General features: G+C 35.6%; 1 protein-coding gene across 4 annotated transcripts; it reads right to left on the bottom strand.

The window, feature by feature from the left end:
• Positions 1-32,095: 32,095 nt before the first annotated feature.
• On the bottom strand, positions 32,096-124,141 carry PLOD2 (procollagen-lysine,2-oxoglutarate 5-dioxygenase 2). 4 transcript variants are annotated; one of them, XM_008008825.3, is made up of 21 exons: positions 86,194-86,285; positions 85,327-85,387; positions 84,036-84,098; positions 83,160-83,296; positions 71,029-71,192; positions 67,299-67,411; positions 65,040-65,103; positions 63,567-63,664; positions 54,627-54,728; positions 51,358-51,483; positions 49,563-49,684; positions 47,978-48,082; positions 44,721-44,846; positions 42,078-42,219; positions 40,845-40,907; positions 39,762-39,875; positions 36,255-36,320; positions 35,524-35,628; positions 34,235-34,381; positions 34,000-34,125; positions 32,096-33,830 (listed from the first exon to the last, which is right to left on the bottom strand). In XM_008008825.3, the coding sequence occupies exons 3-21, from the start codon at positions 84,075-84,077 to the stop codon at positions 33,675-33,677; spliced, it is 2,118 nt and encodes a 705-aa protein (XP_008007016.2). In that variant the 5' UTR covers positions 84,078-84,098; positions 85,327-85,387; positions 86,194-86,285; the 3' UTR covers positions 32,096-33,674. The 4 variants fall into 4 exon arrangements, with proteins under 4 accessions (XP_008007016.2, XP_008007021.2, XP_008007017.2 ...); XM_008008830.3 differs by lacking the exons at positions 84,036-84,098; positions 85,327-85,387 and adding an exon at positions 123,834-124,141; XM_008008826.3 differs by lacking the exons at positions 84,036-84,098; positions 85,327-85,387 and adding an exon at positions 123,742-123,821.
• Positions 124,142-144,179: the final 20,038 nt, after the last annotated feature.

Genomic DNA, 144,179 nt, shown 5'->3' with positions numbered 1-144,179 from the left:
TGATTATAAAAGGTAAAAGGGACAGAAAGTTTATTAAACATGAGAGGAAAAACTCATATGCCAGGAATAAAGGAGGATATTCACACTATTAAGGAGTCACATTATTTTATTACGCAATCATGCACCCCTTAAAGACATTTCAGTCAACCAAGGATTGCTTATACATGGTGGTCCCATAAGATTACAATGGAGCAGCCGGGTGCGGTGGCTGCACCTGTAATCCCAGCACTCTGGGAGGCCAAGGCGGGCAGATCACGAAGTCAGGAGTTCGAGACCAGCCTGGCCAATATGGTGACACCTCTCTCTACTAAAAATACAAAAATTAGCCCGGTGTGGTGGAGCATGCCTGAGTCCCTGCTACTTGGGAGGCTGAGGCAGAACAATCGCTTGATCCCGGGAGGTGGAGGTTGCAGTGAACCGAGATCATGCTGCTGCACTCCAGCCTGGGCGACACAGTGAGACTCCATCTAAAAAAAAAAAAAAGATTACAATGGAGCTGAAAAACTTCTATTGCCTAGTGTCTTAGTAGCCATGGTAACATCATATTGCAACACATTACTCAGGTATTTGTGATGATGCTGGTCTAAACAAACCTACTATACTGCCAGTTATTTAAAGTATAACACATACAAATGGGTACAGTACATGATACTTGTTGATAATAAATGACTGTTACTGGCTTGTGCATTTACTATACTATATTTTATCATTATTTTGGAGTGTACTCCTTTTACTTAGTAAAAGAAACTAATTGTAAAACAGCTTCAGGTAGGTCGTTCAGAAGGTATTGCAGAAGAAGTCATTGTTATCATATGAGAGGGCAGACTCATGCATATTATTGACCCTGAAGACCTTCCAGTGGGACAAGATGTGGAGGTGGAAGACAGTGATATTCATGAATATGACCCTGCATAGGCCTAAACTAATGTGTGTGTTTGTGTCTTAGTTTAGTTTTTAATAAAAATTCAAAAAGTAAAATTTAAATTAATTAATTAATTAAAAATTTAAAAACAGCTTGTAGATTAAGGATACAAAGAAAATATTTTTGTACAGCTGTACAATGTGTTTGAGTTTTAAGCTACGTGTGATTACAAAAGCATCAAAAGATTTTAAAAAATTAAAAGTTTATAAAGTAAAAACGTTAGAGTAACCTATGTTTAATTTATTAGTGAAGAAAAAACTTTTAAATTTAGTGTAGCCTAAGTGCACAGTGTTTACTAAGTCTACAGCAGTGTACAATAATGTTTCGGCCTTCACAGTCACTCACCACTCACTCACGGGCTCACCCAAATCAACTTCTAGTACTATAAACTTCATTCATGGGAGGTACCTTATGCAGGTGTATCTTTTTTTTTTTATCTTTTATATCATATTTTTACTGTATCTTCTCTATGTGTAGATATGCAAATACCACTGTAATACCATAGTATTCAGTACAATAATATGTTGAACAGGTTTGCAGTCTAGACGTAATAGGCCACACCACATATTCTGAGTGAGTAGTAGGATATACTATCTAGGTTTATGTATGATGTCCACACACAAATGAGTCACCCAACAACACATTTCTAAGAAGGTATCACTGTCATTGAGACACCTGACCATACTGTAAATATGGCTTAAAAGGTATTTTTGTAATAAAGACATCCCTCAAAACGCCTTCAATCATACAGAGGAAAAGGAAGTTTTAACACAGTATCTGAAAAGTAGTTATGTAATCATAGAAAAAAAGAAGTTTTAAGACAATATTTGAAAATAGTTATGTAAAATCAGTTTGCAGCTTCTTCAGTGTCAAAGCTCACTTATAATCACCCAACACCATGTAAGTCTATTTTATACCCTAAAATTGGCTTCATGAATTTCTAGAGAAATCTCACACAATCATGATTATTGTGTGAATCATTACTAATCTAAACTATAAATATTGAAATTATGTCTGCTTTCATACCAAGGATATTTACTATTTACATATAAGAGGGAGTTAGTAGGAAAATATTTGTTAATACTCCAAAAGAATTGGTGATCCCTGGAAACCAGAGGCCTAGTTTCCTCTTGGGAGCTGATGTGATTATTGTCATCAGCAGTCTCCTCCGAAGGCTAAGAGGTTTTGGTAAAGGCAATAATCAGCTATGCATACACGGGAAATTCTTCATGAGCTTTCAACCAACAGAATTTAATTAAATATGGCTCATATGTTTTGTATTTTTAAGCCAAATCTTCAGAGTTGTCTAAGGTTATTGACAGCATCAGCAGACAAGACACAAAAGTTTTGGGAACAGGAAGTGTAGTAATTATAATTAAAATTGAGACATAAAAAGAAAAGTCAAAGTAACAAGAAAATGGGGTTGAATTATTTTTCTCTACTAGTGTTACTTATTGAAGGTTCTGCTTTTCAATAATCAAATTCATTTCTAGAAGTGTTATTACCATAGAAGAAATAATACATTATTGTATTTCAAAATGCAGAATATCTTATACCTCCCTAGAGAAATCCTTTTTCTTCTTCTTCTTCTTCTTCTTCTTATTATTATTATTATTATTATTTTTGAGACAACAGTCTTGCTCTATTTCCCAGGCTGTAGTGCAGTGGCACAATCTCGGCTCACCACAACTTGTAGGCAGAAGGCCTTCTAGGTTCAAGCCCTTCCTCTGCCTCAGCCTCCCAAGTAACTGGGATTACAGGTGTGCACCACCATGCCTGACTAATTTTTGTATTTTTAATAGAGATGGGGTTTCACCATGTTTGCCAGGCTGGTATCAAACTCCTGACCTCAAGTGATCTGCCTGCCTCAGCCTCCCAAAGTGCTGGGATTACAGGCATAAGCCATCGCACCCAGCTAGTCCTTTCCTTTTGCCTTGCATTCCTGTAAGACAGTCTAAGCCTCAGCCTGTGTAGGAGCACAGAACTTCCTAAGATGACTCATACGCATGAGGCCCTCCCCTCAGCTGTTCCATCATTGAGAAACTTGTTTCTCCATCCTACATTTTCTCAGCTTCTGTTTTTAACCCTGATCCCATGGAGATGGAGACAGCTTCAATTCATTTCAGGCTCTAAAAGTCTTCCTGAGCTAGGGGTCTCATCTAAGCCCATGGTAGTAAATACTACCTTTACACTAACAATTCCTACATCTATCTCTTTTTAGGTATAACCTCTCTCTTGACCTTAAGCCTCACACATCTAACTGCCTCTAAGGCCATCAAATTCACCATACCCAGATAAGCTTATCATCTTCCAGTGAACACAAACATGCTTTTTACCACAGTAGTAGAACTACTATTCATCCAGTTTCCCAAGACAGAAACCTAGTAAGTGTTGGCTCATCTCTCTCCCTCTCCATCTTCTCCCTATATTCAATCAATTGTGCATTTCAGTTTTATTCAGCAATCCCATTTGCCTAAAATTTTCCAGATTTTCTTCATACTCAAATTGGAGGACACCATATGTTTCCTGGATTATTGTCATATTTTCTTAACTGAGATAGCTTCTCCATTTTCAACCCTATACAACTAATTTGTTTCTTAGGGAGACTGATCCTTAAAAAATGTAATGCTGACCACACTCATCTGGTAAAGCACTTCAATAACTCCCCATTGCTCTTAAGGTGAAGTCTAAGCTCTACATGGTTTCCCCAGTCTAAGTGTTTCTACTGAGCTTTCAGCTTCGACTTCCCATGGACTACTTCCTCATTTCACTCCATTTATTCCCTTCTCCCAACCTTAATTGTCTAATTTATTCATCAGAACTCAGCTTAGATATCACTTCCCTCGAAAGCTTTCTTTGACATTTCCTAAGTGCTTCACTGGCATAATGTATTTTCCCTATCTTGGCACTTATAGCACTATAATGCAATTACATGTTTCTTTATTCAGCAAAGATTTACTGAGTGTCTATTATATACGTCAAGTGTTGTTTTAGATGCTGGAAGTATGGTGGTGAACAAAACAGACAAGTTATCACTCTCATGGGCTTATACTTCAACAAACACTATTGAATTAAGAAAGAAATACATGTTGGAGAGTAAGTGTCAGAAGTATGGAGAGGGTAATGTGATAGAGTGTGACTGGGACAAGAAGAAATCTTTAGTTCAAAGTAATCAGGGAAGGCTTCTTTGATAAACCAACAGGGGAGCTGAGACATGAAAGTGAGAAAACAAGTCATGTGAGTTTCTGAGGAAGAGGATTCCAGGCAGTATAATACACACAAACACACTAAAATAGAAATGATCTTGGCATAATCCCAGACATGGAAAGGACAAGCAAGACAAAGAATGATAGAATGAGGGCAAAGTGGTGAAGTGAGTGGCATAGTGGCACAATCATGGGGGACATGGACGCTCTGATGTAGACTTGGGTTTAATTTTGCCTGGAATAGAAGCCATGGAGAGATGTGAATAGAGCTGTGATATGAGCCAGCTTAGAAGGATCACTATGTCTGTGGTGTGGATAAAAGACTGTAAGAAATAAGGTGGGGAAAAAGACCATTTAGAAGACTGTAGCCGTCAGTAGTTCTGGCAAGAGATGATAGTGCCTGGGACTACTGTGCAGTATTAGATACTGTAGGAAGTAGATGTTTTGGAACATATTTTAAAAGTAAAGTGCAGATGAATTGAATATAGGATGTGAGAGAAAGAATGTAGTCAAGGATCATACCACATTTTTTGTCTGAGCAAGTAGCAAGGTACAGTGATCATTATAACAATCCTCCCTTATCCACAGGTGATATATTCCAAGAAATCCCAGTGACTATCTGAAAACGAATAGTACCAAAATCTCTACTATGTTTTCTCCTGTACATACATATGTATGATAAAGTTTAATTTATAAATTAGGTAAAGTAAGATATTAATAATAACTAATAATAAAAGAGAACAATTATAATAATATGGTGTAATGAAAGTTATATCAATGTGCTTTCTCCCTCTCTTTCAACATATCTTATTTTGCTGTACTAACCCTTCTTACGGTGATGATGATGATGATGGAGATGATACAATGCCTATGTATATGATGAGCTGAAGTGATGTGAATGACAGGCATTATGATGGAGCATTAGGCTGCCACCAAGCTTCTAATAAGTGAGAAAGAAGATCATCTGCTTCTGGTGATCTTGGATCATTGAGCCATGATTGGATGCCTAGAACAGACAATGTGATGGTAGAGGATTCTATAATTGAAGTTTTTTGCCAAAATCTTTTGGAAGAATATTATAACCAAAATAAAAATGTGCTGTCTCTTTCTTTTTAACTCATCAAATTGTTGCTGCTGAGGTTGTAATCCTTTGGTAATCATAATCATATGGGTGACTTTAATGCTGCATTTGATCCAAGGATTGTATTCCATAATTTTGTCCTTTAATGTCTTTGCAGCTGAAAACACGTCAGCAAATTTTGGTAATGTCCACATTGCTGATTCTGCTTCTGTCCTTTATTCTTCTTCATCTCCCTCTTCCTCTGTAGATGATTCAACAAGTTCTTCCAATTCCTTATTTGTTAATACTTCTTGATGGCCTTCAAAATGTTCTTCCACTTGAGCAAGTATGTTGGCAAATCGTTCTCTTTTGCTGCAGGAATTGTTTTCCTAACTTCACCATCAATCTTCAGGAAGCTTTTAAAATCATTCACAATTTCATTCCATATGTTCTTTCAGCAGACATTTGCAGTTTTTGATTTTAATTCACCAATTACAACTTAACTAATATTATGGTGACAGCAATAGTGAGTGATTTCCAGCACTGCCTAATCTCCAGATTAGGGTCTGCGTCAATTGCTAACTGAATTCAATCAAATACTAAGCAGGTTTATGTGGCCTTGACAGACTAGATAATACCCTGGTCAAGGGGCTGAAGCATTTAGGTTGTATTTGGAGGTAAAAATGCAACCTCAACATTTTCATTTTTGTAGCAAATATTCAGGATGTTTCAGTGCATTCCCTATTATTAAAAAGACTTTAAATTCCAATCCCTTATCTTCCGAGTATTTTTCACTTCCAGGATGAAGCATTGGTGGAACCATTCCATAAACAATGTGGCTATCACTCACGCTTTCTGGCCAAAACAAAGGGGTTACGGGCCCCATGGGAAACCAAAAATCCAGTGGGACAGTCAAATATTAAAGCTCCAAAATGATCTCCTTCGACTTCATGTCTCATGTCCAGGTCATGCTGATGCAAGAGGTGAGTTCCCATGGTCTTGGGCAGCTCTGTCCCTGTAGCTTTCCAGGGTAAAGTCTCCCTCCTAGCTGCCTTCATGGGTTGGAGTTGAGAGTGTGTGACTTCTCCAGGCACATAGTGCAAGCTATCAGTGGATCTACAATTCTGGGGTCTGTAGGATAATGGCCCTTCTCTCACAGCTCCACTAAACAGTGCCCCAGTAGGGACTCTATGTGGAGGCTCCAACCACACATTTTCCTTCCACACTGCCCTAGCAGAGGTTCTCCAGTAGAGCCCTGCCCCTGCAGCAACCTTCTGTCTTCAAATTCAGGCATTTCTATATAGTCTCTGAAATTTAGACAGAGGTTCCCAAACCTCAATTCTTGACCTCTGTCCACCCAGAGGCTCAACACCATGTGAGAGCTGCCAAGGCTTGAGACTTGCAGCCTCTGAGCCATGGCAAAAGCTCTACATTGGCCCCTTTCAGCCATGGCCGGAGCGACTGGGACACAGGACACAAAGTCTCTAGGCTGCACACAGCCTGGGGACTCTGGGCCTGGCCCACAAAACCACTTTTTCCTCCTAGGCCTCTGGGCCTGTGATGTGAGGGGCTGCTGTGAAGACCTTTGACATACCCTGGAGACATTTCCTCTTTTGTTTCTTTGGGATTATCATTTGGCTCCTCATTGCTTCTTCAAATTTCTGCAGCTGGCTTGAATTTCTCCTCAGAAAATGGAATTTTCTCTTCTATTGCATTATGAGGCTACAAATTTTCCAAATTTTTATGCTCTGTTTCCCTTTTAAAACCGAATGCCTTTAACAGAACCCGAGTAATATTTTGAATATGTTGCTGCTTAGAAACTTCTTCCACTTGACACCCTAAATCATCTTTCTCAAGCTCAAAGTTCCACAAATCTCTAGGGTAGGGGCAAAATGCTGCCAATCTCTTTGCTAAAACATAATGAGAATCATCTTTGCTCCAGTTCCCAACAAGTTCCTCATTTCTATCTGAGATCACCTTCGCCTGGACTTTATTGTACATATTGCTATCAGCATTTTGGGCAAAGCCATTCAACAAGTCTCTAGGAAGTTCCAAACATTCCCACTTTTTTGTGTCTTTTTCTGAGCCCTCAAAACTCTTCCAACCTCTATCTGTTACCCAGTTCCAAAGTCACTTCCACATTTTCAGGTATCTTTACAGCAATGTCCCACTCTACTGGTACCAATTTACTGTATTAGTCTGTTCTCATGCTGCTGATAAAGGCATTCCCAAGACTGGGAAGGAAAAGAGTTTTAATGGACTTAGAGTTCCACATGGCTGAGGAGGTTGCACAATCATGGGGGAAAGCAAGGAGGAGCAAGTCACATCTTACATGGATGGCAGCAGACAAAGAGAGAGCTTGTGTGGGGAAACTCCAGTATTTAAAACCATCAAATCTCATGAGACTTATTCACTTTCATGAGAACAGCACAGGAAAGACCCACTCCCATAATTCAGTCACCTCCCACTGGGTTCCTCCCATAACATGTGAGAATTGTGGGAGTTACAATTCAAGATGAGATTTGGGTGGAGACACAGCCAAACCATGTCAATTTCCTTAGATCTTACCAACTTCAGCATACAATTTTTTTCTTTTTTTTTTTTTTCTTTTTTGCTTTCCTTAATTCAGGAGACTTCACCTTTTTACTTAAAGGAAGCACATTACAGTTTCTCTTTAGTGTAACCAAGTTGTCAGCATCATTACTCTTGTGCTTTGAGGCCATTACTAATTAAAATAAGGGCTACTTGAACAGAGCACAGTGATACAGTGATACTCAACAAGCTGGCTAGTAAGTGACTAATACGCAGGTGGTATGCACAGCAAGGATATGCTGAACAAAGCAATGATTCATATTCCAGTTACGAGAGAGCGGGATGGTGTGAGATTTTATCACACTATTCTGAACAGTGTGCAATTTAAAACTTATGAATTGGTATAATTAGCATTTTTCATTTAATATTTTCAGACCACAGTTTGCTGAAGGTATCTGAAACCACTGAAAGTGAGACTATGGATAAGGGATACTACTGTATTATGAGACAAGGATGATTATCAAAAGACCAGATTTAGAAGCAGAATATCAATAATTCAATTCAGGATATGGCAGGTTTGAGATGCCCATTGCAGATCTAAGTGGAGATGTGGAGTAATAGTTGAGTATATAAATTGAAATTTGAGCTAGGTGTAATCTCTTGCATTACTCCATTCTCAAATTGTTATAAAGAAATATCTGAGACTGGGTAGTTTATAAAGAAAAGAGTTTTAATTGACTCACAGTTCTGCAGATTGTAAAGGAGACATGGCTGGGAGACCTCAGGAAACTTAACAGTTACAGCAGGACACAGGACGAAGGAGAGGCAAGCATGTCTTACAATGGCAAAGCAGGAGAGAGAACAAAGGGGGAAAGGCTACACACTTTTAAACCATAAGACCTTGTGAAAACTCACTCAATATCTTGAGAACAACAAGAAGAAAATCTGCCCCCATGATTCAATCACCTCCCATGAGATCCCCTCCTCCAAAACTTGGGAATGACAATTTAACATGAGATTTGTGTGGGGACACACAACAAAACCATATCATTCCACCCATGGCTCCTCCTAAATCTCATGTCCTTTTCACATTTCAAAACAGAATCATGCCTTCCCAATAGTCCCCCATGTCTTAACTCATTTCAGCATTAACTCAAAATCCAAGTCCAAAGTCTCATCTGAGACAAAGAAAGTCTCTTCTGCCTATGAGCCTGTAAAATCAAAAACGAGTTAGTTACTTCAAAGATGCAATGGGGGTACAGGCATTGGGTAAATACTCCCATTCCAAAAGGGAGAAAGTGGCCAAAACAAAGGGGCTAAAGTCCCCATACAAGTCCAAAACCAAGCAGGAAATTCATTAAATATTAAAGCTCCAAAATAATCTCCTTTCATTTCATGTCTTACATTCAGGGCTTGCTTAGGTAAGGGTTGGGCTCCTACGGCCTTGGGCAGCTCTTCCCCTATGGCTCTGCAGGATACAGCCTCCACAGCTGCTGTCACAAGATGGTGTTCAGTGCCTATGGCTTTTCCACACACATAGTGCAAGCCATTGGTTGAACTATCATTCAGGAATCTGAAGGACGGTGGCCCCCTTCTCACAGCTCTACTAGACAGTGCCCCAGTAGGGAGTCTGCATGGAGGTTCCAACCTCACATTTCCCCTCTGCACTGCCCTAGTAGAGGTTCTTCATGAGTTCTCCACCCTTGAGGCAGGCTTCTTCCTGGATATGCAGGTATATCTGTACATCCTATGAAATCTAGGCAAAGACTCCCAAATTCCAACTCTTGCCTTCTGCACACCCACAGGCCCAACACCATGTGGAACTGCCAGGGTTTGGGACTTGCACTTCTGAAGTCATGACCCAGACTGTACCTTGGTCCCTATTAGCTGTGGCTGGAGTTGGAGTGGCTGGGACACAGGGTTACATGTCCCAAGGCTGCACAGATCAACGGGGCCTTGGGCTTGGCCCCAGAAAATGGGATTTTCTCTTCTACCACATGGTCAGGCTGCAAATTTTCCATAGTTTTATACTCTACTTCCCCTTTAAACATAAGTTCCAATTTCAAACTATCTGTTTGTGAGCACATATAACTGAATGCTTTCAGCATCAACCAGGTCAACTCTTCAATGCTTTGTTGATTAGAAATGTCTTCTATCAGATACCTTAATCATCTCTTTCAAGTTCAAAATTCCATAGATCCCTAAAGCAGGGACACAATGCTGCCAGTCTCTTTGCTAAAACATAGCAAGAGTGACATTTACTCCAGTTCCCAATAAGTTCCCCATCTCCACCTAAGACCACCTCAGCCTAGACTTTACTGTCCATATCACTATTAGCATTTTGGTAACAGCCATTCAACAAGACTCCAGGAAGTTCCAAACTTTTCCTCATCTTCCTGTCTTTTTCTGATCCCACTGAAGAGTTCCAACATTTCCCCGTTACCCAGTTCCAACGTCACTTCTACATTTTCAGGTATCTTTATAGCAATACCCCACTCTCAGTACCAACTTTCTGTATTAGTTCATTCTTGTCTTGCTAAAAGAACTGCTTGAGACTGCATAGTTTATAAAGAAAAGAGGTTTACTTGAGTCACAGTTCTGCAGGCTGTGCAAGAAGCATGGCTGGGAGGCCTCAGAAAACTTACAAGAAAGGAGAAGAGGAAGCAAGTATGTCTTCTCATGGCAGAGCAGGAGAGAGAGCAAAGGGGAAAGTGCAACACATTATTTATTTATTTATTTATTTATTTATTTATTTATTTATTTGAGATGGAGTTTCACTCTTGTTGCCCAGGCTGGAGTGCAATGGCATGATCTCAGCTCACCACAACCTCTGCCTCCCAGGTTCAAGCAATTCTCCTGCCTCAGTCTCCTGAGTAGCTGGGATTACAGGCATGTACCACCACACCCTGCTAACTTTGTCTTTTTAGTAGAGACAGGATGTCTCCATGTTGTTCAGGCTGGTCTCGATCTCTCAACCTCAGGTGATCCACCAGCCTCAGCCTCCCAAAGTGCTGGAATTACAGGCATAAGCCATCATGCCCGGCGTGCAACACACTTTTAAACAAGCAGATCTCATGAGAACTTACTCACTATCTCAAGAATAGCAAGGGGGAAATCAGCCACCATGATTCAATCACCTCTCATCAGACCCCTCCTCCAACATATGGGAATTACAATTTTACATGAGATTTGGGTGGGGACATAGAGTCAAACCATATCATCTATTAATCACAACTTAAAATCAATCTGTGTGATCACAGATCCTGTTTTATGTTTGGTTTTGCTTAACTGTTAAATGTCTATGCCTAGCATGTATCTGATACAGAGAAGGTATTCAATAATTGATATCTGGTGAATGAATGTACAAATGAATTTCTAGTTTAATGGTTTGAACAGGGCCTTGGGTATCTCTGGTGATTTCTGAATCACCACCAATGACTCTATAATTTAAATTTTCAAACACAAAACAATGTGAATAGGGAATATGAGGAAATGCTGACTCTGGCCCAGTTACCTCTACAACAACAAACCAAAAGCAGTTATTTTCCACTGGGAAAACCATTTGGATAACTGTTTAATTCAACAAATTTTGTGTCCAGCTAAGACGTGGGTGTCTATAACCTTATATCCAAGATGTACTTAATAGGCTTTGTTTCTACAGTCCACCTTATGGAGGCCTAATCATTTCTTCTTTGTAACCATTAAGAAATAGTGACATTTATCTTGAGTCAATAGTCTAAGCAGAAATGTGAAAATTGCCCTCATAATATAAATCTGAGTTTCTTCAGTGTTGACCTGAAGAAAGAAAAGTAACTGTCAGCAAATAATGAAATAATTTTACTTGTATTTGAATTTCTGCTTCTTTAAAAATAATAAAAATACATAATATTAAGCAACACTGCACCAGCCTTCAGGTAAGGCCCCAACTGGCTGACACTGAGGGACTGTTGTGACCTTAGGGTAACTGTGCACTCCCTACCATCACTGTTAAGTAATCTAGGCCGGGCGCGGTGGCTCAAGCCTGTAATCCCAGCACTTTGGGAGGCCGAGAGGGGCGGATCACGAGGTCAGGAGATCGAGACCATCCTGGCGAACACGGTGAAACCCCGTCTCTACTAAAAAATACAAAAAACTAGCCGGGCGAGGTGGCGGGTGCCTGTAGTCCCAGCTACTCGGGAGGCTGAGGCAGGAGAATGGCAGGAACCCGGGAGGCGGAGCTTGCAGTGAGCTGAGATCCGGCCACTACACTCCAGCCCCGGCGACAGAGCGAGACTCCGTCTCAAAAAAAAAAAAAAAAAAAAAAAAAGTAATCTAATTAGTATTATGTTAGGCAAAGATTATAGATAACCAAGAAATTCCTTCAGTAGTTAAAAAAAATCAGTATTATATGAGGAAAAATATTTGCCTCTACCCATCCCTCACACCATACAGAAAAATTAATTTGGGATAGATTATAGACTTAAATGTAAAAAAAAAAACAAACAACAACAACAACAAAAAACTATAGAGTTGCTAGTAGAAAGAATAACAGAATATCTTCATAAACTATGTGTAGGCAAATATTTCTAAGACAAGATCTAGAATTAATTATCCTAAACTATTAAAAATTAACATTTTTAACTATTGACTATTAAGCATTTAAAAAATTGATATAATCGATGTCATCAAGGTTCACATTTCTGCTCATTAAAAGGTGCTACTGAGAAATTGAATGGGAAAGCCATAGACTATAAGAAAACATTTACAATACAGTCAGACCTCTTTATCTTTATTCATAGGTTCTACATTCATGGAACCAACCAACCACAAGCCAAAAGCATTTTTTAATTGTATGTTTACTGAACATGTACAGATTTTTTTCTTATCATTATTTCCTGTAAAATATGGTATAACAACTATTTCACAGCATTTACTCTCTGTTATATATTGTAGGTAATCCTGAGATGATTTAAAGTATACATGAAGATGTACATAGGTTATATGCAAATACTATGCTATTTTATTTGAAGGACTTGGGCATTTGTGGATTTTGGTCTTTGTGGGAAGTCCCGGATCTATTCGTCCGTGGATACTTAGAGAAGACTATATATATAAGCAATTTCAACAACTCAATAATAAGAAAAAACACCTAAGATAAAAATTGGCAAAAGATTTACATAGGCACTTCACTGAGGAAGAAATACAAATGACTAATGAACACATTGAAGATGTTTAATACCATTTGTTTCCTGGTAAATGCCAATTAAAGTCACAATGAAATGCCATTACATACCCACTAGCATGTCTAAAATTAAAAAAATAAAAAAGACTGACAACACCAAATGTTGGCAAGAATGTGGAACAACTGGAAAACTCACACATTACTGAAATATAAATTGGTAAAGTTAGTTTGAAAATTGGTTTTGAAATGTTTTATAAAATTCAAGATGTTCTGAATTTATAACCCACAAAATTCATCCCTAGTTATTTACTAAAGAGAAATGAAAAATATATGTTAACAAAAAAGTATGCAAGAATGCTCATAGTCACTTTATTCCTAGTAGCCAAAAACTAAAATTAATCAAATGTTCATCAACTGTGAATGGATAAATTGTGTTTTATACAGTGAAATAGTATTAGTAGTAAACAAACAGACAAATAAAAATCCTGCTTATACACAGTAACAGCATGGAAGAATCTTAAAAATATTATTCTGCGAAAGAAAGAAAACAGGCACAAAGGAGTATATCTTGTATGATTTTACTTATATAAAGTTCTAGAGCAAGATAATTAAGCAATGGAGAAATAAATCATGAGTGGTTGCTTGAGGTAAGGGCAGTGACAAGGATTAGTCTAAGAATTTCTAGGATGCTGAGAATGTTTTATATCTTGATAGATTATGGATTATTTGGATGTATGCAAATATTCAAACTCTACAAATTTTGCATTTAAAATGTATGCATTTCACTGCATATTAGTTATTCCTTTATTAAAATATTTCTTTTTTATTGCCAAAAATATACTATTAAAATTGCTAAATGCAATTACCTTTACCATGCACTAAATAAAACATGAAAATAATGCAGGTTTTTTTTCACTTTTTATCACTGCCTTGGTTAGCAATTTATTTTGGTAAACTTCAGCAAATTTTCATTAAGCCATTATGTTGTTTTAATGAGCTTATACTTCGTACATTTTAGCTGTGTGAGAAAATCAAACTCTGACAGCTGAGGTATATAAGCCAGCAATGCCAGACTTCAAAGAAGCCCCAAGACACAAGAGATATCACATACTTCTGCTAAACCTCAGAAATTCTTCTTCATTAGTGTTTCCAGTTTTCAACTCCCATACCCTTTCTTCCCAATTGGCAGAAAATGACAGAACAGATTAGAATCACTCAGTGGCCCTCTGTATAAAAAGCCAACAAAGTAAACTTCCCCCAGGTGGAGATTTCCCTGAGGTTTTGCTGTGTATTTTTTTGTTTGATTTCTTGTTTTTTGTTTGTTTGTTTTTGTTGTGTTGTTGCTGCTGCTGTTGTTTTTAGTGCCTAGGCTACCATAGCCTCAGATCTGATTTCTTAGGAAGCTTCTGAAATAAACTAAAACTGAAGTGCAACAAGACTTTTTATCTACTGCCATGCAAAGTGAATTTAACAACCTGCAACTCTTAACAGCTTGCTTTCTGATGCAGCCACTTTCTGAAACAGCTTGTGTCTCTTATCACAGATGATTACCTTTGAACAACAGTTTCAAACTAAAACTGAATTAGATTTTAAAACAGAAAAAAGTGGCTTTATGGCAAAAATTTTTGTTATATTTTTTATCTAAAAAATACAACTTTTTCTTGATTGCTTCAATCATGAGAATTAAAAACATTATATTCTCTTTTTTTCATAGCACATAATCTAGGACATCTCTACAATCTTTTAAAATTCCATTTTTCAAAAATATAGACTTTAAATTCAGGACTGATATGATGTCTTGCCCAGGGAAGATTGGAAATTGAATATTTTCACTTTTCAGCCTCAATGGTGGAAGTAGGTGAGAAATTTAAATGGCTTATAGGCAGCCAGAGGCCTACATCTGCCCATAAACTTTGACATTTAGATGACTTGATGAGGAGACAAATAATACACCACAACTTATTATCTAGAAATAAAAATATTCTTTACAAATAGGGAGAGTATTAGCCTTTTCTAATGCAGCCTTTCATAAATGTTTTGACCCTGCTTACAATAAAAGGAAAAAAACCAAAATATGTAAACTGTTTAAATTAGGGAAAAAATCCTGGAGTGTTTGCACGGTGCCTTAACATACTGTCCATAAAATGTTATTCTTCAGAAAGTACAGTTGATCTCTCAATAATACGGGACAGATGTTGGTCAGATGCTAGATATATCCAGACTTGACCCCAAATCCAGACTTTACTGTGGTTAAGCTTGAATTACCACCCTTTATGCTTTATTTAACCAAAATCTGTAAATTTGCAAGAAATGGTAGTCTGTACTCTCAAATATGCATGAAAGGAAAACCCCAGGACTGTCTGCGTGGCATAAGACCACAAGCATTTAGGGGCTGATAAGTTTCTCTAGGAAGAAGTAGTTGCAAATAAGGGTCACAATTAGAATTGGATTATAATGTGACTAAATTCATAATAATTATGTTTAAGTTGATTCTTGGTCAAAGTCCAGGACTTTTGTGAATGTAAATTCCTCTCCTTGTTTACCACCTTTTAGAGCATACATATAGATCAACATGTTGACAATTCAGTGACTCTTCCAGAATTATTTGTCTTACATGGTGAATTTGAAATTTTAAACTGATTTATGAGATGACGTCAATACTTAATCTTCAAGATGTTAAATTCATTGTCTAAAGTTATATTGTTTTCATTTCTTTGTCTAAGAAGTATAAATTCTACTTGCAGTTTGTCTTAGTACAAACTTATTTACACAAATGTCTAGAAGAGATAAATTATTTTAATTGTTTCCAATTTTAACTCTTAAAGATAGGAAATAATTAGAAGTCCAATGAAGAATGTGAGGTTACATTCATGAAACCTATTACGTTATGTTTTTAAATTCTAAAAAATATTTTTGACTGAAAGAAGCAGGAAGTACAAATATATTAGATTTAGATAAAACTTTTCTAAAGACATAAGTTTTATCTCTAGTATAAGAAATATACTGCAGTACAAGTGTGTGGCCTGGATTTTTATTGCAGTACCAAATTTTAAGAATATCCCTTAACTACTATCACATTAATACGCCCTGGTTTGAAAAATGAAGCCACAGAACATATTTATTTGGATGAAACATCAGGAAGATATACAGATATATAATATTTTGCTTTGCATCTGTGTGTTTCATTAAAACCCTGTTACCCCTGAAATACCTTTTCTTTCTTTAGCCATATTTCTATCTATGAGCAAGGCTTGAAAGGTGACTTAAAGGGGGAGTAAAGGTTCTGCCAAAGCTTACAACACTCTTATTGATGTTAAATATGAAGAATTTTCTAGAATGTTTACAAAATAATCATTCTGCATGTATTTCGGTTTAAGAGACCAATAGGAGATAAAACAGCTGAGAGATAAATTCTGAAATATGTTGAATTATAACTTGGGAATTCAAAATATACATTAACCTATTAGAGACTTCAGGAAGTCTTGCAGTAAGTAAATCTGTTTAGCTTTGTTTATCGTAGGGTTTCCCAACTTTTCGGACAACATAATGGCAGTTACATAATATGGCAGTTTCTACTTGGGAAATTGCCAAGAATGATAAAGATGAAATGGAAAAAATATATTCAAACTATGTGTATATATATTAAAAGATCAATATATTGCCACTATCACAATCAATTTATGAGATACTTCCAAATATGCCATTTTATTTTACTTCTATAAATATGTTGTGAGACAGAAAGGGCAAGTATTAATCACATTCATTTTGAAGATGAAGTAACTTCGACTAAGCGATGGTTTCAGATCCAACAGATATAAAGTAAGTGAACTCTGTCTCAACTGAATGGAATCAAGAGCCCTTCACAGAATGCATGAAGCAGCTACTTGAGAACTCTGAAAAGTAAATGATAGCAAGTGGATTGAGGAAAAAATCCAGAACCCAAAGTACACGCAATCCAGTGGGGAGTTTTCTTGTTTTCCTCTTTTTCCACCCATATCTCCTTGCCTTAAAGGATAATATCCCAAAATAGATAATGTAGCAGGCATAAAAGAGCTCCACGATACACTTTTTCAAAATTATGATTTTATTTATTTTGGTTTTGTGCATGGGAAGTAGAGTCTCTATGAAGTAGAAAAAGTTCGGGGAATTCTCTGACCTTTTCTTGTTTCCTCCACTTTGCCTACAGCAACCCTCCTGAATCTCCAACTTTGTGGTGGGAGTTAGTCATGGCAACCAGGCAGGTACGGAAAACTCTAAAGAGGAGAGAGTTTGTCTCTCTAACCAAAAAAAAAAAAAAAGATATCGAAAAGAAAACCCTTCCTTTTTTCACCTCTTCTTCCTGCCACTTGGATCTGGAGGCAGAATGAGTCAAATAATGTACAAAGCAGGATGAGGAGACTTAGCCAGGCAACCAAGAAGGAAGGACTCTGGGAGTGAGGCATTCTGGGGTTTGGGGGAGACTGTGGAGAAAACGGGATTCAAGAAAGGCATCCCAAAAGTTTTATATGAACCCTTGTTCTCACCTCTGAGTTGAATGGTGGATCTGATCTTAAATGGTATGCCTAAACTGCTTTGAGAACAAAAAATATGAGGGAGACTACCACACACATCTGAGGCCTGCCCCATGGGTGGCACACACTCAGAAGAGCTGAACAACATTGAAAAGGTTTTGAAAATATACTGATATTTGAACTACAGTACACATAAAGCGTGTAAGAAATTGCAACCAGCACCCAACTGGATCAACTATCTACTAAAACAAACCTAACAACAATGAAACATTATCCATATGATTTAATGTAGATCCAGACCCTCATAATTTAATATTCAAAATGTCCAGCATCCAATCCAAAATTACTCAACATATAAAAGAACTAGAAAAGTCTGACAAATTACCAAGAGAAATGAAAACCAACAGACACCAACCCAAATAGGAAACACATGGAGAATTATCAGACAAAGTTTTTTAAAAAGCTTTTGTAGCATGCTCAAGTAAGTTATAACAAACATTCTTTAAAAAATGGAAAGAAAAAAAGTGTCATCAGAGAGATGAACTTATAAAGGAGAATCAAATGGAAATGAAACCACTAACGTTCTTTTAAATTCGTTAATTAAAAAAAAATCAGTAGATGGGTTCAATAGCAGAAAGAAGGCAATAGAGGAAAGAGTTTGTAAATTTGTAGATAAATCAATAGAAACTATTTAATTTGAATAAGTGAATAAAAAAATTGAAAAAAAAAGGACAGTCTTAGGAACTTGAGGACAATATCAGAAGGTCTAACATTTATATCATCAGAATTCCAGGAAGATAAGAGGAAGATGGTGGTACAGAAAAAAATTTTGAAGAACTAATGTTGGAAAACTTCCCAAATTTGTGTAAAGACATAAACTTACAAATTAAAGTTCATCAAACCCAAAAGAGAATGAACTCAAAGAAATGCATGCCCATACACATTGTAATCAAACTGATGGAAACCAAAAATAAGGAAAAAAATGTTAAAAGGAGCCAAAGCAAAATAATACGTTCCATATAGGAGGATAACTATTCAAATTTTTGTACATTTCTCATCAGAAAGAACACAGTGGAGTGAAAATTTTACTGTATTGAAAGAAAAGAGTTGTCAGCCTAGAATCATTATTCTGTAAAAACAACCTTCATTTACAAATGAAGATAAAAAATAAAGAGTACTCAAATTAGAAAGGAAGAAGTCAAATTATCCTTGTTTGCTGATGATATGATCTTACATTTGGAAAAACCTAAAAACTCTACCAAAAATTATTAGAACTGATAAACAAATTCAGTAAAGTTGCAGGATACAAAATCAACATACAAAAATCAGTAGCATTTCTATATCCTAACATTAAACAATCTGAAAAAGAAAGAAAAAAGTAATCCAATTTACAATAACTAAAAATAAGATAAAGGAATTAATTAAAGAAGTAAATGATCTTTACAATGAAAACTATAAAATACTGAATGAAATTAAAGAGGACACCAAAAATGGAAAATGTTTTCATGTTCATGGATTGTAACAATCAATATTGTTAAAATTTTTGTATTAAAAGCAATCTACAGATTCAGTGTAATCCCTGACAAAATACCAATAACATTCTTCACAGAAAAAAAAAAAAGAATCTTAAAATTTATATGGAACCATAAACAGAACAACCAAAGTTATCCTGAGCAAGAAGTATAAAACTGGAGGAACCACATCACTTGTCTTCAAGTTATTGTACAGAGTTGTAGTAACCAAAACAGCATGGTCATGGCATGTAAACAGATACACAGACCAATAGAACGCAATAGAGAACCCAGAAATAATCCATACATCTACAGTGAGCTCAGTTCCAACAAAGGTGCCAAGGACATAAATTGAGGAAGAACAACATCTTCTATAAATGGTACTGGGAAAACTGGATATCCATATGCAGAAGAATGAAAATAGATCCTTATGTCTTGCCATATACAACAATCAAATCAAAATGAATGAAATACTTTAACCTAAGATCTTGTACTATGAAACTACTACAAGGAAACATTGGGGAAACTCTCAAGGACACTGACCTGGACAAAGATTTCTTGAGTAATATTTCACAAACATAGGTAACCAAAGCAAAAATGGACAAATGGGATCACGTAAAGTTAAAACGCTTCTACACAGCGAAGAGAACAATCAACAGAAGAAACAGCACACAGAATGGGAGAAAACATTTGTGAGCTATCTACCTGAAAAGGGATTAGTAACCAGAATATATAAAGAGCTCAAACAAATCAATAGAAATAATCTAATAATCTGATTTTAAAATGGGCAAAAGAGCTACATAGACATTTCTTAAAAGAAGACATACAAATAGAAAAAAAGTAATACGAAAAAGTGTTCAACATCACTGATCATCAGAAAAATGCAAATCAGATCTACAATGAGCTATCATCTTACCCCAGTTAAAATGGCTTTTATCCAAAAGGCAGGCAGTAACAAAATGCTGATGAGGATGTGGAGAAAAGGAAACACTTGCACACCATTGGTAGAAATGTAAGTTAGTACAACCACCATAGAGAACAGTTTGGAGGTTCCTCAAAAAACTTAAAATAAAGCTACCGTATGACCCAGCCATCTCACTACTAGAAATATATCCAAAACAAAGGAAATCAGTGTATTGAAGCAATATCTGCACTTCCACATTTATTGCAGCACTATTCACAATTGCCAAGATTTGGAAGTAACCTAAGTGTCCATCAGCAGATGAATGGATAAAGAAAATGTGGTACATATACACAATAAAACACTATTCAGCCATAAAAAAGAATGAGATCCTGTCATTAGCAGCAATACAGATGGAAGTATAGGTGATTATGTTAAGTGAAATAAGCCAGACACAAAAAAAACTTCACATAGTCTCATTTATTTTGTAGGAGCTAAACATTAAAACAATTGAATTCATAGACAAAGGGAGTAGAATCAATGGTTACCAGAGGCTAGGAAGGGTCATGGGAGCTCAGGGAGATTAGTCGATGGAAACAAAAATATAGATACGTACAATAAATAAGATCCAGTGTTTTATACCACAACAGCATAACTGCAGTCAACAAGAATTTACACAAATTTGTGCACTTTAAAATAACTAAGAGTATAATTGGATTGTTTGTCACACAAATAAAGGATAAATATTTGAGGTGATATATACTCCATTTATCCTGATGTGATTATTATGCATTGTATGTCTGTATCAAAAATATCTCACATACCCCATAAATATAGACATCTACTACGTACCCACAAAAATTAAAACAATAGCAACAACAAAAAACAAAGATGAAATAAAGACGGTTTTGGATGAATGAAAACTAATAGAATTCATTACCAGCAAATCTGCTATGAAAGAAATGCGTAATTTTTTCAGGTGGAAAGGAAAAGGTACCAGAGGGAAACTTGAAAGAAGAGCGACACAAATGAAAGCATCCACATGAATATTATAGATTGTTTTATGCCTAAGTTTCAAAAAGATGTATAATTGTTAAAAGCAAAAATTATAACATTTTGGAGGGTTGTTTAATATACAGAGTTAATAAGTCTTACAATTAAAACACGAAGGGGAATATTAATTCTAAGTAAACTGTGAAAAGTTAAATATATATATAGAGTAATCTCTAGCGTAGCCACTGGGAAGATATACAATAAGGTATTCAAAAATCTAACAGATAAAATGGAATTCTGAAAAAATTTGAATAATCCAAAAAGGCACAAACAGTAGAACGAAAAACAGAAGCTACTTACCATAGGATACTATAATATCATTCTTAGCTATCTATTTTAGAGTAATGAAAATCTATAGTCACAATAAGCATGTAAATGAATGTTTCTAAAAGTTTTGTTTGTATTTACTCACAACTGGAAACAACTCAAATGTCCTTTAGTAGGTAAATGGGTTAAATCTGTAATTTAACCATGTAATGGATTACTACTCTGCAATAAAAAGGAAAAATTTATCCATGCAATAGCACTGTTGATTTCCAAAGGTATTATACTGAGTGAGAGAATCATTTTCAAAAGGTTACACACTGTATGATTTCATTTACATGCCAATCTAGAAAACGCAAAACTATACACAAGATCAGTTTAGTAGGTGCTATGAGGAAGGGGAAGTTTTAACTACAAAGGGGCAAAAAAAAAAAAAAAAATGGTTTGGTGTGATTTGGCTGTTTATATTCTGATTATAATGATTGTTACACAAATCTACCTTTATGTTAAAATTATGTTGAAACTGTACACCAAAAAAACAGTTTTGTTGAGAAAAAAATCTTAATTGAATTGCCCAAGATTATGTGAGTTTTATGTCAGAAGTAAAGGTAAATAGTCTTCTGATTGGACCCTCAAGCATTTCTTGAAAGACATGAATTGATAAAGGAAAAATCATTTTCCTGGTAGATGTCACAATGGTAATTTGATAATACATTAACACATTAATTTTTATTATTTATTTTTTTGAAACAGAGTCTTGCTCTGTCGCCAGGCTGGATTGCAGTGGTATGATCTTGGCTCACTGCAACCTCTGCCTTCCGGGTTCAAGCGAATCTCCTGCCTCAGCTTCCCAAGTAGCTGGGACTACAGGCGTGCACCACCATGCCCAGCTAATTTTTGTATTTTTAGTAGAAACATAGTTTCACCATGTTGGTCAGGATGGTCTCCATCTCTTGACCTCATGATCCGCCCGCCTCAGCCTCCCAGAATGTTGGGATTACAGGTGTGAGCCACCGCACCCGGCCAACACATTAATTTTTAAATTGAAATCACAAATTTTAATGTATTTAAATAACACTTTATATCTTCCAAAAACATTCCTAGGTTCAGTATTTTCTGCCATATGATGTTACAGTTTCTCCTAGTAAAAGTTCCAAGAGTATTTCTCCATCACTCAATTTGGGTTCAGCTATATAATTTGTTTTAGCTAAAGAATAAAGTAGAAGTGATCATGTGCCAGTTTCAAGCCTAGACCTTTAGAGGCCTTGTATGTTTCCATTTGCCCTCTTTTACCTCTGAGGATGCTATGATGAAAACATTGCTGGGGTTAGCCCACTTGCCCTGGGAGGGAGATGAGAGATGTGTAGCAGAGAAAATCCTGCTAAACTAAACCTAACCAACCCACAGATCAGTAAGATTAATTATCAGCATGTTAAAGCACTGTGTTTGGAGGTGGTTTGTTATGTAATCTTTTGCATGTCAAAGGCTAATGGAAATCTTCATAAACAAAAACTGACCTCTAATCCCTAATAGGACTTCAGTCTTATGGTAACAGCTATGAGAATCAAGATATCTAGGAAGATGTTCCAATAAAAGGAACAAAACAAATCCAGTTCTAGTAAGTGGAGTACATAGTTTATCCATTGGTTCAAAATAGATGTTAACAGATTTGAAAGAAAAAGTCAAAGCAAAGCAGGCATCAGTGTTAACCTGATATGTGACAAGTTATTTGAGGCCCGTAAGCACAGATAAGATTAGAACTCAGAGCTGAAAGCAGCCTGAATCTCTTGGTGAAGTTCTAATGTATACATAGAAAAGATGATGGTTAACTAAGAGGAATGCCTTTATGACAATATAAGAAGGCCTAATATACATAACCCATTGCGTTTGTTTTGAGCTGGCATCAAAAGAGCTTAATGTTAGTTTTTTTGTGTGTGTGCAATTACAATAGGCCTCTCACTGCTTTGTCTCAGTGTTTTCTAACCTTTCTTGTCTTCATTTTAATAGTATTTACATTATTCCTTTGGACTACCTCTAATTCATTTTGAGTGAGACAGATAGTATAAATATCAATGTATGATACTTTAGCCTATGAACCAGTGCCTTTAGAATTATACGTCATGATCTCACCAACAATGTATGCAGTATTTCAAGAATAATGGGGGATACCACAAAGGTTGCTATTTGCCTTTTATGTAAATGGTTAATAACACTGATTTTTATAAAATTCTATTCACTATACTGAAATACTTAGGCAATCTTAAAAACTTTGGGGAAAAAAATGCCTTTGCCAAATGATCCAGGGTCACCATAAATCATTGCAGTTTTTCCGGGTAACTCTTAGTCAATACTGTGATTAATTTCAGATGAGAGAGACTGAAAGTTTTCTGCCAGCCTTTATGAAACAGCACTCCCTTTAATAGCTGAAAGATATCTGAAGTCAAAGGAATAAAAAGTAGTTTATTTTGGTTACGTGTTAAAACCCAATGCTTTAAGTAAAAAGAGAAGCAATGAGCATAACATTAAAATTTGTTCTACTTGGAAAGTCCTTAAATTTAGAAAACCAATTTTGGATCCCATGCTTATGAGCTATGTCATTTGCTATCAATGATGATACAAGTTCATGATGTAATCTTAAAATACTTTCATTTGTGATACATATTAACCAAATTATATTATGCATAAACCCAGCAATATAAGAAATATTAACACTAAGTTAATCTTTACTTTTTCAAAATCCTTTTCAAACTTTTCTAAACATTTTTGGACATAAACAGTAACATAAGTGTTCTAATTTTACTGCAATCTTAAAGAATTGCATTTGAAAATTCTGGGACTACTATTATCAGAAAATTAAACAAGAACAGATCAAAAGCCTGATATTTACATTCAAACAACAACATATTGTATATACCTACAAGTTGAGAGAAACCACATTTAAGAATAGAACTTACTTAGATGCCTATTAGGGTCATTGAAGTACTTTTAAAAATTACCATACCTGGGCCTTACCCCCAGAGATTCTGATTTAATTGATCAAGGGTATAACAGGGTATGGCTATATTTTTTCAAAGCTCTCCCAAGTGATTTTAATGTCCAGCCTGGCTTGAAAATCATTGATCTTTTAAATTAATGTGGTATGACGGTGGTAAAAACTGATAAAACCTTGGGCTTCATTTCTAGAATACGATGACCAGATCAAAGGAGGCTATCGGAACCACTATTATAGCCAGGTTGTTCTATCTGCTACCCAGGTGACACATTGTGAAAGGTGTTGTTGACAAAGGAGAGAGACAGGTGTCACTGAGGACAGGATGATGATATGGTTTTGAAAACCTGAAATCTTATCTTGACGAGCAGATTTAGGAAAATTACAATCCATCTGCATTGCTAACACAGGGAAAAGACAATCAACATAGTCTGTGTTCCTCCAGGAGGCAGAGCCAGAACCAATGGATAGAAGTTAGGATGGCAACTTTATCAGCTCAATAAAAGTAAGAGCATTTTGATAAGAGCTTTTCAGCCACAGATGAACAATCTATAAAATACTCAAGCACAGGCCAGGTGATCTGTCATGGACATGGGAAAGAGGTTGAACTATAGATATTTTCTTCCCCATCATACAAATAATCTGAAAGAACACCTTGAGGCTTCATGAAATTTCTCAAATCATGTCCTAGTGGTTTAGAGGCTAAAACAGAATGACTGAGGGGACTCAGCCTATTGGATAGAACCAAGCATGAGCTGCTTGTTCTTTGTGTGACCTCAGGAAGTCTACCACGCCCTCCTTAGCCCTAGCCAAGCCTCTGGGTATAGCATACCCTCAAAGAGAAGTTGGTTTTTCTTTTTGTCTTTCAAAATACTAATTTTAGTTATAGATTTCACCTAGATTGCTATTTAATGATTGATCAGACATTTTCCACTTAAGATAGTTCCATTAATACCCTGCAGTAAACTCAGCATAGAAGTGTTATGTAGTGGCCAAAAGCAGTTCCATAATCCCACCTAACTATTAGTGTCTAGGAAATCTGGGAAGCCCATGTATATTCAGCTAGCTATACATGCAACTGTCACAAAAGTAAACCATCAGTGAAGATTAAGATTCAGGGCTACCAGCATCTGAGAGAGGACACAAATTAATTATGTCATACAGACAAATACACGTTCTGTAATTCTTGTTCTGTCTTCATTTTAGAACTTAAAAAAATACTGTAACATTGAATTAAAAATCTGCAAGAAAATCTATCGGAGGATGAAACTGTCTAGAATACAGTGTAGATGATATTCTGTCTAAAAATAATAGATCAGAAAATTTAATGTCAAAACAAATGTCCCAATTAGATGAAACCCTTCTAATCAATGGTAAATTGGATGTGTTTATGTTCATTCTCTACATAACTACTTGAAATATAATTAGATTAATCATAACTCCTGAATCTCATTGCCCCTCTTAATTCTTATTACTTCATGCACTTAAATTTGCTCTTTGGCACCTTTTAAATGTCTCAGATTCGGCAATTCACTTACCAATTTTAAAAATAGCTCATCTATATTGATTAAAAAACACAACTTCACAAGAAACTCAACAGATGTTCTAAGTTCTATTTTTTCTGACATCACCCCAGTTATAACTTTCCTAAATAATTCATATTTTGAACAGAGTCCTACAGGTTCATAATTCTGAAATTATAAAGTTTTCATTCCATTATTTATCACATTTGTAAGACCAGATTGAATAGATGTTAAAATAACATTTGGTCAAAACCAAGGGAGGCCATACTCAATGGACAATCGAATCCGTAACTGGGGTAACAACACTAGTTCCAGTGTCAGTAACTATCAAAGCTACACTCTCCTTGGCATTTGAAAATCCACTGTCTTCACATATTTCTCTTTTAGAACTATTTTCTAGTTTAAAGTTAGAGGATAATATATAGAGTTTGTAGTCACCATATAAAATAACACTTTTTAAAGCACCTTTTAGAAAACTGCTTTAAGATGTATAAAAGCAAATTCAATTTGAAACACTTACTGAATTTTTAATAAAAATACATAGTAAGCACATACTAATACACATACTAAGCAAATTACTCATAAACTGAACTCTCCCTCTCTCAGTCCTTTGGCCCAGAATGCTGAGGATAACAGTGACAGCAGTTTCCTTTTATACTGACTTAGTGTGTCACTCTATCCAACTTGAGGCCACCTACATATTCTTTTATTCAGGGACAGACTGTACAATCTTTCACACATCTTTACTTCACACCATTAAAGTACACTTAAGTTATTTTTTGGCTACCTCTTAAATTCAAAACACCTATTCCCCCTCTGGGATCATTTTGATTCAAATACAATAAAATTTCAGACATAAAACCAACTTCTAGTTAACACACAAATACCTACTATATGACAGACTGTATGCTAGAGTCTAAAACTGAAAAGATGGAATAAGACCCAGTCCTTGCCCTCAAGGAGCCCATGGCTTTATTGAGGAGAATGAAAGGTAAGTAAACAATCCAGTATGCAAAGTGCTCTGAGAAGGAAAGCCTATTAGAGATACACTATAGGCAATTAACCCTGTTTCAGTTATGCATTTCTGTGTAACAAAACATGTAGAAATGTAGTGACTTATAAATTGTCATCTTTTATAGCTCTGTATGGGTTTGCTTAGCTCAGCTGGGTGTTTCTTGGCTGAGGGGTCTCACATGTGGTTGCAGGCAGAAGTTGACAACAGCTATATTCATCTGGGATTGATGTCCAAATAATTCACTTATGTGGTAGAAGTTGATGCAGGAGCTTGGTTTCAGATGTTGGCCAGAGTGCTTGCACATGGCCTTGCCATGTGGCATGGGCACAGCATGGCACCTGGATTCTACAGAGAATGTCCTAACAGTAAATGTTCCAAGAGCTCAAAACCACAAAGCTTCTCATAACTCAATTTGGAAATTAGACAGTCACTTCTACTGCATTCTGTTGGTTACAGAGGACCCACCTGGGTTCACAATGGTATGAGTACTGGGAAGCATGGTTCATTGAGGACCATCTTTGTCGACTTGCTATCACAGGCACAAAATCATTTCAAAAATACATACTTTTAAAATTCCCTCTCCTCTTGGCTCATAGAAGGTCAATGGGAAAGCTGTCTGAGACAATATGAAAATCAATGATACTACTCCAGCATTAGCTGAGGATCCCCTTGATTTCATCCAGCAGCCAAGACACTAAGTGGCCCGAAGGAGGAAAAGGGTGATCAAGGAGGCTGTGTGGTCAATAAATAAATGTGCAAAAGCTGGAATAAATTAGAACTACTTTAGTGCATAACTTCAGCAGGAATACATTTTGTTAATCTTCAAAAAGTCAAAACAAAGATTGTAATTTTCACAGTATCTGAATCGCCCAATTTTGAGTACCACAAGACTCTTGTCCTCATTGTTGCACTTACCAGTTCTGTACTGATAATAAAGAAAAATCATGATTTACCTTTTCCTAACAAACAGATATTTTTAACATTTTGTTTTTACAATAAGAACCTATGGGCTGGGCGTGGTGGCTCACGCCTGTAATCCCAGCACTTTGGGAGGCCGAGGCGGGAGGATCACAAGGTCAGAAGATCGAGACCACGGTGAAACCCCGTCTCTACTAAAAATACAAAAAATTAGCCGGGTGTGGTGGTGAGCGCCTGTATTCCCAGCTACTCCCGAGTCTGAGGCAGGAGAATGGCGTGAACCCGGGAGGCGGAGCTTGTAGTGAGCCGAGATTGCGCCACTGCACTCCAGCCTGGGCGACAGAGCGGGACTCCGTCTCAAAAAAAAAAAAAAAAAAAAACCTGTGGAACTGCTGTTTTAATATTATGTAAATTAAGTAATTTTATCTACTCTAAACAAATTATTTTATCAGTTGTAGTCGAATCTAACTACTCTTATGCTTATTTTATTATTAATCCAAGTAAATATTCTCTATCGAACATAGATTAAAGCAGTTTACAAATTAGATAAAAACAGAAAACAAATCATCAGTATTAACTGGAAATATGCTAGCTACCCCTTATTTCAGAATAAGGGGTCACAATTCTTCCTTTTAAAATGTTGTGTTGTATCATACTTAAAAACATATAAATAATTCCTGAATAAAAGCATCCATATTTATCATTTTATTAGTATTAGCCTTTGGGAAAAAAATTGATAGCATGATTTTATAAAGCTCTTGCATTTGCTTTAAATTTAGATTCCGTTAGCTATTTTGACCACAAGGTGGAGCTGTGATGTCACAATTTGGCAAGACTTGTAAGATACAAAAACCACGTAAATACAGACAAAAATAATGTAATAAAACAAAGTATAATAAGATAGTCTCATCTTGCAAATATGCACTATTTAAAATTAATCAATTCTCCAAACATTATCAGAAGAAAACTATCATTTAATTTGTCCACTTAGCAGTTATTGAGCTTTATCATATATAAAATTGTCTTCAGTAGGTGCAGAATTATGTCATTTCACATCACGATCCCAAACAGATTTAGTGGCTTTAAACCAGTGTTAAAATAATGTCTTTTAAAATTATTTTATAATTAATCACAGACTAGTTCATTAACCATCATAAAATGTATTTTTTTTCTCCTCCATTGCTTAATTTATTTTGAACTCTAATACTGACTTCAGGGTCATCCATTTTATCTTCTAAAATTATTCTTGCAGTTGATTATTTGTGTTTTGTATTGTTGAAAAGGCAGACATTTCTAATTTTCAAAAGAGAATATTCAGATTTTGAGTCAACCAAGTTTCAGTGAAGATAGAACAGCATGCTAAGCTCATCAGTCTCTTGATTTATTAAACAAACATTACCACCACTTCATTAATACCTGTCAGGAATGAAACCACTTTTCCAAATGAATGTTTCCTAATTTATTTTAGTATGTTAAGAATAAAACTAAAATATATCCATACATCTGTTGATGGACATTTAGGCTGTCTCCAAATCTTACCTATTGTGAACAGTGCTGCAACCAACATGGGCGTGCAGATACTGCTTCAATATACTGATTTCTTTTTCTTCTGGGTATATACCAAGCACTGGAATTGCTGTATCATATGGCAGCTCGATTTTTAGTTTTTTCTGAGGAACCTCCAAACTGTCCACAGTGTTTGTAATGAATTACATTCTCAACAGCAGTGTGTGAGGAGTCCCTTTTCTCCACATCCTCTCAAGCATTTGTTATTGCCTGTCTTTTGTACATAAGCCATTCTAACTGGGGTGAGATAATATCTCATTGTAGTTTTGATTCGCATTTCTCTGATAAACAATGATGTTAAGTACGTTTTTAAATGCTATTAGAAAGATTTAAGACTTATAAAGTTCACAAATCCCTAACCTGTTTACTTACCTTCCCGTTCTAATTTCTTTTATCAAAATAATGTAATTACATGATACTTCACATTTTTAAAGCATTTCTACATGTACAACTTTCTCTTCTCATTATTTCTCAGTGTACTTCTCTTCCATTTTAATCCAAAACTCATTGCATTAAAAAGTTTTATACATTTCCCTATTTTTCTTCCTAATGGCTTTTTCTTAATAATTATTCTTAAACAATGTTGTAGCTTGCTACTCTAAAAGACCACAAAACAAACAGTACTGTTTGATACACTGCTTCATGAAGTCTTGAAGACTTCAATATTCCACAACAGTTAACATCTAGTCAGAGGGAGTTATTTACACAGACTCAATTATGACTAAAAATTCTACTGGGCTCTTCTGCAACTTTAAGAAATCTGTTGAATAACCATTCCAAATTCCAAATGAATGACAAGTTACCAGCATGTCATGTAAAATGGGCTTTAGGGCATAAAAAGCAGATAAATCAAGACATACATATGTCAGACAGGAAAATAGAAGTGAGTATAAAACGAGATTCTGTGACGAGAATGGACCACTCAACTCAGATATTCATTGTTTTCCACATTTCTATTCCATAGAAGGTTATTTGACTTCTTAGTTAAGTTACCAATACAGATAAATTACTAGTGTTTTCAAAGATGAAGCAGAATGAAGATTAACGCACTGGACTATTACTGAAGTATCTATATTAAGGAAAATATTCATATTGATTCCTATGTACATTAAGAATTAGAAAAAATTCCACCACGGTGAGCATTTAAAACACCTTGGCAATGTATGTATATACATACACACACATGCACACTTGTGCACAAACATGCGCACAGTTACTATTGACATCCATATGCTTTCATTTATTCAAATTAGTTATGTGAATGTCTTTCTAGTCTTTTTCTTTAATCAATACACAAATATATTTCTATAATATTTCAAAAACACAAGTGTAAAAGGTAAAAGGCATAAATCCCATTTACTCCTCCATGATATCATAACACTCTCCAGAGTTGTTTCTCTCTCGGAAATTTGCTGTAGGTTTATGCACACATATATAGTTTTTTTTTGTTTGTTTTTAACATAAATGGTATCATACTCTAAACAGTGTGACTTTATCAGGTTCATCTGTCAGAGATATCTGATTGTTGTAGACACACAATAAGCCCTTTGACTACATATGTTTGAACTATGCAGGCTCATGTATATGCGGGTTTTTTCTGTCTCTGCCACCCGAGACACCCTTCCTCTTCCCCTTCCTTTTCAGCCTACTCAGCCCAAAGACAACAAGGATGAAAACCTTTCTGAAGATCCACTTCCATTTAATGAATAGTACATGTATTTTATCTTCCTTATAATTTTTTAAATAACTTTTTCTCTAGCTTATTGTAACAATACAGTGTATAATGCATATAACATATAAAATAAATGTTAATCAGCTGTTTGTTACCAGTAAGGCTTCCGGTCAACAGCAGGTTATTAGTTGATAAATTTTGAGGCAGTCACAAGGTACATGTGGATTTTTGACTGCACGGGATCAGTGCCCCTAACACTCACATTATTCAGGGGATAATTGTTTATATATATGGGGGTGTGTGTGTATTTTTTTCTTTTAAAAATCTTTATCATATTGCATAAAATGAATGAATCAAACAATAGATATACTTTCTGTGTCTTCTGCTCTGTGTGTTTCAAACTGTATTTTTCTCCATCCTTCCGATTCTACTTGTTTTCCATTTTTCAAATTTTTTAATTTACTTATGGGAATTTTTCTAATTTTCCCTAATTATGAATCATGTTTTTAAAGCTACATTTCATATTATTTCATGGAATGTAGGATAAGAGAAAAGACAAAAAAATGTGCTCAATAGACTACCTGGATCTCATTTCTGAAAACATGGCATGAGACTGAAATAGTTATGCTAGGTAACCACCCATGGATACCAAAATGGAAAAGAACTAGTATCTGGGAGATGTCTTTGAATTGTACCACAAGAGATATTAAGCTGGCTTGCACTGGTAGGAACTGATCTGCTTTTATAACCAGAGTCTGTTCTGATGAGTTGGCATCTATGTCATACCAGGTGCTACATATTTTGAAAACCATTCCTGATGTATAGTAACATAATTCACACATCATTACTAAAATGTCTCCTCATCCTAGTTGATGGATAGTAGAAATTTTCTTTGGGTATTAAGTGTCGCCAAAGAAGAGAACGGGGTAGAACCCAACTTCCTTATCTTTTAAAGTCCATCTCCCAGTGACTATAATGTCTTGTTCATCAACATATCCTTGGTGCCTGGAACAGTGCCTGGACCATAATAGAGACTTGGAAAATATTAATAAACAAATAAACCTATACTGAATAACGTTTGGCTTCTATTTTCTCACTTGTAAAACAAGTTAGATCAAATCCCTAGTCATCCTAAAATTGAAGATTTTGTAATTTCATTTATAATTCAATAGTTTCACATATCATTAAATCTACTAAGCAAAATGAAAAATCATAGGTTTCATTCTTTCAGACAATTTCATCATGTATTCACTTCTGAAGATAAACACCAATAATAAAAATAACAACAAAACTTTCTAAAATTATTTTATTTTTTATAATTTTCTAACACACAGTGTTAGAAAATGAATTTTGGCACCATGATTAAGAACTTCTTTTCAAGTTTAACCTTTACATTAAAAACAGTAGCTACAATAGGGATATTTCAACCTTACTTAGAGAAATGATAAAACATCAAGTCAACAAATATTTTTGTTGGAGAATTTTTTTATAAGTGGGATAAAGGGAGGTTAATATAGACACTCAGAAGAATAAAATGGAAATTATGTCAGGAAGATAAAAAAGCAAATAACCTTCCCCCCAAAAAAAGAATAAGGAGACAAAAGGCAAAAGGGAAGAAGCAAGGCTCAACAACTTTGTTTTCCTGATATAAAATTCAAGTACTTAAAAAGTGTTTTTTAAAAAATAATTAAATGCACTACTCATCTCAATGAAATTTTTCTTTTTCCTCACTATTTTCTAGAACTTTCTAAAAAAGGAAACAAAGAAAAAAAAAACCTGTTTTGACTTAAGGGCACTTGCTGATCTTGACACTTGATAATACTTTAAGAAATGGAAAGGTTTTCCTAAATCTAATACCTGCTTAATATAATCCACTTTGGAAGATTCATCTGAAGAAACATAGGGTTTGATTTTTAATACAAAGGTAAAATAATCTGCCTTACAATCAAAACAAAAATGTTTTCAACTATATATGCTCCTCGGTTGTGTTTTGTACTAATTTTCTTTTCTTTTTTTTTTTTTGAGACGGAGTCTTGCTCTGTCGCCCAGGCTGGAGTGCAGTGGCGCGATCTTGGCTCACTGCAAGCTCTGCTTCCCAGGTTCACGCCATTCTCCTGCCTCAGCCTCCGGAGTAGCTGGGACTACAGGCGCCCGCCACCACGCCCGGCTAATTTCTTTTTTTTTGTATTAGTAAAGACAGGGTTTCACCATGTTAGCCAGGACGGTCTCTATCTCCTGACTTCGTGATCCGCCGGCCTAGGCCTCCCAAAGTGCTAGGATTACAGACTTGAGCCACTGTGCCCAGCCCCTGTACTAATTTTCTTAAGGAAAACGTTGTGTAATTTTTTGTGTGTTCCCTTAGTAACTACTGTAAATAAGACCTGCATAGGTATTCAAAAAAATACTTAGTTGCATACAAATCCAGTTAGAATCTGATTTTCAAGGTTTTAAAACATGGTAATTCATTTATACCCATTTTGTCTATATTTCCTCTATATTTTGATAAATAAAAATCTTCCCATGTTTTTAAATAAGAAAATATTAGTCTTGTCATTTGTACCTAAATATTTTATCAACTTGAAACACAAATTCATAAATTGTCATTATTCTCAGAGGCAACAAAGCATAGAAATAAATATTTAAGTTTTTTCTTTCTTTTCTTCTTCAACCTGTGTTTTAAGGCTCAGAGCAGACATTAAGAAATATCAAACAATTTTTATAAAAAGTTTTTCAAATGTTTGGCCCAAAGTGAAGTTGTTCTGTTGACGCTATTTAAATATTCCTCTCATATTCTCAGACACAACTTCAAAGACATGTTCATGCCAGTCATTCGTCCAAAAGAAATTTCAATTCAATGAAAAGTAAATAACTTAGGGATCTATAAATGACACTGCAATGTATCTTGTTCCATTTTTAACAGGAAGTCCTTCATGCAAATGTGTGAGTCTCCCAGGATGCATGAAGCTCCAGCCTTTTCGTGGTGATTCAATAGAGCAATTGTACCTTAGAAATTTGCAACCACCTCCCTAAAAAAGTTAAAATGAAGGAATATATCAGATTATATTTAACCAGCGGCAAAATTCAAATTATGTCATTTGAGCAAAATTTAAAAAAGAAAGTAAGGCCTAAGGCAAAGTCCTTTTCATAATGACATATTTCTTTTGAAAAATCTAAAAACACAAAAGTCATAATTACCTGAAAGTCTTCTCCCACATTATTAAGCGCAATGTTTATGGTAAATGTAGAAGCATCATGATGAGGACGAAGAGAACGCTGTCTTTCAGGGGAGTATTTTACTACAAAATTCAGTAGTGCAAATCCCTGAAAAAGCAAAGTAAGCCAGTGGATGTGCTTATTAATAAAAACATTAAAAAGAACACCTGTGTAAAAGTTGGTAAGAAACAGGCTGGAGGGGTGGGAGGATAACTACCTTCGTATAGTAGCCTGCAAAGACCTTCAGTGTAACTGGTGCAATGAACTCCCGGATAAAATGAAGCCATACATTCTCCAGATCAACTTGCTTCATGTGGATATCATCAGTTGGGACATTTTCATAACCACCAGATATACGGCTATCCTAGAAACAACATTAATGACATCATAGGTGTTGTCCACGTGCAATTCCCATTTATATTATAGTTTTTTTTCAACCACAGATCATAACAGACAAGAAAAATAACAGTAGTTCCAATGTGGCATATCATCTGCTTTAACTGTAAAATTATCAAAATAACTTAGGTAACATCTTTGTCAATGATACAATGATGAAACAAAGTAAATAAGGTCAGTAGACTCCTTTCCTACTTTTTATATGTATATGTGAAGTTTAACTATAAAGTAAATAAAATTGACTTCCTAAGCCCTCATATCCCCTCTTAAAAATGAGTTTTTTTTTACACTGACCCTTTAGGCAGTCTTAGCTGCTTGATGAGCATACTGATGGCATATCTGCTTTCTGTATTACCAAATACTGAAAACAAGCTTTCCCTGCCCTTCCTCACTTCTATATTTGTAACACTCAAAAGTCTTTGAACGATTACCTTTCATTATTTCACCACCTACCAACTTTAAGTTTTTCCTTATACTTTAAGCTTCCCTCTCCCTTATCAGCTCATTAGCTGGGGGACATAATCGTGCAGAGGCAGTAATATTCCAGAGTATTCTACTAAAATGGCATGTGGTTCTCAGAGGAAAAGAAACACATCTAACCACTGGCAGGGGTATTTCCTGCCAAGTCTTTGACATTGAATGCAAATGCAAAACTGAATTACACCTAAGGCACTCAGATCCCTCCTTCCTATCTTTACACACAAAAACACAGTTTTGACAGATAAAGTTTGCCTTAGAATTTTCACCACAGCTCACTGTGAAAATGCAAGAATAAAAAGTGGCCTTGGACAACAGTGGTATCACTCTAAGACATGTGTTACCTAACATTAACTCTGGCCTGAGGACACCGACCCTTAGCGAACATCCAGTGTAATCAAATGCATAAAGGAGAAACCCATCCAGACTGATGAAATTACTTAAGAAATTACTTAAGTGTTAAATAATTGGTTGGTGGGAGAAGTACACTGAAATCAGAGCCTTGGCTAGCCAATTTTTCTAGGTCTAGAACTCAGAGACATATGAGAAAAAGTGTATAACCCCTCAGAATTATCTGAGTATCTACTTAACCCACACACACATTTTAGTTCTTAGTGTGAAATTACGACTTACATGATGTTTTCCCCCAGACCATTTGCCGTAATGTTCCATTTCTTCTACTAATTCATCACAGGCTTTTTCAGAAAATATGGGGAACCAAAAGACATCTGGACAGGGCTATAAAATATGCATCATTGTTAGAAGACATAATAACTTCGGTGTCTTAATAGTCTAAAATAGTTATTTTAATATGTATAAAATAAAAAATCCTATATGACTAGGAAACATAGTTTTCTTTCATGGTTTATTGACAGTATTTTTTTTCTCATGGTACATAAATAAGGGTGCACCTCAGAATTGATGACATCTTACATTCTCAAAAATTAGGTATTAACAATAGTTTTGAACAATAAGCTAAAAGAGAATTCATGTTTTGAAGATGTCTCTGAGAAAAGACTCTTTCAGAAAGAGAGCCAAGTCTCTTCCAAAGATAAGCTTTCACTGTAAGAGTTCTACATCAGAGATCTGTCAACAGTTCCTATTTCTAGTGGTGTCAGAAAGCTATGACACTTAGGAGCATGCTTTTTAAAAAGGCATGCTTTTAAAATGTTAATTTCTATGTTCTACATTTTACAAGTGTATGTTCCTTAAGGCTATTTAATCGGTAATTGAGTCACATAAATTTTACCTAAAAGGTAGTTTCTCCACTTTCACATCTTCTGTGAAAGTAGTATTATATTAATAATATTTCTTCTGGAAAATAACAGCAAAATTTTCTATACTTTGTAATCATTAATACAAACCTGTTCAACTATATTTTCAGTGAAAATCTTTGAATAATCACGGTTTATATACTTTTCCTTCCAGTCCTATAAAAATAAGTACATATTAAAACAAATATCTTTATAAATACTGAAAAGTATAAAGCATACGCATTTTAGAAATTATTCAACTTATAAATGATCATGTATAGTGGACAAAATAGTAATTTTCAGAAGCCACAGTATATGGTTTAATCTTTGCCTGGTTCTGAATATGCTTATGTCATTCTATGAAATACAAAATTTTTATTTATGAAATACTGTACCTGAGGATTTTTTAACTTAAGTAATCTTATGGTGAATAGATTTACACATTTTACAGATGCTCCTGGACTCACGATGACGTTATGTCCCAATAAACCCGTGGGAGGTTAAAAACACACAATACCCTGATAAATCCATCATAAGGTTGAAAATTCCTCAATCAAGTCACCATAAGTTGGGGACCATCAGTATTTTAATATATACACAGAGTAGGTAAACAAATGCATGCTTAAAGGTAAAAGACAAGGAGCAAAATTCTACCAAAAATATTTGTAAAAATGAATTAGTGAATTAATTAACTAGGGTCTGCCTTATATGTCTATAGTACATTATTCTTTTTTTGATTTTTTAAATGAATTTAAAAAATGTCTGCCTTCACTTCAGTCATTAATATTTATCAAGGAATAAACATGAGTTTACTAGCACTTTCACTTCTTTCAGTTACTAAAATAAGGGTTAGGGCTCTATACTGAAAAACAGTTCCTCTTTATTCTAATTCATGAATTTGATTCTTTTTGACCAATCTCTGGCATAAAATCCACATATAAAGATATCTAAACTTTTTTTCAACAGAAGCTAAATAATTATTTTATTGGGTCAAGTTCTTTATGCAAATATGGGTATTTACTAAAACGTGAACATATTAATATATGGAGTGATACAAGGATCCAAAAAGATCTCTTAAATTTAGAATATTTCTAGAAATTGTTAATTTTCTCTTTACAAAGTGCAAATACAAAGAGCCAGCAGGGAGGAAGTGAGACACAGATTCAAAATAATTCCAATCAAAAGATGTTTCAAAAGATATTTGCCTTAAATACATCTTTTGAGGCTCCATTTTAGGGTCTGAATATTTATATCATAATTTATGTCATTAGTTTTGTATATCTGTTTATATAGAACTCAAACATTTTTCATGTGGAGGAAACAAAGGTAATCTTCAAAATTTTAATAAATTTCATGTTTATATGGTATATATGGATCAGATTTCTATATTATCTCATTATTCCCTCTAATATTAATTAGCTTTCTGATTCTAAAATACGGGAAGAAACTGAATAATCATCCATAAGATTTAAGAATTTTTACCCATAGCATTTTTACCTGTGCATCAATACTGATTTTTCTTCAAGTAAAAAAAATCCCCCAAGATTTTATTTTAGGGCATTAGTATTAACATTTCATTTTAGATCACCTTTTAAATCATTGAGTAAACTGTGACTTTATTAATTTCTTAGATATTCTGATAATGGGATAATCAATATGCATGTTGCTACGGAGTATCCCTCACGAGGCATATTAAACAGGTTGATTTAACAGAGAACAAAGACAGCCATGGAAAGAAAAGTTGTTCCTACTCAGTTCTGATGTTTTCATTGCTTACTTTCCAAAGACTTGAATCCTTGCACAAACATCTACAATTCAGGATATAATTCAGGACATCCTACCAGGAACCTAATGACATCCAAGAAATCAAATAATTCTATCCCTCAAGAACACCAAGAGATTCAATGGTGAAGTGAAATATGGAATTCTACCCTCACGACTAGAAAACACCTCTTTTCAACTTTACTTCTGTGAAAGAGGAAGGTATGTGGCTAAAATGGTACAAAAGTACTTTTAAAATAACAAAATGTCAAAAGATATTATATTCCTATTCAGAATATTCAGAGATTACTACACTTACTATCCCCATATCTTACCTATTCCTACAAAACAAAGGACAACTCTCCTCAGGTGGATTGAGTCTGCAATTTAAAACTTTTACTATTGGCAAGGGGAAAATCATTGCAGCAGTATTACAGATCTGATTGTTGAATAGAGTATTTTCCCTGGAATAAGTGTGCCACTTGCCTAACAAAAAGATGTCCTGTAAAACACAAAAGGAGCTAATTACTGTAGATTCAACTCTGTTAAAAAAAAAAAAAAAAAGAAAGAAAGAAAGAAAGAAGAAAACAGATGTTAAAAAGAAACCGTTTCTCCAAGTTAAGACTCTCTTCATATGCTGAATCAGTGTTCTCTGCAATTCTCTCTGGCTATCTTTGATGTACATTCACAAAATTGCCAAAAATAATTAAAAAAATGTATTTTCCTAAACAAAATTCTTGAATTTTCTTCTAAAAAATCAAACTATTATAATATGTGAGCTATTTGTAGACATGTTTCTAAAATTATGATTAAAACTGGATGCTGCTTTTGAATACATAAAACAAAAATATTAGAATATTGGAAGACAACAAATTGATAATTCCCTTCCCCAAACCTAATAACTGTCCTAATAAAAAAGAAAGTTATTGGTCAAGTTTAGATCTACTGTATAGATCATGAAATACAATTAATTATGTCGTTTTAATTTTTTTCTTTTTATTTACTTTTTAAAAATAATTTCAGCTTTTGGATTCAGGCAGTATATGTGCAAGTTTGTTACAAGTGTATATCGCATGATGCTAAGGTTTAGGGTATGACTGATCCCATCACCAAGGTAGTGAGCATAGTACCCATTAGTTGATTTTTCAACCCTTGTCCCCCTCCCTCCTCCCTCACTCCTCTAGTGATCCCCATCATCTACTGTCCCTATATTTATGTTCACAAGTACCCAATGTTTGGCTCCCACTCATAAGTGAGAACATGCAGTATCTGGTTTTCTGTTCCATTAATTCACTTAGGGTAATAGCCTCCAGCTCTATCCATGTTGCTGAAAATGACATAATATTGTTCTTTTTTATGGCTGTATAGTATTCTATGGTGTGTATGTACCACATTTTATTTATCCAATCCATCATTAACGAACACCTAGTTTGAGTTCATGTCTTTGCTACTGTGTGAATAGTGCTGCAATGAACAGATGCATGTGTCTTTTTGGTCAAATGACTTATTTTCTTTTGGCTATATACCCAGTAATGGAATTGCTGGGTCAAATGGTAGCTCTGTTTTAAGATCTTATGAGAAATCTTCAAACTGCTTTCCAAATTGCTAATTTACACAGTGACCAACAATGTACAAGCATTCCCTTTTCTCCGTGTAGCCTCACCCATATCTGTTTTTGACTTTTTAAATAATAGGCACTCTGACTAGTGTGAGACAGTATCTCATTGTGGTTTTGATGTGCATTTCACATTATGTCATTTTTTTAAAGCCTTTAACCACATTTCATATTATTAAACAACTGATTTATAACCACTTAGAGTTACAGAAAAATAATAAAGTTGAATATGAAATACATACCACAGGATTTTCAAAAATCTGCCAGAGGTCATTGTTATAATGAGAAGTATTGTAATTAGCAGTGGATAACAGCCTTCCAAATTCATGTCTATTAGAAATGTACATAAACACACCCTATATGCCAGAAAATAACAGTATTAATGTCAGAGGTAGGTACAAAAGTAAATTTAATCATATGAAAAATAAATAGAAGATATTAATTTCAATTTTTGTATTTCATTTATGAACATGCATTTTTAGTATTCATATAAAAAGTGCCTGGTTTAAAATAAAAAACTCAAATTTTGATTATGAATTCAGACACCACACAAAACTAGTAGATAGCACTGACACTCAACTCAAAAAAAGAATGGACTGTTTTTGTCCCTTTCTCATTGATCCTAGATGCAGACATCAGGGAAAAAAATTCCTGTTTGAAAGCAGAAATATTTTTGAGACACAGCGCAATGAATTATACCTCTTTTGGTTTCTTTCTCTTTCAAAGAAAGCATCACATTTTTAAACAAGAATTCACTGCCAGTCATATTTCACCAGTCTGTTTCATTCCTTTCTTTTTCTGATGTTTAAAGGCTAACGCGCAAAGGAGTTATGCATTATAAAGGCAGATAAAAAAAACCAGTCTCATATTCTTGCCCCAAACCAGACAAATGTGGAAAACACCACGAGGTAATATTGTTTCTTTTTGGACCTGTTTTAATGGTAAAAGAGTTAGTGATTAACAACTCAATGAGGTGCACCTAAACTTTACTGTAATCAAATTATATTTTATACCTACTTCTATCTCCTTCTCTCCCTTTAAAAAGAAATAAAAACCTAAAAAAAGAATGAAAGGGACTTAGGTTTAACTTTCTCACCTGTCAACCATAAAATATAAATCAGCTCAAAGAGCCAAGAGTTGACTATCGCACAAGACCCATGCCCAAGTCACACAAAACACACACACACATAAACAGATGACTGATGAATATCAACATTTTACCAAGCTAAACGCAAATAAGGCCCTTAAAGAAACTTTACTACTAGGCAATATACTATATCAAATATTAAATAAACAAAAATAAATAAAAGAAGTAAAAATAACACCTTTGGGGGGCTGAGCATTTGGAATGTTTCCGGAGTAGGGGAGTCTTTTTCCCTTTGTAAAGTCTAAAATGAAGAGAAGCATTGGGTAAGTTGACCTGTACACCCGCTCTCTCAGGTATCCTTTGGTAAATAAAAATAATAGCAGCTGTTGATCAAAAGCTAACATTCTGAAATGTCCTTCATAGACAACATGCAGAACAAGCAAAGCTTATAGCGCACACAAAGAAACATCTCCAGCTCTTTCAGCCCTTTCTTTTCTTTTTGGGAGGTGTTGGGGGGTCAAACATAAGTCTAAGCTCATTCCTTAGCAGAATTTTCATTAGACACATAAGACAATGGAAAAAATGAGTGAGAGAGGCCATTCCATGATGCGCTGTTGAGTCAAATTAGCCAAACATGAGCACAAAATACAATCACAAGTACTGAGGATATTCAATAATAATGCACATAGGTTTGTAAAGAAAACAAACATATTCAAACAACACATGCTGTGTTAAACTAAGAAAAAAAATACTTGCCAACTTTTCTGATTTTTCATCAAATCACAATTGCTTATATAAATTTGGAAATCAGAAATAAAATAGCCCTATCATTTCCGAAACCAAAAATCATATCAATATATTCTAAACCATATTTATACATTTTGAATTTTCTAGTCATTTTAAGTTTATTTGTAGTGTAGCAAGGTATCATTAGTATTTTATTTAGAGTAAATATACTACGTATCTCAACTTTTCTACTAGTTTGGTGATAATAATCCTGTTTTTTAAGAATGTGAAGTTAATAATAATTTTAAAATTTCACCTGGTTAGAGAAAATGTAGACATTAATTTTAGAACAAAAACATCCTTAAATCTGGAAATACTGTTTCATCAAAGCTTATCTAATTAATTTTAATTAGGTCAAGTGTTCACTATAGAATTTCAAATTAAAATAAAGATGTATTCTTAAAACAGCAAAGCCGATTTGTAACAAACACAACTTTATTTTTGAAATCCAACTGTTGCCTATGAATTAGCCTGAGCACAAAAACTAACATTTTTCATGCCATTTTGACAAGTAAATGTTAAATTATCTCCAAAATGGCTCCCAAATTTTTAATACAGAACCAAAAAAATTGGCTAGTACTTACAAATTAGCAAGACAAAGGGCATCAAAACACAGTGACACACCAACTGGTAAAGCAAGCCATCTTAGAAGAACATTCAAGCAAGCCATCATTGCATATCTTACCATTTCTCTAGCATTTCGGCAAAGAGCCATATCAGGATCCAGTTTATCACGAACGAAATAATTCCTTTCATTCATCTCTAATCGGAGTGTCTTTCCTTTAATTAAGTACACATTAGCCATGTATGGTACATTCCATACTCCTCTGAAAGTAAAGAGAAGATATTCTTAAATACCACAAATAGAAACAATTTTAAGTTTCATTTTTACCTTTTTAAAATAAATGCTTTGTGTTTAGATTTTGCATACACCCATTACTGAATCAATATACAAATGTATTCAATGATATTTGCCCTATATATATGATTACATTTTTTATAGTATATTTAATGAGATTCAGGAGATAAACCACCCCCCCTTTGAATACATTTCAATTTTGGGTTGGTGTTTGGCGTTTTTATTATAGCTATCATATCTCAATCAGTTGTTACAATTAGACTACTATAATCTGTTATATAGAAGATGTTTCTATTTAAAATTAAAGAATTTGATAGGATGATTCATAACACACAACCAGTGGTACACTAGACACAGCTCATACTGGCTCCCCAAAGTTAACTTTTACTGCCAAGTCCGTGTTCAGTAATTTCACATTGGAAACTTAAAATCAGCCATGGTAGAAGTATTTACTCCAAACAAATGGGCAAGCTGTTTAAACCAGGGAATCCTCCACCTCCAGAAGCCAGTTGTTACACATTAACCAGCATACCACTGAATACAGCCTAAAATTCTCCAAAACTATATTCTCTTACCATTCATTAAGCCATCTTAAATATTTTATAGAAAAAGGAAAACATGAAGAAATACAGCTGGTAGCACATGAATGTTGGAAGGTTCTTTTGTAATTCATCCTTTCCCACATCTATATTCTCACTCTGAAAATGACTCATTTCATAAAAACTGCAAAACAAGTTTTGCCTCTAAGACTGTGTGCCTTGCTTTTAGAGAACATGAAGGCAAGATCTTGACCAAGAAATGTAGTTAGATATTAAAAGAAATATGATATTGTATCTTACTAGACCAGCCTCAAAGAAAAATGCCTTAAGGAGTTACAGCAGTCCCCGCCTTATGTGAGGGTGATACATTCCATGACCCTAGCGGATACTTGAAAGCACATAGTACCAAACCCTACAAATATACTACTATGTTTTTTCCTACACATACAGACTTATAATAAAGTTTAATTTATAAATAAAGTACAGTAAGACAACAATAGAACTATAACAATATGCTGTAATAAAAGTTACATGAATGTTTACAATTTCTCTATCTCAACATATCTTCGTATTTTCAATCCACAGTTGACTTGAAACCATGGAAAGCAAAACCATAGATAAGCGGGAATTACTGTATAGAACGTATCAGCTAAATTCAGAAATTAATCTCTGGGGAATTATTCAGTGCTTCAGCTTACACACACACACACACACACACACACACACACAAAGTTGCTCCTTCGTGTAGCTTTTGGACATGAAGTGTATTCCAGTTCAAAAGCCTCTGTCATATTTTTTTTCTTATACTTTAGACAACAATGATAGGAGGTTGGACAGAAAATCACCAATGCCTAAAGCAATTTGAAATGAATTTTCCATTCTTCCTTCACAAACCCTCATTTCTGATGTGCCCAAGATACAATCAGGTATACTGTCTATACAACTCACCCAGAGTCAATACAACTGCATAGAAACAACAGAACACAATCTTAATAGCATTTTCTCCTCTACCATGCATTTTAATTGCAGCTAACAAAAACCTTTATTGTATTTACATCATTCAGATTGAAGCTTTCCACACCAATTACTATTTCAACAAGCAACACATCTCTTTACCACTCAACTATTTGAACAGAAACGTGTACCTTTTTTTTCTTCTAAATTTAAGGGCACATCCTTTTAGTCCTGAGAGTGTACTGCCCCTTTGTAATCAGGCTGACATGTTTGAGAACTAAGGCAAAGCATGTAATATCTTAGTCACTCTGGTCCATCATATGTATGAAAAGAAGAATGACATTCTTCCCCAATATTACCTTAGCAAAACTATTTCAATTGTGATTATTTTTAGTAATCAACCATTGTCTCTGAAATAAATATAAATCATGCACACACTTTTCAGTAAATATATTCTTTTCAATCTCTAGAAGTAAAAATCTAATATTTGTGAAAAAACTTATATTTAAAGCAGAATAATAGCTATTTCACACACAAAAAAATCATGCAATCAGGAATACTGGAGTGTTCTGGCTGTTAGTGTTATTGTTGGATTAATTATAAATTTTAAAACCTATCAAAACAACCCTTAATTATAACCATTAAAAAGTCAGTAAACTAAATCCCCTTTCCAAACTTTTAAATAAAGAGTATTACTCTTCTATCAACCATACTGTGAGTATGGTAATCATATATTATCTCTTAGTATTCCCCACAGCAATGAGCTTGTTCCTTTGAAGATTTGGGACTTTAAAACAATTCTTTTAAATATTAGTTTTATACTGGTATTTCAGGATTCCAAGTGGTCTTGGGTTCCCAAATTCCCATTAACTATAAAGAAAAGAGAGGAATAAAAAAAAAAATTCAAGTAATACTAATAAGACTACATCTTTAGATTATGATATTTCACATTAAAATATTAAATCAAGTAACTTACACTCTATTTCCTTGAACAATATCCACATAATCTTCAGATCGTGCATAGTATCCATCAGGACTCAATGCTCCCCAGAAATTGGACCACAGCTTTCCATGACGAGTTACAAGAGGAGCAATGATCTTTCTGAAGACAGAGAGAGAGTGAGAGAGAGAGAGAAACCTATATAATTATTTATTTTTAAATTACCACAGCATTATGTATTTTGGGCTTAGCATGACATATAACACAATAAAGCTCATTTAACAAACCTGCAGTTAATAAAAATAAAATAAGGATCTTCTTTCCCAACATCTTTGCTTAAATACGTATATTGCTAATTTTCAACCATATTTCTTAAAAAGAGTAACAAAGAAGGAAAAAGTAATTGAAAATGCTAATGAATACATAAAAATGACTTTTAAAAATGCCTTGCTTACATCCAACAGAGGGAAACTACTTTAGTTATTTAATTATATTTAAGTTTAATTAAAGTATTTTGGAACCTATACTAAATGAAAACAAATATTTTTATTGTCACTTGGCAAACAGCCCCAATGCATTTAAGATACTCAATTAATATTTGTTGAATTTTTTAAAAATGAATGAAAATGAACTGAGACGTTTGTAAATAGGCACAATTTTCCTGTAATTAAGTCTCGAATTACTTAAGTATGTTTCCAGTTTTCCATGACTTTAAAAAATGACTTGTGATTACAGTAAGCTAGTCCTGGCAACACTAAACTTTATTTTAGAAAGCAAATTTATGGAACAACTATTCTTTATAAGAAAAAAAAAAAAACCCTATTTCACAATACCTCTATCTTGTGAAGACCAGCTGGGCCCTTTCTCTTACATGCACAAAAGTGAAATAAAATAAACACACATCGGGCCAGGCACAGTGGCTCATGCCTGTAATCCCAACAGGGATTACTTTGGGAAGCCAAGGTGGGCGGATCACAGGGTCAGGAGGTTGAGACCATGCTGACCAACATGGTGAAATCCCATCTCTACTAAAAATACCAAAAAAAGTTAGCCAGGCATGGTGGCGCACACCTATAATCCCAGCTACTCAGGAAGCTGACACAGGAGAATCGCTTGAACTCGAGAAGCGGAGGTTGCAGTGAGCCAAGATCGTGCCAGTGCACTCCAGCCTGAGCAACAGAGCTAGACTCTGTCTCAAAAAATAAAAATAAACACACATCATGCAAAATAATAAATTTTTGTTTATTCTTCCAAATTCCTACTAAACTATTAATCAGAAACACATATATTGTTTTGTTTTGAATACCTACAATATTGGAAATAATAACATGAATTAGAATCTACATACATTAACTTGGGAAATAATTCAATATGAGTAACTATCAAATACTTAATTTTAAAAGAACTTGTAATTTATAACCCCAGCTGCCTCCTGAAAAGGTTTAAACCAACAAATATGGGAAACCAAAATCCATCTGCTGTATATCTCGATGTTTTTGTGAATGAAAAGGAAGGATGGCAGCCGAGGAACGATTCATATTATTATACAATTTAAGGAGTAAAATTTAGAGCAAGGGAGCAAATAGAGATAGGAAGAGGAGAGGAAAAAAGAGAGCCGATGAGAAGCTAGAAAGCCACATGCCCAAGATGTGTCATATCTCTTTCTCTACCCTTCAGTCGAATTTACTAAATCTTGCAACATTCCTGGCATATGTGAATAGCTTATAGAGACTGCATGTCTAGATACAGAGGCAAGAACCATAGGTACTGCATAAACCTAAACCTTTGACTAACAGAATTCCATGGAGACATGGCTTGAGTTTTACTCTTTAAGGGGCAAGGACCCAGATGGCAAGTAAGTTCCTTATGAGAGAATTTTTTTTTCTTTTAGAAGGTTTAAAATGTTTAATATTAAGGGGGATATATGCCAAATACATGGTGTAAATTCATTAAATAGTTCACCAAGAGAATAATTAATATCTAAATTATAGTCATAAAATGAAAATATCTAATTATTATTAAATACCTCTATCTTGTGAAGACCAGCTGGGCCCTTTCTACTACATGCACAAAAGTGAAACAAAATAAACACACATTGGGCCAAATAATAATAACATCTAAATATTATTAAAAAGCATATGTGCATTACACACTATAGCATTTCAATCAAATTAAGAGAAAGCAATGCAAATTCAAGAAAATAGTACTGAATTAAACTAGGTTTCAAGAGTTACAAATCATACACTATTTCATATCTCTAGGGTATCACAACTGCTTTCCTTGCCAAATGATCAAAACCTCATTCATATGCTTTGGAAAATTACCTACAATGTATAGTTAACTTAGATATTGAGTATCTATAACACAGCTATACAGTTGTGTTATATATACAGATTGCTACAGAGAGGTCTTAGATTTTTGAAGTAAAAACTAAATTCTCAAATTTACAAATTCTAGTGATATATCTATATAGATATAGATATAGATATTATATATAGGGTGGGTTAATAAAGCATACTAGATTTCCCATGTATCTTACTTAAAATAAAAACAGTCATTCTAACATTTCATCTGCTAAACACTCTACTTATTATGAGTGTTAATTGTGTTAATACATGTACTTACAACAACACTTGGCACTTAATAAGCACTTGTTAATGGTGAGTTCTTAGCAAGAGTAGTAAAAATGGTATTAGTAGTAGTATTGACAAACAAACATTAATATCATTATAAACTGATATACGTGGTGTCTTTTTCCCATTTCAACTGAGTTAAATGAGCAAACAGGCGCTGTTAAGTGTTAATTAGTTTAATAGTAAATAAAGCTACAAATATGACTGTGGGATGATTTGTACCTCTGAAATTTCTTTCTGATACTAAGGACTACAACTCTGTATGCAATAACTATTTTGGTCAGAAGTTTTGTGAAATTCTACTTTAAAAATATCTATAGAGAATAAAACAACTCTAAATTTTAGTATCAGGTATATCATAATTTCATCTAGCTTTAAACAGAAAAATGGGCCAAGTAATTGTATTTGTGATTATAACTAATATTAAATACTTCTAGATGTATTCAAGAAGTATTTTTGATTATTTTTGATTATATTTTGACTATTTTGTTATTTTCTATGACTCTTAAAATGAAAAATAACTTGAATTGAAAGTTTATAAGCTGTAGAATATAACTAAGTTCCCTCAATTTACTAAACACGCAAAAACTACACTATGTTCACATCAATATGAAAAATGATCATTTTAACCATAAACTGATATTGAATTTTAGACAGTACCTGTTTTGTTCAATCAAAATTTTTAAAGTCCTTGGATTTGTCAAAACAACATCTGCATCCACACTAAAGTAATAATCACACTTTTCATCCTGACGGCAAAAGTCCCTAACATTGAAAAAGAAAATGAAATGGGCATGAGATAAAATAAGTATCTGCTGACTGAAAAATGTTAACATAAATATTCTTATACGTAAAATATGGTTCTCTAGCATACTTTTCTGATCAAAATAGAAAGACAATAGCTGAAAGGATATATATATTGTCTTAAATTTCAAAATGTTCAATTTAACACAGATATTCATAAGGAGATCACCTCTAAAATTTTAGGCCAGTTAAAATATATTTTCAAGCCACTAAATATTTTAAGGCATAAAACATCCACAAATCAAAATGTTTTTGCACACATACATACACATGCAACTTGTATATCCCACAACTCAGTTTTAAAAGAATGTTGGAGATATATGATTTTTCAGGTATTAATATTTTAAGAACTTGATCTGCATCAAGTTTTCTAAGAGAGTTATTCCCCTGCCTTCTCACCAAGGGCAGTGACTATGTTTGCTTTCCCTGGTACAGTTTGTAACATTATCATCAGGAATATCAAGGAATGAACAACTGAAGATACCAGATGACATCTGGGTTATCAACTTCCTACCTCTGAGCTCCCCTCCCTGTCAGTCCCAGTCAGCACTTTTTGCTGTTGTCAGTGTGTGTCTCCACACCACATTTGTTCCAAGCAACTGTCAAACAAAATACCAGACAGGAACACTTGGTACAATCATGAAAAAAAATTAAAGAAAACATGTTCTGAATGTGGACCCAGAGGATTCTCCAATGAATAAATTATGGAATCATTAGTAATAACATCAGTTTGGTTTTTCAGAGGCCTCTTTTCTGTCTATCCCTACACCCCCAACCTAGTCAGAATCCAACCCTCTGGGACCTCAGCTTCCGCAGCACAGGCATGAGGGTTCGTAGTAGATAAGACTAATTCCTGATGAGAATGGATTATGTCTTCACCTTTTTATCAGCTGCTCTTAACACACTTCCTGGCATATTCAATTAACATTCATTGAATACACGATTGTTTTTACTACTACTAGAGTTCTATTAGTAGAATGAAGTATTAACAGGGCTAAACAAAAGGCCTACAATACCCCTTCTTGGGATAACAGTATTATCTAGATCAGTGAGCAACTGGAGAGTAAAAGCACCTGTTTCCCCCACAGTCTAAAAACACACTTTTACTACACACAACCTTCAGAGCCTACATGTAACTTTAAGTCACTGCTATGAAAGTCATACTATTCATTTATCTGCAGTTTAAAAAATCTTGATCTTACTTTGATTAATCATTTGATTAAATATATTGACTCACAGCCATTAAAAGAAAAACATAAGTAACTTCTACAGCCCTTTATGTATAAATACGTACAAACATAAACACAGTCTAAGTTGGCTACTGCATACACAAACAGACAAATAGTTTGAGACACCCAAATTTGGCATAACAATTTTAATTTAAAAGTTTATTTTTTCTTAAAGTTTCCTTAGTAGAATAATTTAATTTATTAAAACATACATTCCCATGTTTCTGGCTTCTGCTTGACTTAGATTTTCTTCTGGTCCTACTATTTTTATAGTTTTGATTTCATGCTTAGCTTTATCAAAAAATACCTTGATGTCCTTTTCATGATAAACTTCCTGTAACATATTTTAAAAATCAAAAATTAGAGAATAAGACAATAAGATGAATGAAGTATTCATATGTAGAGAGTGCTTCACATTCAAAGTCGTGAATTCTACAATTCAGATATTCAATTACATATAAAATAATAACAACATTAAACATGGTATATTTAGATATCACTTAAATGTCACATGAATAATCTTAAATATATATATATCAATATTCTTAAAGATGCTTCAAAATTCAACATCTACTGCTAGACAAGTCTTTGTATAAATACTTAAATCCTTAATAGGTGTTTGCATAAATACTTAAATCCTGAGTAATATAAAATGTTTCCAATTGGAGAAGAAAAATATGGCCTGTAGCCTGGAAATCTTAGATATATGTTGTAAAATATCTAGAAAACTATGTCTTCTTCCAAGCATAATAGTCATCAATCTGAGTTATAAATTTAAATAATCACATTTTACAAAATACTCTTTGAAACCAGAGAGCAAAATAAATGGTCATATACAATAAAATTTTTTATTTACCAAAAAAAGGAAAAATTTAATGAAATTCTATGGACAGATTAATGGGAAAACCATCAACATAAAAGTTACTAATTTTAGTGTGATTGAACTGTGCTAAAATTCACATAAGATTATCTGTCTCCATCATTAGAGTATTTCAGAGATTTTTGTCAAGTCTCTCAGTTTTCTGAAAAGCTGTTGTTGTTTGCAGATTTTTAAAATAACTTATCACATTAAAGCAACATAGAGTTAATACTAAACAACTGAAGATAAGACAAAAACTTCCACCATCAAGGATTTTAAGGCCCTATGAAAGCAGGGAAAATATAAATAAAAGATAATACATAAAACCAAAATACTTTAGTGAAAGTATATATATTACAACATATTTTACAAAGCAAATGCTCAATTTTTCACCATTTTAAATCCATTTAAGCTAGTTTCCTGCAGTTAAAATATTCCCTGGACAATGTGAATGGTTAGCTGACATTTACATTAGGAAAAAAAAACAATGGTAAATGAACAGTATTAGGACAGAAGAGAGAAAATCGCACACTTCACAGCTATTGAGTTTTTCTAGACAATGCTAAATACCAACTGTTTTAGTAGATGAAAAATAACTGAAAAAATATTGAGGAAAAATATCTTCAAGTTTAGAAATATGTGGGAGGTATGTAGGAGGCTCTGAATATTTTTGAAGAAAATGACAGTATCAAAATCCTTTGGGGAATGGCATGCCCTTGTGTGATTCATCAAAACAGTACTCTATCTGGAAATTGTTTCAAGTTTTGATGATATGTTATTGTCTTAAATTGCAAACAATTTAATGACCAATTCTACAGAAGAAAGTACCATAACTAACCCAAAGGCAAAGGGATTTAAGGCCCCTTGAATCCCCTTCACTGTATATTAATTTAAGCTATATGATGATGGCTAATATTCAGTCATTTTTGATCTACAGAAACTGGCAGTTTCATGTGGCTCCTATTAATATTGTGGTGCTAGTCTCTAGACTCTAAAATCCTTAGGTCCTAAAAAGGCAGGGCTGTAATTACTCCAAAAATCCTCCACTGAACTTAACCCAGTGAATTTTATTAGACATAAGTAACAAATAGTTCCAAAAAAGACCAGAAATAGTTTTAACATAAAACATTATTTTCTCAAATACTTACTTTGTTATGAATAAACAGTTTAAGTGCTTCTTTTGGGTAATCCAGTGTCAACAATATGTCCAGAAACCGAGGTAGAAAAGGTGTTGGTTGCTCAATAAAAACACCTATTGTTACGTTTGGATGGACCTTCATTTTACACCAAACATAAAAAATTATCATTAGTATGGTTTTATTTTAAATTATATTCAAATCTTAATCACCATGACACAAAAAATACTAGAATACCAATTCAACATAATCTGCTAAATTTGAATTGACCCATGGCAGTTCTCTAACACTTGAAACAAATTTTTGTGGCCCTCTCATCAAAGTGATTTTACTAAATCCCATCTTGGTTATGAGTTAGGTTTAAAAATGAAATTATCATATTTCTGAATCCCATCTTGGTTATGAGTTAGGTTTAAAGATGAAATTATCATATTTATTACATGAATGTAATTCATGGTACTGCTTACCCTACTAGTCAATGCTTCCTTTAAAATAGCCCTTGACGAAACTTCTTCACATCTGAAAGCTATTTTGAAAGCTTCATCTAAGAAACAAAATACTAATTGTGTTTCTCTTTTGTTTCCATGGCTTAAAGTTCAGGGCTTAATTTAGAGCACAAAAAAAGCAATCGTGGGAGACGTGAGACTTTATCCTTTTATTTCCTTTCATTATTATATTATGTATAAGGAGAGCTATCTTCTTTCGCTAATATTAATATATCTTATCTTAATGTATATGTTTTAATATATTTTCTTAAGTTCTCTTTAGATATGTTTTGGTGTGGAGTTTATCCTTCATTAATTGCACAAACAATTCTGAAATAGCCATTATACATTCCAATCTACATGATGGGCAATATTTAGCAAAAGGAATGAAAGTTCCTGGCTTGAAAGACTTACAAGTAGATGGGGAAGACAAAAACACAAGTAAATGCCCATGTAACAGTGTCATGACCAGAAATCTATGGAAGACTTGTTTATAATGTCTTACCAAAGCCATGTCTTAAAGTCTGAACAAAAGAACTACAAATTTTTTTAAATACCTTATACGTTACGTATAGGTTGAATTAGCAACCTTCTTCCATTTTTTCATACACAGTACCTCACACATTCCTCCATTACCTGTATAATAACATATGCTCCATAAAAGTACACCTTGTACATTATCATACTTCTTTATTCATTCATTCACTTGCCCGAATATTTATTAAATGAATAAACAAATACAAAGAACACAAAATATCTACTCTCTAGTAGTTCTCAATTCAATAGGAAAAATAATTTAAAAAGTAGGTCAACACTGTCCTTTATCAAATGAGATGATGCATTTCATTTGATTTTCATAAAAGCCTTAGAGGTCTTTTCCCAAATTTGCACATGAGGAAAATGAGATTTAGAGAAATTTAAGTAACCCAGAACACACATATTTGAGGGTAAAGTGCTGGGTTTCAATCCACTACATCACCATTATCAACCTAAGTTCATGTTTATATAATAACAACAATATAACAGTTAACATTTATTGAAGGCTGACCACTTCGTATATGTATATTAAATTTATACAAATAAAGTATCATTTACATATTTGTTATATATATTCATTATATATATGTGTGTAAAATTTCATTTAACATTCCTACCAACACTCTGAGAAAGTCACTATGACTTTACATACAAAGAAACTTGCCTATGGCCCACATCTAACATTACGATAGGCTTGGGATTTAACTACCTACACAATTTTAATTTTTATATCCCTATTGAAAAATAGCTGTATGTAGCACATAATTTTATTGTGCATAATGAATAGTTTTCTTTTCTAGCACATTTTAACAAGCTGTAAGACAAAATAGCTTAAGTATTAAATCACATACTCCTAACATGCAAAAAGAAAAAAATGTTAATATAAATATTTTTCTATCTTTGCACTAGAAAGTTTATATAAAAGGAAACAAAACAGATAAAAAGTATTAACTTGCCCTCCAGAAGACAACACTACTTTCAGCAAAAAAGATCAGGATAAATTTTTAAATATCTTCATGATGCAGCTTCATTCAGAAAGATTCTGGCATTCTTTCCAGATAGGAGACAGTTTGCTATTTGAGAGACTGGCCAAAAACCTTACTTTCAAGTAAAATAGGGCTCTATTCATAAGCTCCTACATGTACACGAGTTACTCTTTATACACCTTTCAGACAATGGTAAGAATAGAAACTATTTAATTCAGGAGCTTGAACATATTATAGTAAAAGTATTTTGCATTTGCATGGATTCCAGAGTTAGTAGTACTATATTCCTAAGAGCTTTATTTTTGCCTATATAGCTTCTACGTTTCTGGCTGCTATAGGTACTCAATGAAACTATGGTGAATGAAGGAAAAAAATCAGTCTTAATGACAAAATAACTCCCTAGAATCAATGCTTCATACAAATAATCTTCCAAGTTATGAGAGCAATTTTTTGGAAGAAAAATGTTACTGTAGGATATCAGCTCTGGCTGATGTTAGAACAAAGATACATAAAAATGTTTTATAGATTAATAATAAATATTTTCAACTTTTTGTTCACTTTCAAAACATGAATGATAAAATATAACTATAACTATCTATGAAATACATACAAGTAACACCATGCCTAGAATATACACATCACACAGGTAAAATGCACAGTGTCAAGAACATAGTCTGGAGCCAGACTCCCTATATTCAAATCCCAACTCCAGCACTTAAAACTGTGTGCTCTTAAACATGTTACTTACATTTATGCACCTCAGTTTTCTCATCTGTAAAACTGAGTCAATTGTACTACTTACTTTAGGAGTTTTGTGAAGTTTAAATGAGTTATTATACATAGATAGAACACTAGTGTGTTATATAATCAGGTAATATTAATTTTTACATATCAATTTTGAAAATCCAGCACAGATAAAATTAGTCAATAAAAATGCTGAAGCCTTGTAATGATTTTTTTTCTCAATGCTTTGCCTAAGCTAACAGACTAAACATAAGAGCACCCAATCGTAGTAAGCTAAATATTACTTAGCTTAAATATTAACCACAGGACTCTTTCATTGGGTTCAATTATTAGCTGGTTTTTCTTTCAAAAACAGTTCTGAAACACAAATCTATCAATTGGCTGAATCACCATGTTTTAAAACTATGTACCTGTTATCTATCATAAAATCAAAACTATAAAATAATTTGCCTTTTTTCCTATAAATCACAGTATTCCATGACAAGGTACTTTCTATTACTGCATTTCACACATGATCAATTCCACTTACATCTACTGCAGACAAGTCGATCGTATCAAATTCACAAAGAGTGCAGCCATTATCCTGTGTCCATGAATTGGGTACATAGTTTCCAAAATAATTCAGGAGAATCTTGTAAATGAAGGAAAAGGTTATTAATGAAAGTAGGCCTTTCATCAATGTGGTTTCATTCTATAATCATCTAATTTAAAAGCATGTTTTCTGCAGTAGGCATATTCTTTTAGTAATTCTACTAATATATCATCTGTAGTGCACACTGAATAGTTTTCTCCAGAACATGAATTGTAAAGCAGGAAAAAGTATGTCTAGAAATGCCAAAAAAGTCTTCTAAATCATAAAGGTCATTTTATTTCATATTATGTAAGATATAATACTGGAAAGGATGATCAAAAAGAAAAAGCAAACAATGAAACGGTGTTTTAAATAGGCTAGTGAGACTTATTAGGAAAAATACAAATACAAATAAGAGTCACATGAATAGTAATTTAGTAATAAGATAAACCTGTTTAAAGCTGAGCACAGACACTTACAGTAAATGGGGCAGTAGTAAATGTGACCTCTAACTAGCACAACGCCACACAAAATAAATACTAAGTAAGCTTTGTTAACCAAAAGACACTAAGCTCTTCCAGGAAACTATGCTGCTATAAGCTAAGCTTCTGGGTAGTGATTCAGGGGTACTGATTTAGGAAAAGACAGCTTGCAGATCAAAATAGATCCAGGGCAACCCCTAATCGTCCCCTGCCAAATTCTACTGAAAGTAAGCTAAAGTACAATATTATTTCTCTACCCATCTTCTTTCAAATCTCTCTCAGGATCCCCTTTGTGAAGTATCTGTCCTTAAACAGCTATTGGCATTCATTTTAACTGTTAAAAAAAAAATCTGTGCTCTTCTGTGTGTTTTGGGGAGGGATGGTGTGAGGAAGGAAGGATAGGTGATGGAGGTAGACACACTTAGATTTGCTCTGAACCCTCAAACAAAATATTTAATATCCCTAGAATTTGAACACGTTAGGGAAAATCCTGCTGAGTAAATAATAAGTGAAATTACTACATAGCAATTTTAATACTCAGTAGTGGTTTGAGCATTTATATTAATAGGTTTTTCAAATTTTCTTTCCATAAACTGTAATTTTGCCTCATGCTATTAAAAAGAAGTACCTAAAATCCCTATTATGATTATATGGTCAATAATTTTTTATTGGAAAGGTAAAATGAAATCAAAAGAAAGAAAGGCCATGTTAAACATGGGGATCAAAAAAATGGACAAAAACGTCAACTATAGTTTTCTAGCTTCTTAAAGTCCTAAAGGAGATGTTAAGGTGAGGAATACATGAAGTAGTTGGGTACCATTTTGCCAGGTTCCTCTCAAATATTTGGGATCCTGTTCAAATATTCTTATCGTACTGAAACACTGAAACAAATACTGCTGAAACAAGAACTTTAAAATGGGAAAACTTTGTGTTGTACAGATATAGCTACCTTTAATCTCTACAGCAAAATTAGAAGACATGGACAAGTAAGCCATTTAAAAATTTCTTCTGGATTACAGGATAATTCAGGAAACAAATTACAAGGCACGAAATATGTAGTCATAATATTAATGACATTTCAAGAGTCAATGTGGTCATTTTAATGTGTCTTGATAATAAAAACAGAAATAAATATTTTACTGTTGTCAAATGACAAAGGCAAACATTAATCATTTGTGTTCTACAAAATACCACGGTTTTGAAGGAAAAATATCTATGTGGAAATGTATTCCTGTTTAGCATTATTTTTAAAAAAGATGAAGAATATGCAAGGGTGAAAAGCATAGTTTTGTTTAAAATATCCTGAGAAAAAGTTTTTTTTTAAAGACAGAAAAAATTTCCCAAATATTTGGCCATATCTAAAATCTCCATTATATATGAAGAATGGTATTTCCACCACCTCAGAAATCTTATTAAAAATGTAAAATTTATTTCATGAATTATTGATCAGTCTACTAGAATCCCTATATGAATATTAAAATGATCACTAGTTTTAAAATGTTAGAGCATAAAAGAGCATTTTCAGTTTCCAGAATTAAACCTGTGACTTTCCTACCTTCTGCTTTTTATCTCAATTTGTTTCCTAGATAACTAAGATCTTTTAGAAACATTACTTTTGACTAGAAACTTCCCTCTTTTGGACCTCTCACCACACAGGCAGAGGTTATCCACCATCACAACCTCCCATTCACATCTGTTTTCCTCATGAAAACTGAAGACATTTTTGCTGGCAGCTCTAGACGGCGCAGAAGGCTGTTTATGCAGTTAGGCTGCTCCAGGCACTCTTGGACTACTAGGTGGTAGTATTTTCCTGATTCTTCTTTCACAATATCAAAATGTTTCCAAGTATGATGTCATTTTCATTGACAAAGAAACTTTTCCACCCAAATCCTCTCCTCTTTCTTCCTTTTAAGAATTATATTCAATTATTCAAGGTCACAGTGACCGAAGTACTACAGTTTTTATGCACAACATTAACATCTCTATTTTTATTACAAATCAGTTTCAGAAATGAGTTATGTTCACGTGCAGATCAGGTCACTGGCTAGTCCCTCGTTTACTTTCTCTTTTGTAATCAATGTGCAAAAATTGCAAGCATTCCTATAAACTAAAAATAGCCAAATTATGAGTGAACTCCCATTCACAACTGCTACAAAGAAAATAAAACACCTAGGAATACAACTTACAAGGGACGTGAAGGACCTCTTCAAGGAGAATTACAAACCACTACTCAATGAAATAAAAGAGGACACAAACAAATGGAACAACATTCCATGCTCAAGGATAGGAAGAATCAGTATCGTGAAAATGGCCAAACTGTCCAAAGTAATTCATAGATTCAACGCTACTCCCATCAAGCTACCATTGACTTTATTCGCAGAACTAGAAAAAACTAATTTAAATTTCATATGGAACCAAAAAAGAGCCCGTATAACCAAGACAATCCTAAGCAAAAAGAACAAAGCTGGAGGCATCATGCTACCTGACTTCAAACTATACTACAAGGCTAGAGTAACCAAAACAGCATGGTACTGGTAACAAAACAGATATATAGACCAACGGAACAGAACAGAGGCCTCAGAAATGAAACCACACATCTACATCCATCTGATCTTCAACAAACCTGACAAAAACAAGCAATGGGGAAAGGATTTCCTATTTAATAAATAGGGCTGGGAAAACTGGCTAGCCATATGCAGAAAACAGAAACTGGACCTCTTCTTTACACCTTATAAAAATTCAACTCAAGATGGATTAAAGGCAAACCTAAAACTATAAAAACCCTAGAAGAAAACCTAGGCAATACCATTCAGGCCACAGGCATGGGCAAAGACTTCATGACTAAAACACCAACAGCAATAACAACAAAAGTCAAAATTGACAAATGGGATCTAATTAAACTAAAGAACTTCTGCTCTGTAAAAGAAACTATCATCAGAGAGAACAGGCAACCTACAGAATGGGAGAAAATTTTTGCAATCTATCCATCCAATATCCAGAATCTACAAGGAACTTAAACAAATTCACAAGAAAAAAAACAACCCCATCAAAAAGTGGGCAAACGATATGAACAGATACATCTCAAAAGAAGACATTTATGTGGCCAACAAACATATGAAAAAAAGCTCATCACCACTGGTCATTAGAGAGATGCAAATCAAAACCACAGTGAGATACCATCTCATGCCAGTTAGAATGGCAATCACTAAAGTCTGGAAATAACAGATGCTGGTGAGGATACAGAGAAATAGGAATGCTTTTACACTGTTGGTGGCAGTGTAAATTAGTTCAACCACTGTGGAAGACATTGTGGTGATTCCTCAAGGATCTAGAACCAGAAATACCATTTGACCCAGTAATCTCATTACTGGGCACATATTCAAAGGATTATAAGTCATTCTACTATAAAGACATATGCACATGTATGTTTATTGCAGCACTATTTATAATAGCAAAGACTTGGAACCAACCCAAAGGCCCATCAGTGATAGACTGGATAAAGAAAATGTGGCACATATACACCATGAAATACTATGTAGCCATAAAAAAAAAAATGAGTTCACGTCCTCTGCAGGGACAAAGATGAAGCTGGAAACCATCATCCTCACCAAACTAACACAGAAACAGGAAACCAAACACTGCATGTTCTCACTCATAAGTAGGAGCTGAACAATAAGAACTCATGGATACAGGGAGGGGAACATGACACACTGGGGCCTGTTGCGGGGTGGAGGGAAAGGCGAGGGAGAACATTAAGACAAATACGTAATGCATGCAAAGTTAAAAACCTAGATGACAGATTGACAGGTGCAGCAAACCACCATAGCACATGTATACCTATGTACAACAAACCTGCACGTTCAGCACATGTATCCAAGAACTTAAAGTAAAATTTTAAAAAGCAACCAAATTCGTGACAATTAAGATGTATTCGTTTGATATTTTAAAAGCTGAACATTAAAATGTGCATCTTATACATTACTAACAATAAACGGGTTTCACGAATAAAAAGTAAAGAAGTAAAGCTTCAAGCTAGAAACCAGTTTCTATCTAAAAATTGATTCATGTTAGATTTATAGACAAGTATGAAAATAATTATTTAAAGTACCTAAACACGTTATAAATAAAATGTTAATTCAGAAACACAAAATTGTTTTTATACTACTTTGAAAACAAATGAAAATATAAATGTTCAAAGATATACACTGAGGAGACATACAAATTGAAAGCAGCTATGAATTAAAACCATATGGGAGGGCAGTATAAATTATTTAAAATTATTAAAATTATTTTTTCTGATGGCATAAAATTTGGTGAAAGTAAGAAAGAAGCTCATTTTACATAGTTTAGTATTATCAGCACACTATAATCACTTCACCACTTATAGATTGTATATATTTTTAATGAAAAAAATCGCTTAAATGTTTAGTTCAATATTATGGCTCAAAACTCCGTCATTATAAACATCCATTACTAAACAAAATAATAAGTAAAACTAACTTACAAAAAATCATACCAAAAATCCTTCCACCTTTTATAAAGGTTAAAAAATGTTTGTAGTAATCAGCTTTCTTTCCCCATCAGCCTGGATAAGAAGAATATGCGACATATTCATTTGAATTTATTTAATTTTAACCTAATATTATAAAGTATTAGCGTTAGTTAAATGTTTACATATTCAAATTTTCTCAAGTTTTTGTATTATACCAAATATTTATAATAAAACTTCATATTTTATTGTCTAATAGAATAATAAAATGAACTAGATATGATCATATCAGAGAAAACATAATACGAGCATCACATAGCTTGAAATGCCAGAAACAGTGATAGCGCAAACTGAAAATGTTTCCAGGAAGACTTAATATTTCTTAGTACACCTAGGTCTTTCTAAATGATTAAGGATTCGTGCTCCCTTTCTTGTGATATGTCCTTTAGTTACTTTTTACAGCTCCAGTCAGTATCATCCTGGAAATTTGGAAGGAATTGGTGATCACGTTGAAATCACTGAACATAAGGCCTTATCCATAATCACTAAATTCTCAGGACCAAAATCACTCCTCAAAGACATTTAAATTTTTGAGACACGGTCTTGCTTTGTCGCCAAGGCTGGAGTGCAGTGGCCCGATCTTGGCTGACTGCAACCTCTGCCTCCCAGGTTTAAGCGATTCTTGTGCCTCAGCCTGCCAAGTACCTGAGATTACAAGCACCTGCCTAATTTTTTTTGTTGTTGTTTTGTTTTTGTATTTTTAGTAGACACAGGGTTTCACCATGTTGGCCAGGCTATGACATGAGGCATGAACCACTGCACTGGCTTAAACTTCACTAAAACATTATATTACCAAGGAGGAACAGAACACTATGTAGTTATGGGAAAAGAGGGATTCTACCAACTCTTGACTAACTGGCACTGACAGTATCACAGAAAGCTAAAACAGTGACTACACACACATAGTAAAGAGATTCATTTATCAGATTTGCCTAGAGAAAGTTACAGTGACCAAGAGTAGTTTTTTGTGTTTTTTTGTGTGTTTTTTTTTTTTTTTGAGACAGAGTTTTGCTCTTGCTGCCCAGGCTGGAGTGTAATGGCATGATCTTGGCTCACTGCAACCTCTGTCTCCCAGGTTCCAGCGATTCTCCTGCCTCAGCCCTCTCAAGTAGCTGGGATTAAAGACATGTGCCACCACCTCCGGCTAATTTTGTATTTTTAGTAGAGACAGGGTTTCACCCTGTCTTGGTCAGGCTGCTCTTGAACTCCTGCCCTCAAGTGATCCGACCCACCTAAGCCTTTCAAAGTGCTGGGATTACAGGCATGAGCCACCGTGCCCAGCCAACAAATAGTAATCTGATAATGCGTTTGCCCTGCCAGAAAATAATCTGCCTTACTACCCCCAAGAATAATGCTAGGTCATTAGATTATTGACTCTAACATTCAATTAAGATTTGTTGAAAGCCTAGTATTTGCCTCACATGTGCTGGACCCTGGGGAAACAAAAGTAAACAAGACAGATAAGATTTCTGTAATTCCTAGACCAAAGGCCTAATAAGTAAGAGAGACCAGAAAACAGGCAAATATCATTCCTGTCCAGTGTGTGATATGTACTGCAACAGAAGTAGTTCCAGATATTACAAAAGCATACAAGGGCCCCAAAAAGTAAAGACTACACTGACACCTAAAAGATAAGGAGGACTTAGCAGGTAGAGATACAGCAGGTGGGAATTGGGGCAGAGGATTCCAGGATATATAAAAAGCATGTACAGAAGACTTGTAGACACAGCAACATGAAACTTCTGCAAAATTGAAAGTAATGTAGTATTGCTGAGCAGAGAGGGAGAAAGGAGGAGAAAATGAATGTGAAGAGGGTGTGAATATGAGTAGTGTTGGGAGTGGGACAGTGAATGGGGTGGTAGATTGGTGGCCACTAAAGCAGGAGCAAAATAAAGAGCCTTGTAAGACAAGTTGAGGATTTTCAACTTTATACCTAAGTTCACAGAAAGTCATTATATAGTTGAGTAGAGTGACAGGGTTTCTGCTTTGGCAGAATACTCTAGTTTCAGGCTCCTGGGGGTGTGATCGCTACTAGTGGGAGGCTGCAGGTGGCCTGAACTAAGAAAGTTGCTATGGCCACTGAGAAAATCAGATAAAACCAGCATGCACAGGAGTTAGAACAGAGGGCTTTTGGAGTGGGAAGTGCCTAGAGCCAAAACAAAACAGAGGTTCTGGTTAACCACGGGGTTATAAGGGAAGGTAAGGCTGCGAGTCTTAATTTCTGGATATATAAAACACAGAAATCTACCACTTGAGTATTCTGACCTGGACTTTAGGAAAGACACAGGAGTTAGAGCAAGGATTTGAAAACCACCAGCATTTAGAGAATTCACTGATGAGGGAATGACTCAAATTACCCAACAATGTATGTGGAAAAGAAAAGGAAGAGGCCTCAGACAGGGCCCTGTGAACATTTACTAAAACAGTAAGGATGAGGGTCACTACATGCACACAAACAGAGTTGTACAATTTTAAAAATAAGTATTTTAAAGAACAATAGAGATTGAAGAGGAAAGCCCAGAAAATTAATAGACAAAGCAGCAGAGCATCGTGGAAGCAAAAGGAAGGAGCATTCAACTAGGACCAAATGAGATCAACAAATTGTCAAATGCTGTCTTTAGGTGAAATAAAAATAAGGGCTGAAGAATGTCCACTACTCAACAAAGATTTCACAATAGACCTTAACAAGAGCATTTCTTAGTGTCATGGGAAGAGGTGGAATAGTGACAGCGAGTTATCTATATTTTAAGAAAGTTTGGCTGTGAAGGGGAATAAAAAAGTCAGGTGCAGCCTGGAAGGCAGTGTGGGTTGAAGAGGATGTTTTACCTTGTGTTGGCTTGGTTTGGTTTGGTTTGCAAGATGGAGGAGACTTAAGGGTCTTCAAAATGCTAATAAGGAGATGACAGAGTTGGGGAAACTGATTATAAGATAGAGACTGAAGGAGGGCACAAGATAGAGATTGCTTTGTAGGAAGGCTGGAATGGGATAAAAACCAAAGGGGAAAGATTAACTAGAAGAGACAAGAATCTACTTCTTTCAGTTTGATGGAGCAGAAGTTGCCAGCATGGGTTTTCCTTGCATTTCTTTCCATTCACATATCTTTTCCTGGAATTCAGATCACTCATTCCATTTTCAAATTTTAAAACAGAAGCCCACATCCCCCAATATTTTCTTCCCACAATGAAAATCTGCAAATCTCTTTTCTAGGTACTTAAACTAGGCATTTCAGCATGTCAGAAGGTTGTTTTAAGCACAGTATTACTATATTTTTTCAATGCAATTTACGTTCCAGCTTGATTGGACCATGCAAAACAAACTTTTCATCTATAAATTTTGCAGTCAATAACATTTTTAGCAAGTTCAATTATATACATTTGAAACAGAAAGGATCTAAAATTTTATTGGTCAAATTATGTCACTTTAATTACTGTAGTTAATGAAATAAGAAAAAGAGGAAGCTTTCTGGACATATTGTAATATCCCAATCTTAACAGTGCTGTTAACTTAGAAAACAGCAAGTCAGGTGAAACAAATGATCTCTTAATGTCCTGAGCAATTCCTAATGAGAAAGGATACCCAGTATAGAGAAATGTGGCTCACTCCCAAGTCAGTTGTTATTATTTAATGAAACACTAAATGTGCTATAAATACAATAAAAGGCTATCACTCTGTTGAGGAAAAATCATCAGTTTGATTAATTAATTAGTATAAAACCAGATGATACACTGTGTAAAAGATGAAGCCTTTATTTTAGCACCAAAATAAAGTATTTGAAAGAAATTTTTAAAAATAAAATAGATGAAATTCCACATATCAATCCATAGTCTATCTCCAAGAAAGAGCCAAATGAAAGTAACTGTTACTTACCTTGGTGGGTCCATTTCCATTAATTGCCACTGGTAATGTCTCATAAAATGTATTCTTAGCTCTGGCTTTGCCATTTTCAAATTTTAAAACAACTTCATCTGGGTTAAAAAGAGAAAATAGGCTTTAGTAATTTAAAATATGTGTGTGTGTGTCTGTGTATGTGTGTGTGTCATCATTAAAAAATTTCTCATGAATGTAATATTCCAAGGGCTACAACACTTCTAGTCACTTCATCTACTCCAAGTCAGCAGATACCCAAAATGAAGGATGACAGTGACAACAGATACTGATACCAAACTCACTCCAACCTGGCACCAGTAAAATGACTGAGGTGCAAAGCCACTGAGCTGTCTATTAGAATAATTCATCTTGCAATCCTGCCTTTGCCCCTTCATAGTAATGTTATTCTTGCCAAGTTAAAGTAGTAGCTCAGTTTAGTCATCTATCAAATGGTATCCATGCCTGCCTTTTAGGGTTACATGGTGAGCAGAATATTGTCTGGCATAAGCAAGGTTTCTGCAATTGGCTACCAATGACAATATTTCCCATTCTTAAAAATCAGACCTAGCACATTAATTAAGATAAAACTCAAGTCAGAGGGGAGCACAGCCATCTTTTTAAAATTTACTGAGCAATCCAAACTAAACATTTTGCATTGTGAGAATCTTTCTTTTTTTTTTTTTTTTCTAGAGACTGGGTCTCACTTTCTGGCCCAGGCTGGAGTACAAGGGCATGATCACAACTCATTGCAGCCTCAAACTCCTGGGATCAAGCAATCCTCAGCCTCTCAAATGGCTAGGACTATAGGCACGCACCACCATGCCTGACTAGATTTTAAGAATCTTTTTACTAAATGAACTGACTTGAATTACAATATATTCTCAATTTTATGCATATATTTTAAAGTATTTATGTGTTAATTATAATATTTTAAATTTTACTGTATTGATTAGTTTTAATGTATTATCAAGATATATGTAGCTACAATACACAGGCATGTATATATATCCACACATGAGCATGTATACACACACACACACACACACACACACACACACTCTCACACTCTTCCCTGGTCTACCTCTCTAGTTGTCACCAGTTATCTTTCAGTTGAGTCAAAAGGATCTACCCTAACACTCTGGGTAATTCGTGACACAAAGAATTTCACTGGAAAATGTGTAATGATAAAGTGTAATCAATTCATAAACTTATCTAAAGTTCCCAAATGGTGACACACTAAATTTTAAGTTACCTAAAGCCAGAAGCTTATCTTTTTCACCCTAGTTATAGGAAATGATTTTAATTTAATGTACCAAAGTTAAGTTCAAGTCCAGTATTTTTTTAAAGTTATAATAATTACAATATTTACACTGTTAACCTTAGTCACAGCCCCCAAATGGACATAACAAAGGAAAGATAGTTGAAAACACAGGTGTTTGTATACTTAAGCAATCCGGTATTTAGGAACCATACCTACAGCTCCATTTAAGGTCTGGAAAATTTTGCATTTGTGATCCAGTGTGATGTTAATAGCTTCCTAAAACATAAGAATAGAAATGATACTGAAAATGACAACAAAAGCAGCAAATATTATTAATACAGTTTGTTCTTTGAGGGAATTTAAAGTTAAATATTCTTATATCTTCAGTGTCTAACCAAAATATTTAGATGACTCAAGTATTTAGCTAAAACATAGAAACTGCTATAGTTGCAACTCATTGCAAAATACACTTAAAGAAAATCTTGTTTCCTAATGACAGCAACTACAAACACACAATTAAGTAACTTTTATATCTGTATCCAGTATATATAGTAAATTTATTAAATATCAACTTATATTGGTAAATATTATAAAAGTATTCCCAAATTAGAAAATCTTGCTTTACTGTTCTCCAAAGTTTCACTTACATCAATTTCAGGAATATTCTATCTAGGGCCTATGGGAGACTGCTTATTGTACCCAACATTCCCTCAACTTCCCAATAAGGGAACTCAGATTTCAGTAGCACACATCTGCTTAAAATTAAAAAAAAAAACAACAACAGATTTTCTTTTGGGTATTATGAGTAGGCACATAAATATGTTCTTATCAAAGTATGACAAACCATTCGGTAAGACTTCTAGAAAGGCTACTTAAAGAGAGTGATGAAACTGAGATGGCTTGTTTTTATTACTGTGCCTCTCTGTGCCCAGAATATGAATGCAATAACTGAAACTCAAGTAGTCATTTTGGACAAGGAAGTAAGATTAAAACTGGGAGCTATGGGCCAATAATAGAGCAACAAAAGAGCTATCCCTCTTGACAGCATAAAGCCTCCCTAACAGCCTTGTGCTCCCTACCTCTTAATTACTTTTAAAGTGGCAGAAGGAAAAATAAATAAAAATATCTTTCTTATTTAGACCACTGCTATTTTGCGTTGCTTTATTTACTACAGTTTAAGTATTCTTATGAATAAAAAGCAAAAGCCTGTGTCTATAGCACAGTCCCATGGATCCTCAGGCTCTAACCTCTTAGGGATTTCATTATCATCATTTAAATCTTCAGGCTCCATATTTTCAAATATCTGAAATCCACAAATTGGCTATAAAGTCTCCTAAAAAGGATCACACCCATCCTTACAGGCTCTATCCACTCTGGGCCACCAAACACTTGAACAAGGACCAGGGCTTTTGGCCTCAATATTTTCTCAACACCCATGATATCCAGGTTCCAAATCTCAGAGGAAGGTCTCTGTCCTCAGGGGTATTACAGGTAATTTTCAAATTAAAAACTGTCTTTTGAGTGGCTTTAGTCACATGTCATTTCAAAATATCAGAAAAGGTGTTCTTTTACAATTGTAGCCAATTAAACACATAAAGTCTATGTTATTATCAAATGAAATAGAAAATTAAGTCCAGATTTTGGTTTTCAGAGAACCAAGGATCCAGTCCCTACAATGTCACTGACTATGTGGTCTCAGTTTCTCTATGGATAAAGTGTGGATACAGAGTCTAGCATCTAGCCTATCTAGGATCAAAGAAGCTCAGAGAGGTATAAAAGGGCTTTGCAAGGCTAAAGGACTACAAGTGAGAATACACTGCATTTTTTAAACCGCAGAAGTTCACTCTGGTATCAAATGGCTTGGTGCAGCTTTTGAGAAAACAGTTATAGCTGCAAGATGGAGTGAATACAAGAATACACACTTATAATGCTCTACGTTGATAAATGACAGCTATTTACTCAAGATTATGAAAGAAGACATTCTCTAGAATCTTTAGGATTTCATTATTGTTTCTTTAAATCTCCAAGCTCAGAAGTTTTGGTAATGTAATTTATTCTGTTATTCTAAGGCAGCCTAAGTGAGTATGCAGCGGAGGCAGGGCCATGACAACGGTGTGAGGGCTGCCATTTCATTTTAGTATCAAGTCATTTCAATATGTGTTTCAATACATATAGCACTGCATTACATAGGTCTTCTCTCCTTCTGCCTCATCTAACCAAGTTTGGCGAGTGTGCCAACTTGGCCACAAAAGAGAAGCCATAAAGACACACTAAGCTAGTGCTGGTATCCAGTCAGGTGACATAAACCAATCTCACCTATTAAAAATATGTTATCACCAAGAACATTTTGAAATTCGGTTTACCAGTTGCCACACTATCATAAAATCCTTTGTTTCTGACCACTCCACATTAACACAATATAACACACAAAACCAAATCAATAAAAGAAAAAAACCGCAGCTGTTACACACCCTTTTCAGTGGATCAATGTAAATTTTCGTGTAAAAGAGCTGATCATCATCATTATCCTGGAGATTCCATTGTTGAACTATACGGTTGATATATGGAGCATAGCCAATAAATCCTGCAACACAGCAGAGAGAAAGTAGATAATTTAGGATTCAAAGACCAAAACTGGTGTCATATTAATTTCACTGACCAGTTGAACAGAGTTGTGAAGTCATGAAGTCTAACTCTTAGGTTGGAATTTCACACCTCATCATGAAAGAAATATGAATTATTGAGTGCCACTTGTTTTATATATAAACTCCAATAGAGTGTTTGCTACCAACTGCAAAACAGAAAATAACCAAACTCTTTTTAAATAAATGTGTCTCCAAAATTAATTGACAAAGGAGGGAGAACTAATGTTTTCCAAGGCTCCTAAGGGAAACAGATTTACTAGGAAAAGAATAGATTGAGACAAGAATTTTTTCTCTGACCTTCTACAAAGCTCTTCTTGGATTCTCTGCAGAAAACTCACTCTCTTACAGGATAAAATCTCTACTACGATGGTTTTACTGTCAGTGCCAGAGATGCTAATGCAATCAAAGGAATGCTGGATTTGTCACTAACTGCAAACATCCCAAAGAAATTTTATATCTAAGACATTTTGGAAATGTTTCCATTACTTTGGCCAGTCATCATTGTGCCTGCTAAACCATTTTCTGGCTAGGTTTTTTGTGTCATAGTCTGGAAAAAGGAAGTCTAAAATTGGATTGTTCTCCTTGGCCTTAGAGCGTAAGCATTAAGACTGCCAATAACATTTGTCTATTAAAGACACAAACGGAATCATTTTTCCTGTCTGAATCTTCCTCTGAATTATGGAAATGCAGCCAAGCTGCTATGTTTCATTGACATTCAGTACTTTGAAAAAGGAACCAATGTTACTCCTGTAAGTTGAAGAAAAACCTTTTTAACTGTCAAAATTAAAATTTTCTTAAAAGAATTTAAAAAATAGATCCAGGGAAATTACTGTTACCAAAAAAAAAAAAAAAAAAAAATGAAAACATGACCAAAACCAATCACTGGTTGCTCATTTTTTGGTTCTTGCCATATAAAAAAATTTTTCTTTTTTTTTTTTCTTTGGAGACAGAATCTCCCTCTGTCACCCAGGCTGGAGTGCAAAGGCACAATCTTGGCTCACTGCAACCTCTGCCTCTCGAGTTCCCCTCCACCTTCCGCCTCCTGCCTCAGCCTCTCAAGTAGCTGGGATTACAGGTGCCCACCACCGTGCCCGGCTAATTTTTGGATTTCTAGTAGAGATGGGGTTTCACCATGTTGGTCAGGCTGGTTTCGAACTCCTGACCTCAGGTGATCTGCCCTCCTCGGCCTCCCAAAGTGCTGGGATTACAGGCGTGAGCCACCAGGCCCGGCATCAAATAAAAAAATTCTATAACACTAGAAGATAATGCATTTTTTAAATCCCATGGCCAATCTTCTATGATGAAAAATGTACCACACAGAGACATGCAACATTTTCCAATGGTTTATATTACTGTTCTTCAAAAATTGTTTCCTTATTTGACAGATCCTAAATGTCCTCAATAAATGAAAAAAATACATCTATTTTCATATTACATATTTTATGTGATTTATATTTTTCTATTAAAAACTTTTTTTGTTGTTATTTTTGGAGATGGGGCTCTCACTCTGCCACCTAGGCTAGAGTGCAATGGGGCGCTCATGGCTCACTACAGCCTTGAACTCCTGGGCTCAAACAATCTCACCTCAGTCTCCGAAGTAGCTAGGAACACAGGCATGTGCCACCATGCCTAGATAATTAAAAAAAATTTTTTTTAGTAGGGATAGGATTTCCCTATGTTGCACAGGCTGGGCTGAACTCCTGGGCTCAAGTCACCTTCCTGTCTAGGCCTCCCAAAGTGCTGGGATTACAGGTTAGAGATATGGTGCCCAGCCTAAAACTACTTTTAAAAACTAAATAGTACGCCCACAAACAACTCATGTTCCTTAAAAAACTGTAAATATGTGATCCGTGAAATTATTCAAATTTTTATTAAACATATTTATATTTTCTGCCATTCTCTAATTGTTTTGACTATAGAAAGCATAAGGATGATGCTTTGATATCCTTTTATGATTACTTTCCCACTTACAAACACCTTTTCCTTAATTAAACTGGCTTTCAACTGTACTTGCTTGCTAATTTCTTGCTGTTTCCAATGCATTGTGAGTCTGTCTGAAACCTAACCACCTGAGTACATACATCACTATTTGAGATAAATTTACATGAGATTTCACTTGCAAGTCATCTTCAGAAAATGTTCAACAAGTATAAATAAAACATGTCTCAGAGTCCCATAGCTACATATTTCCTTTAAAAAAAAATTGGTTTTAAACAATGGAGGACTTAGAATAAGTTGCAAGATTAGCCATATGTTACTGAAGTCTTGACAGTATGGAGGCCATGATGTGGAAGCAGCGCCCATCCATGAGCCGAATGCTCAAGCAGAGAAGTGAGGGTGGGTACCCGTATTAGGGAGAGGCTTTGACGGTTCACGAACTGGAAATCCAACAGAGAAAGACTGCTAAGGCAAGAAGCACAGAGTAACCAATATGATAAACCCTGGGTGCTCACTCGAATATGGAAGTTAAATCCAAAGGTGGTAGACAGATTTGGAGAAAAGAAAATGGTCAAGAGATCCCAGAAAGCATTACCTGTAGAAATATTGAGACGAAGAGGAAAAGAGATTTGAAGCCAGGCAGTACAAATTGGAATTTAAGGTTTCAAAAGTACAAAATCTGTATAAGCTATCAAAGTTCCAAGGTACAACTGTGGGAATAGGTTGATAAAATAAAGTGCAGGTGCCAAGAGCTGAAATTGAGGCATTACCAAGAAACTAAATCACTTCTTAGTGGCTAAGCAAAGCCTAGAACCTGGAGCAGCACTTATTTTAACTAGCCTGGATAGTATTGGTTATACACATGTAGACCACCCCCAAAATCCATTTTTCCAATGTGGTTTGCAATTTGTACCCAATTTGTTTCTCTAACATTCATCCCATTTGGTTATGTCTTTTGTCCCTATGTTTACATTAATCTCAAACTAGTAAAAATAAATTTGTAGCCATCACAATGTCCAAAGTCAAATTTTATTTAATTTCCAAAAGGCTGGACTAAGGAATGTGGTAGTTCGTTCCTTTAATCCATGGTAGTACAGCTAATGCAATATTAAGTATACCCAGACACCCAATGTTAGAGATTTTTCACTACTGAGTTCAAGACAAATCACTTACTTACTCCCAAAATGTTTAAAATCAGATAATATTAAGTAATATCTATTCTTAAAAGCTACTTGATTGAAGACTGAGAATAATTTTTTTCAAGTAAGGAAGCTTACTAATCTTATTATCGTATAGCAAGAAAATTCTCAATGTGTCATAATTAAAGGAACTAGATCTGTATTTTTCTTCCTTTAACAACAGAATTTCTCTAGAAGTCACTTAAATTTGAAAAACAAGAGTCTCCTCACTTATAATGTGGAAATTATAACATTTATACTACCTAGTGTTGTTAGGAACACCAACTCACATAATAAATGGGAAAATGCTTTGTCAATATAGGAATAGTAAGATAAGGGTTATTTAAAACTTCATATCTAAAGTTACTACATCTACAAAAATGGTTGTTTCATTAGTCTTTGTAACTTGCATTAAACTTTTCTTCCAGTATCTAACTCACCTCCTGAATTCAGATAGTGTTTCCCAATGTGCACAACAGGATATTTGTCTGCTAGTCTTTTATCTGGCCACAGAATTCCATCTGCTGCAAAGACCACTTTGTGGTTTGCCTTTTGGAATTTTTTTAGAACTTCTTCTGGACCACCAGCAAATATGACATCAAAGCTGTTCAATGAGGAAAAAAGGCGTTTTAAAATACACTTGTCAGAATCTAGGCACATAAACCACGAAAAGTTCCCTAGCGAAAGTCAGAATCTAGAATACAATGCAAGATTAATACTTGTGACAACTATTTACACAGAACACCAAACAAAATTTCTCTCAAATTATATGAATTGCATTGAATTATTAGTGTTTACATTACATTAGCAAATGAAGTCCAAATGAAAAACAGCTTTTTTAGTGTTAGCCTTAATTTTTTTTTCAATAATCACTTATTCCCAAATTGAAATTCTAAAACAGGATTGAAATGTTAGAAATGCAGTTACTTGTTGTATAACTTAATAATACAGATACAGTCATTTACAGAAGTTGCCATAACTGCCTAATATTTCAAGTAAATTTGTACCAGTCCATTAAAGTTTCTGAAGAATTATCTTTGACAAAATGTGTTTAACTGCTAAATGTCATCAATATATGTTGAATATTTGAATGACTGTTTAGCACGGAATCTTAAAATAAGTGTGTACAGAAAACTGCAGGTTTTTAAAGCTCAATATACTCGGGGGAAATTTTTGTAAAAACTGACACTACCATTTAATATCTATAATTTCATTGATTTTTCTGATAACCTTCTTCCTCATAGTTCATTCACAGAATCACAATGAATTAACAAAATGTGAAATATAAAAGTCACTATCAAAATTTTTCTACTTTGCAATAAGTTATTTATTCATTACAATCACAAATTATTTTACATTTTTTTACATCAGTGCACCTTAAGACCAAAGGTTTCCAGTGATGATAAATTAATGACTTACCATCCCAGGTAGCTAATAGCATAATTGTAAAGCCACTCACATCATACAATTTGAAGTCTGCCAGGTGGGTTTCTAATCCCAGCTCTGCCACCTGATATGCGAATAACCTTAGGACAAGTCACTAAACCTCTTTATACTTTATTACTTAAGTGTAAAGTATAAAATGGAGGGAAAAGTAGTATCTATATCCTCAAGTTAAAATTTTAAAAAATTAAAAATAATTCCTGGCACACTGTAAACACTGAACAAAGTTAAAAATTAACATGAAAGGGACTAGAGTGAAGGTAGAGACAGAGGAAAACTCACTTCAAAGCTTTTACAAATCTGTAGGTTAAAATAATTTTATTTTTAGCCAAATACTTGTACTTTTGAAACTGAACTTGAGGTTACAATAAAATTTTTCTGACTGAAACCCCAAACTTTGCCGCATATGTTTTAAAAAACTGATTAATCTGACATTACAAAACATAACACTGTACTTTTTCTGCTAAGTACAACTGATTTCCTCAACCCGATTTAATGGTAGTATTTTCCTCAAGACTGTAAGTTGCTGATAATTGTTTTTTTAATAACGAAGACTGGGAAATAAGACCAGTTTTATGGGTAATTGGGCCATGAGAAGTGAGGCAAATAAACCAGTCTCTGAAACAGAGACTACCATGCGAGTGATAAACAGAGCCTTTGTGCATTGCCTGGAGATGGGGAAAAATAGCTTGTGATGTCAGAGCATCTTATGATTGGAGATTCCGACCAAACTGAATATGAAATTTTGCAGGTAGCAGCATGCATACAGTGTGGCAATTCCTTAAGGATCTAGAATTAGAAATGCCATTTGACCGAGCAATCCCATTGCTGGGTATATACTCAAACAATTACAAATCATTCTTCTATAAAGATAAATGCACACATATTTATTTTTTATATGTTTATTGCAGCCTTATTTACAATAGCAAAGACTTGGAACCAACCCAAATGCCCATCAATGATAAACTGGAAAAAGAAAACGTGGTACATACACTACATGGAATACTATTCAGCCATGAAAAGAATGAGTTCATGTCCTTTGCAGGGACATGGATGAAGGTGGAAACCCATAATTCTCAGCAAACTAACACAGGAACAGAAAACCAAACACCACGTGTTCTCACTCATAAGTGGGAGTTGAACAATGAGAATACATGGACACAGAAAGGGGTACATTACACACCGGAGCTTGTCGGTGGGTGGGGGGTGGGGGGTCAAGGAGAGGGAGAGCATTAGGACAAATACCTAATTCACGCAGGGCTTAAAACCTAGATGAGGCCAGGCGCAGTGGCTCACACCTGTAATCCCAGCACTTTGGTAGGTCAAGGCGGGTGGATCATGAGGTCAAGAGATCAAGACCATCCGGGCCAACATAGTGAAAACCCATCTCTACTAAAAACACAAAACTTCGCTGGGCGTGGTGGTGTGCACCTGTAATCCCAGCTACTTGGGAGGCTGAGGCAGGAGAATTGCTTGATCCCAGGAGGTGGAAGTTGCAGTGAGCTGAGATTGCGCCACTGCACTCCAGCCTGGCGACAGAGCGAAACTTGGTCTCAAAAAAAAAAAAAAAAAAACCCTAGATGATAGGGTAATAGGTGCGGCAAACCACGATGACACATGTGTACCTATGTAACAAACCTGCACGTTCTGCACATATATCCCAGAACTTAAAGTAAAATAAAAATAAAATTTAAAAATTAAAAAAAGTTATAAATGCACTTCGGAATGTGAGTGAATATTTTTTGTATTTGAAACCCTAATGATGGATACAGATTGTATAAATAGTACAGCTCAAACTATTAATAAATGTCAGTTGTTTGAAAAGGAGTTATGGCAACTCTTATAATTTAGCGTTTTATAAGCCTGCATTATCTTTATAACAAAACACAATTATTTTAAGGCAAAAAGTCAAGACAAAAGTTATCACATAATTCAATTAAAAATTTGCCTTTGAAGAAAAATTTCACATTGCTGAAACTTTTCCTATCTCATTCTAGGAGCACTGCTATTTCTGTGTTTAAATACTTTAGAAAAGTTATTTGAACTTATTTAAAACTTATCAAAAGGCAAGAAAGGTTTCCTACTTAAATTTATTTTGGCTGCAAAAAGTCAAATTGTCAAATTTTTAAAAATGCACACAGGTCATAAAAATATTCTCACAGAAACTGAGTCCATTTACATATGAAGAAAATAAAACTTGCCATATATAACTGTGGTAAGTATGCCTGGGTCCTGCAAAAACCATAAGACTCTACCTGATGTGGTCATACTGAGTCCCCTGCCAGACATGTCAGTGCTCTATCTCAATACATGACTGAGATTTTCCTAAGTGTTTTTCCGTTTTGTCCTTCTGTGTTCCCTACTTCTGTGACACCATCAACCACATAGTTAACTAGGTTGAAAATCTTTCATTCAGCCTTCACTCCTCTCTTTCCATGGCCTATCTCATGGAATTTTTTCCCTAATCCTATTAATTCCGTCTACTTAATTTATTTTGCATTCAAATCCTCTCCACTCCCACTAGAAGGCACAAGGCTAGATTAATTTTAAAACCCTAGAGACCTCCACATTACCTATCTCTTCCCCACCCATAATTAAGACTGTCTGACAAACTCTTTTAAAAATCTTTCTGTGCCAGTTCCCAGACCATATCAATGGTTCTCAACTATGGCCTAAAGCAGGAGTCAGTAAATATTTATTCTCTGGCCTTTTACCGAAAATATTTTAGGTCTTGATGATCATATTGTCTGTCACAGTGACAACTCTGTCGCTGTGTTGCAAAAGCCACCACAGACAATATGTAAACAAATGAGCACAGCTGCATTTCAACAAAACTTTTGGAAAAACAAGCAGTGTTACAAGCCACAGAATCCATCATCTTGAGTCTCAACAAGAAGCAAAAGCTCCCATATAGCCAAAAAAGAAAGCAACAGAAGTGTTCCCTAACCTTGTCATTGAGCCCCGATCCTTTATCATTATAGGCGTAAACTTCCATGAAAAATTATAACCATCCAAACTATCAGCAGCACAGAAGTAGTTTCACACCTGATAATTCTTTCATCATATCTTCACCTGAAACATGTCTATATTTCCAGAGATAATTAACACCATAAACCAATACTATGGATCCACTCCTAACCACCTACCATCAAAACACACAGACACACACACAAACACACAAAGTACCCACTTACCCAGCTGACCTTGCACAACAGATTATGATAAAAATCGCAATGAATTGATTAAAATTATCTTATAAATTTTGGAGGGAGAGAAAGGGAGTTAGTTGGCATAAAATGAATATTATTTTAACAGCTAAATATTGAACCATCCTGGCATTGCTGGGATAAATCCCACTTGATCATAGGATATTTTTGTTGTGCTGCTGGAAAGAAAATAAGTGTATCAACGGGATACCTATACTTCCATGTTTACTGCAATACTATTTATAATAGCAAATATATGGAACAAATCTAAGTATATATCAACAGATGAATGGATAAAGGAAATATGGAGTACATATATAATGGAATATTATTCATCCATAAAAAAGAAGGAAATCCTGTTATTTGCAACAACAAAATAGTTAGAACTGAAAGTTATTAGGTTAATGACATAAGCCATGCACAAAAAGACAGTATCAGATGGTTTCACTCATATCTGGGAGCTAAAAAGGTTAAAGGGGCCAGGCGTAGGGGCTCACACCTATAATGCCAGCATTTCGGGAGGCTGAGGCAGGTGGATCATGAGGTCAGGAGTTCAAGACCAGCATGGCCAAGATGGTAAAACCCTGTCTCTACTAAAAATACAAAAATTTGTGGGGCATGGTGGTAGGTGCCTGTAATCCCAGCTACTCAGGAGGCTCAGTCAGGAGAATCGCTTGAACCCTCATGGCAGAGGTTGCAGCGAGCTGATATCGTGCCACTGCACTCTAGCCTGGGCAACAGAGTCAGACTTCATAAAAAAAAAAAATGTTAAAGGTAGAGAGCAGAATGATAGTTATCAGAGGCTGGGAAGGGTGTATGGGGGCCAAGTGGGACGAAAAGAAGTTGGTTAATGGATGCAAACACACAGTTAGATAGAAAGAATAAGTTCTAACACTCTATAGCAGAGTAAGGTGACTATAGTTAACACACTATGATATGGTTAGGCTTTGTGTCCCCACCCAAATCTCATCTTGAATTGTAATCCACATAATCTCCAAAATCCCCACATGTCAAGTAAGACCAGGAGGAGGTAACTGAATCATGGGGGCAGTTTCCCTCATGCTGTTCTCATGATAGTGAGTTTTCATGAGATCTTATGGCTTTATAAGGGGTTCTTCCCGCTTTGCTCAGCACTTCTCCTTCCTGACACCTTGTGAAGACAGTGCCTTGTTTGCCCGTCGCCTTCCACTATGATGATAAGGTTCCTGAGGCTTCCCCAGTCATGTTGAACTGTGAGTCGATTAAACCTCTTTTCTTTATGTATTACCCAGTTTCAGGCAGTTCTTTACAGCAATATAAAAATGGACAAATACACATTCTATATTTCAAAACAGCTGAAAGATAGGTATTGAAAGGTTCCTAACACATACAAATGAAAAATATTTGAGGTGATGGATATCCTAAATACTCTGACTTGATCATTACCATTCTATGCATGTAACAAAATATCATATATACCACATACATACGTATAAATATTATGCATCAATAAAAAAGCTAAATATTATATGGGGGATGTTCCTCGGAATAGTATATAATTTCATTTGCTGAATATGAAATCCTGGCTGAAGCTGGGCAGAGGTGGAAGTCAATGAGGACACTGTCTAGCTGGAGGGTTACTTCCTCCAAAATGACTTTTGAGAGTGGTCCAAGAGCTGTAACACCACCTAAGATAAAGAGCAGCCAAAGAGAAAATGGTGGCAAAGACTACAAGCTTCTCAAGCTGCTATCTACCTGTAGGACCATAAGCAATATCTACTTGTTTCGGGGTCAGTCTCTTTACTTGTGAAATGATAGAATAAATTAAATGAAAAATTCCCTCTAGTTAAGAAATGACAGTTAAGTTTATTTCTGCAATATTATAAATCTCAAATATGATACATATTTAATGCACAATAAGTGTTCATTAAATCAATGAATAAATAATGAAGAAATAAACATTTAAGAAAAAAATTGAAATTCCTATCATCTATTGTGATGTAGCCACCACATGCCAGATACAACAAATACCAAGTTGCTGAGAAAGAAATATATCCAGAGATGAGAATTTCTGCCCCAGTCAGTCCCCCAGCCATAGCAGCTAGAAGCACATTTTACAGATCCAGCCACAGCAGCCAGCATCGTATTTTGAACATGACTGATGCCTAGTACATTTTCCTAAGAAGAATAAAATTCAAGCAGACAATCCATTTTGGGAATACACACCTACATACATATAATAGACAAAATAATCACATATAAGAATACCCAGGGGCAATCTACACATATGTGAACACCTAACACTTTTTTGTATGTTACCTTCTTTTCCCTCATTTCAATCTACTCGCAAATATGCTTGTCCATACTCAGTAAACATTAAGAACAACATTTGAACAATTTAAGAAAGGAAACATCACTCATTTTCTACTTAATTCCTAAACACATTTCACACTATTCTAGATGAACCAGAAGGCAGTGCAATATATTTAAGTACAGTTAATAATCTCAATCTTTCCTTCAAAAAAAAAAAAAAAAAGAGGAAGAAGAAAGCAGTACAGAAACTGGGATCCATGATGTGGTTTGGCTTTCTTTTACACTAATATAATGAAATGCTGCCCTTCACTAATGACTAAGTTCCTTGCATCTGCACACTTAAAATGTCATCATCACCAAGAAAGCGTCAAATAAAACTGCCACTGTTAGTTAAAATTATAGATATTGTATTTTACAAGTTTTTCTTTCAAAAAACTTTGTCTTTTCTATAAATCATGTAAGACAATATAAAAGTCAAGTATGTTAGGAATGCAATCTGAATTATGAGAGGTATAAAATGTATCCTAAATACAAATAAGATCTGGTCACCTTTAGAATAACACATATAAATTATTCTTCAACATAACAAAATCATAAAAATGTTATTTTCAAAATAATATCTAAGTGACTCAATAAAACACAATCTTTCACAACTTTCCCAAAAATAAATGATTCTAAAGAGATTATGCCAACATTCAGGTTTTTTTAAAAGCTATGCATTCTTTTTCCACAATGTTTGTTCTGTTTTGTCTGCAGAATTAGTATAATATACATGAGAATTCCTTGAGGGTGGCATCTATTTATATCTCTTTTTCTGTAGTATTAACTTCAATGCCTGGATTACATTTTGTGCTCAACGTGTGTATCCTGAATGCAAAGTGGAAAACCTGTTTACTGATGCCACTTTTTCAGCAAAATAATGATCAATGAGAAGCCAAAAGGAAAATAAAAGTTGGCTGACATATGAAGTCAGAAACAATATCCTCATATTCATATTTTCTAATCAAAATTCAACTTTAAAATAATTTCCATCCTTTGGTATTTAAAAAGTTCAGATACCTTCCTGCCTTTAGAAGTCATCTTATTTCTCCAAATGAACAACCAAAAAATCTCAAAAAATAGTTTCAAAGCATCCACCATTATTTTCCCCTTCTTAAGAGGCCTGTTTCTTCTTCTAATGCAATTCACCATTACCCAACTGATTTCTTGCTATTGCACCCTGAATGTATGTAATTGAGGAAGAGGCCCCAGCTTCACTGTGTGAAACACACAATTACAATTCAGCATAACTGAAAAGAAACTATGCATATACAATCAAAGTGATAAGGTACACTAGTGAACAGCAGAGATTTGTGTGACTGAAATTATCCCTCCATTTTAACCAGTGTTTATCTTGGATCAACTTTGCAGATCAGAGCCGCCTAAGAAACTGCTCAAATAATGACTACGCTTTACATTTATTTTAATTATATATATCAACTTGTATAGTATACCATTGACTACCATTCCAATTTTTTTTTCTGTTTAGTCTTTCCTACCGGTAACTTAAATTCGCAACAGCCAATTATTTTATCTTACCTCAAACTCATAATCATCTTTAAACAAATACTTCAAAGAACTGGGAGGTTTCTATATATCAATATCTTTGAGTAGATATTTCCATAAAAGAAATACTCCTTTTTTGTAAGGCCAGTAACCACCACCAAATGTCTTTCAAATATTTCATATATCGGGAGTCTTCAATGTGGTGCACATCTACATTCTAATCAGTTGAGTTACACAAAGTGCCACCAATGAAAGTGTAAATGTCTGTCCTGTCCCAAATTCAAACTCAAGTATTAATTACGTCAACGTTATTTCTAACTGGTTTTCTTCTAAATTTCCTTAAATCTAAAAGAAATTTTTAGTCAAAAAGAAAAAAGAACAGTCAAAATTTTTATTAGGCGACTTTATTTGATGTCCCCAAATCTGGAAAACTTACTTCACCATAGTTTCATTTTAGGGCCTGAGACTGCTAGTTTATATTTTACTGTAAGCAACACAGCAAAAGTTGTGTGAGAATATTAAGTATGTATCAAATTTACTCCCAAGAACACAAATAATTTGTTATATTTTGGTTTATATATTACCCTTACAAAAATAATAAGCACTAGCCAACATATAATAATTAGGTCTGATCATTTCTCTTCAATATGACTATAATAGAAGAAATACAAGCTTTGTAACTTAATTCTAAAACAAATGTAAAGTACCCAGTTATAAAACTCAACATGCTCATTCACTTTGATTAAGGTATACTATAAAATATTTATGACATCATTTTTCTCCATAAAGGAGTCGATAGCTACCAAATTGTAATATTTGTCCCCGAAATTTTCATCAGCCTATTTAAAAAAAATCACCAAATTCATATTTTTTGGTGTTCTAATCAAGGAGAGATTATCAAACTTTATAAGCCATTTTAATTGCAAGGAAACACACACACACACTAAAGCATGAAATAACTTGCAAAAAAGACTGAATTTATTATATGGATATCTTCAGTTTTCCTTTTGTTCTGAGTAACCTAAAACCTTGCCAAATATTTATTTTTAACTAAATTAAGTATAATAAATCTTACCCTATACATTATATTTATAAAGAGCCAGTTTCTAATTTTGAACGTTCATCCAAAAGTAATTTTAGAATACATATTCCATGGAAGGAATGTGACAAAATTGTTTCCAAATTAATTAGGGCTTTTTAGCATGTCTAAATGGCATACGGGATAATTATGGGGTATTGGAAACGTTCTAAAATTGAAAAACGGGGATGACTGCACAACTCTGTAAATTTAATTAAATTCACTGAATTTTACACTTACAAATGTTTATGGCATGTTATATAAATTATACCATAACAAAGCTGTGTTTCTTAAAAGGCTCATCTAAACCACCAAGTTTATAAATCTCTGTATATTTTCATATAATAGTGACCTATGCTTCCATAAAACTAATTATTACAGTTGAATTGTCCTTAAAAATACCATGTAAAAAAATAAGAATGTGTTTGCTTTATTAAAATGAATATATCCTGAATTCCAGCCCTTTACCAGAGCTAACCTTAATTAAGAGTTTAAGAATTGTGTTACAGAATGGGCATGATATTTCAAACCATTTACAAACAGCTTAATTCACTTAATTCATTCTTCCGGGCCCTAGATTACCTACAATTTTCAACTAGGTTCATCACTCTGTATATACTTTTTAAAAAATGTGTTGTTTTTAAAAATAAGTGGGGTAAAAAAAAGTTCTTATGTGGCTTCAATTGCTCATCCCTCTTTACTCTCCTGGCTACTTTCTCATGACCCCTAGGTTTTTTCCACAGGGTAGTTATGGTAGGTAATGACGGAGAAAATGTTAATGACTCTTCTTAGACAATTATTTGGCTGAATGGGCACCCATGTTTTCAGTTAGCTGGCTGTTCTCACAGGAGTTGTAAGAAATTTTATCTGTTTGTTTCCGTGATACATCCCAAACACTAACAGTGCCTGGAAGACACTGTGTCTTCCATTAAAATTTTATTATCTCTTCTGTCAAGCTAGGTCTTAAAGTATCATCTAAATCAACAAACTCAAACTCAAGCAGGCTTTAGGTATCTCACAGTGTCCTACTTCTCATGAGAAAAAAAATAGGTCCCTCACTACACCAGTTGTCCACAAGGATAAATGTTACATAGGGAGCCAGAGGTGGGGGATGGTGATGTGAGAGTAATGTAGAGAAAAGGAGTTCTTCCTAAAACCCAAAAGGAAGCTTGGGGATCTAAAATCATTACTGACTCGTATGTAGTAACTCATACAAGGAGAATCTGCCTCAGAGCCAAAGTGAAAATGTACATGTGACAAGTTTAAGTTGACTAATATGGTTGTTTGAAATCCATGGTAATTTCAAACCAAAACATACTCAGTATTTATTCTACAGAGCTATTTTAATGAACTTGGTATTCTTTTTCTAAGTGTAAAAAACACAACAAATGCTGTAGAAAAATTGCCAGTACACTATGGCTAACACTTGCCTACCATACTTCATCTTGCAAATCAGGCAACCACAGGTAGAATTTAATTTTTTGTGTAAAATACAACAGGAAAATTTTACAGATGCAAGTGTTATGTACCTTTTGAAAATGTTTAAGTGTGTATGGCACACTTCATTATATTAATATCTATTTTCATTTCATAATTTACAACTTTCTTATGTATATTAATGCATAAAAATATTACTCTTTTCATCTGCAAATAATTTGTATCTTTACATTTTCAAGTTGAGAAGAAATATGTAAAACGACTTTCCTAAATTAGAGGGGAAAATTCACGGGGACTTAAAATGAGCAATCGATAGCAAAAACAAATAAGATACAGAGAAAAAAGAAAGGAAGTAGTAACTAATAACTCATGACAATTTGATATTATTATAAAATTATAAGAAGATGGCAAAAAAAGACAGTGGATATTTTAATTAGGAGAGGGAAATATTACACAAAATACATTTACATTAAAAAGGTTCTTCTTTCTTAGTAACACAGGCTTTCTTATTTCTCACTTGTATTTATAACTTTGCATGGCCTTTTTTCTTCTGTTTAACCAGAATCCATTAAGTCACCCTTTTCAAGAGTAAAGCTCCATATGATATTTATTCTTAACTCAAGACTAAAGTATGAATTTCACAAAAATGTTAGTTAGCTCTTGCCATGTTGTCTCATTAGTGTTCATGGTAATTCATCGTCTTTGATGGTATAACATCATGTCAGACCATGGTTGACATAATTTGAATCTACATCCCCAACCAAATCTCATATTGAAATGTAATCCTCAGTGCTGGAGGTGGGGCCAGGTGGGAGGTGACTGGATCATGAGGGCAGTTTCTAATGGTTTAGCACCATCCCCCTAGTGATGTTCTCATTATAGAGTTCTCATGAGATCTGATTGTTTAAAAGTATGTAGCACCACCCCTAACTTCCTCCTGCTCTAACCATGTGAGACCTTCATTCCTCCTTTGCCTTCTGCCATGATCCTAAGTTTCCTGAGGCCTTCCCGGAAGCCAAGCAGTTGGCCAGCATCATGTTTCCTATACAGCCTGTGAAATTGTGAACCAATTAAACCTCTTTTCTTTATAAATTATGCAGTCTCAGGAATTTATAGTAGCATGAGAACTAATTAATACAATAGTTTTATAACTGAGTAATATCTACTTTTTAAAACAATGATTCCTTGTCAATAACTTTTTTTAAAATGGAGTCTCACTCTGTCGCCAGGATGGAGTGCAGTGGCACAACTTCGGCTCACTGCAACCTCGCATCCTGGGTTCAAGAAATTCTCTGCCTCAGCCTCCCAAGTAGCTGGGATTACAGGCGCCCGCCACCATGCCCAGCTAATTTTTTGTATTTTTAGTAGAGACGGGGTTTCACGATCTTGGCCAGGCTGGTCTTGAACTCCTGACCTTGTGATCCACCTCCCTAGGCCTCCCAAAGTGCTAGGATTACAAACGTGAGCCACCCGTCCAACCATATTTTAATACATCATCTACAAATACAAATCTCAGCTCTTTAAAAAGTAATTTAATATAGATTTAAAAATTCACAGGTGTTTCTCTTACCATTCAGTAAACATGACAACCAGATCATCTTGATCAGCATAGTGTTCCATGACTTCTTTCATTAATCTCACTTTCTGGCCCCCTCCAATACTATTAATTCCATCACCACCTCTCCATTCTTCTCCTTGACCAAGGACCTATGAACAAAACCAACATTTCATTCCTGAGCAAAACTCAAATTATGAAAGTACTATGAAAAACTTAAAGACATCATCAACTTGAACATCTTAGTACATCTTACGAGTAGTACAATAACTACTCTTCTAATGTTTCATGAAACCATGATGCTAGAAAAAAAAATCTAGATGCCTAAGTGAGATCATAATTCTTTAATGTTATCCATCCACAAAATGCCCTTCTCCATTTTACCATCTCAAAAGTTGTGAGTCTAACCCAAGAAAGTAGACCCAGAAAGTATTTCTCACATTGTATCATTTTATTCCTATTTGTTTAGCCCAAAAAGAAGAAAAAAGAATCAATTTCCCATATCACTTTTTTTCAATCTGGCAAGAAATCTTTATGATCAATATTGAAGCTCAGTGACTCCTTGACGAGAGGCCTTTAAGTGATTTTCCTACTGAACCCAAATGGGTTTTTCAGGGAATTACAGAGGGCAACAAGAAAAAAAAAATCACCTTCTTTACCTAATACCCCTTAAACTTATGTAATTGTCTAAAGCTTAACAAGGATTTTTCAATGCAAAAAACTGCCTAAGTACGATTACTTTAAATTTCATTTTAATTACCCAGTACCCTTTCTCTTCACTATTTGCTTGAGCCTCAGCAGCTGCTCCCTGAATTGGAAATGCATTATGACACACTGACTCTAAGGGAACAGAAAGTACAATACATGTCCCTTCCCCCACACAACACACACCTTTTCTCTTCGTTTCATCAAAACAAAGTCTGAAGTTGCCATTATAATAATCTACTAAGAGATCTGGGAAATTAATGGAGAATGAAATTAAAAATAAACACACAAGAAAAGGATAAAATAAAATTTAATAATAAATACAATTAGTTCTAACTTTACTTAATACTGAGTCAGAGATAAGCCTTCCTGGGAAAGCCTGTGGGGCTCCCAGCCTCAAATGTCTTGTTAAAACTTATCACTTCCTTTTCAGAAGGTTGACGGAAAAACACAACCCAAGAAAACTCAAGCTGTTTTGGATCTGGATTCAAACTAGGCTAATTTAGAAGCATTAATAGTACTTGCTCTAAAAACTGGCCTCCTCTGGCCCTGAGATTTGTTTCAGAACCCATCTGGAATCCCTAATTCTGAAGCAATATTGGACCCAATGACATCAGAGTGTCTGCTCTGTGCAATACACCATGTTAAGCACCACTCTCTATGTTCTTTCCACTACACTAGTGGTTGTCAAATTTCAGCGTGCATCTGAATCTCATGGAAGCCTTGTTCAAACACAGACTTCAGGGTATCACTCCCAGAATTTGTAATTCAGTCGGTCTGAGGTGGAGCCTGACTATTTTTTCTTTCTAACCAGCAGCCAGGTGATGCAGATGTTGGTGGTCTGAGGTCCACACTTTGGAAACCACTGCATTACATGAGGAGACAGCAAAACGATCATAAATTCCAGCAAGTTAAGTGGGGATGGGGTCCAAGATCTGATATTATACTTTATAGTTATTTGCATTAGGACAAGTTTTCCTCATCCAGAAATAAAGTAGTATCCACGTTACGCGGTTCATCTAGTGACTTAACAGCATATCATATATAAATTTCCCTACAAGGCGCCTTGCACATAAGAAACATTCCACTCTCTCTCCAGTCTGAACCCTAATGATTCCCCAACTAGATTTCAGCATTATTTTATCTTAATTTTAATTTTATTTCCACAGTGTCTCCTATTGGTGCATACATTTTTCTTCTACCATAGTAACATATTTCTAACATGTTTTCCATTTATCCTATATTAAACATCTAGTTATTACCACCACATCTCCTGTTCAGCAAAGTTTAGCTGTTTATTAGCTATTCTAATTAACATTAAGCTGTTCTATATTTACATCTACATTTAGTATTCCAGTGGCTATTTAATAAAAACTACCTTTTTAATACATTATATACTCAAATGGATCAGTTTTTTCTCCAAAAAGTAATCTTTCTTTTTTTTTAAAAAAAGTTTTTTTGCTTTTTGTGTTCCTACCTAGGTATCTCCTTGTTCTCCTCTTATTTGTAGAAAAGACTTGGCTGACAGATCCTTCTTTCTATTAAAAAAAACAAGTAAGTAAATAAAATGGCAGACCTCTCATAGCTAAGTTTAATAGTTCTATCAGTTTCCCCAAGTTTCCTCTGATCACTTGTCAATGAGATGTTCACCTGGAGATAAATTTTCTAAAACGCTTTAGTTAAAAATACAATAACAATGCTCCCAAATTCCTCTAAATGAAAACAAACGAACCAAAAAAAAAAAAAAAAAGAAAAAAAGAAAATTCTCAATAGACAGAAAAGGCACCCTCTTCACATTTATGTTTCTAATTCTCTGTAAACAAAGAATCATCCTATGATAGCAAAGTCCATTACAGAAAAAATTATTCAGTGAAAAAAATCCCTGCCAAATCTTATTTACATTATATTTGTATATGACCTGCCAGAAAGAAAGTATATATATATGCAAACACATATTAACTTTCTTTTTTGCTGTTTTATAGAACATACTTATACAAAGCATTGGCAAAAATTAAGAAATTGTTGTTTAAGTGGCACAGTATTATTTTAAGTATTACAGGTGCATAATAGTTGCATATTTATGGGGTACATGTGATATTTTGGTACAGGCATACAACATGTAATGACCAAATCCGAATACTTTGGCTATCCCCTCACCTCAAGCATTTACCATTTATTTGTGTTAGGAAATATTAATAAGGACAAAAACTATATGAACTAACAGCAATTATGTAACCAAATGCTATCTTCCTTGTGAGGATTACAGATTGTAGTGCTGTTATTATGAAAACTGTACTTTAGGCACACATTATAGGATATTTAAAGGTTAAAGGATATACCATACCTTCACAGTATAATTGAAATATTTGGCTGACTGCATAAATCGATGGAATCCATCACTTTCTTTTGTTGCTACAGTTATGACTAATAATTTATCTGCAAAGACAAAAGGAAACACAAGAATATTTACCAAGAGATCAAATGCTCACATTTTACACCTCACTACAATAATCAGAGACCTCACTAAACCCATGGAAATATTCTGGTTTGTTGATCTATACAAGACTAAACAAAGAGCTGTTGAAACAATAGATGATTCAAAGTGGTTGTATTACTGACAAATGATGAACCTTCAATTGACAGTTATTTCAATGCAAAAAAGTACACCGATGATTAAGAAAAAGCATGCCATCAATAGAGTATTTCAACATTGAGAAAAACTTCCATAAAATGAACATTTTTTATAATCCATAATGATTAAGATTCTCTGACATTATCTAATTAACAAACTTCACCATCATCTATAAATCATTCCTGATTTATGACATCAGCGAGGATATCAGCAAATTATATTCATCAAAATAATGACATATACAAAAAACAATACAACCATTAAATCTGATCCCAATTTTCTAAAATAAATTGTGACGACTGGGAGCAAATATTTAAAAACAAAATCTTAATTTTTTTCTACTATCCGAGATTGCTTTTTTATGAAAATTCTTATAAGCAACAACATTATTTATTGTGTTTTGGTTTATCTTTAAAGAATAAATGAAATCAAAATAATCACTGCCCTAGTAAATACCAACTGTTAACGACCATTTTATAATGAATTTTTATTTTCAGTCCCACATAACACTTTTCAGTAGAAGTAGACAGAGTTAAGGAATTGTCTCAAAACACTTACAATAAGCTACTACAGGTAATGATTATTATTAATAGGAAAAGGCATGCTGGAAAATGTACAAAAGAAACAAGTGCATCAACAAATGCCAAAAGGGCTGGAACAGTTTTTTGTTGTTATTATTGTTGTTGTTTTTGTTTTAACTAAAGATTTCGAAGGACTCACACTCTAAGAAAGCAAAACTAACATCTTTTCAATATTCTCTGAGTAACATCATTTGTTTCTCACTTGCACTCTATTTATAAGAAAACAATACAGTTTTTGAGTATCCCCTAAGCAATAATCACCAAACATGGCAATAATGCATTATAAAAATTACAGCAGATGAACCAATATACTTATCCATCAAATTTTGAAAATAACTACAATAATATATAAATCAGTACAATATACAAAGAAATACTAAATTCAAACATTCATTAGTCAACCAAAAAAAAAAAAAAATTTCCATGAAGATAAACATCAACAGTCTTAGAATTTTTTCTAAGAAAAAGGTATTTCCTGGCCAGGCACAGTAGCTCATGCCTGTAATCACGGCACTTTGGGAGGCTGAGGTGAGCAGATCACTTGAGGGCAGCAGTTTGAGACCAGCCTGGCCAACATGGTGAAACCTCGTCTCTACTAAAAACACAAAAATTAGTCGGGTATGGTGGCACACACTTGTAATCCCAGCTACTCAAGAGGCTGAGACAGGAGAATCGCTCAAACTCGGGAGGCAGAGATGGCAGTGAGCCAAGATCACATGTCTGCACTCCAGTCTGGGTGATCAGGCCCAAATAAATATATTTTAAGAATATTTTTAAAAATCAACTATTTAAAAAAATTTTCGTTTATAAAGTTTCCAACAGAGCTTAACTGATTATGAAAATTTAACATTATTCAGAATAAATTTCAAAATAGGGAATACCACATTTTATTTTATAAGAACAAAGAGGCTTTTAAAGTCTATCTGTAATAAAATTATTTAAAGTTACATTTCTTACTTAAATTCTTCTATATAAATCATAAGAATTAACTACAAGTTTCGGGTTTTACTGGATGAATTTTCACACTTACAATTCCAGCATAAAGTTAACAGCAAGGATTTCATCATCCTTAGTAGGAAAAGTAAAGTTGGCCAGACCCTTGAGTAGACAAAAATGTTACCAAATCCAATGACTCAGAAGGCAAAGCTTACTCATGTGTAGTCTGACCATGTCTAGCAATCCTACGCCAAATAGGAACTCCTACTGTTTCAGTACTGTGGCTCTTTATAAATAACCTAAACCAAATCACAAATACGTAATTTTGTTAAAGAAAGGTCTGGTTAGTAACATTACACATGAACAGCTGTTTCTTCTAACTTGCTATTCAGTATCATCATGACTGCAGTAAGAAATAAATCTTAGTTGGAGGAAAAACAAAACAAACAAACAAAAAAAAAACAATAGTGTTGACATGTATCACCCAAATGCTTTTATCAACCAATTCAAAAATTCAACCATCTCACCATTTATGAAGTATTATTGTTAGAAAATGTAACCTAAACTGGATACATACTTTTCGGATTTCACTACCATTTACACTACAAATTTACCAGAAATAAAGAGACAAAGATATGGTGACAGGAAAGAGATGTCAGCAATAAAATTCAGAACATGAAAAATTCTATAGGACAAATGATTTATGCAATCGATGGCAAAAGGCACAAAAGGGAAGGGAAATATATAGAATATTAACATAAGGGACATTTCAAACAAATGTTAGTCATGGACCTGAGTTCGGACCTGATTTGTAAAAACTATAAAAAAACATTTGTGAGAAAATTAGAGAAATTTGAATACTAATTAGATATTTAGTGATATTGAGAAATGAGTTAATTTTTTAGCATGCTAATTTTCATTTACTTTTTTTAAAAAAAGAGTCCTTATAATTTAGAGACACATACTGAAGTAATATCCAATCAAATGATATCGTGCCTACAATGTGTTTTAAAGTTAATTTGGGTAGACAGATTAAAATACTGAAACTGCATTTTTTGTATGTTTAAAAATCCCTATAATTATTATTTTTCCATCTATTCATTCATTTACTTATTGAGTCAACACATATTTTCCAAGTCCCTTGTTCAGTTACTCACTGTTGCACACAAACACAAAATTCAGTGTTAAAAAATATAAAACTTTATTTTCGTATGGTTCTACAATATGAGCTCAGCTGAATAGTTCTTGTTTTTATTATTTCTTTAAATTTCATTTTAGATTCAGAGGATACAGGTGCATGTTTGTTACATGGGTACATTGCATATTGGTAAGGATTTGGCTTCTAGTATATCCATTACCCACATAGTGAACACTGAACCCAACAGGTAACTTTTCAACCCTCTCCCAACCTCCCCGTTTTTGGAGTCCCCAGTGTCTATTTTTTCCATCTTTATGTCCATGTGTACCCATTGTTTAGCTCCCACTTATAAGTGAGAACATGTGGTATTTGGTTTTCTAAGTTAGCTCACATAGGATAATGGCCTCCAGCTCCATTCATCATACTGCAAAGGACATGATTTTATTCTTTCTTGTAGCTGTGTCATATCCCATGGTCTATATATATCACATTTCACATTTTCTCTACCCAGTCAACCACTGGTGGACTTTTAGGTTGACTCCATGACTTTGTTGTTGTGAACAGTGCTGCAATAAGCTTATGAGTATAGGTGTCTTTTTTATATAATGACTTCTTTCCCTTTGAGTAGATACCCAGTATTGGGATGGCTGAAGAGATATTTCTCAAAAGAAGAAATACAAGTGGCCAAGAAATATATGAACAAATGTTCAACATCACTAATTATCAGAGAAGTGAAAATCAAAACCACAATGAGATACCATTTCACAACAGTCAGAATGGCTATTGTTAACAGGTCAAAAAACAACAGATGTCGGCACGGATGCAAAGAAAAGGGAACGCTTACACATTGTTTGTGGGAATGTAAATTAGTTCAACCTCTATGGAAAATAGTATGGAAAGTTATCAAATAACTAAAAATACAGAATTCCTATAAAGACAGAGTACAACTTTATGCAAAATCTCTAAACTTCCAATCAAAAAAAAAGATAGAAAATTCTGCAATGTGAATCTTTTAGCAGACTGAATCATCTAAGGATAATGAAATATACAATATACAGAGTTCTTTAACCAAACAATATTATAATTTAAATAACTATAATTAATACCTTTTCCAATCCACCCTCCACTAGCCAAATGAATGATGAAGTGAGATGACTGAGGAATGGTGCTTCAATAACAGGCACCCGCCATCCACTGCTACCACCAATCTATAACAGCAACAGCTATCTCATTTTCTTGGTTTCAACAAGATACCTGGCACCATGATGTTAAAAAAACAAGCAAATGGAAGCTCATCAGTAGCCAAATGTAACCTCTATTGCCACCTTCAGACTCTATTAGACAACAGATCAATACAGTTTCCATGCATAAGAAACAGGTGATGCATCTATACAGTGTGGTAGATTTGAACAACCACTTACCAAATGAAAACCAGTGGCAGACTACGTAATCATCTTTACATAATCCTCCAAAATGCCTAACATTACAGTAAGATTTAATAAATATTTGTTGAATGGTTATTTTTCTCCATATGAAAATTCAGATGAATTTATAATTTCTCCAAAAATCAAGAGGTCAATTTGCTTAGAAAGGCTAAAACATGCTATGTCCTCAAAGGTCTGGAAGAAAAAAAAATGCATTGTTGGAGTCATTTTTTTCTCCAAATAGCTGTTGATATCGGAACAGAATTTACCAATATTCAGTAGTGACACAATTTTTCTATTTAAAAACAAACCATGGTTTCAAAACAGAAACTGTTTTTGCTAATATATCATGTCACCAAATGCTAAAGCAGCTTATAAAATCCATCTGAAATCCATTTTTTTTTTTTTTTGAGACGGAGTCTCAGTGGCGCTGAAATCCATTTTCTTAATGAGGGCATCACAGTTAAGTAACTCAGCACTAGCCCAGCTGCCTTTTATCCATATCTTCTCAAGTAACTTTAAACACAGTTCTTAATTTTAAACTGGCAACAATAAAAAACAAATTATTGTGTCACAGAAGTAACAGGGAGCACACTGTTCTCATTCTACTACTAACTGATTTTATGACTGGACACATCTTTTATCTGTAAAGTAGAAAGTTTCTCTATTTTCTACTAAAGAAAAATGTTTTCGTAGTAAAAGTTAGCATAATAGAGATGTTGAGAAACTTCTTCTGTAAAAGGTCAAATAGTAAACATTTCAGGCCTTGTGAGCCACATACACTCTTTAACAAAATTTTATTTTTTCCTTATATTTTACAACCCTTTAAATTTTAAAAAATTTGTAGTTGTCTGGCTGGCTGTGCAAAGACAACCATGGGTCAGAATTGGCCTAAGGGTAATAAGTTTGCTACTTATCCATATAGTTGGCCATATGGATCTGAACGCAAACTAGTTAGCTTAAATCCCAGATCTACTATTTCTTATTTGTTTTGATTTGGTCAGTTACTTAAACTCTGTGTCTCAACTGTAAATGTCTGTAATAATAGCATCTACCTGACAGGATTTCCATGAAAGTAAAATGAGTTAGTATATATGAAGCAGTCGACACAAACTCCTACGTATGTGTTAGACAGTATCTTATATATATTCAAAGGAAGCATGGGCAAGATAGATTGTAGCTGATGTGCAAAACTCAGCAGGTTATAACTCCCATCCCTTTCTCTACCAGAGATGCTATCCAGATTGTTTTTAAAAATTATGGAAAAACAGTCGTGAAACTGTTTATTCAAACAGTTTAGCAAGTAACTCTAGATACGCCTTCTCAAATCTTTACATTCCTCTCCATCTCCCAGCAAGCTATAATAACTCTAACTCAAGTTATAATCAGCACTAGCTGAGGCTTCTCCAATCACCTCTTAAGCCAACTTTGTACATTCTAAACCTTTGTTTACAAAGCAGCCAGGGTGATCATTTCAAAATAGTTAGATATCTGATCATGTCACTTCATTGGTAAATACCCTCTTAGGATAGTAGAGAAACTCCATTACTACAATGTGGCCCTAGGTTACTTCTCTCCAGTCTCATCCACTTTCTCTCTCCCCTTTGTTCTCTCTTCTTCAACCACATTGGCCTGTGTTTTATTTTCTAATAATGTCTGCACCCTCCCATTCAAAGAGAAGAGCCTTTTCAAGACCATTATCTAATACTCCTCCCTGACATCTTGATGTGGCCACTGCCCAGGGCAAACTTGAGATTCTTACACATATACTATTTCCTTAGAGAGACCCTCTCTGACCTACTAGAATAGGTCAGTACCCATAAAATTTTTCACTGCACTTTCTAACTCTCTTTCAGGACACTCACCACAAATTGTAATTATATATTAATTTGCATAATCTCAAATTATGAATACTCTCAAATTATGTGAGATTAAAGTTTCTCTCTCCAACAGACTATAAGTTACAGAAAGGCAGAGAACATTCTTTTGCTCACAGTTTGATCCCCAGAGCTTATCACAATATTAAGCACACAGTAGGTTCTTAAAAAACATTTCAGAATGAGTGGACTCAGGGGCAAGTAATATCATATGTCTTGCACGTACGTGGGCAAAAAATAATTTAACAACATCCCTATGTAGTTAGCATAATCATCTCAAATTCACAGGTGAAGAAGGTACAGCTCCTCTCAACTTAGCCAAAGTCACCTAACAAATTATTAGTAGGGCCACAAGGAGAACTTCAGAGTTACTCCTCAATGTCATGTGGCCTCCCTTGGTGACAACAGGTTAAGGGCTGAAGCAATCTTTGAGTTTTACTATGTTCAGAAAAGAGACAGCAATTTAAGACTTCTATCCTTAGAAAGATCTGCTTGTAAGGTTGGTCCTTGGCAGGCATCTGAAAAGTTGGATTCCATATGGTTTCCAGATGGATTTCCAATGGGAAGGGTTCCCATCATTCCTAGATAAGATGGCTCACTATGGCTAAATTATACAAACAATGTGGTTTATGCTGAACATCTGCCTTCCTTCTGGGTGCTTGAAATTTTGGTACAGAGGCTGCCTATGTGACCATTCCCCAGAAAAGCTATGGGCACTGAATCTCTAATGAGCTTTCATAGTAGGTAAACATTTCAACATTTCACACATATTGTCACAACTAGTTAGCTGCTTGGAGAATTAAGCACATCTTGTGTGACTTAACTGGAAAATAACTGTTAGAAGCTTATTCCTGTTTTCCCTGGACCTCACCCATCTGCTTTTTCTCATTGCTGATTTTGCTTTGTATCCTTTCACAGTAATAAGTCATAGACATGAGTACAACTATATGCCGAATCCTGTAGGTCCTCCTGGTGAATCACTGAACCTGCAGGATAAGTCTTGGGGATGTCTGACATATTATCCTAGCTACAGTCAGGAAGTCTTATCTGTAAGAGGTACGATGGGGATAGTGTGTTATGCTGTGTTCTGTACTCAGAGGCCAAGCTAGAGAGACACAAAAATGACTCCAAATGGACTCCAGAAAATAAGTATTTGGTACATAAAGCAATTATACCCTGCTCTTTCACTGACTGAAAGTCATTTACTTTAATGTGAATTATGACCTCAGGGTCAGTCTAGCAAAGCCCGCTTCTTTCATGAAGGAGGAAACCATAATCTAAAGAGAAAACAGGACTTGTCCAGGATCCTGTAGTTAAGTGGTAACCAATCTAAGATAACTTGGGATTCACAATTACTAAAAAACTTGGTTTTCCTAGATTTTATTGCACAAGTTTGTTGCTTTGTTAAGTATTGAGTCACCAAAAACTATGACAAACTGAAGCCATGCAGTCTAATTTTATTTTGTGGAATTGTTGAAGATAATTAATTTTATTTTGCAGAATTGTTGAAAAAAATTCAAGACAAAAATTCCTCAAGGGTAATTCATGTCACAATTTCAGCAAGAAAAAAAAGAAACCTAAAAAGGATGTGTCAAGAGATATCCAATGATTTCCTACCATTTTTGTAGAAAAAGAGGGTCAATGGAATGCTTAAAGAAAAAAGTCACTTCCAACCTCTAATGCTACATACAGGGCATCTTCACACACATTAGCTTTCAGATGGATGCCTGGGCTTCCACAGCCCACTCTGGACAATGAACAGACAAACCACAACTTAAGAGAAGTACTGAAAAGTAGAGGGTAGTATGCAGAATGACTCACCATCCCAGTATGCCCAGGGCTGAGGAGATTCCAGAAATACAGGGCTTTCAGTTTGAAAACTGGAAAAGTCCTAGGCAAACTGGAATGAGTTGGTCACCATAGCACTATGTGTGCAGTGGGATGGAGAGGGCAAGTATTGCCAGCTATTTACAGAAAGGCTGTAAGACAAATGGTCCTGGATAGGAGTCATGAAGTTAAAAATAAACTCTTCTAGAACCATAAGGTCCGACACTAACTAGATACCAAATGAAGAAGAATAGATCAAGACTTCCAGAGATAACAGGTATGTGAAAGACCAAGTGCACCGAGACCATCCCCATCCTTTATAAATACTTCAAACTAAGCCATGATATATCTTTATCATTTTTTGAAATAAAAATGTTATACATGCAAACATTAAGAACTTTTTATTTAGGTTTCCCAATCGTCCTTTTGGATACTCATGTTTTCCAGTGATATACCCACATGTGAGCTTTTGTCTGTTAGGTAACCTAATAGTGAATGGATGACAAATTTCAAGACAGAACTCAAAGGAATATCATGATCAATAATTTCTAGTAGTAGTTACTTTCAAAATGCTATGAAACCTTCAAGACATTTTTTTAAAACATACAGATTATACTGCAAAAAATACCAAAATTAGTATATTTATGGTCAATAAAACTTGAATAAATATTAGACAAAGATCTGAATCTTAAAATAAAAGCCTGGCCGGGTCCAGTGGCTCACACCTGCAATCCCAGCACTCTGGGAGGCCAAGGCGAGTGGATCACGAGGTCAGGAGATAGAGACCATCCTGGCTACGGTGAAACCTGGTCTCTACTAAAAACACAAAAAAACTGGCTGGGTGTGGTGGCTGGCACCTGTAGTCCCAGCTACTTGGGAAGCTGAGGCAGGAGAATAGCATGAACCTGGGAGGCAGAGCTTACAGTGAGCGGAGAACGTGCCACTGCACTCCAGCCTGGGTGCCAGAGCAAGACTCCATCTCAAAAACATAAAAATAAAATAAAATAAAAGGCTCCAGTTTCCTAATATGAGGTGTAATTTTTAATATAAAACATTGTGGTCTGCTCTATAGCCATATTATAGCAACAACTGATCAAGAAAATTATGAGAAAATGTTGAAATAAATACAGTGACATTTAAATAAATTTACATTCTCACAATCTCGACAGTATCCATATACTTTAGAAAGTCATTAATATATACATATGAACCATATAATTTTTCCAATCTGTACAAAAAACCACTTTACTTAGAACTGCTTGCAATAACTCCCTTCAGTAAATCCCACAGGCCCTCATCACCCCTATACTTCTCTACTTCTGCCTCTCAACAATTGTCCATGACCTAAAAGTTAAGAACTCAACCTAAACATGATAAGCAATTTAAAAAAGGGGGAGCTGCTCCTCCACATGTATGCCAATCCCTTCCCAGAAACACAGATGAAATGACTGGATTGCAGCCAAGGACTATACACTGAGTTTCAGCAAATTCTTTCCAGAGTTCAGAAGGGAAAAGTAAAATTCAAACAGCAAAGAATGATCATACACGGTGGGGAGGAGGTTCAATCAGAGCAAAACTTGATTTTAAGAAGTTGGGGAAAAAAGTGTGCTATGGGCCTTACTTGAATACAAACTCAAAAATGAGCCAATATGTGAGATGGCTGACCAAATCAAACAAACAAAAACAAAAGCTATCTTAACAGAAGTGATGATTACACTGCAATCTGTATAGCCCATCTGTGGAAATTGTAAGAACTTGGGATGCTAAATTAAGGTGAATTTTGACAAATAAGGAGTTTAACCAGTAGGTTCAGGGGTCTAGCAATCATATCATTATTGAATAGTTGAGGGACTGAGAATTTTTCTACATGAAAAAAAAAAAAAAAGAAAGAAAGATTCACTACCTCCCCACCAACTCATTACATTTTAAGACAAAGCAATACTATATTTTCTCTAAATGATTTTAGTGGAAAGAACTGGCTGGGGTGGAAAGAGAGAAAGGAATTAATTGAGGAGTGCGGATTACATATCAATACAAAGTATAATAAACAACACCCAAAATGAAAAGATTATCTTGGAAAAGCAGTATGTTTCCTATCTTTATAAAAATTAAAACAAAGAGTATAGGACCATTTTCCAAAATTTATGACTTGGAAAACACATTTGATCCCTTCAAATGTTATAAAAATATATACACTAGATATAATTTTAACGTCAAAGGAAAATGGATCTGCCCCTTCACAAATACAGTACTTTAATCTGCTGAATTCCAAGGGTTCAAAGGTTTCAGCAACCTCCACAAATGAATGAGAAACCTTCTTTGAATGGGATGGGGTAACCCATCTGCTGGCCAAATGCTTTATTAGGTAACATGAACTGCCTGCCAGAAATCTGGTACCAAGGTTACGTAGCTTGTTGAAACACATATGATCTGTTACTGTTTATTTCATATTTTACACAGACACTAAAAATATTTCCAATGCTTATATGGAAAGGGGATCAATAGTAAAGTTAGGAACCAGGACAAACAAGCACAGGCTGAGGTAATATATTCCTGCCAATTCACATATGAATAAGGAGAGTTGCCCTGGAACAGAAAGCTTGAGTTAGACTTACGCTTAGGCAAGCCATGCTCTAAGAGGAAGTTGTAAGGGTGAGGTGCCTGAATCAAGATAACATTTTATTCTTCATAACGGAAAAAGAACAGCCTTTATGTACAAGTCTGCCAAAACGAAAGCAATGAAAATAAATGAATCAGGTACACAAAATTAAATGCAGACCTGATAAAGTGTGGTGTGACTGAAACAGGAACAAAAATGGAGAGAAAACATAACTTTCATTTACCATCTTTAATTATAGTGAAATATTTGCTTACTTTACTCCACATGGCCATGAACACATTATAATATGATTTTTATAAGGAGATATTTTCCATTGTTATCTACCTTGCATAAAATAAGTACATTTAACTTGAGGAGCAGCTCATCCTCATACTGTCTTGAAAGTTTTACGGTATCAGTTTTGGCAGCTCAGAATCCTCCCCCAACAAGTTGCTAGTTCTCCACATTGTTCCATGAGTTGAAGTTGCGATATAAAAGATTACTAGAAAATCGAATCTGTATATTATATATTTTCAGTACATAAAATTAAATGATGATTTGATGAAGACAACTACAAATATCTTCTATAGAATTACCACAAGACTCCAAAAAAGTGTATTATTCACTCCGTGTTGAAAACTGTCATAAATTCTCATCTTTATTTAAGGAGACATCTTTTTTTGGAGTATATCCCAGAAAATACAAAAAACATTCTAGCATCCACTGTGCCAAGCTGGAGATCTAAAACATGTATTTATATACATGGCTGATCTTTCCTTATTTGTAATTTAACTTTTGGACTAGGTGAAGTAGAAAGTGATAATCTTTACCAGACATTTAACTGACTTCCCCTCAGAAAATATCAATAATACTAGTTCTGATGTATGGTTTAAGAGATATTTTAATGCACGCACAAGTGAATACTTCTCATACATGTGCATAGTCTCTATTCCACTCTGCATCTTTTTAAAAATTTTGTATTTCTTTGAGATATTTCCAAATAGAGTACAGACATATAATATTCTGTTGTATGAATGAACCATAATTTAACCAGCATGCTGGTAAAAATTTAGGCTGTTTCCATTCCACTGCTGTGCTAAAAAAATAAAAATTAAATATTAAAATGCTGCAATTGATAATGATGTTCACAAGTAATTTTCTTACATGTAAGATTGTATCTCTACAATAAATTCCAAGTAAACCTTGTGGGTTGAACATTTTCTCCCCTTTACCACTTATCTTTCAACTTTGTTTTGACTGTATGATTTTTTCCCAGACAGAATTTTTATTCTTATGACTTTTTAAAATCAGCCATTAATTCTTACATCTTCTGCGTTTTGTTTCTCACACTTCAGAAATGCCTTCTACATGTTGCAATTATAAAATAATTATTCATATTTTCTTCCAGTACTTTTATAGTTTCATTTTTTACACTGATACCTTGTCATATGCTTAATGCTGAATAAATGAAATACTGAACCTGATAAGACTTTACTAATTCATATTACAGGTTGAGCATTCCTAGTTCAGAAATCCAAAATTCAAACTAAAACTTTTTGAGTGCTGAAAGACCACAAGTGTAAAATTCCACACTTGACCTAATGTGAGGAGGACAGTGAAAACTTTATTTCTTGCATAAAATTATTTAAAATATTATATAATATTGTCTTATATGTAAAAGGTATGTATGAAACATACACGAATTTCATGTTGAGACTTGGGTCCCATCCCCAAGATATCTCATTATGTGTATATAAATACAGTAATGTGCCACATGATGTTCCCATCAATGATGAGCCACATATACAACACTGGTCCCATAATATTACAATGGAGCTGAAAAATTCCTATCATCTAGTGATATAGTAGCAGTCATAGCACAATGGGTTGCCTTTTTCATGTTTCGATATATTTAGATACACAAATACCACTGTGTGACAACTACCTAAATATTCAGTACAGTAACACTCCTTACAAGTTTGTAGTGTAGAAAGAGTGTATACTATATTGTCTAGGTGTAGTAAGCTACACCATCTAGGTTTATACAGGTATACTCTATGATGTTTCTATAATGACAAAATTGCCTAATGACTCAATTCTCAGAAGATATCTTTGTCATTATGCAAGATGATTGTATTCCAAAATCTGTAAAAATTGGAAATCTGAAACACTTCTGGTCCCAAGCATTTTGGATAAGGGATATCCAACCTGTATTCCAAACAATGAAGTGCTTTGGTTCCATTCTGAATTACCAAACTTATGATGAACTCACATGTTAATGCTGTAATGAGAAGTTCTATTTATTTCAACTATGATTCCAAGATGACCTGTGAGTTTTTTAAAAAGATAGAAATGACTAAAAGGTATTTTCTATATATCAAAGCATAAAAATTCTGAAAATAACAGGAAGATAATACAGCTCCATAATGTTGTTTCCAAATAATTGGCTTTATAGCACCATTTTGATTCAGTAAGAAGCTCTATCTGCCACATTCACAAAAACTCTCCTAAGACATAACGACCTCTGATTCAATTAGCTCCCAATGTTTAAGTGTGATACTCCCACCTCAGCCTCCTGAGTAGCTGGGACTACAGGTGCTCGCCAACAAACCCCACTAATAAATTTGTATTTCTGGTAGACACAGGGTTTTACTATGTTGGTCAGACTGGTCTAGAACTCCTGGTCTCAAGTGATCTGCCTGCCTTGGGCTCCCAAAGTGCTGGGATTACAGACATGAGCCACAGTGCTGGCCCCAACTAGACCCTTAATCTCAGATATTCCCAGTCTGGAAACTGGCCTATCCATGCCAATGTCCTTGCTCAGTGCTTTTCAAACATTAGCATAGACTAGAACAACTACCCAAAGCCTTGTAAAAACAGAGATTGCTGGGTCACAGCCCAAGAGTTTCTGATTCAGTATACATGGGGAGCTCCTGGGGAATAAATTTCGAGTACCAGGCATCGTCATGAAGAGATGCAGACGACGCTCAACAGGAATCACACTAAAAAAAATACCATCCTAGGTAAGCCAAATAATAAAAAATTGGTATTTCTGATTCTAGATAACAGCCCAATGAGGAGGTTAAACAATGAAGGGCAACAATAAATCAGAGGAGGAAGAAATCAAGACAAGTTGAGGTAAAACCACAGGGGGAAGAAACAGTTAAGTGGGTCTCAAAGACATGAGAAACACTGCTAGTCAGAAATGGAAAGGGATTCGTGTTTTCATTATTCAAAAGACAGGAAATGGTTAATTGCAAATTACCATTTAGAATTAAGAGCAGAGAGCTGGAAGCCAAGATGGAGCAGATCGCAGACCACAGAGAGCACAGCTGGAAGAATACTGGGTATATATGGGAAAGATGATACCACATGAGGTTTTGGGAAGAGAATTAATCAGGTGCCATAGGTTCACTAATTCCTTCAATGTTACTGTGTGCCTACTACATGCCACTGTTCTAGAGACTCAGCATTCAATACTGGACAAGAGACCAAAAATAAGCTTCTGCCATCATGGAGTTTATATTCCAATACAGGGAGACAAAAAAAAAAAAATTGCATTTAACTTTCACGGCTAAAGAGAAAGAACAAAGTGTCATAGAGTGTCATAGGGAGTCCTGAATGGGTTGCTAAACTTGGATAACATAACCAAGTTTTACTGAGAGGGTGACCTGAAGCAAGGGAAGAGAGCTATGCAGATATCTGAGGGACATCTTTCCAGTAAAAGGAAACAACAAATACACAGAATCTGACTGAGCTGGGTTCAGGCCTCATATATTAGCAGTGGAAGAAAAGGGAGGACAGTAGGCATCCAGAATGGCCAGAAGAGACTACGCAAGGGAAAATCAGATGAGTTCGGAAGTCAGAATGAATAGATTGTGCAGGGTCTAGGAGGTCATTGTAAAGATTCTGGTTTTTATTTCAAATGTAATAGCAAGCTAGTAGAGGATTCTGAGTAAAGAGATGACATAATAGCTACTAAAATAATAGTAATAACAATATAATAACAATGTCTACCATATAGACACTATTAACTCATTTAATCCAAGTACTACTGCCCTTCCAATATTACATTTAACTGTGTTGCCCAAATTTAAATATATGGTAAGTGGCAGAGCCCATATTTGAACCGAGAAAGATTAGCTCCAGAGGCTGTGCTCTTAACTGCTATGCAATACTGCATCTCATAATCTGACTCAAGTTTAACAGGATTACCCTGGTTGCTATCACAGAAAGAGGCCAAGGACAAAATTAGGAAGTCTGTTGAAGAGTGTTTCAAACAGTGTTCTATGTTAGAGACCAGGTGACACAGAGAAGGAACAGTAGTAAAGGAGGTAAAAAGTCATCCATTTGAATATGTTCCTAAGGCAGACTAAACAACATTGATTGACAGATTAAATGGGGTTTGTGAAAAAGAGCAGTGAAGAAGGATTCCAAATTATTTCATAAGGCTAATCTTAAAAGATGAGTCTCCTGCATCAATAAAATTTTAAGAAAATGTTTAAAGTAGTGAAGGACTCCAAATTATCTCATAAAACTAATCTGAAAAGATGAGTCTGTTACATAAAATTTTAAGAAAATGTTTAAAGTATCTTCTGTGACTTTCTAAACAATAAGAATTCTAAATGCCACATTCCCTATCCTGAAGGAACATAAATCTCTACAATTTATCTTGATAAATGCTCACCCCAGTAGTGTTATAAACGCCAACTATCAAACAACCTAAATGTTGGATTAAGGGTTTTATTATGATGCAGGAAAAAGATTATAACGCAGCTCATTCTAAAGTGTAAAGCTTTTCTGCACATCCAATATTTTACTGAGATTTCCACTGGACTGAATCTGAAATGAATATTCAGAGGATTTTCTCTCTTTTTCAAACCAGTTTGTAAAACAAAATCAAGCCAACAGTTACACATTCCTGTACAAATGCCATCACTTTAAGTCATTAGCAAGAAATTTATTACAAGGCTTAGAATATGTGCACTGAAACGGCACTAGGGAAGAAATATCAGCTGCCGGCAAAAAAAAAAAAAAAAATGGTTGAAGAATGTCACTGTGTAAAAGCTGGTCCTTCCCTCCCTTCCTCCCTTTCTCTTTCCCCATCTCGTATACAGTCATATTCAACTAATTCCTAGCTACAACACATTAGAAATGAATGGTTCACCACCTGGTTCTTCAAGACTGCTCCACAAAAACATAGCAAGGCATTAATTAGTCATAAACAAGACGTATATTTAAAGTAGATGTTCATAAAATAGCACTCTTTTGAATGCAATTTATTCTCAGCAGTATAAATCCATACAGGGTCAGGATGTTCCAGTGCACTGGGTCAGGTTGTATCTGAAAGAGTCAATGGTTCATTTGGGGAATCTGTGTAGCAGGAAATAAGAATCCCCTTGCTGGAAAGCTGAGCCAGTGCTATATGGGGCCAGTTCTTATGACAATTCGTCAAAAGTCCAGCCCCTCAAGATGCCTCTACATTACAAAGACAAATACAGAGATATTCCCATTTCTGAAAGGATTCATGACATTCCTCATCAGATAACTGCTCCCCAGTGAAGTCTGATTTCACTGTGACCTAGAAACAAGGGTAAGCATTCAGTGTTCTGTCAGCTTCAACAACCTCTCCCCAACAATCCTCACTTATTCTTAATTCCAGAATTTCTCAAAGTAGAAGGAACTCAACAATTTCATAAACTAGTATATAATTGGAAGTATATACAGCTCAAAGAGTCTGAATTGAACTATACTATGTGTGCTTTTTCAGAAATACACAATACGCTTTAATAAAGAATAGGATCAGTTTCTAAAAATTCACAAACTATTCTCTGCATTTTTAGTCATAAAGCATTCCAGTCAATTAAACCATGGTGCCTTTCAACTTTCCCTAAACATTTTCTATTAATGATGCTAATAATGCAAATCATTCTGTAAAATGTGATAATTAAGCAAAGAATACCAAACAAATATAACCTCTTCTTGAGGACCCATGATCACTTTCCATACTTTCCAATGATAGGGTACTTCCCCAGAACATCCAAATCTACAGAGCTGTTTATTCCTATAATAAGTGGCCCCAGACACAATGTTTTCCACATGCTGCTTCTGACCTTTAATTTCTTGGCCTCCATTTTAATGTCTGAGTGTCCACGTACCTGCTCTGTCAAAAACACAACATGTTTCTTCATTTACTGCCCCCAATAAGTTTTATTATGTGGTTTTATTAAGTTTTATTATGTACTCTCCGTACATAATAAACTAGATAAATAATAAATTAGATAATTTAATACACAGTATGAACAAATGAGTTATCTAATGGCTTTCCTACCTTTAATTATAAGTAACATAAATGGCTGGATTAATTACAGCCAAAAAAGTACAAAGTTAACTACATTAAAATTTAAACTGCTGTATTTTATTAATGTGGACTGCTAATAAAATGATCACTACTGCATTAACTCTTCTGTGATTTATCTTGTAGTTTACTTAAACTGCATACATTCCCCAGATGCAGTTTACAAAATGGATCTAACACTAAGGAAGTTCTCATTTTTATTGAAAGAAAAGTTAGAACAGGGATAGTTGGAAATTTCAGATTGAGATGGGGAAAGACATCCTCCACCTCGGGAGAAGTTCGTGTTTCTCAATCACAGATTTAACCCCTGACTCCACACCACATTTGAGCCCTGCAAATACTCCTCAATGGGATTTCATCTTTATTCTTTCCACAGGTACTGACATTCGCCGTTCATCAGGCACTGTGCTACATGTTGGAGATATAATGGTAAACAAAGTAAATGCTGGAATTGAAGAGAATGTAAACCTCATGTATCTCCAAATCCTACTTGATACATAGTAGGCACTCAATAAATATGTTTGGAAAGAAGGAAGTCACTCAATAAACATTTTTGGAAAAATCAATCCCTGTCTTCATGGGTCTTACAATACAGTTGTGATGGGAGATAGTAGCAAATAATTCCACAAACAATTTAAAGTGGAAACTGCAGTAAATACTAAGAATAAGTTCAAAAACAAGAAGAGGGTGAAAGGTTTTAACAGAGGAAGTTATTTTAAATTGGAAGTTTATGAAAAAAATTGTGAGGAATTCACACTAAAACTGAGGACACATGAGTTCACCAGGTGAAGAAATGTGTGTAACAGGGGAATGGGATTCAACATTCTCCATTTCTGTTCCCAGAGAGTTAGAATATTGGTAAAAACATCATCTACTGTATCATTAACCAAAGGTTTCTGTCAGAAAACAATTGCCAAATTATAACTTTCAAAAAAATGAGGAAAGTATTTATCCTTTGAAAGTACCTCCAAATAAACTACAAGTAAAGCTACTATCTACTGATATTTAATGTCCTTTATTAAAAGAAACTAATTTTTTTCTATTCAGATTTTTGTCATCAAGAAAAATACTGCCTAAATTAATATGAATGCAGTGTTTTCTTTTTTAATAGAAATTTATGGAATCCAACAAGTTTTAAGTTAGCAAAATGGATCAGTGCCAAATTCACCATCCAGCTGTATGAAGCTACCCCTCCTGATACTTCTGTCTACTGTTTTTTCCATCTCTCTGCCTATTCATTCTCAGTCTGTCAGTTTTTCTTCCTTTACCTATTTCCAAAAACTAAGGGTGGTACATAGAAAAGTCATCAGGGATCTTTTTCCGGTTATGTGGTAGGTGTACTTTTATGGAAAGGTTGGTCAATAAAAACACTACAAACCTGAAACCTTTCATATTACAAGATTAATTGCCCACTGACCTAAACGGAAACTAGAGGCAGAGCAGGGTCTGTTCCAGGCAAATAAATCTCCAGTTCTTGCCCTTAAACAAAGTTTAAGCACACAAATATCCCAGTGCTTGCCTTTAACCATAATTTAAGTACAATAAACAACAAATAATAAAAGCTACATTGAAAATAAAGCTTTGTAATATACTGCCTAAGATTATAAGAAAGGGGCATTATCAGCACATTCCAATCTCTTGTCAAACCAAATACACTTGATGCCTTGGTACAAACCAAAGCTGACTCAGGGACTCTTTGCAGCAGCACTGATCTTAGAGTCATGTAGCCAGATTTCCCCTGCCATTTGTTCCCATCTCCAATGCTTTGGTTATAACACAATTTCTGTAAACTGAAAAATACGCTTCGAGCAGCTCTGTTATTTTTCAACGCTATCGGCTAACATTTTGCAGAATGCTTTTTCCCAAACTCACGGCTCAGTGAATCACAGCAGCTATTTTGGCCTACTTCCTAGAGTTAAACACTCCGACCGCCCTTGTAAAAATATTTTTAGGGTCCTGTTTTCCACCACTAGCATTCTGCTGAATAAACATTTAGATAACATTATAGACACAAAGACGACTAAAAATTTTAATAGTAATTATTAAAATAAGAGTAAAACAGTCACCAGAGTCCCTCAAAGTTGTTCCAGTCTATGTAAACACGAGTGAGAATATTTAAAAAAAATAGTATGTAGAGTATATACCCAATTTGTGTAAGACTTAAACAAATTAAAACTTCTAAGATGCAAAATTTTAAGAATAAAATTTGGAGTCATCCTTAACTCCTGTTTTTCTCTCACATTCTCCATCTAAGTTGACCACAAATTCTATCAGCATTACAGGATCCAGCCTCTCTCCTAACCATCTTTTCTGTGACTAGTCTAAACCTGGGCACTATCCTCTTCTCCCTAGACTACTGAAATCATCTGTTAGAGAATCTCCCTGTATCTACCCTGGCCACTGTCAATCTCTCCTTTCTACTGGTCAGAATGATAAAGCTACAACTCTATCAATTCAGGGTCACAATGTATATAGTTTAGCAACTATATAATACAGCCACCCTTTAGAGAGGCTAAAGGGGAAAATGGGACTGAAGTCAGCATGTATTACATTCACCAACCAAAAGTCGAGTTAAGATAACCTCTTCTAATTCACACACATATCTTGCGTTTCTCCCCAAGTTTTTTTTAAGGGTTTACCTCTTGTTCTCAATAAAATCCAAACTCCTTACTCTAGCCCAAACTCCAACTACCTAAGCGATCTGGTCTTGACTGACAATCTGATCTCTTCCATCACTATACCCTCCTTGTCCCTACTGCAGGCACACTGTTCTCCTGGCTGCTCTGCAGACACATCAAACACATCCTCAGCCAAGAGCATTTATATCGTGGTCCCTGCTGCCTGTAACCCTCCTCTCTCAGAAAGCCTCCACCCTTCTATGCTCAAATTAATCAAAAATAAGAAGGCTCTCCTGAAAACAGTACCTATAATGGTATTCTTCAACCTAATCACTCTAATCTCATTTTATTTTTCTTTTTAAGGTTTATACCTTCCCAATACATTTGTTTACTGTCCTTTCTAACTCCACTAGAATGTACACAACACTGATATGAATATGCAACTCACAGAGGAAACAGAAGTAGTAAAAAATATTTTAGCAAGTAAATAAATCACTATAAATTTAAGAAATAAAAAAGGAGGATAAAGAGAAACACAATTTTCCCCTAAAACCTTGAAGAAAGTATTTTGAAAAGTAATGCTTGCCAAGATTTCCATACCATTTTGTACACTGCTCATGGAAGTGAAAATTTATAAAACCTTCTGGAAATCAACTCCACAATATGTAACAAGAGACAAAAAGAGTACATATCTTTTGATTTAAATACTTTGTTTCTTGAACTTTTCCTATAAAAATAGGTAAAAATGGAAACCAAAACCTATTTTCAATAATACCCCTAACAATATTATTTCTATTAGCGTCAAATGGCAAACAAGCTGTATATTGAATAATAAGGTAATGGTTATAAAAATTATGGTATAATCCCACGACAGATATAAAAATGTTACTTAAAAATCATGCCTTGAAGAGTATTCAATGCCATGGGACATGCTTAAAATATACTATTTTGTAAATAAGACAAATACAAAACTGTGTCAGTATGCTTATCAATACGTATGTATATCCTGATTTTATAAAGAAAATATATGAAGATATACAAACAGAAAAAAATGAATACTATCACAGTGTTTTACATTGTTTACTAATTGATAGTGAGTTCATGGACAAATTTAAATTTATTCTTAACTATCTTTGTTTTCAGTTATAAGCAATTATTGTCATTGTAACCGAAAATACAACTCTTAAACGAAGTTATGCCATCTTCACTACATCTACTATATCCTAGTTCTTACTGATTACTACTGGTGCTTCAACATTTCTTATAGGAGCTCTGTCATTTCTTACCAGAGCTTTCAGAACAATTTAGATGAAAAATGTCACTTAAAGGGCTAAACAGACTACATCCTAGGCATATCATCAAAATAAATCCAGATTTCCCAAGTATTTTTCTCTTCATCAAAATAAAAGCAAATGTTTTTAGCTGTATCATTTTAAACACACACATACAAAACCAAAAACTAAAACTGCCATGGTGGCATTATAAACCCAGACAGACATGTATTAATTCTATTCCAGCCATTCCCAATCTGGTTTTGTCTGTGTGTTAATTTGAACACTAAGGTACATCTACTTAGCACCTGAAATTGTCACCATGAGCAAAACAAATGAAATTTTAAAATAAATAAATACCACATTACTTGGGGTGTCCCAACTCCAAATAATGTGACGAAGATCAATATTCTAATTTGAATGCAAGATACTCCTCGGTAGATTTGTTCAGCAGGAGTTTAAGCCATAAGCTTAACTACCATTACTGTTATGAGCAAAGAAACTATGAAAGTAAAAAACAATTACATAAAAACTAAACTTTCAAATAAAAATCATGAAACATAAATTTACAATTAGAAAGTACAATTATGGTAATCCACAAAGTTTTCTTTTGTACTTTTGTTATCATGAATTTTTTAAAGGCTGAGTCAAATTAAATACTTCCTTCCTTTTAATGAGCCAGAATTATTATTGACATTCTCAAAATCCAGAAGCTGCGAGGAAGCCCCACTGTCTTTATCTCAGAAAAGTGACATTAGTCAGCCAAGAATTTACTGAAAGTTATAGGGTGCTGTATAAAATAAAAGCACTACTGAATAAGAAATGAATGAATAACTATAAGTCAAACAAAAATCGTAAAATTGTAATTAAGGATTAAGTTGTACCATGCTGTCTCTTCCATAAAAGTTATGATCCACTGGCCTGAAAACAATAAGGATGGTGAGGGCACAATAAATTTTGATTACTTAGTTGCCTCTATTTCATAGTTTAGTTTATTTTTTCTCATGACTTTCTTAGAAACTGCTCTTCTTAAAAGCTGAGAAAGTATTCAACATGCTTAGAACTTTATAATAGAGCTCCATGTTAAAAAGCATGTATTTCATGTAATGCTAAGCCCTTACTGGGTCCCTATTGTCAAAAACATCTATAAAATTTTAAAATAATTTAAAGCTTTGCCAAGCTTCAAGAAGAACAATTACTGAAGAAAGTCATGAGAAAAATCAAATATTAAAGGTGCATTTCTCCAAGTTCTTTGGATGTTAATTATACCCCTTCTCTAAGATGCGTTCCTATGAGATCAGAAAAACAGATGGTCTTCTCCCTATCACTTTTGGACATTTCCATTGGTAAGCATGGTCAGAAGGATATGGTTTACCCTACACCAGTGTTCTAGGGTCAATCTCACACTTTGTTGGAACTGAGAAGGAGGGTGGGTGGAGGGAGAGGGAAGGAGATGGAGGGAGAGAGAAGGAGAGAGAAAGAGAGAAAGAGAGACAGAGAGACAGACAGACAGACATATTGACAGCAGCAAAGGCTGTGGTTGAATTCTGCATTGTTGGTATAGTCACCAGCCTCATGGGCATAAGGAATCAATGGAGACAGCTTCTCCATCCCTGGGTTACATTTATGGAAGCCTATTTCTGAATTCAATACTTCCAATGGTGGGCTCCTGATTCCCAGCTAGGACAGAGGTAGTAGCCTTCTAGTATGGTCTGCTATTTCTGCTCTTCTAGAAGTCACAGTTGGAAGCTTTGCTAAAGCCCATTCTTCCAGGCTTTCCAATAATTGTATAAGCTTGTAATTACTTTTGTTAAATCTACTTTTGTTCAAGATATCTAAAATGGGTTCTTCATTTGAATAGAACCCGGACCAACATAGGGTGCCCACTTATCTTGTTAGTTGTGACTAGGGCAAGCCAAGGGTTAATGGACTGTCCCTCTGTAAGGCCTATATGCAGAGAAGCTTCAGAGGCTGGGAGTTCTAAGGCACAGCAATTCAAGAGATACAATCTGTATCCTCTTGCAGGTTAAAATCCAACTAAGAATGTAAAGTCAGTTCATATGAAAAGACTGAGGATAATATACTAAATACTAATTTAAATCACAGATTACATATTTGCAGAGAATACTGTAGAAGTTCAACACCGAAGGGACAATAGAAATCTACAACAAAAACCTAGAATATAAGATTTAATATATCTATGTTCAGTTTCTTAGACTGGAGAAGCAGAGACTGTAATGAAGGGAAGAGTTCAAATAGATTTTCAAGGAATTTTCCAGTTATAACAAAATGATTTTTTGAGAACACTGCGATAAAGTATCATCAGAAACAACTAGCTAAATGAGCCAGATAGAGGCCTTAAAAAATGACAAACAGTATTTTGACAGTCAAGGAACCTGGAAATATAATCCCACCTCCTCCAAAAGATGGGTAAAAGCATGATCTCTTGACTGGATAGTGAGGAATCCAGTACGAATACAGAGTGCAAATTGGGAAATGATAATAAATAAATTTGGAAATAAAGAAGGCACTAGAAGCAGGGCAGTGAAATCAGAAGTGTGCCATCAGACTGTAGCAGAGTTTCTCAACTTCAGCACTATTGATATTTGGGGCCAGATAATTCTTTCTTGGGGTGGGGGTGGGAGAGAGTGATGGGGTCATGCTGTGTCATGCAGGACATTTCAGCAGCGTCCCTGGACTCTACCCACAGGATGCCAGGAGCACCCACTGCTCACAACAAAATGTCTCTAGATGTTACCAAATATTCCAGGGGGGACAAAACCACTCCTGGTTAAGAGTCACTGACCTCAAGAAAGATGAGACAAGAAAAATAATTTCAGAAACAACGATAATTATCTAATTCAGTGATGTATACTGACAGGGGGCTGCAAACACATCAGTGAAGAGGCCAGACCCCTGCTATGGTGACTGGAGTGCATAAGCACCCCATACAAGGAGAGGACTCCTCAGAGCCAGCCAACTATTGCTGCCACATGGGAAGGAAAATCCAGGGTTTCCAGGCCTTTTTTTCCTTTTTTTTTCTTCCAAGGCAAGAAAAATTCTGATTTTTAAGTAAAATTTCCTGAAACATAGAACTTAATTTGAGACTCTGGAAAACAATATGCAGGTTACATTTGACCCTGAGGCCACCAGAGTCCTGCACTGTAGACTAAGATAGTGACAGCTTGGAAGGTATTTAGGAAGATACATTTATGGATCCAGATCAAACAAATCAACTATAAAAAGACATATTTGAGAAAAAGGGGCAAAGGTGAATTTGGATAGGTATTAAATAACATTAAGGAATCACTGCTGAATGCAATAACAATATTAAAATCATATTAAAAATAATCTTTACCTGTTTCAGATATCTAATTATTTATACAGGCAGGCAGGGAGTCACATACACACACACACACACACACACACACACACATATTTTCCACTACAGACGAAACAAACAAAAAAAGACGGAGACAAAATAATGAGCAAAGCAATATACCTGAATACCAAGAATAAATCAGAGGAATGAGAAAAAATGACTTCAAAGTTTTGAAGTTCAAAGTTAGAGGTCTCTAGTCTCCTTGTACAGTGAGCACCCTCTGGCTATATCAAGAAAGCAAGCACTCCTCTGCACTGTTTCTGCATTTGCCCTAGTATTTTAAAAACATCATCCCAAATTCTTTGTAATATACTTAATCATAATAAAAGAGGAAATAACACAACTCTCCAATAATTCAAAGCACAACAGATTTGTACCTCAATTTATCAGAAATGCGAAGTGATATGAAACACATCCATGGCTGCATCATAACATTACAGCATCTATATTTCTGAATCTCTGCTGATTACTGAAGTAACCAGCTAACTTCCTGAAACCAAATAAAAAACAAATTCAGCACTACACACTGTCTCAGCGTATATGCTGCATCGGTGACCATGCACACTGGACCACAGGCTGAAAGTCATAGCATGCAAAGAATGGCTGAGATATTCCATTTGTTACAGTTAATATGAAATGCTACAACCACAATAAGCATAATCCAGATAAATAAATCCCAAGGATGAAACTACCCAAACCATATTTCTGTTCAGGGAAGAATTCAGTGTCACATTTTACATAAGCAAAATTTCCCTTGCCAGCACTCAGCAGTAGCTTCTAGTTCAGATTTTTCTGAATTAATTGTAAACTCACTCAAGTCACATATTTTGTAATTCTGTACCACACTTAAAAGCAACTTCCCTTCCTCTGTTTCACTTACCCTCTCACTCCCATCACCTCTTCAAACTGAATAGGACTCTTTTTCGAAAGAATTTTCTACAAACCCAATATGCTTCGAAACTAATTTAAGTGTGGGATATTCTGAGAACTATGAAGAAAAATTCATGCCTTGCATCAATAAAGAATTTAAATCTGGTTACAGAAAATGAGATATAATTATAGATCATAGTTATTTTTTAAGTTTGTGTCTATAAAGCAGACTTCTTAGTTTATCTTTTATCAAAACATGAAAAAAAAATCTCATCCACTCTGCCACAACTCATGGAGCTGATGGTACTGGTGTCATACAGCCACTCAGGGAGGAGGAGCTCGGTTTTTTAGGATATTACACTAGTTGTTTAAAATGTAATACTTCATTTTTTTAAAAAAACCACGTTTATGCCTAAGGAACATAAAATATCAAGTGATACTAAATAAGATAAAAGTTAGTTATCATTTTAATAAACCAAATTTTTCTTCAACCTAAATATATTGTACAAAAGAAACAGCTACTGGTTTTTATTTGCTTATTCAATAAATAATTGTTGATTTCCAAAAACCAACACCCAGGCTAAACACTTCTGTAATATTTGCTAATCTTACACTTAGAAAACAACTGTATAAGTAACTATATATGTTTTTAAAATTAAGTCACCCTCTTTCCCTTCCAATTGTTCTGTTTGAACTGCTTCCTTCAATTTACATAAAATCCATCTGGAAACAGTAGGAAAAATAGCTAGAAAAAAAACCACTGCATACCACCATCTTCTCCAAGGATTAAGCTGCAGAGTGTACCACTCACTAGATATGCTCCATTCAAAGATGCAAACACATGTAGAACAAATGCTGCTGTGAAAATAACCTAGCAATATATCGAAGAAGAAAAGTCCAGATTAAAAGGTACTCCTACTTTCTACTCCTTTCTTAAGGCTCAACAATAATCTCCATGGCTAGGAAACACAAATGTGTACATACACATATACACATATCATATGCATATAAATACTTTTCTCCCACAAACTGATTTCGTTTTTATTTACCATGTTTTCAGTTCACTAAATGCAATCACATTTTAAAGATAATGAATCTAAAAGTTGAATCTAGGTGTTCTGATGACTATTTATGTAATAAGTTAGACAAGGGTCCCCAATTTTTAAGTAGCACATATCGTAAAACTTCGCTTTAATTTCTATGTAGCCATTTAAAAAAAAAATGAGATCATGTTTTTTTGCGAGAATATGGATGGAGCTGGAGGCTATTATCCTTAGCAAACTAACACAGGAACAAAAATCCAAATACTGAATATTCTCACTTATATGTGGACGCTAAATGATGAGAACTCATGAACACAAAGAAAGGAAAAACAGACACTGGGCTCAACTTAAGGGTGATGGTGGGAGGAGAGAGAGAAGCAGAGAAGATAACTACTGGGTACCGGGGCTTAATACCTGGGAGATGAAATAATCTGTACAACAGGCCGGGAGCGGTGGCTCAAGCCTGTAATCCCAGCACTTGGGGAGGCTGAGACGGGCGGATCACGAGGTCAGGAGATCGAGACCATCCTGGCTAACCCGGTGAAACTCCGTCTCTACTAAAAAATACAAAAAGCTAGCCAGGCGTGGTGGCGGGCGCCTGTAGTCCCAGCTACTCGGGAGGCTGAGGCAGGAGAATGGCGTGAACCCGGGAGGCGGAGCTTGCAGTGAGCTGAGATCCAGCCACTGCACTCCAGCCTGGACGACAGAGTGAGACTCCATCTCAAAAAAAAAAAAAAAAATCTGTACAACAAACTCCCATCACATGAGTTCACCTGTGTAACAAAACTTCACATGTACCCCTGAACCCAAAATAAAAGTTAAAAAAAAGTTACCAGCATAGTTGTTATTAATTTATTTGACTTAAAGTTCAGGACTGAAACAGATGAATATAAGTTTATTTTTTTAACAGCTTACAAAATTTAAATGTACTGAAGAGGATATGGTTCCTCTCTGAAAACAGAAAATAGCTTCACAAAAACACCAGACTATTTTCTCTTCTCATATAAAAACACTTGGAATATTTTTAAATGTAAATTTAATTCTAGTTATTCTTGGCCTACTGTCCTGCATCTATATCAAATCTAATTAGAGAAAAAAGTAACACCAAGTCCTGGCCAACTCCAGATCTTGATACAATAACCAGTAGAAAAAAGTAGAATTTAAAACACAAAACAACCTTATATCTATGCTTTCTTTGGCCTAACAAATAATAGTAAGTTTTCTTGAGACCTCTTTTCTGATTCCTGCAGCACTCTGTCTCTACCACCATTCTGACACTTAAAAGTCAAGAGCCATTGGCCAACCACAGTGGCTCACGCCTGTAATCTCAGCACTTTTAGAGGCTGAGGTGGGCGGTTCACCTGAGGTCAGGAGTTCAAGACCAGCCTGACAAACATGGAGAAACTTTGTCTCTTCTAAAAATACAAAATTAGCTGGCAATGGTAGTGCATGCCTGTAATCCCAGCTACTCAGGAGGCTGAGGCAGGAGAATCACTTGAACCCCAGAGGCGGAGGTTGCAGTGAGCCGAGATCTCCCGCCATTGCACTCCAGCCTGGACGAGAAGAATGAAACTCCAGCTCAAAAACAAAAAAGTCAAGAGACATCAAATCACAACACTATAAGGATCACAAATTACAAGTGAAGTCTGAAGAGGCTCAAGAATCGGCTCAAGGTTGGTGAGCGGAAGGAGGAAGGATGAGAACTTAGATGTAGGTTTCCTAATGCCAGATGTGTATGTTCGTCCGTCTAGCCCAGGCTGCTTACCCATAAGTGCTTCTTTGATTTGCTCAGTTTCACATATACATTATTTTCCCTGGAAGAATCTTAGAATTTCAATACAGAACAGGAACTGAGCCTTGTGTGGTTTTTGTTTGTTCACTCTGGCTTTGTTTTTTCTCTCTTTTTCCTTCACACAAAGCAACAGAACACAGACTAGCCAGTCAATAAATACTCCAATTATATTTTAAAATATTAATTACTGGCCGGGCGCGGTGGCTCAAGCCTGTAATCCCAGCACTTTGGGAGGCCGAGACGGGCGGATCACGAGATCAGGAGACCAAGACTATCCTGGCTAACATGGCGAAACCCCGACTCTACTAAAAAAATACAAAAAACTAGCAGGGTGAGGTGGTGGGCGCCTGTAGTCCCAGCAACTCCGGACACTGAGGCAGGAGAATGGCGTGAACCTGGGAGGCGGAGCTTGCAGTGAGCTGAGATCCAGCCACTGCACTCCAGCCTGGGTGACAGAGTGAGACTCTGTCTCAAAAAAAAAAAATTAATTACAAAAATTTCACAGTATTACACAATGGAAATTATTGTTGGCATACATTTGCAGCTAAAAAGTTAAAATGCTGTTAGTTACCTCTAAAAAAATTGTATTATGAGAGAATTTGTAAAGCTTAGCTAAATTAACGTAGATTTACTAAATTATGTAGCATTATAAAAGCATACACAAATTGCTACTAAAATCAAGAATTAATGCAATACAAAAATTGTTATGGGCAACAACATAAAAATTTTCTACCTATTGGCCGGGCGCGGTGCCTCACACCTGTAATCCCAGCACTTTGGGAGGCCAAGGCGGGCGGATCATCTGAGGTCAGGAGTTCGAGACCAGCCTGACCAACATGGTGAAACCCCTGTCTCTACTAAAAATACAAAAATTAGCTGGTCATGGTGGCACACGCCTGTAACCCAGCTACTCAGGAGGCTGAGGCAGGAAAACCACTTGAACCTGGGAGGCAGAGGCTGCAGTGAGCCGAGATTGCACCATTCCACTCCAGTCTGGATGACAGAGCAAGACTCTGTTCCCCCTCACCAAAAAAAAAAAAATGAAGAAAATAAAGTGCCCAATGGCTAGAGTTATGCTAATATGTAATGTGATATGTCCCTAAGAAATGACAAATATACCTAGACCATCTATTAGCACTTGTCTACCCATGGATCTCATGGACCCCAACCATAAAGAAGAGTTGTCAGTGTAAAAGAAAGTGGTAGGAGGAAGTGAGGAATGAGAGTGAAGAGGGGAGAAAGAAACACTGCGCAAAGGCACAGAACTCATGAACCCTCAAAATGTGCCAGGTGTGCAGGTATCTAACTATAACAAAGTCAGAGGAGAGTAGGAACTCTGAATCTCTACTTGGTAAGTCTGTTCATCTCTTTGCTTCAGTGATTTTCCAGTGTGGGGTTTTGTTTTGTTTTGCCCTTGGTTACTTAGTAAAGTCACTGTTTAAAAAATTCCAACCTTGTCTAAACTAAACTAAGAAGAAAAGGAGGATTGTCCTTCTCTAGACGTGGCCGGCAGGAATTCCAGAGGCCCTGGACCAGTAGGACATTCTGGTCACCACTGTGGTGCCAGCTGGAGGCTACGAAAGAACCAGTAGAGCCAGAGCGGGAGAAGAGGCCTCTGAAGACAAGCAGCCTCAGATCTGGCTTGGACAAGACTGGAAAATCCCATCAAAGAACCCATCCACCCTCTTTATAACAACAGTGCTCTAAGACTTCCCCAGGTGATCAAATTAAGGAGATCATTTTAGTCTACCAGTAAACTGTTAGCTGGTTCCCTTTTTAAGAAATAAATAATTTAAATTCTATATTTGCCAAATTTTTAAAGATGAAATAGCTGTTGGTATTCAGTACATTGCTAGAAACAGGAAGGAAAGATTTAAATGCTTAAAGAACCTGTTAGCGAAGGCATTTAAAAAGACCTAAATGTTATGGCTCCCTTCTTAGCCCTGTGTGCAGCATCTGTAAGTATTTTGCACCTGAAAGCCCACAAAAGCTGTGGCTCCAAATCATTTAAAACAGAATAGTCAATGACAGAGTAGCCCTGCCTATGAGACACTGTGTGCTGGGGTTCTGGAATAAAGTATAGCTTCTGGATCTTTTCTTCTCCCAGGCCAGATCGATGCCCTAGCATCAGAAAGCCAAGATTGCCAAAATCCACATTATCTATTCTGCTTGTTGCTGTGCCTGTGGGAGGGTCAAGCTGTGGAGCATGATGCATATTCAATATCTCCTTATTGCACTTGAGTGTTCATGACTGACCAGGAGTACTGTCAAGAACAATACAAATTATGTGTACTTAAAAATTCCTTTGTCCCGTATAGAATTTTTACCTGTCCACAGCAAAAAATAAAAATTAAAAAAAAAAAAAATTTTAAGTAGAAAAACAGCATTTAAATCAGAGGAAATTCCTGTCTCTCACTACCCTAAGGAAGGAACCCTAAAACAGGTTAGCAGTAACTAGAAAGCAAATGAGAAAGTTCTTTGCAAAAATTTGAGAATATAACCCCAAATTAAATAAGCAGATGATTAGTTAATGCACCAGGATGTCTTATGCACACAAGATAATAAAAGCAATATTAAAATCAATAAACTATCAGTATAACAAATGATATTTAATTTCAACTCTGGCCTGTTTTTGCAAATTCGCCAATGTTTATATGAAACACATTTTCTGACCACTCCCCTGCCTCAAGTAGCCCCTCATTTTAGCCGTATGTTCACCAAGACTTTTATTTGTATTAAAAGTCTGTTGAGTATATTTACAGTAATAATCATGTTCTTTAGCGTATACAAACTTGAAATAAGGTTTTTACTTTAAACTTCTGGTGTAGACTTTTATTATAAATACAGTTCTTTAGCCAAAAAAGGAAAGGACACTCCAATGTAGTATACCTTGTCACTTCTGTATTGATAATGCCTGGGGAGTATCCCCATCACTCACAAACCTGCACAGAAACTGATACTCTCTTGTGAGAAGACTAATAATAAAAAAGAACAGCAAAAAATAATAATAATAATTAGTGTTAATGGCTCTTGAAATGAAGAGCAAAGGTTATCCAGTTGCTATTTACAGATTTTTCCCTGGTTAAAATTTAATTACAAACCTATACAAACTAAACTTTAAACCTAATTTCTTATTTATTTATTTATTTACTTATTTTTTATTATACTTTAAGTTCTAGGGTACATGTGCACAAAATGCAGGTCTGTTACATATGTATACATGTGCCATGTTGGTGTGCTGCACCCATTAACTTGTCATTTACATTAAGTATATCTCCTAATGCCATCCCTCCCCCCTCCCCCCACCCCAGGACAGGCCTTGATGTGTGATGTGACCCTTCCTGTGTCCAAGTGTTCTCATTTAAACCTAATTTCTTATAACAGAAAAGAAATTGTAAACATGAAGCATATTTCAACACTAACAAATTAAGCATTTTCTCACTTAATCACATCTCATTTAAGAAATAAATGCAAGAAAGGGGAAGTATATCCATATTTTATTAGAAATTTTAAAATATTATTATTTCCCTAAATCTGCCACAATATGCTACTAAAACAATCAAGGCCTGAAAAAAATGCATGAGTCAATCAGTAACTAAGTATGTAAATGCATAAACCTGATTGTATTGTTTTGAAGAAAACCAAATTAAAATTAACAAAAGTACATTTCCCTCTTTCAATACACAAAAGAAAATCTGTAATGAAAATCTTCCTTCTGTATATAAACACAATATATCTTTGCTCTTTGAATAGCTTGTAAAGTTACTCTGAAAACAAAAACTCATTTGAAGTTACTATATTTTTAAATTACAAACAGTAGTTTTCGAAGAGGTATTTTTGTGACACAGTCGGGCAGTAATCAATTCTGTACTGCTACACCATCTTTAGTAGTGTAATTACCAAATATGAGTTGCAACAGGTAGGCTTCAAGGTGGTAAGCAGAATAAAGATAACAAATAACAACAGAGTTGCAGTCCCAGCTACTTGGGAGGCTGAGGTGATAAACAGGATCATAGAGCCCAGGGCTGTAGTGAGCTACGACAGCATCACTGCATTCTAGCCTGACCCACAGCATGAGACCCTGTCTATAAATAAATAAATAAAATAACACAGTCTCTATAATTCTACTATTCTAGACAACCATTTTTAACTGCAATCTCAATAGCTTTGAAAATTAGTTTTGTTGGCCAGGCGTGGTGGCTCACACCTGTAATCCCAGCACTTTGGGAAGCCGAGGGGTTGGATCATGAGGTCAGGAGTTCAAGACCAGCCTAGCCAAAATGGTGAAACCCCATCTCTACTTAAAAAAATACAAAAATTAGCCTGGCATGGTAGCGTGCGCCTATAATTCCAGCTTCTCAGGAGGCTGAGGCAGACAATTGCTTGAACCCGGGAGGCAGAGGTTGCAGTGGCCGAGATCATACCACTGCACTCCGGCCTGGACGACAGAGCAAGACTCAGTCTCAAAAAAAAAAAGAAAAGAAAGAAAGAAAGAAAATTAGTTATCTTCAGTTTAGTTTGGTGAGGCAAGCATTCTACAGCAAAAGCAAATGAGTAAAACGTAAATTAAAAAGAATATGTCACTTTAAAAGCCACCAAATTCTCAGTTAAGCCTAATTTATAGCAATGATTAAAGAAAAATAAAAATACTCTTTGATCAACATGCTAACTATTTCCTCCCAGGAGCTCAGCCACAAATTCATAACCAAGTTTCAAGAAGAAATTTCTAGAATATACACAAGCTCTGAAGAAGAAATTTGCATCTCCTTTCCAACTAGCCATCAGTATTTTAATCATTTTTTATCATGAGAACACTATTTACACCAAAGAACATGTCTTGTTAGCTTCAAGTGCTGTGTTTAAAAAGATGTAACAGAGAAGCTCTATGTTTGAATGCAAAACACCATAGGAATCACTGGCAAATTCTAAAATGAAAAACAGGTCTCTGAAATGCCCAGAGCCAGCTGCTACTGTCCAGAAGCCAGCTCCTTCCCACAGAGCAGCAGATCGGCATGAGCCACAGCTTAAGTGGGAACGTCATCTCCTAAGGCAAGGTTCGGCAAAGTTTTCTGTATAGGACCAGCTAGTAAATATTTCAGACTTTGCAGGCCTCACAGTCTCTGTAACTACTATTCAGCTCTGCCTTGTAGCACCAAAGCAGCCAGACAATATGTAAACAAAAGAATTTGGCTGAGAGCCAATAAAACTTTAATTTCATATAATTTTCATGTTTCAGAGTATATTATTCTCCTTTTGATATTTTTCAACCATTTAAAAATGTAAACATCACTGTTAGTTCACAGACCACACAAACACAGGGGTCTGCTAGATTTGGCCTATGGGCCATAATTTGTCACTCTTGCCTAAGGCCCAGTTTTCCTTCAGCCTGTGCCTACTCTTTCTCCTCCTTTTATGTAACCTGCAAATTATGTCTTTTCCCTTTTAGCAAAGCTTTCCTTTTCTTTCTCTAAGTCACTGATGGCCAGTTTCTGTTTCTTTCCCAAAGGTCCCAGAAGTCCAAGAGAACAATTAAGAGGTCAGGAAAGACAAGCACAGCCTGAAGAAGGGGCACAGCCTCCTCTTCTACTGTTTTCCAGCCACGTGAGCTTGTGCAAGTTACGCAACCATTCCAGATCTCCATTTCACCACCAGTAAAAAAAATTATGGCACCCAACTACCTGAAAGTAATAGTGCAGCTGCCACTTTGTATTGAGTAAAGCAGGTAGAGGGAGAAATATAACCTGTGGAGAAGGGTTGCCAAACATGGTTCAGAAACAAGGCAACAGATACTGCACTTTTAAGCTGTTAAATCATGTAGCGTATGGGTTCCCAAGCAGAGAAAGGAAGCTCAGTGCATTCGGATAAAGTTCTGGGGGAAGGAGAAACTAGCAACCTCATTGATTGCATGCTACTTTTCATAATTCTCAGAACAGGCCAGAAACTTAGTAAACAAAACCTGAGAATGTCTGTGGCAAAAGTACAGTGTAGACCCTGAAGAGCATAAAAATGAATAAAACTCAGCCCTTCATTTTAAAGAGTTTATAATGTATTAAACATAAGGACCTACAGTACAAAGTAAATATGATATGTATAAACCAACCACATTAAGTTACAAATAAAAAGAACCAAACAAAAACAGCAAAGGGAAGAATTTCCTAGGAGCTAGACTTCAACAATAAACAGGATTTCAAAAAACTAAAAAGGAACAGAAATTTGAGACAGCTATTCATGTACATATCTAGGATTACAGGACATGTGGATTCTCAATTCCAGTAGACATTATTAAATTGTTCTCCAAAAACACTGTGCTTCCACCAACGGTCAATTCCCATCCTGACATTTGGTACAATCAGAGTTTATTTTAAGATGCTTTGTCCCATGCGATGGATAGAAAAGTGTAGCTCAATTTAATTTTCATTTCTTGTCTTCACATTCTCTAGAGTTGTTTTATATGTCTGCTTTCATGTGAAATAAAAGGCACAGTCTGTTTATGGATGATATGCCATTCTGTGTGGCTGAAGCACAGAATACAGAAAGTACAGAGGACAAGACCCTCTCTCTTCCAGAGGTTTCTCCAGGCCCTTGCTCTTTTCCTCTCCACCCCGTAAATTGCTGGTTTGCATCAGTAGATAGGGACAAATCTTTCCTTTTTTCCTTGAATGTACCACAGTAAATTAGAGAGTTTATAAATGAATGAATGTTGTAGAAAAATACTGGTCTTGACAGAAACATTTGAAACTATTTCCTTTATTTTTGCCCAAAACTTGGTTTCTGCCCAATTTGGATCATAGAATAGTAAGGTGCCTTAGAAAACACACACAAATTTGATTCACGTCTAGAGACCTGACGGCAAAGACTTGGCAGGAATACGTCCACCTTCTCCTTATTCCATCTAGAAGGCAGAAAAGGCAGGAAAGATAAATCAGGGTATGAACCTGATTTACTGGCACTGATTAGGAAGGTTCTGCCTCTGAAAGTTCCCATAAGGATATGATTTTCAGGTAACAATTCCTATACATTATTTTCAGAGAAAATGATTATTTTAACCAAAATCTTATTTAGTCTTTCCATGCTAAGAATGAAGTGGCAACCAAAAGGAACCAACACAGCACACAGAACTCTCAAAAATGTAACAAAAAGCTAAGTTCTCAACTCTGGTCAACAAAGCACCAGAGCTAGGAAAAATTACACTCCAAAAATTGATGAATGTGTCTCACATTCCCAACTACAGTGGGTAAACTGAAAATCACTATAAATATTTGTTTTCAAAAATGATTTGCTGTTATCATTTCAGTAACGCTATAATGCCACACTGCCTCAAATACAAATAGATTTGTCTAGTCCCATGATTCTTAACCCTGGGCAAAATTTTGTCCCTCTGGGGACATTTGGCCTTTTTTTTTTTTCTGGTGCTCGGATTAGAAGGGGAATACTACTGGCACCTAGTGCACAGAGGTTAAGGGTACTGCTAAATGTCGATGCACAGCATAGTTCCCCAAAGCAAAGAAGTGTCTGGCTCAAAATGTCAATAGGGCCAAGAAATTGTGATCTAAACCATTTCTTCTTGGTTAGTTGGGACATGTTGACAAATATACAGGGTTAGAGATGATAAGCACTCTTCTTAAAGAACTATTAAGCTAGACAATTTAGGGTCCTCTAGAAGATCTTGATATTTATGTCAACATATAGGTTTCTATTCAGTAATTTTCAGTTGAAATATGTAAAGAATGATATAGACCAAAGTCCGTGATTCTGTCCACCTTATCAAGCAGTTCACCTCTACATTTATTAGTTTATCACATAACCTACAAGAACATCTACCTACACTGAAATTTGTAACCGAACTGACTAGTGCTGGCTTCACCTATCACAAATTAGTATTTCCCCACATTTCGATCCTAACCGAATTCCCGCCTGCTTACCAAAAGTGACCAGTCCTCAGATTTAAACAGTGGGTTTCATGTGGTCTTTTCCTGAGGAAACTTTCATATCTAAAATTCTCTTTCTCTGATATCACAATCCATTAAAAGTTTACTGTCCAGTTCCATGAAATTTAAAATCCAGAGTGAGAAGGGAAGTCGATTTTGACTATAAACATAAAGGCAGCTACAAAGGGAGGTCCTCTATTAAAAAGTAAGGGGTGTTGGCAATCAAGTGGAATAAAATATACAAAGGCCAAAGAGGCCTCTCTAAATATAACAAAGTCCTTAGAGATTGTTTTATTTCCCAATTAAAGTTTCCTTGGGTGTTTCAACAAAGAAAGACATTTTTCTGGGGAAGTCTTTTTGTTTTGTTTTGTTTTTCCTTTTTAAAAGTCTCTGCCTCTACTTTCAAATTTGCTGAAGGCACTTACTTTCTACTTTCTAGATATTATGCTAGAAGAAATATTTTTAAATTATGCAAAAGTTTAGTTCAAATTTAGAGGAATCACGCGGGTTCAGAAATCCATTTTAAATGGTCACATATACCTAACAGAAAGAAAAGCATCCTGTAACTGATAGAAATCCATCTGAATGCTGAAGTTTCTCAAGCTAACAAAGCAAGCACTGTTTTGTAGAAAGATGGGCAGTTCAGCCTGCTGACGTTATTTGAAACACTTAAAGATGAAAACAAAACTATTGCTACATGGATGAGCTGGACAGCAGACCAAATGTCACTTTCTGAATGTAACTCTGAAATAGAAATTTCTGTCCTTAGGCTTAAGAAAAGTTCAAGCAGCAAAGCACTCTATTAACTTGGGAGAAAAAAAGGTGCCAAATTGCCTTAACAACAACAAAAAAGGACATTAGAAGGTCATTCAAATGCAAGATCTAATTTCAGAGAGTTGAGCACAAAGAGCACAAATGTGCAAAACTCCAAGGATTTTTCATGTACCACAAAAGGCAGCAAAGCACGTTTAGACAAACGTTGTGAAACTCTCTTTAATCTGGCTAAACGTAAAAAGTTTTGTTTTACAAGAACTTGACTAGACTCTCGCTGCAGTTCCAACTTCTGAAAACAAGAAACAGCACCGGGCTCAAGAAAAGGGTAGGTAAGGGGAGCAGCCGTGTATCCACAGCTTCCCCTTCAGATCCCAAAGGAGGAAAGCTGCCGCCTGGAGGTATCGGGTAGCCAGGCAGCCTTACTGAAAACAACTAAGGTTTCTGAGCAAGCTTGTTTTTGGCAAGAGGGAGGTGTTACCGGCTGCTTCCTGGGGTGCTGGAAGGAATGTGTCACCATCAATTAGAAAGTACACTAAGCCCCGCGTTTAGGTCACAGAAGGAGTACTGCCTCGTCCATCACGGATAAATCCATGCCAACTCTCAGAAAGGAGGAAAGAGAAAGGAGAGCTGCAGGAAAGGTGATGTGCCCATGACATGCAAGTCCAAAAGGAAACTCCAACTTGTTCTGCAGGGCAATTCGGGCAAGCTGAGTTCACCGAGAACTCCAAGGAGTCAACGAGGGCGGGTGCCCTACACTTCCCCTGGGACCAGCGCCGCCCAACCACAATTCTGGGGAAGACCCCGGCGGTCCTGGAGAGGAGGGACAGGCCCCCACTACTCACCTGGCCAGCCCCGCGGAAGGGTTGGTGGATGAATGAACTGCCCCCCCGCCGGCCGAACCTCGCGGGACAGCGGCACACCGCAGGGTGCTCACCTGTGGGGATGCTCGAGGGCTTCTCCGAGTCTGCACCCAGATAAGGGTTCCAGGGGTGGAGGACGAGCGCCAGGAACAGCAGCTGAGGCTTCACCGTGCGCACCCCCATGTTCGGCCCTCGAGGGCCGCGCGGGCTCAGGCGCCCACGGCCCCGCAGCGCCGCACTTCTCGCGAGAGCGCAGACACCCGGGTCCGCCCTGGGCTAGCGATTGCGGGCGGGAGCGGGTGGGCAAGGCGCGGGGCCGGCAGCGTGAGCTGCGCGTAACGCAGCAGAGTCAGGTCGTCGGCGGAGGCGCGGAGCAGCAGGCGCCCGGGGCCCTGCAGTGGCCTTATAGGCTCCCCGAGGGGAGGCGACGGGGCGGGCCGAGCCCTGGCTATTGGCCGCCCGCTGACCCGCCGCCGCTGCGCGCCCGGTGCGGTCGCCTCCGCTCGCCCTCCTGGGCCCCACGTCTGGACTGTTTGCTCAGCTCGGACGCTATTTAAGGAGCTGCCTGCGGCTACGTGTGGAGACTCACGCAGCGCTTCTGCCTGGAACGGGGAAGACTGCCCTTAGCTTTGGGAGTGGGTTTGGGAGAGAGAGGAGGAGCCGCCGGGAATCTGGCGGGAGGGCGGTGCTCCTGTCTGGGTTCTTCTCTGCTGTCCCAGCCCCAGTAGCTTCCACAGCCGCTAAGGGTGAGAATTTACTCTTCTATGGACTTGGATACCCCACCCAGTCTGAAGTGACTGCAGATCTGCCGCAATCTTGTCTGAATGGAACCTTGCCAGACTCTAAGCCATGGAAGTGGATCGCCCCTCATTAATTCAGGGGCAGGTTCATCACCCTGTAAAACGAAGGCCGTGCTTTTATTTTACTCCATAAACCGAAAGTTTTATTGTCCAGTGAACATTTCTTGTTCCGCCGCTTGTGCCAAGAGAGCCTTAGACTCTTTCCAGTAATGAGGCTTGTAAATCCTGCGGAATCAGAGTCCAACGTGTGTAATGCCAGGGCTGTGCTTACAAGATCTTCCTCCAGTCCGCATGGAAAATTACTCCTAAAGACGTGGTCGGAGAGGTGGAGGTCCCTGAGCCTTGGCCGCCACTCGTTCCATTTTTGACAGATGTCTAAGAAAATTCCCTTTTTTATGTTCTCACATTTTAACTAGCCAAGGGTTTAATTTGTTGGAATGAGTGGGAGCAAATGAACAATTAAGAAAAAAGCTTGACAGTTTTGCCGCATACATTTAATGACGTACGCTATCTTATAGGAGAAAGAGAACCAAACTGCTTCCATTCTGGAATCTCCTGCCTCAATTTTTGTGAAATGAGAAAAAAACAGAATTGAGACAACACCTGTTATAACTCTGAGCCTTTGAAATTAAAACCGAAAATTATGGAAAAATGTATTCCATAATGATCACATTTTGTCTAAAATTAACATATCAAGATAACATGAACTTAATGCTTTCATCTTATCTTGGTAGCACTAGAAACAGGTGGAAAACTTGCAAAGAAATGTTGCCTGGGATGTGACATTTTAAAAAAGAATCACTTCCTGTGCCCACAACTAAGCCAGTTATTACTCTGTTTTGAAGGTTTGGTCTCAGTTTTTTAAAAGAAGAGGAAAACTGGAGAAAGTTCTGAGAAGAGTAACAAATAATTAAAGAAATGGAAACTTTGACCTGTGAGAAGAATAAAATAAGGTTTATTTAGTCTGAAGGGGGGAAAAAAAGCTAAAAGATGGATTCCTTAATGACAGCCTTTCATGTGTGGCAAGTACAGCTTCATAAAACTAGGCACAAAGCAAACAGCATCAGTCCTCTGAGTCCAAGGACTCTGCTATGAGTGGCTGGTGTTTTGGCCAAATCTGTCTCCAGAAAGCCAAACCTGCAATTGCCAAACTCCTTGAACTTGACTTCTTGCTCCCTTGGTTCTCCAGTATCTTTAAGAACTTGCAGAGCTACAACCTGGCTTCCTGCCCTCACAAACCCCCGTTCCCCTCATGAATGCTTAACGGCTTCTCTGCATCACAGGTGTGTGTGTGTGTGTGTGTGTGTGTGTGTGTTTAAACTCCAAAAGTCCACTAATAATTTCAGGTTACTTTGACATTCTTCCTTCTCTGTTAAGAGTCACAACGTCTGTACTGTGAGACTCGTATAAAGCAAGTGTTTCTTTGGGATTTTCAAAATACCTAGACACTTCTAACACAGTCTGAAAGAGCCCCAATTCTGAAACCAAATCCTTCCTGCTTTCTTATATTTCCAGCCATCTGCTGAACATTTCTACTTGGATGTTCCATTGGCACAAACTCGATATGTCTTTTTTTTTTTTTTTTTTTTTTGAAACAGAGTCACGCTCTGTCACCCCGGCTGGAGTGTAGTGGTTCAATCTCTGCTCACTGCAAGCTTGCTCCGCCTCTCGGATTCACACCTTTCTGCTGCCTCAACCTCTGGAGTAACTGGGACTACAGGTGCCTGCCACCAGGCCCGGCTAATTTTTTTTGTATTTTTAGTAGAGATGGGGTTTCACCGTGTTAGCCAGGATGGTCTTGATCTCCTGACCTCGTGATCCACCTGCCTCGGCCTCCCAAAGTGTTGGGATTACAGGCGTGAGCCACCACGCCTGGCCCGATATGTCTTTTAACTCATCAAATCCAGATCCTACTCAGTTCCCTCATCTCTGTTGATACTACTGCTCTCTAACTCATATGTCCTCAGACATTTTTACTTCTCTCTTCCTATCCCCTACACCCGCCAGCTCACAGAGCTGGACTCCAAATCTTGTCATTTTTTCCGCTTTATGTTCTCTCTTCATCTATTCCTTTCCGTTCTCACTACTACCTCACTAATTAATGCACTCTTGAGTGTATCCTAGGCCATTTCCTGTAGACTTTCCCTACCACCAGTATAATACCACTATATACCACAACTAGATGAATCATACTCATGTCCTTTTGCTTGCTTCATCCCGAAACAGATTTCATAAGAGATTTGGAAACAATACAAATTCCCCAACATAGTATTCAGATCCCTTCATGCCAAACTAGACCCAACCAATGTAGTTTGCTTTATTATCTCCTGAAGCAAACCAAATACTTTGTCACTTTAATTCTCTGAAGTTTAGGTGGGAATCATTTGGGTTCCTCCGAAGCCCGAGCATGAGCCCAAATTCAGTGACTAGCAGTTTGTGGAGAGTTTCGAGAAAACAAGATAGGTGAGACTAAAATGACACAGGAAGGGGAAAATATCCAATTAAATCAACCACAGTGGGTAATTGGAGCTTAATCCCACAAAATTGATATAATATATATCACTCAAAAATATCTTGGTCAATGGGTCAGAGAACTGGGATATATATTCCCAACACCTATCAGTCATTGACTTAAGGGCTGAGGGACATTCATTAATTCCCAGGCATTCGCAACCTGCTGTGGTAGCAGCCACTCCAGTGATATAACTCTTGATCATAAGAAGTCAAGGTGACATGCTCAGAAATGGTAAGGAAATTTGAGGAGAAATGAGAGAAGCAGCATTTGCTCAGCAACCGTACCTTTGTTCATGTTATCCCAATATCTAAAAAAAAAAAGAAAGAAAGAAAAAAAAAAAAGGGTGACAAAACCTGTCCTCCTTCCTTTATCGGGCTAAAATCTGTCAAGCTGAAGTGCCATCTCCTACAGGAAGCCCAACTGGGGTACCTTGCCCTACCTCAGGCTGGGTAGAGATGTCCCTGTTCCATGATTTCTAACTTCTGAAGCAAACCTCTCTCATTTGTGACAGGGTCTTTTCTTGGCATTATTATTAGACAGTCTATCTATTAAGGTCAGGATTCAATTATTTTTCATCATTGAAGAGTAAGTACCATAGTAGCACATTTGTTTATTCATTGATTCATTCAAAAAAAATTCCGTGACTGCTATATCTCAGGCATTGTTCCAGATAGATGTTGGTAAAAACAAATTTATTAGTGACAAAAAAACCACAAAAATCTGTTGTGCTTTAGTTTCAGGTGAAACAGAGATAAACATGTCATGGTAATAAGTGGTAGAAAGAAAGTAAATCAGGAAACGTAACTAGGAAGGATCAATAAGGAGGGGAGGTATACTGAAACCTTAGTAAGGGATCCTGGGAAAGCCCCACTAAGAAGACGATTCTTAAGCAAAGATCTGAAAGTGGTGAGGAAAAGAGGGGGCCATGCTGTATAGGGGACCTGCGTTCCAGGCAGAAGAAACAGGAAGTGCAAGGACCATGAGACCAGAAATATCTGGAGTGTTGTGAGGAGGCAAGAGGGCAATTGAGTGTTCAGTGACTATGGGTAAGAATAGTAGGAGATGAAGCCTGAGAGGTGATAAGCAGGGCGGAGACAAGCAGATAAACAGTGTGATAAGGATAGAGCCTGGTAACAGCTTTGTCCTTTACCCTGGATGAATTGAAATGCCTTTTGGATGGTTGTAAGCAGAGCAGTGACATGATCTGAAGTAGGATTTAAAAAGGATGACAGAGTCCACAGCTGCCACATTAGAGGAAGATAAGGGAGGGTGAGTGGAGAAATGAAGCAGAAAGCCTGTAGACCTGTAGACCAACTTGAAGGATAATGTAGTGGTCCAGGAGAGAGATGACGGAGGCTTTAAGCAAGTCAGTAGCAGTAAATGAAGGTCAATTTCCAGATAGATTTGAATGTAGAGCCAACAAAATTTGATGTTTGAATGCGGGCGTAAGAGAGAAAAAGGAGTCAACGAATATTTATTCAATGAATATTTGTGGAGTGAATAAGAAGTAAAGCTTCAGGAATTCGTGTAATAACCCTGGAGGTACAGATGAAGGGGGATGTTAAATGAATTAGAGGACAAAGAAAAACCACCAGACATCCAAGAGCTGAAACTCAGAGAAGGCGGACCCTTTTGAGGAAACAGGAAAAAAGAAATCGGCAAAAGAGACTGTTAAACTCAGACAAATAGGAGAAGTCTTACAGGAGAGAGACCGGGGAATAGGAGGAAGCCTCAGAGAAGTCATTGATTGTAGCGTCGGGAAACATAGTTTAAGATCAGAACTTAGATGGAAGCAGAAACAACAGCACATATAAGATACAAACTGGAGATGAGGGCTTAGGGAACACCATGAAGCAGAGCTTTTTTGCTGTGACTTCATTCTGAATCAAGCCTCTGCTGCAGATGTCAGGGGATGACCTCTCTAATTTTAGGATGATTGAGTTGCCACAAATCTGAAGCTGCCCTTTACGTGTGAGAGGTCTGCAGTATAGTCTGTGGGCCCCAGCAGTTTTCCCTTTAAATTCTTTAAGCTGTAATTTGACAGGAATGATTTACCAGGTGACTTTTTCAAGGCTGAACATCCTTTCAAACAAAGCCTGTATGAGACCAACTACATTAAGAAATTAGAAATAAAAAGAATCAAACACAAATAGTAAGGGGAAGAATTTCCTAGGAGCTAGACTTGAACATTAAAATGACCTGTTTAACCATAAGTCACACAGGTTTCCTGGTGCAACAAAAACAGTGATTTATCCCAGAGAAAATGAGCATGCTTTATTTTCTGAGGTGTTTTATTTCTTTCATTTCTTATTTGCCTTCAAGAGAGGATAAGGACACTTTTCAGTATATTTTTTAAATAACACTTATTCTATGTTTTAGTCATCTTAATGTGCTTATCTGGAATCTTCTTTAGGTGGATATGAGTTGTGAAACCCTTGTACCTAGCAAAATGATGTCAGATGTAAAATGAAACTCAGTCAAGTTCAAAGTAAGAAGAGCATGCCAGGATAGGAAAGAATGCCAGCAAACACAAGTATTTTGAAGATGATTTTAGCAGATGTTTGTGACTAGTCAAAACGATTGGGCAGAACTGTCTAGGCCGTGAGTCATCCAGCAGGGTCAGCAATCATTGTGGCATTCACATTCAGTCTTCCAAATATGTTTGACCAAAATTCCACAAGATGACATACTTGTTGGCATAGCTAACACCAGATTAGCATTAATTATGATTAATCACCATGTATCGTCAGCATTTTCTTGTTCAACAGTAGTATCTAATGATTTTTTTTGAAAGACTCTCTGCCTTTATAATCTCTCATTCTCCTGCTTCTTGGGACCATTTAGCTCCTTTCTCTGACGTCTGCTCTGCCCAGAGGTAGATTTACCCTGGAACTATTGAAGCTTAAATGTCAATGCCCCTCACTTGCAAAGGTCCCTGTGAGAGTTAGGAGTGTCTAGGAGTTGTACAATATGCTAGGCTGGAAGGGAAGCAAGACTGTAATCAGGAACAATCACTAAGAAAACACTTCTCAGAAACTGCCTGGGGAAATCTTAGAAAAAAAGGTGCCTGAGCTCCAAGGATTCTCTAAATTATTAGGTTTTCTTTTCTTATTCTAAATGAGGACTTACTTCTTTGTTTTATTTTATATTTGTAACTCATATAATTTTTTAAAAAGATCTCTAATGCTTTAGACCCCCATAAATTTTGACTGGCTTCTTTTCCTACCCCTAGAATCTAAAACCAATCCTTTCCGTAAGTATTGAGAATACAAGGAGTCTATGAGCAATAATTCTTGGGCTCAGCATGGAATTGAATCTTTCTGAGTCAGTTTTGATTGTATGCTATTCTCAATTTCCGATAATGATATTGTTACTTTATTCCTCTATGATTAAGCATGTCCTTATATACCTTGGTTCAAGTATTTTAGTCACTATCTTCGATCCCTGTCTGATTGCCTAATTCATCTCAGACTGAGATCTTTCCTGATCTTCTTCTAAGTTTTCCAGAAAATGGAGTTCTGTCACTTAATTGAACCCCTGAACCTCTTCAAGGCCTCCTGCCTGCATTGTCTTACCATCTGCTATTAGGTATTTCTTTACCTGTCCTGCCCATGGCTCTTAGTCTGCTGGTTCTGGTCCTCCCTATTCTGGCAGAGCTTTTTATGACAGACATGAGATTAACATACATTGATCACAAGTGTTTGATTCAAACAGAAACTTTCAGTTAAACAATTGTATTATAATTCTACTTGGTGAGATCTCTAAGGATGCTCTCTTGAAGTATAGTCTACCTAAGAAAATACTGAGATCTATTATGTAATAGAAACAGTTGTAAAACTCTAATATTAGATGTTATTTTGTTAAAGATGTAAATAACTCTAATATTAGATGTTATATAAAGAACAGAGGATAAAATCATAGAAAATTATAAAACTTTGGTCTTAGGGAATTGGATATTCTTCAGAAATATGGCATAAAGGTACAAATGGCATTCTTAATCTACATTCTTAAAATCTGGGTAATGCATTCTGTGGCTTTTTTTCCCCCAAAAAGGAAACATTTTTGCAATAGAACTGAAAGTAAGGAGAATTTACTTTAAAGCATATACCAATAGAGAAAAGCATGGCATTGGCCAGTGTGCCACACCATGCCCAGTCTGACTGCAGCACCTTAGAATTATAAGTGTTGTCTTCTTTAGCGTATTTTTTCATAACAGGTTTCTAAAAGGGATGGTTTCTATCAGGTATAATTTTCTGTATTATAGGCACAGATCACAATGCACAGAGCCACTTCATCCTTTTTGAAGATCACTATAATGATCATGCAGCCCATTTGCTGAATGCATGTGAAATGGTGGGTGAACTCCCTGCAGACATCTTATTTTGCAAAGTTCTCTAACATTACATTATGCCACTCTGGTATTGAAAGGTAACCATTTGGTTACTGCCCTCTAATTTATCTTTTACCTCAACCACAGTATTTTTCTTAATTACTGTTGCAGTGTTACTTTGTTAATGTCTATGGGCACCCCCTTTTTTTTTTTCTGGCTGTTAATATGATTCTTAAAAATTGGAATTCAGAGACTATTGACACCAATTTTATCCTAAAAACATTATTTAAGTGCAAAGGATTATCAGTATTTACCGAAAAAGGTTTTGGCTATAATAAAAGATAAATACTTTTATGAACAACAGGTTATTAAATAAAAATTTTTTCCCTAAACATTTTAAATTTCAAGAAATGAGAAATATTATCAAATCAACTACTTTAATGCCTTCTTTGAATGCTTCAGTTTTTCAATAATTATAACTTATTTTCTAATCAAAATAAATAAATGATACAACTAGTATCCACACAGCAACACTGGCCAAAATCAATCCCAAAAGTCAAAAATCTCTTTTTATCTTTATTCCACTCTTGGTTTTCTTAAAGTAGATGCACAGTTTTTCATTCAACAAATAGTTTTAGTGCAAGGACCACATTCTAGACACTGTTCTTTGTCTTTCGGCTTTCAAAATGCATTAGATCCTGCTTTCTCTTTGAATATGTACATACAAAAGCAAATCACTGTGCTAAATAATAAATTGTTATAATTTGATTTAGTCTGTAATATATCTACATTAAAACGTATTAAAGAAAAAATAAATTTTCTCAATTTGGGAAACTGGATTATTTTGAATATATTGCAGTGTCCCAGATAAAATAATAATTTGAATTATCTTTTTATGGTAATAGTTTGTTGTTATTTGTTGTTGATATTGCTAAAATGTATTTGACATTGGTCTATAATTAAGTAATTAAAGTTATATAATTATTTTATAGTCAAGAAAATAATTAGTTTTGATACTGCAACCACCTAAAACCAAAAATGCCACTTTTTATTGTGAGAATAAATCAGTAGAAGGTAAGTTATTAGAGTTTATTTGTAGTCTTTATTGTTGACAATAGGGCACATCCCCCCACTTTCACATGCACTAATTTCTTTCTCTATCACAAATTTGATTTCTGTTCTTAAGAGGATACTTTAAAGATTGCTCAACAACAACAGTATGACATTATGTTGACCTCAGGTCTTTGACTCAGGCCACTCTGGGTTCCAATCCTGATTTTGCCACTTATCATCTATGAAACCCTAGGCTGTTTCTTAGCCTCTTGATTTGGCTGAAATTAAATAAAACTTATTAGTGCACATATGAAGTTGTCCAGAGACAGGGAAGTCCCCAGGCACAGTCTATTAGGTCTCTGCTTCTATTTCTCTCCGATGTTATTGACCCTGCCCTCCTATGGTTCTTGTACTGGTAGCTATATGTTTGCAGAAGTCCTGGGCATTATGTTGACAGGAAGTTACCCAGAAAAAGAAAAAGAAGTGCTTTTATTTCTGTCTTTACCCAGAAACTGCCCAGAAGACATCCCCTTGTGTCACTGGCCAGAATTAGGTCATGTGGCCATTTTTAAACCAACCATGCCAGAAGAAAATGATTGCCATTCATGTTTAGCTTCCTATCTATCCCTAAAGCTATAGATGATGTCAGCTTTCTCTGAATCACACAAGAGACAGTTTGATTTGGAAACTTAAATAAAATTTAGGCTCCATAAGGAAGAATTATGAATGGTTGGGTAACCAATATAGTCCATTACCTATTAGTTGACTGCCTGCCAAGGAAGATGGTAGATTGGTAGAAGTCTGTCTTCTCTCTCTGTCTCTTTCTGTTTATCTCTCTCTCTCTCTGTGTCTTCCTCTCCCCCTCACACACACACACACACACAAACATACACACATTCACACTCACACACATACCATTGCCAATCTTCTGCACGTGTGTCACAATTTTAGTTAGATTAATATGTAGTGTTTGCATGATTGTGGTTGTATAAATAATATTTATTGGTAAGCTAAGTAATTTACCATAATTTAATTTCCTTTCTTATATGTTTTCTGTTTTTCCTGGAATTAATAATTGCCTTTTAAATTTATTCACTGTGTAATAAATTATCATTAAATTATTTATTCAGTTACTTAGTTTTCTATGTGCCATCACTACATTTTAATTCTTTGGGATAAGCTGTAAAACTTCAACCAATGTGGTCAATCACATCAAGCAATTTCTTTTTCTTTTTTCTTAGAGATGACTCTCCTAGAGGAAACCTTCGTCCTTCTCCTACCTGGATTGATGGAGCTGAAATTCCCATGGGATTTCTCGTCATTGTAATCATTGGAATCCCTTAGCCTCTCTCCTTTAGTAGATCCTTATTCCTGCGATGCATTCCATTGTTTTGGTGGAACACATCCTCCAGTAACTTTCTGAGAAAACGTTCATGAAATGTAAATGTTTTGAAACTTTTCAAGCCTAAAAATCTCCTTGTTCCACTCTTATAAGTTAAATGCTAGTTTCAGTGAATATAAGACTTTAGATTGGTTTTCACTTTCCTTCAGAATTTCAGATTGTTTCATTGTTACAATGACTTCTGATCAAGGTTGTGTTTACTAACTGTATCTCTTCTCTCTCTGTCTCCCTCCCTCCCTCTAAAACGTTTTGTATTCACAGTGTTCTAAAATTCACAGTGACATAATGACGCATTTTGGGGTAAATCTTCTGTCATTCATTGTTCTGTGTATTCAGTGAACCATGTATTGAAAAAATTTCCACTCCATTTTCTTTATTCTGTCTCCTATATTGATCCTGTAATTTCCTTACCTTCTCTGATTTTTCATTTATTTGCCTTTTTATTCTATTTAGAATATTATTTAAATTTATCTGTCACTTTCAAATTTTTATTTCATAATTTAAACTTTAGAAGTTGTTTCTTACTTTTGAATGTTCATCTTTAAATGTCAGTCCATTATAGTTTTATGAATACACTGTCTTTTAATTCTTCAAATATAATAGAGTGGTTTTTTTAATAGTTTTCTTCAATTTCATGCCTGTGCTCTGTTTTCTTCAGTTCATTTGTTTTGGCCACTATATTTATGTGAAAGCTTCTCTCATATGGTCTGCTTATCCTTGACTTTCTAGTCAGAAGAGGTGTTTAAAAGATGACAGATAGCTCTATGTGCAAAGGTGGGGTTTGTCAACTGGCATACATTCTGTAAGGTGATGAGAGAAGAGCACATCTAAACATTGTGTTTGGGGAAGGCTCCCGATGTCAGTATCTGTCTTTTCTTTTGATGCTACTTCTTTTTTTTTTCTCGAGTCAGTCTCTGTCACTCAGGCCAGTGGCGTGATCTCAGCTCACTGCAACCTCTGCTTCCTGGGTTCAACAAGTGATCCTCCTGTCTCAGCCTCCTTAGTAGCTGGGACTACAAGCATGCGCCACCACACCCAGCTAATTGTTGTATTTATAGTAGAGGGGGGTCACACCATGTTGGCCAGGCTGGTCTTGAACTCCTGACCTCAGGTGATCTGCCTGCCTTGGCCTCCCAAAATGCTGGGATTATAGGCATCAGCCACTGTGCCCGGCCTTGATGCAACTTCTCTATAGAAGAAACCTTCAATTTCCTGAATGTAGGGGAGGTATGGCCTTTAAGTTTGGCTGTTATATTTTAGTTCTTGAATAGGGTGGGCTAAAATAATCGTGTGGGTCTTACTACTCAGAATGTAGAGATTCATTTAGCTGCCATATTTTTAGTGTGTTACTTTATGTTATATTCATCTTAGGTGACTTCCTTAGTCAATTCCCTCTATTCTACAATGCAGAAAATAATTCCCCATTTCACTGAAGAGTTGGAGTCAAGGGAGGAATAGTTTTCTGTCTATGCCAGGAGAGACAGAAGATCTGAGGTGCAGAGACTTTCTATAAAGACTTTATATTTGGCTTGTGGCCCTATCACATAATTTCACATGCCAACATATGTAGTAGCTCCAAATTACGAGTCTTTTTCTAGCAAGAACTGCTTTGTTTCTTACTGAAATTTTCATCTTCAGGCATACACATTTCAGCTTCTTGAAACTTGTATATAAAGTCTGAACGGTCAACATATTAAACATATATAAAAACTGTATCATCAAAATGAACTTAGTCACTAAAGAGTGAGCTTGATGGTGTCAACATTCCATAACATATATTTATTTTACTGTATCTGTATAATTATACGTCAATAAAATTTGAACTTGACCTGTGGGAATGACGTGATCTGGAGGAAAATGTTTTAAGGGTTCTTTGTAGAAAGTCTGTGTTTGTTTTATCTGCTGATAAGGACATACTTGTGATTCCAACTAAACTACTCTGCTTTATTCATGCTTCTGTTTGAAGAAATAAAATGTGCTAAGGGTGCTTTAAATCAATAGATGCAGCTCTCAGGGACTGGATGAAAATGTCTTTTATGAAACTATTTTGATGCTTTATTAAATAAAAACATGTATTGATTCATCTGTAGAGCTTTGGGCACCGTGTATATCGTGTGTACTGGGAATAGAGTGTGTTGGGAACAGAAGCATTTCTAGTCCTTTGGGAACTTGCAATCTATCATAGGGGATGATGATGAAAAAATAATAAAAGCATTGTAAATGTGATGAAAGGAAGAAGTGCGAAGTGTGTGGATGTGGGCTGGTATGGAGGGTTAACATAGTCAGGGAAGGGTTTGATAAGAAAATGTTTAAATGAAGACCGAAATTGTAAGACTCATTAGATGAAGGAGGAGTTAGGGAGAGAGTATTCCAGGGATTTGAAAATCATAAAGCATGAGTGAGGACAGACTCAAATTGCTCACCAGTAGTGAGCAAAGTGTGTGAGAGGAGGTGGAACTAAAGAGGCAGGGTGGAGTCGGAAGGACGTTTGGTGGAGGAGAGTTGGCTTTTATGAAAAAGTCAATTGGAAGTCGTTGAAGAGTTCAAAATGCAAGAGAAACATAATCAGATTTGCTGTTCAAAAATATTCTACCAACTGCCATGTAAACAATGGATTGGAGGCAACTCTACCTCCTGGATATGGTCAAAGACAGCTCAATTTCATTCTTTTTTTTCCCCCCATAAAGTGAATAGAATTAAAATAAGATTTTATTTGTTTTCCTTATAGTAAACAATATTTTTAAGAAATGATCTTTTTTCTCCCAATAGTTGCTAAAAACCTCCTTCATAGGAGGAAGGTTTAACTGGTAGGTAGGACAGGAAATGAAACAGAACCGACTTTAGACACCCTAAGCTGGGCACCAGTCCAATGCATGTTGTCTAAATATGTTCAGAAACAGTTACTTAATTATGTAAGTCTAATAATATAACTTTCCTGAGAATTCTATTATCATAATTGGCCAGAATTAAAATGGATAAGGCCAGGCGCGGTGGCTCAAGTCTGTAATCCCAGCACTTTGGGAGGCCAAGACGGGCGGATCACGAGGTCAGGAGATCGAGACCATCCTGGTTAACCCGGTGAAACCCGGTCTCTACTAAAAAATACAAAAAACTAGCCGGGCGAGGTGGCGGGTGCCTGTAGTCCCAGCTACTCGGGAGGCTGAGGCAGGAGAATGGCGTAAACCCGGGAGGCGGAGCTTGCAGTGAGGTGAGATCCGGTCACTGCACTCCAGCCTGGGCCACAGAGCGAGACTCCGCCTCAAAAATAAAATAAAATAAAATAAAATAAAATAAAATAAAATGGATATAAATATTATAAATAAATTAAATGTATAATATTTAAAAATCTATTAAGAATAATACAATGAAGCATCTAACTTAGAAAATAAAACATTACCAAGTGGCATTTGTTTTCAATGAAAATTTTACATTTAATATTGAGGCACTGATTCCTTAATTTTTATTTAAATGGGAATGCATCCCATATTTACTTAATTTTGCAAAAACTTCTTTACTGAAAAGTATTTTATAGCATGAAAATATTTTTATTCATATTTAAAATAATTTATACAGATAGTATCAGGAAGATTTATAAGTAATAAAGCAACACAGAGTGTACATTATGAAAAATCCTCCCAGGCATAAAAGTAGAAGATTTTGTGCATGCATTAAAAATAATTAAGTCTTGAGTTGGGTGCGGTGGCTCATGCTTGTAATTCTAGCACCTTTGGAAGCCAAGGTCGGTGGATCACCTGAGGTCAGGAGTTCGAGACCAGCCTGGCCAACATGGCAAAACCCTGTCTCTACTAAAAATACAAAAATTAGTAGGGTGTGGTTGCAGGCACCTGTAATCCCAGCTACGCGGGAGGCTGAGACAGGAGAATCACTTGAATCCAGAAGGCGGAGGTTGCAGTGAGCCAAGATCGTGCCACTTCACTCCAGCCTGGTCGACAGAGCCATACTCTGTCTCAAAAAACCAAAACAAACAAAACAAAAAATTAAGTATCATACACATAAAAACTAGAAAGATTTTAAATTGAACTATAGCCCTGTTAAGATTGCTTTTAATAAGATTTTGCATAAAGTAAAATTTAAAAGCTTGATTATGAAATAATTTAAATCTTTTCAAAAACTTCCATAAATAAACTGGAACCTCCAATTGTTCATGTAAAGCATGAACAATATGTAAACATGTAAAACAATATGCCTAGCATGCTTTCTAGACAGCATATAATTTGTAACTGCATTTGTATACTCTGAAACCTTTGTAGTATATTTAAATTATTTTAAATGAAATTCAGTTTAGCATTAAGTCAAAAAAATTTGAACGAAAGGTAAAACTATCAAAGTAGTTCAAATTCAATATCAGTTTTAATAAAAACTCTCAAAATATATAATCTTTACAACCAAGAGAAATTAGTTTTTCATTTTTCTAAACTCAATCCAGTGTTTTTCCTATAATGATTTTAAGCACTAATGCAAGAGAGAAGGTCCACAAAACATCTGCTACTTTATTTTGCATTAATTTGTTCTTTGCAGCAATTTGAGAAAATACATTTAGAAATTGAACAAAGTTCAGTTTTCAACGTAACTAAGAATCCAATTGTATTCAAATTGTAAAATAAATCTGTGGATGATCTGCAGTACTAGACTAACATAACTCTGAGAATCAAGTACTCATAGATACTAAGGTCAGCATCAAGACAATCTAAATCAATATTGTTCCCTTCATATCAAATATTGCTGAGGCTTTCATATGCCCACCTACAATTATGTGACTTTTTTAGTGCATCATTTGAAGAAAGTTCGGTCGTGGTCTCATGACAGTGTGAAGAGGTAGCTATGGAACATGAGGCATAGGTTTTACATTTCCCTGAGTTGTCACAAGGATCTGCTAATACAATTTGGCATCATTCATAGTGCCAATAATCGCTGTGTGCATTTCAGAGATAAAACATTTAGCCTCTCTTAAAGGAATGTAGTAATTGTTAAAATAAAGATGTTGTGTAAGGTCATTACGCATGGAGATCTTCTGCTTCTCCAATGAGTTCTCATCAGAAAGTACCTTCTCTTACCTCCTGGGCCCTGACAGATAGCAGGTCTAGAGCTACACCAAGGCTTTCTACCTACCTCATAGTGTGAACTCCCAGGAAAACACGTCTTAACCTGCATTATGAGTTAAGTTGATATAGCATTGTTTAATATTTTCATCGAATTGCTTGAGAGGGTCATGTCTTCCTTGGTTGAATCAGAAACAGGTTAAAGCCCAATATTTATTTTTAAAGTTACATCAGTGAGATTCTGTTTCAGGGAACTTTGGAAGTTAGTTTGACGAATGATTTTTGATCAAGTGTTAGTTTCCAACCTCACAAATGTAATAACTCTTGTTCTGTACTTGTAAGCCATGTACTACATTAGAAATAGTCACATTGTTTTTACTCTGTAGTGGACATAAAGAAGAATATAACAACCGTTCCTAAAGTAAAATTTTAAAAACTGTTTAATTTGCTGTTCAATTTAATGAGATTTACCTAAGATGCCTAACTCCAAGTTGTTATCTTTTTTATAAGATAATCTTTTTCTCATTTTTTTGCTCTTTGCAAGAGCTAAGTACAATCTGAATAAACAATATTAAATAACAACAAAAAACTGTTATGTTTTTCCATGAGACGTTCAGGAATGCAAGAATTCATTTTTGATCATTTGCTAGCATAGGGCTATCTGATCCTCGGAAGCTTTCTCTGTTAATTGAATGGCTTGTACAGCTACCTACCTCTTTCCTCAACATCCAACCCACAGCGTCAATCTTAAAGTAATTGTTATCGTTTACTTTATAGAAAAAGCAGAAGCCATCGGTATAAAGGTTTTGCACTAAATTCCCCTCTTACTTCTGTTGCTCCAACCATAGATGGACTTGCATTTATTGTCGTCACTGACTCTCCCAGGAAAGTCTCTCCAATTTTGCTCTGGATCCACTCACTTGGAACTTCCTCACACACGGCACTTTATCAATGGCCCTCTGTCCTATACACTCACCTCTCTCTCTTTATACTTAAAAGCACTTAAATACAATACAGATTCTATTATAAAAGAGTCTATTATAAGAACTCTATTATAAAAGCAAAAGGCTCATATCTTTGGCCCTACATATTCATTTACCAAATTTCTAGGCCAGAGATTCTCAAACATTTGGTCTCAGAAATACTTTCCCTCCCTAAAAACTATTAAAGGCCCCAGAGACCTTTTATTTGTAAGGGTTATATTCATTGATAGTTACTGTATTCAAAGTTACTGTATTCAAAGTACTGTATTCAAAGTTAAAACAGGTATTTAAATAATATTTATACATTTTAAAATAACAATGTTAACTAGGTAACATCAATAACATATCAAAAATAACTATATTTTATAAAAAAACATTTAGTTAAAAAAATGGCCAATTTCTTTAGTATTTGGGCTAAGAGGACACAGCTACACTCATATCTTATGCATTTAATTCCTCATGGGGTTTTTGAAGTACATGAAGAAATCTAGCTTTATACAAATATGTGGCAAAAAAAAAAAAAAAAAAAGACAAGATTATCTTATCAGCCTTTTCAGATAAGTGTGGGTAGTCTTCTTTGATGACATACCAAAATTTGAAAAGTGTCAATTTCTGAAAGGTTGGTTGTGATGTGAAATCTGTGTTTGGTATTCTGTTATATTAAAATTAAAATCAATTCATGCATCTTGCACTTTGAATGGATCTTTTACCCATGTATGATTTTGTAACTTTGTGCATCAAATGTTTCCAATATATTGGCTCACTTAGTTATACAGAGCTTCCAAATATACATTGGAAAATTCCCCCACATACTCCTGAGATAATGAAAGTGAAAAAAGGCAAATAACACTTAAATATTAGTATAAAAATAATTTTGATTATTTCTAGACTATAGGACCTAGTGATTAAGAGAGCAGGATCTGGTCTCAGACTAATATGTACAACTATAAGCTCTGCCCACCTTAAGAAAGATACATGCCTCTATTTATCATGGGTATAATAAAATACCTACATCATTAGAACTGTTGTTATATTGAGATGACATAATACATGTAACATAATGGCACACAGTAAATGACCAAGAATGACCGTTTTGTTTTGTTTTGTTTTTTAACATATCCTTTTAGTTCTGATTTTCTCTTGTACTTTCAATTTATATTCATGTTCACTCTACCTTTACTTTATCCTTTCTTCTGGGATCTGACATTCAGGGTATATGTGTCCTTAGGTCCTGACTGAAGAAAACGTTCAGGTTACAATCTTCAGATAAATCCAAATTGGACCAGGAGACAAATTCATTCACGCTTGTTAAGAAGTGAGACAATTTCTAGAACATGGAAAGCAAAGCAAATTGAGTCCTTTAATCCCAGGATCCAGAAGTTTCACAGGTGAAGGATATGACTTATTAAGGGAAGGATATGACTTATTAAGAGAAATCTCTAACTATGTATAGGGGCTCCTTGAGCATATCTGTGATAGGAAGCAGAGTTTCTCCTTCAGGCTGCTTGAGTTAATGGAACATTTGTGAAGGGCATGATGTTAGTCTGGGAGAATAGTTGATTTAGCTCCCAGGCCATAGAAAGAAAATAGCTGACTTCAGTCCTTTGTAAGAAGTCTGGCTCAAGTTGGATTCAAATTTCCTGTTCTGGTTATAACTGCTGTGTAACAAATCACCCCAAAATCTGGCAGTGCCACTTACAACCACCATTTTATTAAGCTCACAGATTCTGGCCTCAGAAATGCAGAAAATGCACAGGAAAAACAGCTTCACCCTGCTTCTTCTTGTCCGTGGTATCAGCCAGGAAGATTCAAAGGCTGAGAGAAAACTGAAAAAGCTGGAATCATCTGAAGGCTCACTCACTCACTGTCGGGCTCAGTGCCTACGCATAGTCTCTCCAGGGAGCCTGAGCTAATTCACAGCAGACAGCTTCAACGTAGTCAGACTTTATATGGTGGCTTACAGTTCCAAGAGTGAGTGTTCCAGAAACAAGCTTGAAACTGCACTGCCCTTCATGTCCCAGCTTCATAAGCCACACAGTGTCATTCCCACCACACTCACCTGGTTGAAACATTCACAATCACAAGACTACCCATATTAAAGAGGAGGGGACAAAGACCCCATCTCTCACTAGGAGTTGTGTCAAATAATTTTTGGCCATGTTTTAAGACTACCTGAGTACCAGACAAGGAAACTATGAATTACAGTTTAATGTAAAGAACAATTTAATCCTGTGAGTGTGGACCCAGGGATGGGAAACAAACAGAAGCAACAAAACATTTCTGAGCCCAGGGAGTCAGAGGTTAACTTGGATACTTCAGGACTTGGCTGGCTTGGGCTGGAAAAGCATCAGAGTTTCTTTGGTAGTAGAGCTGGATATGAAGAGACTGAATGCAGAAGCTTGGCAAGAAAATTTGGAGAACAGAGAATAAAGAAAACAAAATCACTCATAATCCAACTCCCCCGAAGTAACCAGTCTTTACATTCTGATGTATTTCTTTTAGTGTTGTGTCTGCATATATGTATATTTGTGATTTATGTTGTGTGTATGTGTACGTAAGCAAGAAAGAATATGCATGTGAAGCAACATTGCAATCATACCATATAATCAATTTGTTGTCCCATCTTTTAACTCAAGATTGGCTTACTTCTCATTGGCATACCACCCTGAACAGATTTACATTTCAGTTCTGTTCACTTCTGCTAAATCAGCTAAGTTAGTCTTGATAGACTTCCTGTGTGCCTAAGTTTCTCTGTCCATTGCCAACAACTTGCCACTGAGTTTTTGTTATTGTTGTTTTAAGTATTTACCAATTTGAAAAAGACTTTCCAACCAAGAAAGGAACAGAGTCATTAATTACTCCCGTCCATAAACCTAAAGGCCAAAGCCTCTAATATATTAAACAACAAAGTTTCTGCTCTATAAAGCAGACTCTGCCATCTTGCACCAATGCACTATTCCTGGTGCAAAAGCAACAGCAACAGCAATGATTACAAACAAATAAACAAAAAACAAACTGCTACTGCAACCATTGGTCATTGCTTCCAGAAATATTGAGAAGGCCCCAGATTACATATTTGGCCACCTAAGGTCTTAGCTGGTTTTCTCCTTGTAACAAATGCCTAAAACAACATAATTGACCCCCATCTCCTCAACTGGTACCCTCATTTACAAGCAACCAGTTGTTATGAGACAGAAAAGTGACCACTTACCAGCTCCTAACCTTCCTGTGCTGACTTCTGAGACAACTTGCTTCATTCCTAACCTTCTAACCACTTGCTCCATTCCTAATACTTGCTCCTTTCCTAACACTTGCTCCATTCCTAACCTCCTAAACCCTTCTGAAAGCATGAACTGCAGGACAATTTGGTTAGGAGAAAAATTATTCCTAGATTTTTATCAGAGGACAAAACTTTAGCCAGGTGTTAAACGTCTCCTGCTAAAAGGCTTAGAAGAGCATAAGAAGAGGGAGTCAAGCTGAATATAGAGCGTGTTGCATTTTTAAACAAAAATGGCTTTTTTTTTTCTTTTGGCCAATGAATATTTCCAAATAACTAGTGTCTGCTTTAAAGTAACTACCATGACTGGGAACACAATAATTCTAATGATGCTCTTCTTATCCACACCCTTTTAAATGTGTCATTTGAAGTTATCTTTATAGAAACCATCATATTATTTTGCTTATACTCAATGGCATTTATTCAACATTTATTTAGTCCCTACTTCTTGTTAGTTACTGTTATAGGCAGTGAGGATATAGGTAAACATAACACACAATATCTCTGCCTTTTCAGAATGCATAAACAAGTAAACAAATTATATTTCTTTTTTTCCATAAGTTATTGGGGTACAGGTGGTATTTGGTTACATGAGTAAGTTCTTTATTGGTGATTTGTGAGATTTTGGTGCACCCATCACCAGAGCAGTGTACAGTGTACCATATTTGTGGTATTTTATCCCTTGTCCCCCTCCCACTCTTCCCCCACCAAGTCCCTAAAGTCCATTGTATCATTCTTATGCCTTTGTGTCCTTATAGCTTAGCTCCCACGTATCAGTGAGAATATATGATATTTGGCTTTCCATTCCTGAGTTACATCACTTAGAATAGTAGTCTCCAATCTTATCCAGGTCACCACGAATGCTGTTAATTCATTCCTTTTTATAACTGTGTAGTATTCCATCGTATATACGTACCACGGTTTCTTTATCCACTCATTGACTGATGGGTATTTGAGTTGGTGTCACAAGTTTGCAATTGTGAACTGTGCTGCTATAAAC

This window comes from Chlorocebus sabaeus, chromosome 15 (assembly GCF_047675955.1).
Source record: "Chlorocebus sabaeus isolate Y175 chromosome 15, mChlSab1.0.hap1, whole genome shotgun sequence".
NCBI classification, from domain to species: Eukaryota; Metazoa; Chordata; class Mammalia; order Primates; family Cercopithecidae; genus Chlorocebus; species Chlorocebus sabaeus.
Note: the sequence above shows the minus strand (reverse complement) of the source record. Positions and strands in the feature narration are given on the sequence as shown.

Bases quoted from the DNA above. Each gene is read 5' to 3' on its own strand.
- PLOD2 (XM_008008830.3), bottom strand. From the start codon at position 123,942: ATGGGGGTGCGCACGGTGAAGCCTCAGCTGCTGTTCCTGGCGCTCGTC. The intron at 86,286-123,833 runs GTGAGCACCCTG...TTGTCTTTGCAG, and splicing joins GCCCTCGAGCATCCCCACAG to ATAAATTATTAGTCATAACT. The intron at 36,321-39,761 runs GTATGTATTTCA...TTATTTTTATAG, and splicing joins AGATTTTTGAAAATCCTGTG to GACTGGAAGGAAAAGTATAT.